The sequence below is a fragment of the Megalops cyprinoides genome, chromosome 15 (genome assembly GCF_013368585.1).
Source record: "Megalops cyprinoides isolate fMegCyp1 chromosome 15, fMegCyp1.pri, whole genome shotgun sequence".
In the NCBI taxonomy this organism is placed as follows: Eukaryota; Metazoa; Chordata; class Actinopteri; order Elopiformes; family Megalopidae; genus Megalops; species Megalops cyprinoides.
In genome coordinates, this window is record NC_050597.1 from 19,885,001 (window position 1) to 19,994,686 (window position 109,686).

At 46.1% G+C, this 109,686-nt stretch overlaps 1 protein-coding gene across 16 annotated transcripts; it reads right to left on the bottom strand.

Annotated features, from left to right (window-relative positions):
- Positions 1-25,496: 25,496 nt before the first annotated feature.
- On the bottom strand, positions 25,497-109,401 carry tacc2 (transforming, acidic coiled-coil containing protein 2). 16 transcript variants are annotated; one of them, XM_036546708.1, is made up of 23 exons: positions 109,140-109,401; positions 92,963-93,201; positions 79,787-79,891; positions 72,217-72,519; positions 50,399-50,523; positions 47,355-48,837; positions 46,519-46,554; positions 43,813-43,873; positions 43,000-43,249; positions 41,405-41,454; positions 40,829-40,938; positions 40,420-40,573; positions 39,667-39,801; positions 39,005-39,097; positions 37,396-37,455; positions 32,766-32,903; positions 32,082-32,158; positions 29,940-29,983; positions 28,921-28,929; positions 27,527-27,687; positions 27,057-27,163; positions 26,712-26,832; positions 25,497-26,544 (listed from the first exon to the last, which is right to left on the bottom strand). In XM_036546708.1, the coding sequence occupies exons 1-23, from the start codon at positions 109,248-109,250 to the stop codon at positions 26,479-26,481; spliced, it is 4,038 nt and encodes a 1,345-aa protein (XP_036402601.1). In that variant the 5' UTR covers positions 109,251-109,401; the 3' UTR covers positions 25,497-26,478. The 16 variants fall into 16 exon arrangements, with proteins under 16 accessions (XP_036402601.1, XP_036402599.1, XP_036402598.1 ...); XM_036546706.1 differs by having other exon boundaries at positions 32,766-32,900; positions 79,787-79,894; XM_036546705.1 differs by having other exon boundaries at positions 79,787-79,894.
- Positions 109,402-109,686: the final 285 nt, after the last annotated feature.

Here is a 109,686-nt window from a genome sequence, read left to right on the forward strand (position 1 = left end):
GCAATGTGGCCTCTATAGTTTCTGGGGTCCTTTTATCGCCTTTCAGTCTTAACAAGGAGAAGACCACCACAGACAGGAAGTACAAACCACATGCAGGAGTCGGGGGGAAAAAAATCCCCACACACTCAGGGGCAAACGCACAGACACACCACACACACACACACACACACACACACACACACACACGGACACACAGAAGCGAAGATGCACTCACACACACACACACACACACACACAAAAGCAATCATACATACTCACACATAGACACAATACAGACACCCACACACTCATACACGCAAACACACATATACATAGTCACCCACACATGCACACACACAGGCACGTGTGCATACACAGACACACACATTGACTAAAAATGCAGCATGCACACACACGCCTGCCATCCCAAATGCATGAACATCACCACCTGATTTATTATTTATACAGGAAATCACAGGAACATCTTAATTGGACACACGCTAGTTGTGTCTCGGAGGTAGGAGGGCTGTCTTCGTCAATATCCAGTTCTGACAAACCTGTGGGACTTCATACTTTCATGTGCTCCTCTTATTGACTGCAAAATATGTCACTTTACAGCCTGCCTCTGATTAGCACCTCTCTCTCCCATCCCAGACTGGCAGTCTGTGAATTATAACCTTTAGCACAGAATATGCTAATGAGGAAGAGCTTGCTCCAGCTGTCAATCATTGACCTGAAGTCTGTGGTTTGCCACGGTTAATGATACCCCACCTGAGAGACGAAAAAAACCCGAGAAGAAAGGAAGTGCGAGGAAATGAAAGAGAGAAGAATCAAAGAGGTTCACTTGCATAAGTGAAAACGCCACCAGACACTCCTCCTACAGGCTACAGCTCAGACAGTGACACACTAATGGCATGGGTATTTGATATTATATTCTGCATTATCACCATCATCATCATCATCACCATCATTGTCATCATTATCATCGTTCTCATCATCATCATAATCATGCTCATGGACGTGGTCATAGTCAATATCCTGGTCATGGTCATCATTGCTCTGAGACAGAGAGCATCAAAGGAGGCCTGGGGCTGGACCATGTGCCTCTCAGTCTAGCAGCAAAAATGTGTATGTGACATAAAGAGTGATTTCATGTCTGCAGACGTATCTGTGTACAATTTCACATATGTAGATGTATATGTGTGCGAATGAGAGAGTGTGTGTGTGTGTGTGTGTGTATGTGTGTGTATGTGAGTGCGTATGCGCAGGTTTGAAAGTTGCCTCCATGTTCCACTTTGACCCATTTGCCCTGCACTTCGTCAGTCACACTCATCAGCGTGTGAAGCCTCCGGGAGCCGCTGGTAACCCCTCCCTCATTTACACCCGTCACGTCAGTCTGGGACCTGGGATGACAGCCCCCCCCCCAAACCCCCCCCGTCACCGAGCAGCGCTGAACGGCAGACGGGGCGCAGTTCAAAAAGCCAGATTGCCTGTAAGTCAGTTTATAATTAGCCCCTCTCTCCCCATGGTGCAGGGGAGGGGGGTACAGGCATAGAGGGACAGGGGGGCCAGCGGCATGCCGGTGCGAGGTGTGAAGGGGGGGGAGGGGGGGCACACTCTCCATCATCGATGTGTCGTCTGGCGGCTCTCCGGGTGAGAATTGTGCCCGGGGCTGTGAGGTGATTGCTGCAATGTGGATGTTGTGTGGTCGCGGCGGTCGGACCGCACCGAGGTGGCCGCCGCAAAGCCCACCGGCGTGAGTTCGGGTCTCTCTCTCTCTCTCTCTCTCTCTCTCTCTCTCTCTCTCAGTGTGGCCAGCAGCCATGGTGCAGCCCCACACCACCCTGAGGCTGCAGAATGAGTGTGAGAGTAGGGGGTGGGGTGGGGTGGGGTGGCATGGGATGGCGGACACAGCAGCTGTCTGGATTGTCATGCAGACCCCCTCAGATTAAAAACACTGATGGCTGAGAGGTGAAAATGGAACAAGGTGAAAGGTGGTCACTGCAGGAGGGCCGCACCTACTGAGAGAACAAGAGAGGGAGTGAGAAAGCTGGCAGAGTGGAGAATTCAACAGAGAGAGAGGGGGGGAGAAGTGGAGGATTCAACCAAAAAAGAAAGAAGTCAAGTTTTGAAATTTGTATGGAAAAAAAACAAAAAATGTATGTTAAAAAACAATATAATGGTGTTATAAATTTTAAAAAAATTAGAATGTGATGTCCACAGTAAAATAATTATTTAAATATGTAATCATACTTTAATATATGTTATAAAGATATTCTACACAATTACATATGCTGTAAATCATTATTGTACTATATGGCATTAAAGTGCATATATGAACATGGTTATAATTTATTTTTGGTAGTACACCCCATACATTCTGATATATATATATTACTGTAAATGGTATTCCTCATATTTTGGTTACATAGCTTGTCATTTTGCCATGTGCTAATCTTTCACATGAGCCAGTGTGGTAAACTGTTATTATTGTGTATTGCATTTACATCCTTGATAGGAAAGGGAGGAAAGGTGTTTTACATTTAGGTCCTGCTCACTGTGTGAATGTGTGAGTTTCTGTGTGTAAGTGCGAATGTGTGATTGTGCGATGGTGCTTATGTGCAAGCATGTGACGGAGAGGAGACTCTGAGGACACGGCAAGACAATGCTGGCTGTTTGTCTTATGGCTGCTTTGCTGGCCCACCCCGCAGGTAGCCTTCTTCTCAGACCATCATGGTGAAACTGCAATTGAAAGTAAAAGGAAAAAATGGGTGTAAATTATGTTCCGGAAACAATCAACTAAATCTTTACAGATGACTCGGACTTGCATTACCCGCCAGCCATGAACTACTTCATTTTTTTCTCAGTCTCTCTCCCTCAATCTCAATTCAGTTCAGGCCTTTATTCGCTTGACAAAGAAACATTTGTGTTACCAAAGCACAATCATATTTACAAGTATTATTAGACTTCAAGTAGAAGACTTAAAGGTACAATGCCCACACAATGAAAAACAAGCAAATAGAAAACAAATGAGTTCATTGATTAATTACATGAATAGATGATAATAAAACTATTAAATGATTAGTTTAATAGCACCCCCAAATCATGTTTGCGCTCAGATTATGTATGCCACCCACTGTTCATCTGTTCTGACAGGCGGCTATATATTTTGCTGACAGCACTGTGCTCCTCTTGTCTTCCCCAGGAGGGAGGGCAATTTTTGAATGTCCTGCGGTGCAGGGAGCTCTGGGTGAATTTGATTTATTTTATTGAAGAAAATTTCCTTTACATCTTTGTATCAGGCGCTGAAAGGAAGTGTAGCTCCGTTTCAGCCCCTCTCTCACTCTCTCGCTGTCTTTCTTGCTTTCCCCTCTGTCTCTATCTCATGGTATCTCTCTTGCTCTCCTCTCTCTCTCTCTCTCTCTCTCTCTCTCTCTTTCACTCTCTCACAGGAGATGGGGGAATGGGATCTTTTGCCACCCGTTCCACATCATGGCCAGCTGCCTGTAAAGTCAGCTTTAGCCTGGAGCAGTGGTGTGGAAGTAGGGACCTGCCCTCCCTGCCACCCCCCCCCCCCCCCCCACTCGCCCCCCCAGCTCCAAATCTCTGGAGCCCAGAGACACAGAGACACGCTGGCTATGCTTGGCAACCCACCACAGGCGAGAGCCAAAGTAGTCACTTCATACTCATGCTTTTCTTTTTCTGTCATCTATCTTTCTTCGTTTCCTTATTTTCTTCTCTGTCTTTTCTCTCTCAGATGCAAAAGCGCACACAAACAAACACACACGCATACACACACACACACAGACACAGTCTCTGCTCTCCTCTGAAGCTCTGTTTCTGCTACCATCTAAAACGCCACTTGTGTACACTCTACCTCTGTCTGTGTTTCCCTGACAAATTCACTCGCGCAGACACACTGTGTCAGATGCTCTGTTATTACCGCTCTGCGCACTCTCTCCCGCACTCAGAGCTGCTGCTTTTGAAGGGCATTTCGCTCTGCTCTGTAGCACATTTAAACTGCCGCTGAAACGATTTAGTGCCACTAATGGGCCATTGGAACCTCTAAGGGGCAGAAATGTACAAGCTCTGCCATTCAGGTGCAAGTCTTACATCTCAAACACCCGTGTGTGTGCGTGTGTACAGTGTAAATGTGTGTGTGTGTGTGTGTGGGTCTGTGTGTGTGTGTGTGTGTGTGTGTGTGTGTGTATATGTCTTTGTATGAGTATGTATTAGTGTATGTGTGTATTTGTGTGCATTTCTGTCTCTGTGTGAATGTGATACATATAACAGTAAACACGATCTACATGTAATTACAATTTAGTCATGATGCAATCATTAAGACATACTTAAAGTTGCCCGTTACTGATTAACGGTGGCTTTGCAGTGAGCTGTATTAATGCACAGTTTACTGCAAATTGTCCGATACCTTCACTAAATATATCAAACAAAATACACTATAACAGAGAAGGATGCTTTCACACAGCTGCTCAACACACTGTCGAGGGTAAACTTGTTTTTGCGAAGCAAGTATACCCGTGAAGGAACTTCATGCTTCGCAAACGTAAGTGATAAAGCATGTATTTATCAGAACATAATTACATAAATACTCACTTCTGCAGTTGCTGATGTCAAAGGTGCCACTTTTTAAAGATATAATTTCACTGAATCAGTTATGTCACACATTTTCAATCCCCCTAATGGTTCATTTTAATTTAAATAAAATAAAAGGCAGTCTGCTAAGCAAATAAAAAGAATTAAAGACACTGTACCCCCTGGAGAATGCCTGTTCCCCCCGGGGCTTTGAGTGATTTGAGGCTTACTGCGTGAAGCCGGGGAGAGAGAGGAAAACTCCAGCGGTGACATTTGGGATTCTGGTGGGCTCAGATACAAAAGCAAAGCCACACGGCGTTGTTTCCTTGTGTGAAAAAGCATGAAATTGCGGCTGAAGAGCAGCACGAAACGGTGGCGCAGTTATTAAGCGAGGTCACTTTGCGCCAGCCTGCTCTGTTTTATTTTGCTCTGTTCTGTTGTTTTGCCGTCCACCTCGTGTCTCTGAGGTAGTGATAGTATTCCCAGTGCATTCGGGCTGACACATCCTTCAGGCCCCGCATTCTGGTGGATGCTCACTGCAGCAGCACGGGCGAAGTGCTTCATTTAGTGACAAAAGTGGACGTGATCCTGGTTGGCTGTGGTCGGTCTGTGAGTGACTGCAGGAGGGAGGACAGGATTTCTGGTAGACTTTGGAAAGTTCAGGTCATTGTTACATTATAGTACATTATTGGCATTTAGCAGACACTCTTAGCCAGAGCGACTTACATTGAAACAATGCAGAAACTGCCCAGTGCCCACTAGCCAACTGCCCATACTGCAAGCTCTCTGCACACAAATGTCACCTTGGATTTGGGCATCAACTTAGCGATTGAATGATGAAGTATGACGGGATTAATATGGCTCAGATTATATACAAAAAGTAATAATAATAATATGATGGTAATACCAAGTCCTTATCAGAGTAGACTGAGCATTAACAGGTAACAACAGTTGCAATCTCATTTGGAGTTTTAAAACTCAGGCCAGTCAAAGTGGACAAATTAATTTTGGCCAACCTATGATGTATTAGTATTCTTCCTCTGAATTTTATAAATATTCAAACAAGGATACTGAGTTACAATGGACACGATAGGCTGCTCAAAGGAATAATCTGATAAGAGTATTAGATGGGAGAGCAGAGTTCTTAGACTGTTAAAACTGTTACATATCCCTCTTATTTGTAGTAAATCCATTACAGAGAATGAAAAAGGGGACACAGAGTACAAAAGAAGGAACAAAAAAGATGTAGAGGACATAGAGACAGAGGTATTGATGGTAACTGAACCTCATTGCGGTCACTTCGTCTGCACACTGGGTCTGTATTTCCTTGCTGGGCTGTATGTGTAGAACTGCACTGCCCCAGGTGGCCGAAGGGTGGAACTACACACTACCTGAGGTGGGACCCTGAGAGAGAATCTGACAGCCCATGCCCCAGACACCTCCCCTACTCCCACTATCTGAAAGGGGTACCCCCCCCTACTGTGAGCAGTTTAGGTCATTACAGTGTGCTGTCAAAACCTGTGACTGCTTGGCGTTGGAGACGCCGGGATTAAGGACTGAGAAAACAAGGAACGGGAGAAAAAAAGAGGCGAAAGCTGACGGAGGGAGGCAGGCCCTAAATATTTTCTCTTTCTTTAATCCCCCCCACAGTTGACCGCTCACTGATTCATGCTGCTACTTTTGTAGGAAAAATGCACTAATGCGGTGTGATAAAGTCACATGGAAAACATGGAACAGGAGCCTGAGGCTCTGGTCAGGACTCCAGCTCATAGTGGACACAGGAGATTCTTTTTAAAAAAGGGACCTCTGCATATTTGTAATTGTGGTAAAAGTACATAAAAGTTTACCTTTTTGGTACAGTTAATACATAAACAAACATAAAATATAAATGTAATTATTTGACAGAAAGACTAAAGGGATACATGCATACATACATGAAGGCAGACAAGTAGACCATAAGGCAGACAGACAGACAGACAGACACGTAGACAGAAGACTGACAGACAGGCAAGCAGGTAGTCAGGCAGGTAGGCAGAATTCAAGCTCTTAAAAGGGCCGAAAGACTACTGTATTGTCTGACAAGGTTAGTAAAACTCGTGAGAAGCAACGAGAGGCTTTTCAGTAAGTATGTAACACCGAAAATAATCCATGTCTAAAGTATTTAATGAGTGTTTAAGTCTTTTTTTTTGGTTGGGGGGAGTAGGGGGGGGGGTAAATATTGTCCACGTGTTTCATACCACAGCCGTTTGAGATCGCACAGTGGCGTCAGCTTTGAAGAACAGCAGATATGAGTCAATGCATTATCCCATGTGAGAGCAGGGGTGTCAGCAACTGTGAAGGGAATGACTTTTTTATCTCTGTATTACTCCCCCTCACTCTCTCTGTCTCTCTCTCTCGGAGGGGCAGGACTTTTTCCATTTCATCACCGCTGAGATCATCCCCTTCTCTGGAGGAGGATCTGTTCTTTCCACCTTGCCGACCGAAAAGAGTAATTCTCCCGCAAATTGGAAAAACGGCGTGGCCGGATAACGTTTCAGCCGCTAATTCAGATCTCACCGTTACAGGGGCTCGCACGTCTGAGAGGAGCACCATTGCCACCAACTGTTAATTTCAAATTAGTGTGAAACAGCTCAGTGAGAACCGCCCCACCTGCCAGGTCCTGCAAGGAAGGGGAAGCAGCCATACGCACATAGACACATTCCACTGACTCTGCCTTCTGCCGTACTGTAAGATCAGCATCTTTCGACCGCAAGCGCACCTGATACTGCACCGTAGCGTGTTTACCGACAGCTTGAGCTGCTGTGTCATGCCTACGGTTGCCCGACCCAGTAATCCGCTGTTTGTGTTTAAATACATGAGCTGGTGTTCCCCTCTTCATAACAATCATCACCATTATTTTCCTATAAATACCTCTCTGACAGAGGTCAACGGATAGCTGGAGAAGCGGAACCGTGTGGCGTCAGAGGCGAGAGAGAGGAAAGAATGAGGGAGAGAGAGTTAATGAGCAACACCCTGACACTGAGGGCACCTGGCATTATTCTCTGAAAACAGAATAAACCCTGGGAAAGTGGTCTGTGCTTGGTACGTCCAATCAGACACATTAGCAGAAGTTTCATGTGTAAAGAGGCTGGATTCAAGCTCACCACAATGTGCTTTGTCCTTGACTTTGGGGATTCTTCTTACATGATATTTTTTGGGTGTTTCAGCAAGTGCAAAACTCACCAGGAAAGGAAAGTAGCACTCCATGAATGCATTTCCCCAAAGTTAAGGATGACGTGCATTGCAGTTAGATTAAATTTAATCTGTCATGTTTTTTCCACAATACTTGATATGAATACGGAAGCAGAAGTAGGTACTGGACACTCCATCTGTCTGAAGCGAAGCTGCGTTTGAAATGTCTTTCCAAGTGAAATGCTCTATTAGTTTTCAAGAGACCACCAGAGTGGTGCATGACGTACTTAGATTTTCAGATGCAAGCCTTAAAGACTACAGTAAACCTTGGTTGTCAATGGCATTTGCATTACACTGCCCCCTACAGGCACCCCACAGATGGAGTGCATTAACCAGGTGTAAGTCCCATGTATGTTCAGCGTCCGTGTTTGGAAACTAAATGATACTAGCAAATCTACTGCAGTCTAATTCAGGGCATAAAGGGACTGCAAGCCAGAGGTAGACTATAATCAGTATAATATTAGTGTGTTGGGTAGACCTTTTCTTCACCTTAGAAATATTGTTCATATCATACGTATCATCATAAGTGTAGTTAGCTCCTGACCAGGACAGTTTCTCTTTCCTGACATTTTCAAACATTAATTGCAGGCATGGCACAACATTTATACCCATAATAAATGACTTCCTGGAAATTCTGTAACAATATCATTGTGAAGGGTGCTGAACTCAATATGGTTTTATTGACTATTGATCAAATGATTGATCAATTAAAAGGTTGATTGAATGATTGATTACATTACTGATTGATTGATAAAATGCTTGTTTGCATGTGTTGATTGAAGGCCAACAACCACAGCGCACAGTGCAGAATGCAAAAATGCACCTACTCCTCAGACAGACATGCCAGAAAGGGTTTTGATTGGGTATACCCGGCGTGGACTTCACTGTTCACGTCAGGCTTAAGCTAGTGTTAGTAACCACGCTCTAAGCAGTTGCGTGGGTGTAAATTACACCTGCTCGGTCCACTCCACCCCTGAAACCCTGTAGGACTTACTGGCTGATCCAGGAACCCAATCCCTTGAATCAACGTTAGGGCCTGTAAAGTCCCCTGCCCTCCCTCTGAATGGTTCCCTTTTTTATCTCATGGTATTCCTGTATTTGCCCTCTCCTCCTCTTTTAAAAAGAGTGCATTACTTCCACTTCTCCTCACTTGTCAAAACCAATTTGCTTTCCTATTATCCCCCAACTGATTTCGCTCTGCCCCCCTCCCCGTAGTCCCCTTATCCTCAACCCTCTGCGTCCTTCAGTTGAAACCTCCAACACGACCTGTGCTCCCCCCACCTCAAATCCCTCCCGCCCCCCCACACTCCCCACGAGGCCCCGACCCCCACCACTCCTGGCCCAAGATTTACCCCCTCTCTGTCTCTCTCCCTCTCTTCCCTCTCTCTGTAACCCCCTTTCCTCCCTCTCAAATCTCCCTCCTTTCACCCTCTCATTCAAACTAAGTTCTCATAAAAAAGACAAAGACACTTCTGTACATAGGAAATAGAAATAACTTCCCCGCAGGCTTCCAGGAGAGAAAGAAGGGATGAAAGAAAGAAGGAATGAAAGGAAGAAAACCGGTGGTGAACTTCAACTGTTTTGAAATGAAAGGATAAATCTAAACGCTCGAACCCCTCCAACCTCCCGCCTGTCCGAGCTCCCCCAACCACCCCCATCCCTCTCCTCTCAATTAGCGCCTCAGCAGTGACAACACTGAGGATCTTCATTAGGGGAGAATGCTCAATTATATCACTTGATATTTGCTTCCAAAACTAATTATCCCAGTTGCACGGCATGGCTGGGTAGGCCGGCCCCACTCCAGGGGCACGCCGGTCACTGATGTGATTTGGTTTTGGCTCTGAGTTCTCTCCTCCCACCGTCTCTCCTTCACTCTCCGGAGTCTGTCTGTTCTGCCTCTCTCTGCTTTTGCATTTTGTGCAACTTCTACTCATATACACATAGACAGACAGCATCCATTAGTCTCATGTAAGCAGTTATTTGGAGTCTTTTTGAATTCTGACAACTGGAAGCGCCATGATTTCAGTTTGAAATATTTTCAGTTTGAAAAGCAGTTCTTCCGGTGATAAACTTCTCATGACCATGTACATTCTTATTTAGCTAACAGTGCTCACCCAGGTAATTCTAAAATTCGAAGGCACCTAAATTTAAGTTTGTAAAACAGTTCTGGGTAGTCTTTATTGTCAGATATACTGCAAAAGTATAGTCAATGCAACATTCTCAGTGGATACTTATGCTAAGCTAATATAGCTCTTCATAGGATAATTCTCTATAAATTGTCTGTCAGAGAGAACAGTCAGGGCAATTTTAAGCTCCCTCTCCTGCTTCTTGAATCAGAAAAAATAGCAAAGCTGTAGAGTAGATTTATTTAGTCATTTAAGTTTACAGCAGGCTTATTTTTAAGCTTGTGCTGCCAGTGTGCTGGAGCCGAAGGCTCTGCTGAACTTTCAGTGTGAGGTCTTGCTTTCACGTTTAGAAACTCATGACTCCTAAATCCATGCAGCCGCCATACATTGAGTTTAAGGTTGAAGTGAAGTTCTAAGGCTTCCAAGAGTTTATTAAATTTTTTTTTTTTTTGCAAAACTTTTCACCTGTGTTGAGTGTGGTTAAAGCTCTGTACTAACACAAAGTGACTTGAAAAGTCAAAAAATAAAACCACAGAAATGACTTGACATCACAAAATAATATCATAAAAATGTACATTATGTAACTGTTTTTTTGTTTTAAATGCTGTCACTCTTTTTGATAGAAAGAACAAATGTTTCACGAAAATGCTATCAGTGCAGAGGACCTTAAACCTCTGTATGGGTCTGGAATGAAATTACTTGTTTCCACTTGATTGTTTGAAAAACAGTTGTTGCAAAAAGCATTAAGTATGACATCAGGATTCAAAAAGTACATTTGGCACTTATACATGACATGTATATTTAAAAGACACAAGCAAAAAAGTGTCTAAAAACATTCCCAAATTGACACAAAAAAACTTTCAGGGGTTTCTTTTAACAATCTATCAGGGATCATTCTTTTAACCTACCTCCCCAGTCTTTGTGCTTTCATGACTATGTAATGTAATTTTAAACACAAAGAAATGAAAATGTGCAGTGTCTCTCTTAAAATATTGCTGTTCTTAAAATATTAATCCTCATGTTTATTCCAGTTTATTTACCTCAGAAATCAATGAAAATAGAAAGGATACCGGTGTAATTACAACACCAGATGACATGGTGCCCTGTAGATGTGGACACTCACTGTCACTCTCCCCTGTCTGTCTCTTTCGGGCTTCAAAATGTCTTTCCATTCTCTCTATCAGATTGTCCACTATGTTCCCCTTTCTCTCTCAGTCTACCTCTGGCTGTTTCTCTGTTGTAGCTGTCTGTCCCTGCTGTCCTTCTTTCTCTCACTTTGTCTCTCAGTCCTTCTCTCTGTATCTGTGTGGGTCGTGCATGTCTGCCTGTCCCTCTCTGTCCTTCGCTGTTTCCGTGTCGTCTCTCACTCTCCCACTGCTCCCTTCAATGGCCGCTGCCCCAATAGGCCCCCAGAGCACGGACCACTTAGTTACATTTCAAAGTGGCTGAGGTTGGACAGTGCGCTGATTACACACAATTCTCCCTCTACCCCCTCTTTCTCCCTCTCTCCCCCTACCCCCCTTTTTTCTCCCTTCCCCCGTCCCCCTTATCCCCCGGCCCAGAGCCCCGGGTCCGGAGGTAGATCACTTTAATTCTGCTTCACGGATCTTTTTCAAAAGAGCTGAGACCCAGAGACCCCAGAACCGGTGACCGGTGGGTGAACCCGGCCGGCCAGCCATGCCCGACAGACTCTCCCACATGGCCGCCATCCCCTCGCATGTTTTCGCTCTCCCCGCTTTTGTTCGCCCGCGGGGACCGCCGAAACATTTGATGTCGTCGTGCGGTGGGTGTTCTGTTTGTTTGTTTGTTTGCCTGCTCGTCCATCGTCTCCGACTCTGGTCATCATTCCCCATTGCTTGCAGGTCAGTAAAACAGCCATAGACCACAACCTAAAAAAAACCATGGGCCTTTCTCAAAAAAGACAGAAGGAATTTTTAAGGCCTTTGGCAGTTGTTTTCTGTAAATTCCCCGGTTGACCCTCTACACTGGATGATGTGTCTTTTCAGACCCACCGTTATTCCTGTTACGAGCGCGCCGCATTGGCGAGGTCAGCGGCACTCGGAGATTGCTGACCCCGCCGCCGTTCTCATTATGCATTCTCTCAGAGCCGACTGTACGGCGCGCCCATCGGAGGTGACAGCCAGCGAGCGCCGGTGGTGCCGTGCGCTCAGAGCCACCGGTGGGGTCACAAGTTCAAACTCCAGGTGGGAGGAGCACCACTTCTGTTGATGTCTGTTGTTGTCGGGGGGAGAAAAAAAATCTAATTAATGTCAAAGGACATGCAACACTTTTTTTTATATTTGTTTTGCAGATGCTGTTATCTAGCACAATTCAAGGCTAGCTCAAGGCTACAAAAACAGTGTTCATCCCTGGTGACACCACTATGATGGCTTGGGTTTTGTGGGGGGAGGGGGGGTGAGTTCACACTCCTGACACCACACAGCCTCAGTTTCTTTTTACCCTGAGTAACATCTCATCTCGCTGTCTTGGATGACATCACGCCCTGTCCATGTATGTGCAACACATTGCCCTACCATTCAGACCGCTATCCTGCAAGGCAAAAGAAAAATCCTCAAATTATTAAATAAACCATGCTTCTCACCAAAAATGCGAGATATAAAAGTTCACATCCACCTCTAAAAAAACCTTAAATTCCAGCTATAACATCAAGGTGTTCATACCCACAAGGAAATTGCTTCCATTCTTCCTACTTTCAGAATTTAAACGGTCCAGTAGTACCATCATAACTGGCTTTAATGCTGGGCATCTTTCACTTTGATCTTAGACACCGTCCACCCCCACCTTGTGCCCACACCCTCCCACCCCGACCCCCCCACCTTAAGATCCTAATCAAGGGGAAAGAAAAACTTCCAAACAAAGCCGATGTGGAACGACAGGGGCCCAGTCTGCGGGTAATGGTGTGCCCGTCGGCGGGGCGGACAGCCCGGCGCGGGGTCGGCGGAACAGCCCTTGTGCTTCACAGTTTGGGGTCAGACTCTATCCCTCTCCGGGGCAACATGTTCACAGTGTCACACTTCTGTGAGCGAGAGAGGGAAAGGGTGAGAGAGAGAGATGAAAGAGAAAGACAGAAAAAGAGAGAGTACTACAGACAGAGGAAGAAAGACAGACATTCAGGAAATTACCAAACAAGTGCAGGCCCTTAAACACCTGAAACACACCATCCCTAACATACGGGAGGCCCTTCTCAGGGTCCTCAAATGCATAGTAGAAACTGGATGTGTCTGTGAATTTGGAATTACATTTAGCAGACGCTTTTATCCAAAGCGACTTACATAGGTTACAGTTCTTTACAATGTTATCCATTTATACAGCTGGATATTTACTGAGGCAATTGTGGGTTAAGTACCTTGCCCAAGGGTACACCAGCAGTGTCCCAGCGGGGATTGAACCAGCAACCTTTCGGGTACAAGTCCTGCTCCTTAACCACTATGCTACACTGCCATACACTAATAACCTCCATTTATAAAAATTTCATCCAAATATTTTCTGATCCAAGTATTTTTTGAATTACTGGCCTTTCTTACTGAAGTTATTGAGTTAAGGCCATATTGAATTATTAAAAAAAAATTATTGCATTTCAGACCACATTCAAACCCTACACACTAATAAAGCAAAAAAATCAAACTTAACAAAGAATATTTGCTTGCTTTCTGGATTTTAGAAGGCACTTATTTCAATTTGGCATTAGGGATAGTTTAATTTTCTTTAAACTGGCATTCGGTGTAAACATGCAATATTATAAAATTAACACAGAAACAAACACATGCAGTAAAAATGAGAAATAAAGGAGTTCTATGAAAGAGTTAATAAAAAAGTTTAAAGAATAAGAATTCTTTAAACAGGGGTGTGCAGTGAGACAGATGATAATTTCGTCAAACATTGTAAAAAATGCGTATCAATAAATTGGCAAAGCTGCTGGGAAAAACATGCCGCCCCTGGCCTCAGTCTAAACGATAATGACATTAAATTCCTCCTCGCTGCAGACGCATTGATTCTGTTGTCTCCCATAGAACAGGGGTTGCAGCAGAGCTTGTTAATCTTAGAACGGCGCTGTCAGAGATGGGGATCTTTTATTCAGCCACGTTTCAGGGAAACAGGTCTGCCACATCCTCTGTACCACTGTATTAAAGCATAGTACTAATTACACCTATATTTGGACTGAAGTCAGCGCTGCAGGAATTTTAAATCTGGCAATAAATGCTCAGAGGAATTTCTGCGCAATAAAAGTTAGACTAGTCAGGAGTAAGATTCCTATAAAATGGCTCAGACAACTCAATAATGACACCTATATCGTCATATGGGTACCCTTATCCATCCCCAACTTCAAATATTAGGACAAATGCCTTAATCTTTCAATGAGACTAATGCTTGCAGAGCGGTGCAGGACCCTTCTCTGTGTGTATTTGAATAAAAAATTAGTGGCCAAGTTCTGGAGCCCCTTAACCCAGGCAGAACAGCACTCTGTAAAATACAAAAACCTACTGAGGAAGCAGTTCTCCAAAGACAAGGACCCCCTCGGCCAGCTGGCTCTCAGGCTCACTGAACAGAGTCACACAGAGATCGCGTCTGAATCAAACCACAATTAAAGAACAGGCCTTAACTTGCAAAACAGATCTGCAAACTGGAACAGCGCAAATTAGGAAAATAAAAACTGGAAGAATGAACTAAAATTGCAAAACTTCAATACTATCAAGTGAACAGCAGTATTAAATTGGCACAATAACAACAAAAAAACCTCAAAAGAAAGGGACAGTCTGACAAAATACAGTCTTGCAATCAAAAAGTAGAAATATAAAAAGTTTTGTTTGCCTACAGAGCAAAGACTGTACACTCATTGTGAGATGCAAGAGTCCAAGACAGACATAGACTTTATGTTATTGTGCTCAAAAAATGTGTGACAAATATTTCCCACAGTTTAAGAAATGTCTCAGAAGTTGCCCTGCTTCCAGACATCCAAAAAAGCCCCATCCCTATCTCTACCTAATGAAAATAATTATTAACCTGGCCACCTAAATATGTTCACTCTCGCCATAACCTGGGGAGCCACAAGTAAAGGAACAAATGGAAAAAAGACATATGTGCGTGATTATACAGTATGACTACATGGATGATTCCTGTTGATCACACTGTCTGTTAAACCAGATTCTTTGGCAACACAGTTTGTTTATCATTATACCAATAAGGTTTAATTAAGTAAAATTTAAATTAATTGAAGCGAGGAGAGGGAAGGAGAAAGGAGGAGAGACAGCGTGAGAGTGAAGGAGAGAGAAGAAGGGAGGTAGAGAGATGAATAGGAAGAGATGGGGGGTGAAAGCCGTACTTGGAATGGCACATAAATAACTAATTTGCACTGAGCACTGTTCTTCCACGAGTCTAATACCCTGGTGAACACCGAAAGTCTCTTACCAGAGCAAATACATTTTAATCCTACAGTGCACCTGGTTTTATCTGAACACAATAATAGTCACTTCAGTCTGAACCTGCATACGATGTGACTCCACAGGTCAGTTCTCTAACTTTCTTTGTTACAGTTACAAAATTAAAAAATAACTCTATAGAGCTATTCAATTATTCCAGGCACACTGGGGAAAAAGTTTCATAATGGAACCAATCCTGCAATAAATTGTGGAACTAACTCTGCAAATAGATGAGCTTTCTGCAAAATATTTTGTTACAGCAACGGCACAACAACAGGGCGAATGTGTAAGCCCCCAGCAGATAGTTAAAAATGCAGCCCTGTGAATTAGTGTCATTTGCGTGTGAAGTCAGCCATTAAATTCCAGCAGTGTAATCAGAGTAACGTAGTCAATAAGACCCTTTTTCTACAAATAGGAGTCCATAAGAATTGTCAATAGCCACACAGCTTAAAGCTACATCACGGTTTGGAAGCAGACCTGCTGTTCATTAATGAACACTTTCTAATCAATCCTAATTAATCCTTTCAGTGTCGCCTGGTTATGCCGGGGAAAGGTATGGATGAGGCGCCAGATTGCCAGAGATAACAGCTTGTTGTGCTCTCGCTTGGCTGTGAAAGGGGAAGGAACGCCTGTGAGTTTTACGTCAGTAAGGGTTCTTGTCTTGTAAATATGAAGGTCTGTGTGGGAGCACTAGACCACTATTTCGACCAATGTCGCGGTGCGTGTGGTCAAACAGTCCCGGCACAGAGAAATTCGCATAACAAGGTGTGCACCGAACAGTGACAGCAAGCAAACAGAAACGCTGTGAGGGCGTGGTAACAGGCAGGCCGCTTGACGTTCGATATTCACCTGATTGCGCTACAATTCAGATTTATCTAAATGCCTGACAACAGGACTCTCAAACCAAGCTTAATCAAAAGCAAATGGCTTATGAATCATAGTTCTGCATTTGTTGTTGGTGTTGCTCTTATATAAATTTGTTAAAACTATAAACTAAAACTTTCACAGCTGAAGAACACACATGAACACGTATCAGCGAGTCATAAGTCATGTGCTCAAGATGTTTTGATGTTTTGAATTCGATAGCATTGTCAGTAGCAATTCAATAGCATGTCAGTTATAGATAGAGATATATCATATCATGTTCATACCCCATACATTAAAATGGCTTTCACAAAAATATCACATCTTTCACAACTGTAAAAACACATGAATATGTATCAGTGAATCATAATTAATTAAGCTGTTTTGAACTCAATAGCACTTTAGATTGGCAACATGTCATATACAAAAAATTGTATTCACATGCAATTTAATGGTTGTCACAAAATATCACAACTTTCCCAACTGAGAAATCACATTAATATCTATGAGAAAGTCATAATTTACGAATCAAAATTGTTTTGAGTTCTACAGCACAGTAGTTTGGGAGAAGATATCAAATTATGCTTATCCCATTATGCATTTCTGTACACATCATTGGTTTTCAGAAAATCAGCTTTCAAAACAGAAAAAAAACTGAATATGTATATTATCAGCAAGTCATACATGATCAATTAAATGTGATTTTGAAATGCAGTAACATTTAAAACATAATCCCCAAGTGAAAGTACAAATTTTGGTGATATTCTTTTTCAGAAAAACATAATATTCATAACTGAAACAACATATATAGTTTAAATAATGCATGTATGCATGTTCCAGTCAAATGGTGGCAGGAAAAGAAAGTCGTATAGGTGGTTTAAATATCGTTAGTTTTCACAAATGTATTATAACTTTCGCAACTAAATTAAAATACCTGTATATTGTGTGTGTGTGTTTATTACTCATGGATATATACAGTATCATGAAAAAGGTGTGCTCCCAATTCAAGAAATTGCATTATGAAATGCATGTTCCTTGTCCTTACTTGTGCTGAGCTGGTAGTTTTCCATTGATATTCTACAGTTTCTGTTGGTAGCATTGACAGATCGCCTTGGACACAGGCAAATTAACACATATGAAAATATTAAATTAATAAATGGAGAGGGGTGAAGAATGATATTTGACTACCTAGCAGTAACTCAGATGTAGAAGTGATCTCAGCTCCCAGTGTGGATAGGACGGTACTTCCCCCCACATTAGTCTCTGTTGTATTGAGGAGGATCAGACCAACACCTCTTCAGTCCTCTCAGCCTTCAGGTCGCTCTAAAATTAAGATCTCTGTGGACCTGTTGCCCTCTAGTGGTGGTCATCCACTTACTGCACGCCTCCTAACTTCAGCCTGTTCTCGATAACCCTTGCAAGCTTGCCATTTACACAGTACATGTCAAAACCTTGCTTACATTTCTGTTGATTCATTTGATAAATGCATTTTTTGTGTAGATGGTTTGTTAATAATAAACTGCCAAATGTCATGAGATTTACAATTTAGTCCGCATTCTATAAAATGTGAGCAGATGAAGTTAGTAGTTGATAAAACTGAAACAATATCTATAAAAGAAATAGGCCTACTTACGAAAGGGGTTTCAAGGATGCTTTAAGATGTCTTCTGTTACCTACTGATGAATCAAGTGTGCTCATTGCTTATTCAAAAATGAACTGGTAAAATATTTTTATAGTTATGAGAAAGGGAAAATTACTTTGAGACTCAATGTTGTACACTGGTATACACTAAATTGGTTAACGGTAAATAATTTCATATAGGGTTCAGATATAGGTTTGCTGCGCAAGAACAAAAATGAGTTCCATAACTTTTTTCCCCAATTATAAATGTGCTTGAAACCCAATCTGAGTACAAACTCATGGGTCATAATTTATTACAATAATTTATTACATCATGTGTTGTTATGCCTGTTCAATTTCTTGCCTTTCCATTGTGACACTGCTTAAATGCATTTTACTGTAAACATTTTATTGAGATGCATGTCAAATCTGCATTCTGGATTTCAGTTGATTTTATCTTTAAATGATATTTGAAAATAATAAGGACTTAGCTGGACAAAGTTTGATGACATCCCAGGGTAAATGTGCCATTATTTTCCAAATTCTTCAGTTAAAAAAACATAGCATTGAAATGTAGCCCTTAACACTGCTGTTGTTATTTTGAATGATCTAATCACAACCTTCTCATAGAAGACACAGCATTGTCAAAATCTTGCAAGACATTGTGGTAAGAACTCCATATTGTTAAAAATGACAGATTTAACTGCTGCATATTCTCAAATCCAAGATATTTTAAAATTATGTTTTGACAGGTGTCAAACGCAATGCATTTGAGTCCGAGTCTTCAGATGATCTGCAAGAATGTTTGACGTCATTTCATTTGTATTTGCAACCAGTATGCAACGTTTTGCCAACATCATTATAGCAATATTGCAAGAAAGATTTAAGATAGACAGAAGAAACACAGATTATGTGGCGAAAAAAAGACTATTTTTTATTGCTTATATTTACATTGGTCTAAAGAGGAAAATACAAGGAAGCCAAATGAATCCTTCAATATTTATAAATCTCTAATTCATCACCATTTCTGATACATTTCCAGTGTTTTGCCTGAGGGGTACCATAAAAGAAAAGAATGTGTTCTTTTGGCATGCAGGGGAGTAACTAAATCTTTCACAAAAAGTTCCATATTCCTAGACTTAGTTGGTCTTATTTATCTCATCAGAGAGAGTATCCTTGGTTTGCATGTGCATGTGTATGTGTAAGTGTATGTGTGTGTATGTGTATACGTGCAACTGAAAGCAGTGTGTTGCATTTGTGTTTGTGAGCATTGAGTTCCAGAGACACAAGAGTGCACAACAGCATTGTGTGCAAAGCATTGTATGTATCACACCACCCTACTTATCTCAGGTACTGAATTCCCTGTCTCTCTCTCTTTCTCGTGCACTTTTGGCACGCAGTGCATCTTGAAGCCTACTGCTGTAGGATGACTTCCAGTAGAAAAGGCGTAAATCTTTGGACGGTTAAGAGGGGCGGATTAACTCTGCCTCAAGCAACTGACCTCAGAGTCTCAAAAGCTTACGGCTTTAAAAAGCCTAGTGATTTCCTTTAGTCTCACCTCCAGCAGGAGTTAAAAATACAGGAATAAGTACAGAACAAGCAGATACAGAGAAACGAATAAATAATGATTGAGCAAAGCTAACACACCAAACCTTACATGTGTATAGGATTTAAATACAAATTAAATACAAATTTTTTTTCCCCCCTCATTCAGCTATCATTTGCAGAAGCCAATTGATAAGTGCACAACCACTCCACACAATCACTTTTGGGCCTCAAACCCACTGTTGGTTGTAAGATGGTGGCTGGTGTATCAGGACTGATGTGTCATTGTGGATGCGGTGATGTAGGTGCGTGGGCCGTGACTAGTCAAGGGGGCGGTGGGGTGTGTTTGAGCTGGTGCGTTTTGGAGATGATGAGGGTTCGGAGTGGAAGAAGGCAGGGGTGTTCAAGTTTAATAATGAATTCCATCTTTCTCGTGCATATGGCTGAGTGGCGTGGTGGGATACTGTAGGATAGGTGCTGTTGGAGATGCGGAGCAGAAATGGTGACCTGAAGTCAGAAAATGACCTGGAGGAGCTGGATGACATGGTGTGGGGTGAAAGAGGGAATTTTGCATGGGGTATTAGGGTGTGTTTGGTGTAGAGTTTGGAGTATGGGCGTATGTGGTTTAGGGTATGGAGAATGTCTGTGTGTGCAGAGGGGGGGGGGGGTGTAGGGGTAGTTAAATAAAAAGAAAATGTAGCAGCAGAGGCAAAAGGACCAGCAGCAGGCTGACCCCACTGTTGAGTCCAGGAACGTTGCCTGTTACATTACAGTCATCTGAGAAGCAGCAGTGAACTTTGACCCCGGGGGCTCTGTACCCCTGGCTGTTGGCCTGGCTACAGAAGGATCTATAGGAACAAGACTTCATCACTCCACCTGGAGGATAGATAGATAGATAGATAGATAGATAGATAGATATGAGTGAGAAGAGTGAGAGAGATAGAAGGAGAGAGATATCACACGCTTATATTTGTCTCTGCATCCCATTCTCCCATACTCCCCACTGCCCCAACCATATGCCCCCAGTTCTTAAATCCAGACCAATCTGATTAGGGCACTGTGGCTGTCTTACCCAGACAAATGATCAGCTGCACATTAATCAGAAGTTTATGTGGATGTTCCACACATCATCTAATACAAACCAAACAACTTAAAACAGACTAAAATGGTTTTGTACAAATTAGAACCACTAGAACATTGTGGCGCCAAAACCTTTTCATATTTTAGCAGAGGGTGGGCACCTTCTCCTCAGGTTCTAAATACACACTGACATTTACAATTAAAAAATAATTTTGGTAGGTGCAGTGGCAGCCTTTCTAAATGTGATTCTCCCAAAGAGTAATATTTACATTTACATTTATTTACATTTATTCATTTGGCAGACGCTTTTATCCAAAGCGACTTACATCAGTTACAATAATATGCCATAATGAATGGAGGAATGAATGCATTGTTGTATTTAAGTGCTTATGTTCTCTTTAAGGAGCTTGGGACCCCCTGCTATGTTTCAGTGCTGTCTAACACAGTGACAGCAGCTGTCTGTTTTACCCCTCCCACTACCAACTGCCTGCCAAAGCCGGAATTTACTGTTCTCATAATGTTCCTGTGCTTTTTGGGGCAATGTTTCATGGGTCATTCCCCCTCACACATCAGGATGGGACAGGGCAACCAGGAGATTAAGGTGACAATGGATGGCCATTTTAACAAAAAAGTGTGTCACTCAGGGCCAAACATCAGTGTGAGATGCATGTTAATGCATCCTGATTCACTATGAGATGCTGTCTTCAATTAGGTTCAATGATGGTTAAGGTAAAAAAAAAATTGCAAGTCTGTAAGTCACTCTGGATAAGAACATTTGCAAAATACCAGTAAGGTAATGTAATGTTATGCAATGTAATGATCCTGAGCACCCATACTTTTACACAGTAAAGTGGAGGTTAAGGGTTAGGTGTAGGTGAGATATATTTGGATAAGTTGCCAGAGAAGGGAGACACCCTGAGCAACAGGATTATGGGAAGTAAGGCTGGGGTGGTGGGGGTCGTGGTGACCCTGCTCCATCATGTGACAGGTGAGCTGTCAGACCCACGTGACGCGGACTCACTTCCATGGCCCCGGACGACGGCGCAGGCATCTGAGTAGCTGGGACATGTTTTCGAGCCCTGGCGGTTGCAGTCGTCGTCGTTGGAGCCCATGCAGGTGTAGCACCGCAGCGCCTCACCTGAAAGAGAGGGTGACCCATAGAGTGAGACGATAAGCATCTGAGAGAGACAGGTGGACAACAGAGACAGAGAATAAACATCTGGGAAACAAACGACCAACAGAGAAAGACTGTATCCCCAGAAAGCGCAGGTGACCAAAACAAATGGGGATTAAACACCCTGGGAAGAGGGAGATGACCATGACGCAGAAATAGCATTGAGCATAGACCTAAAAGAGTGGGTGAGAATGTCACAGCATTAACGCAACCATCCAGCGCAGAGCAGCACTGCATAGGGGGATAACAGCTCCACAATATGCTGTGGGCAACACACACAACTGCCAGAACAGCAGTGCAGAACTACACAACCCTTCAACAAATGATGCCCTATGATGTACCGATGATATTATCTAAGAAGAAGTCCTGCGGTTAGATGAGTCAAAAGTGCACAATCTAAAGCCAGAAAGCACAAGCTCATCCAGAAATCACCTGGATCATCAAAAGTTAACCTACAGAAAACTGCGGCAAAGCTCCAACAAGGTGCAACTTCAGTGTTGTCAGAAAATCTGAATTGGTCTGAATTGACTTCCCCTTGGTGGCTGTGGTTGGCTCCATGAGCAATGCTTATCTCCCCCAGCTTTTCAAGACAGGGCTGAGCTATAGGAATGTTCTCAACAAGAGTGCTCTACAGAGGAACATTCTGTGTGGGTGCATTCTGCATGAGAACTGTACGCAGGAAGATTCATTACAGTAATGTTCTAGGAACAGTGTTCACCGAAGCAATTTGCAGCTGTCTAACAGTGCCAGGTGAGACAGAGGGAAAGAAAGAGAGGTGTACAACTGACGGATCCTCACGGAACTGAGGTCAGCTACTAGTCTTTCTACAAATATTCCCAAAATGATTCTGTGGTCAAACAAAAGCCTTTGAAAAATTTTTCCCCTCAAATGCTCTTTATACATGTCTCTTTTAACACTTACTTTGAAATACATGTCTGAAGTATCAAAGGCATGAACAAAAAGGCCTCACTGACATCTCTGCTAGAAAAGCACAACGGTCCAAAGAGAGGTTTTACCTGCACTTTTTTCAGCATTCTGCCTTCTAAGCAACATTTTAGGCCTTTTACTTTGATCACATAAAGAGACAGAACTGCCAAACAAAACTGTCTTAAAAGCTGTGCTAAATTTTTAGGGTAGAAACCATGCGGTCATTCCATACACCATGTCAGAAAACTTCACTGACATGTCTAATTAACTGCTTGTCACACTCTCTTTATTTAAGAACGCTGCAAGCACAATATCATCGCAGAGCTGACCCCAATCCTTCAGTCAATGCCCATATCCTCCCCTTCTGTTAACAACATTAGCTTGGAGTCCTATTAGGAGGTTAACCGGCAAGATTATTTGCTAGTTAACAAATTGATTGCATTTATTGGGAATAGGCAGCATGTAGTTGCAAACTGTGTCCTTGTGAATCAGTCATGAACACATTTCCTGTTTAATAAATGTTTTACTTTGGTGGTACAGAACTAGGTTGCCATATTGATTGGGGTTAGTGGGTATGAAATTAACCAGAGCTTGTTCCAGCTAGAATGACATTTTCTTTACGCTTCACATTGTAAATCTGGTAATTGAGAGCCCTGACAGTCACTCAATCTCTTTAACGTGTCCCTACCACAGCAATTGGATGCAATTAACGTATTAACTCAACATATTAAATTCATTAAAAACTGAGAGAATACACAGAATGTTGAAACTCAGGAAAGACAAAGATGGAGACTAACACAAAAAAGGCACACGATGAAAAGGAGAAGGATTTAACACAAGGAAACTGGGAGATAGCAAGACAAAAAGGAGAAAAAGAAGAAAAAAGACAGGAGAGAAACAGAAAGGTGAGATAAAAACACACAGGAGAAAGAGAAAAGAAGTAGAGGACATTGAAGGAGAGAATTTAGGTTGAACAAGAGGAAAGAAACCAGGGAAGGGAGGGGAAGAGGGGAGAGAGAAGAGGATAGCAAAGATAACTGGCAGAGAGAGATGAGGAAATATCAGCAGAGAATGAGAGAGGAAAGATGAGGGAAGGAAAGAGAAGCAGCTGAGAGAACCGGAGCAGAGGGCTGAGACTTGCTCGAGAGACAGAGGTTTCGAAAGAGGGAGAAGTAGCCAGGAGGTCAAAGTGGAGAGATGTAAAGGACATGATGGAGAAACAGGAGAGAAACAGTGGAGGAGAGAAGAGACGGGGACATAAAGCTCTTACTGTGAGCGATGAGGACGGCGGAGAGAAGCAGGCAGCAGTAGACAGCTCGCATGGTGCTGGTGTTCCCTGTCTGTTTGTTCACACAATGAGGAGCAGGTTGTTTGCTGCTAAACTCCTAATCTTAATCCACGCTACCACAGGGCTAATACCACTGCTTGGATGGACAAGGAGATTATAAATTGGCCACAAGAACTCGCGGCCTTAGTCTTAGCACAATGGTGCGCATGAGTCAGACAAGTCAGAGAGGAAGAAACACGAACCAGAGAACACAAGGGCCCCGCCCCATCCCAGGATCTCCTTGCAAGGCCTCACAGATCTTCACCTACACTGCCCATCCTGACATAACATTCTCATAATTTCGGTGTGTTGCTCCATTCTAATTTACTGCCACGTTAGGGCGATTCAAGGTCACTTTGTGTCCACTTGGTGCGTAAGGGGTTCCCTTTCTAACTGCAAGAACTCATTGCTCCAGCTGTGTAGTGCTGGGGGTGTGCATTCGGCAAACTTTTTCTTCTTTTAATTCATCGTCTGCTCTTCATGTGTCATTGAGGGGCCTGTGTCTGCTGATTCTCTTTTCTGCACTGGATCACCATGTGCCCCAAGGTCGTCCAAGGTTTGCTGCAAGTTGCATGCTGGGATGTGAATTGACTTGAAAAGGAGGTGTCAGTCCTTCCTCTGCTGACACGCTTGTGTTGTTTTACATGATTACAATTTTCTAAACTGGTGCCTCGATTAAGGCGGAAACAGAGAGTAATTGTGCACTGTAGCAGCGCTGACCCCCACTCCCTCACATTTTACTCTGTAAGTGTTCCTCCTCACCGCTCAAGTAATGACTCAGCCATTTCCCCACCTGCACAGACTCCAGTCAGAAAAATGCACAAACCAGATGCAGATATTGCAGATTAGGAGCCACAAAGGACATTTATTACTGTTGCAATGGAGCAAGTCAGCATGTGACTGTATGCGACTGTCTTCGGTGGAAAGGCAAGCAGATACAGAAATATGCAAAATACGGAGGAACAGTTGGCGAGATGCAGATCCGCTGCTTGACAGCATGACCCGAGACATTCATCACGGCTTGCAGGATAAAAACAGGCCCTCCTCTGTGTAACGGTCCCCATCTTCTGAACGCGAGTGACAGTCATGTAACTAACAGCCCGAGGTCAGGGAAACTCCTGAGGTGCTGGCTGTATGCAGTGCTCAGTGCTGTGACCCATCACGCCGTTCTGCGGAGCTAAAGAATCACGTCATACGCTTGGAACATGCTGGCTAGGGTTTATTGTCACCTCCTTTAAAGTATATCCCATAAATAGGTTAAACAAACTTGGCTTCCCCGTGCAAGATGTTCTGTGACGTGGTCTGAAGTAGGCTGGGACAGCACGTACTAAGTGCAGAGTGTGTAAACTATGTGATTTCAGTGTGTGGACAGAGGGATACTGAGCGAGTGTGTGAGGTCTGTAGAGTGTGTGAGAGTAATGTAGCGTGTGTGAGTGTACAGTGCAGTAGGATACAGGGTGTAGAGCACGTGAGAGGTTCGCAGAGTTTATCATAATATTGTATGTGTGGAGCACTGGAGAGAGTGTGAGTGCAATGTGTACAGTGTGTGTGTGCGTGTGTGCACATGTGTATAAGAACACCACAAGTGTCAGTGTTTTTATTGCCATCTTTTATTGCACTTTGAAAGCCGGTTCTCACCAAGGGCGCTCTCACATCCTGACTGAGAAAAATCCCATCTGCATTAAATTAATCAAATTATAATCAAAACAATGACCAGAGGATGAACAATTATCATCTTTGAAATAATAAAATAAAATTCCCCATTTCTGTTTTTTTCCTACGGAAGCAAAGGAACAAGCACACAAAAAAAGTATCTACAAAATGACAGTGTGTATTGAGCTGACAGAATACGGTATCAAAAATCACAGGTGTGTTCCTTTCTCACCATCTGCCCACATTTTTATGTACAAAAGGAAGGTAATCTCTCATCTACTACATGCAATTATTATTATTATTATAGTTATCATTATTATCACTTTTCTTAGTTAAAGAATGAATCAGTTAGACTACTAGTGTTTTAAAATTCTTTTTTTGACGACCCTTGTTGCTTTTCTTCTCTTGGTGAGAAGGTGCTAAAGGAGCTGCAGGTTTACAGTCTGTTCCATTGGTGGCCAGAAGCACAGGACGCCATGACCTCACCCTCAGTATTTCTTTTTCCGTTTGTTTCTTTCTCTTTCTTTCTCTCTTGATGTGGAGAGTCCATATTTTTCACAAGACCCCTGATACAGGAAACTTGAAACACATTGAAACACCAAATGCAAACAAAACAGACAAATTAAAAAAATAAAACAAAATAATAAAAAAAAACAAAACAGTGAAGTAGTGGCCAGTAGTCCCCCTGGCCCCTAGGGGGTGCTGCCACTCACACTCACAAGCCTCCCAGTGAAGAACATACAGTGGAGTGAGAGATTAAGGGAGATTTCAGACTCTTCTGCCAGACAGTCTGTCCATCTGTCCAGGAGTTGTACAGACAAAATGAGCACTGAGACAGTGAAAGGGCCTCTTCCTCTCTCTCCCCACCTCAGCTCCTGGGAAAATGGACAGCCTGTGGCAGAGTGGCTGAGCGACAGCGGGCTAACTCTTTCCCATCTTGGAGATGAGCTCATCGCAGATTTTAGTCAGTTCCTCGATCTCTTTGTTCTGTGGAAGGAAAATCACGACAAACAAAAATCACATGGAGGAAGTCATTACGTCATTGTAGGGTCACTGTACGCTTGTGTGTGTCCATGTGTACATGTGTGTATGTGTGAGCGTGTGTGTGTGCGTGTGTGTGTGTGTGTGGTGTGTGTGTGTGTATTCGGTCTAACCTTCTGCTCCAGTGTGCGCTCCAGGGACTCCACCTTCATCTGCTCCTTGCGCAGGCTGGCCTGATAGGCGACCTGCTCCTGCTTGGCCTTGGCTCGAACCTGTGCAATGTCCGCATTTGCCCTGCAGGGCACCAGAAGTAGGCATGTATGAGGGGATGTGTCTGACTTTACATAGACAAACACGCAATGTATGCAAAAGTACCCATTCAGACAACTTAACAGAGTGAGACCCTTTCTGTTCTATGGTTAGTCATGATGCAGTGACAGCTTATTCAAGTACTTCTTCAAGCATTATTTTAAAACAGGCAGTATGCTGTAGTGTGATAGGTGACGGGCAGGTCTTACTTGTCCAGTTTCTCCTCTGCGTGGATTTTGAGAGCCTGGTATCGCTGCTCCTCCTTGCGGACCCGGGACAGATACTCCTGTGCACACTTCTTCAGAACCTCCTCATTCTGCATTGAGAGACCGATGGACCACATAATGCACGTATATGGACTCTTCAATATGCTGCTGGTACAACTCCCTACATTTACATTACATTACAGTATTGGCATTTAGCAGACGCTATTATCCAGAGCGACTTACATCAGTTACAGTTTTTTACAATGTTATCTATTTATACAGCTGGATATTTACTGACGCAGTTGTGGGTGAGTATCTCGCCCACACGTACAGCAGCACTGCCCCAGTGGGGAATCGAACTGGCAAATTTTCGGTTACGAGTCCTGCTCCTTAACCACGGTGCTACACTGCCTACATGCCCATAAAGATGAAGACACGTCTCAGGTCTGTACAGGTGTGTGGGGAGAGCTCACCTTGCGGAAACCCTCCAGCACGTCCTTCATCTTTTCGTATCGGCGGAAGAGGTCGGCCAGGGACTTCTCCACAGAGTTGAGGTCAGCCAGAGCCTGGTCCTTCTCCATGATCAGCTGCTGGATGGTGTGATGGGACAGAGACTTCTCCCGCTGCTCATCCTCTGATACACACACACACATGCACACACGTACAGAGGTGAGTCTGTAGCACTGACACACACACACTCACACACACACTCACACACACACTCACACACACACTCACACACACACACACACTCACACACACACTCACACTCACACACAGGTGAGCCCCATAGTACTATTTTTGATTTAAAAACCTAAGCACAGTGTTGGAAACAGCTTGGAAACTGCAGACAGGTGAAATAAAACTGTACTGAATTTGTCTGGCTGACATCATGATTACAGGCCTAAATGACTTCTGGAGCTGCATTTCTGTTAGGTTCTTTGTCCTCAGACAGTGTGATGCATGCAGATGAGACAAACACCGGATGATGAGCAAACCAGACAGACAGAAAAAGACAGATGTACAGCCTCGCTGACTGGGTAACATCTCTGCACAGAGGACAGAGGTGTTTATCACCTCCACTGCACCAACTCTACCCCTCTGCTGAAAGACACCCCGAATAATTCTTCCTAATAGCTGCTAATTGGTTAAGAAACATAATTGGTTAAGAAACATAAACCTGTTGTTCAGAGTGCAGGTAAATGGATACCCATTCGACCTGAGGCGTCAAGGCTTGCATACGCATAATAAGATCACACTGAGTGCTTTACTGATGTGGCTGGTTCTAACCTGTAAGAACACATAAATGTCTGCATTCAGGGCAGATGTAAGGTTAACTGTATATGTTTTGTTCGGAGAGTTCTCTCCTTGTTGAGAGTGGAGACTCGGGTGGGCAGCGTGATGGGCAGGCAGAGATCAGAAAGCAGAGAGGACTCGCAAGACACTTTTGCAACAGGGCATGGCCAGCGGGGTCCTCCAAAATGTTAACTTTTACAATCCGTTTCCAATCTGACTGGCTTCAATTCCGAGCTTTTATTCTGACAAATTCAATAATAATAAAAATGTCCAGATAACCCTCAAAAGGCATGTTGGCAAAACTGTGCTGATCAGCCAATGACTTCACTCACTATCATGGCAACACAGGTCAAGACAAGTTCGAGGAGGGTGGGACTTATACCGTATGATGTCAATATTTTTCAGACTTTTTAAAAGTTTAACCACAGAGAATACAAAAAAATATGAAAGACAAAATAAAAAATGCATTTCACTGGACACGCACACACATACACAGAGAGCTTCCTCTTTCCCTCTCTCTCTGAAGTGCATGGATTTAACACAAACACAGAAGAGGCCTTTCTCTACTTACCAGGCATGCCTGTTTGGTATATCAAAGAGTTAGAAGCAAAGATGGGAACAGAAAAAAGGGATTGTGTTAAGTCAAGCCAGGAGGGAGGCAGGAGGGATGGTGGGGTGAGAGACAGCGTGTTAGGAAAGAAGGAAAGAAAGAGGCTTGTGTGTCAAAATGAAATGGGCTAAAATTAGCAGCAAATAGAAAAATAAATTGCGGACTCATCCTTGGAAAAAAAGATGCAAAAAATGTAGAGATGTAAGAGAAGAAAGGAAACACTTGTATGAAAGAGCAAATTGTGGAGATTAATGGAGCAAAGTATCATGGTTGAGATTATGATGATTAAAAATAAAAAGATGCGTGAGGATGGTCATATTTTAAGCAAAGATATTTTACATTCTCCAAGAATCACATGATCATATTACCAAAACCCTTCTTCAAAAACACAAGAACTTTCATATGAGCACACATACTTCTTCGGTGTTGTTTATCTCTACTGTGTGTGAACAACCAGGGTCAGGGCTCTCCTAATGACATTTCACATCTTGTCAAGTCAGATAAGACAGTTGCAGTGGAAAACCACTGCTCTCAAAGATAAAATAACAGCAACGTTGTTTGGTATTCATGGTTAGGCCGTAGTAGAATGATGGCAAAAACTGAGTTAGGGCTAATATTAAACCAAAACTTTGTCCCATCTTCAAGATCAGGGAGTATGATATGATAAGCATGTTTGTCAATTTGCCTGCCATTTGTTCTGAAACACATAGAAATCAGCTCTCATCTACCAAAGAACTGGGTGGGTGAATGTTAGGATTTAATTTAGCCCTTGGTTTAGATCTGGGAGCAAAACAGGACAGGGCAGAAAGAGGGAGGAGATAGAAGAGAGGGAGAGAGAAAGGGAAAGAAAAGAAATTCCAGAGACATCCTGATTTCAAAGCAAAGGTGCAGCTCCTAACTTATCAGTTCCACTGCATAAAGTCAATGCAGCACAGCCTGGCTATGGTGGCTGCAGGGTGACAAACAAAGCTAACACTCACCTATCATCTGCGCAATGGTCTTCTCATATTCTGCCACTATCCTCCTGTGGAATGACAGAGACACAGACAGGAAACTCAGTCAGATACGCAGGACAACAGCAACAGCTGTATACATAGCTAACAACCTGTTAAATAATGAAGAATCAGTCTTAATCAAACCCCCTCCTGGCGCCATACTGAGGATGCCTTCAATTCATTAGGTTACACTGAGCTGCTGCCTCATTTCAGTATTTCAGTCATTTCACTTACGGACCAGTGAATCTGTCTTTACTTCGGTGTTTGTTTGAAGAGAGGGGTACACCTTCTGGATATTGATCTATTCATTTGAGCCCCTTAAACAAATAATTAATACATAAAAGTAGTTGATTAACTGTAACGATCTGTTCAATTGGGCCGAAATCAAGTTATTGACCAATGATTTAAGCTTAACTGAGACAGCCGCACTGAATTTGTTGAGGAGGTGGATGTTCAAAAATATGTTCAACGAACTTCAATCTATACTTTACACAGAAACACACCTTTACGTGCCAGAGAATTATAAGTGGATTACATGTAGATCAAATCAAATAAAGATTAGCATTCACTTTACAGTTCAATCAGACCTAATTAACTGAGAGCCCAGCTGGTACAAAGTCCAGCATGCCCAGTCAGTCCCCTGGACCAGGAGACACTGACTCCAATAACATCATGAATGATTAGAAGTAATGCTGACGATAAAGGAAATCTCAGCTGGGGGTTGAGTAGGGTCTGTGAGCAACGGCACACTGTTCTGAGTACAGGTTGGTTATGTCCTTCATCCATCCCATCTCACTGGTCCCGCGGTCTCTGTCCAGAGGAAGCTCTCAGTGGGCTCGTTTGGAAAAGCAGGTTGCCAGAGCGGTAAGCGGATGGAATAATAATGCCTTAAAGAGCCTATTAGTCTGCACTAATTCTGAGGCTTATCAGACTAACCAAGTAAGCTCTGTCTTATCCACACTGGCAGGGAGTGCACAGGTGGCTCTCACCTGGGGGGCACTCTGGACTCTCGTGGGTTTCTCTGCTACCCTTATCAGTTTCAGTAAGGAACTAGGCTCGTGTTCTTGCAATGTGGTTACAACGTAGCGTATACAAATGTTGCCAGCACCCCTTTAAGAAGGTTGCATGTGAGATGGGAAATAAGTGCATCTTCAGTCTGGTGTGCGGTGAACTACAGGGATCAATCCAGCTGACATTCCTACAATGTTACTGAAATATAGTGACCTGCTGTATTTAATGAAATATCACAGTGACGTGGTAAGACGATCTGGTATGCATGCTGGGAGTTGATGCAGGACCTGGAAAGGCAGGTCCATCTGGATTTCCCACCTGAGGAAATGCCTTTCCCTTGAGCAGCTAAGATTTGAGGTTTTCAGATGGCCTTACCCTGCCTATGTGTCATCACACCCCTCCCCTGTGGGGGTATCACATGATGAGGGAGGGACAGTTAAGCTTCCCCACCCCTCAGTCCAACCTCGGGTAACACAGAGAGCACTGAAGTTACTGTATTGTCATGTGTAATCTGGGACAGCGCGAGTCACTCTCAACATAGAGCCAAGTCACTTCCATATCCCATAATCCCCTTCTTCTTAACCCCGCCCCCACCCCAATCCCTCCCTCACCACTGGCAGCGTTTGCACAACAGCAGTCTTTAATGGGCTCCTTACTTTTAGCCAGAGCTTTGGGATACAGATGGAGAGAAATAAACAGATTTACAGACGGACAGACATTGATAAACAGATTAACAAAAAAACAAAAGAAACAAACAGCAACATACAAAGTTTCAATGGAGGCCCTAAAGGGACAATGAGAAAATATTTATCTGAAAGGAATTACGTAATGACATCAGTATCAGGCTGAGTATTACTTATCATAATTATGCCCTTCCTTCAAAATATTACATTGTTCCCTCAAGATATTAAATCATTCCCTTGAAATAAAGTTTTCTCTTTATTTCTCCTTAGTGCCACCAGAGGTTTCACAGCACACTACATGTTTGATAATACAAAATGTGTTTGACCAATAAAACAGAAGTAAAATACAACTTTGGATTGAAGCAGCTTCCTTGATACTTACCGCAGTGAACCAGCAGATAACACACCTCAAGGCACCAACAAATGAACTCACCTCATTTCAGCAACTTCCTGTCGACTCTCCTCGTACTTCCTCTGCCACTCTGCCACTTCCTGCTCCTTAGCCACAATCTGAGGAGGAGGGGGGCACTACATTATTTAGTTGCTGCACAAACATCCTTACCCATGGATACTTATATGGCTGCCATTATTGATATTTACTGACGTAATCATAATTCAGCTAAAACTGCTATAGCTAGTATTCAGTAATGATTTAGGGTACAGTGGCAGTTGTCCACACGGGAATTGAACCTGCAACCTTCTGATATCAAACCTTACAGCGAGCCAAAAGTGTATACATAAATGCAATACATTATGTCATTTACTTGGCAGTTCAGTAAATGTTTAGAAAGGGCATTGGACTTGTGGTCAGAATGTTAGTGGACCACATATCAGACTCAACACTGTTGCTTTAATCTAGCATGAATCTAAACTACTAGTAATTAAATCTGTTTCAGATTCAATACCCTCACCACTATGCAGCTGTGCAAATGGATGACATGTCAAATGTGAATAATGTCACCCTTGGGATCAGAAGGTCTGAACAGCCATATTTCCGACAGGGACAGATTCAGTGGGTAATCTGAAAGAGCTTCACTGGACACTGGCCAGATCAGTATGCTGTATTGTGATGTTGTGGTGTTAGAATGGAGTGGAGTGGAGTGTAGTGCAGTTCTACCTCCTCGCGTGCGATCCCCAGGGAGTGGTCCAATTCGCCGGGCAGGTACGGGCTCCCACCCCCCTCGCTGTACCCCATCCGTGAGTACACGGGCCCTTTGGAGACGTTGCCCTCTGCAGGGGATGTGACCTCCCTCTGCTGATTGGGAGGGGGAGGGGGGAGACCAGGGGGAAGCAATGACAGGGTGGCATAGAACATCAGTCACATGATCACCGTACGACAAGCAGGCCACGCGCTCTCACAAAGTCACACACGAACACGCAAACAGTGGGAGGAAATCTGAACCAAACCACAGAGCAACGCAACTTTCAAACAGCAATCCAATAATGCAACAGTGGCAGGCTCTTTAGTTAGGTTTTAGAGACCATCAAATATTATCACGCCATTGTGTACATCGAAGGCTGGTGGCAGAAATGGCTCTTGTGATTGGTTGCGGCAGCCACTGACAGTGCATTGGTGCTTTTGAAATTGGCTGCTCCTGTGTGACGTGGCTGTGATTGGGTCCAGGCAGGAGGAAGGGGAAGGTGGGCGGGACTTTGGAGTTATATGCAGAGAGGAGCTGCATCTGGAGGGGAGGAGTGAAATCCATCCTCTGTGTTAGTATGACATCCTGGGCAGCATCACAGTAGGTAGGTCAACGGTCAGCCTGTTACTGTTTAGGGCCAGCAACAGAGAATAAATGGCTGTTCATCTAACACAGCACCCCCCCCACGCCCCCTTGAAAATGTTGACCACAACCCTATAACTAGGACTGATGAATCACGGTAAATGACTGTCGTATTACCCACTTAGCTCTTCTCATTATTGACCTGGAGTTTTACAGTTTTAACCACTGTTCACAGTTCTGACAGAGACTGACAAAGTGATAAAAAAACTACTTTGGATTGTAGTCCTCCACGACCAGAATTGGGCACTGTGTACTGAGAACAAAAAGCCTTTGTCAGGATGCCGGTTGAATGGATATGTTCACGTATATCAGATGTGGAAGTCAACATGTAATACAGGACTGAGGAGACAGACCACAATGGATTTGCCTTCCTTCATTCTGTGACCTCAATGTAATCATTATAAAACAGGGTGCTGGGCTTCTATTCTTCAAATATAAGAAAAACATGGGCACCTTATTGAGATAAGGTAGGTATAATGCGGTGCATAAGCCCTCAGCAGGACATATAAGAGTGAACACGGGTTAAAATTATGTACACACAAGGCCTGGCGCAAAGAGTAAAGTGACAGAGCAACACAAGATACAAGATCCTGTAACATTCTGATCACAAGTCCACCACCCTTCCTAAACACAGGCCTAACCGCCAAGTAAATGGCATAGCGTTTTGCATTTATGTATACACTCTTCGCTCACTGCAAGGTTTGATATCAGAAGGTTGCAGGTTCAGTTCCCATGTGGAGGACTGCCACTGTACCCTCATACTGAAGCAATATTGAATGCTAGCTATAGCAGTTTTAGCTGAATTTACAATGATAAAACACAAGCAATCCCAGGATGCTCTATTCCTGTGAATGCCATGAGCTCTGCCGCTTCAGTCTCCACATACACTGTCACATTTACTGAGATGCTGCTAGAACTACCACTCGCACAGGCTAAGAAGTTTTCTACAGTAGCAGGGATCTAGAAGCTATTTAAGAGCAAGGCGTCAACATACAAAATAACAAAGGTGAAATAAGCTGGAGATCAGAAAACAAGACCTCACAATTCCCCACAGTTCCCAACTCAGTTTGGCATTCTGAGATCGTGTTTTACAGATTCCAAGCTGATAGCTACTTCTAGCAGTCACTGGCTTGTGCTGAATTCTGCCTGGCGGTCTGTTGACTGAGACTGCAAACTGGAATTTGACTAAGAGCTAATGTGGTCAGATTCGTTCTTACTGATTAGAGTAGGATTAGAGGCTGATTTGATTGCATTGCAGCCTTAAAGAGGAGGCCTTAATACAGCACAGATAAAAGGGTGGAGTGGACAGGATTTTGTCTGGAAACAGCATTTGACGACTAATGTAATTTCCAGATCACAATCATTCTGCACCTTCAGTCTGCGATATCCCAGTACTGGCACTGTACTTGTCTGCTCGGGTGTGAGGGGGAGACAAGTCAAATACAACACATCAGTATATAACATATTAAAACAACCCTTAACACAGTATAAAAAAGCACATGCAGGAAAAGGCCATGATAAAGATAAAAAGAGAGGCCAGAAAACAGACAAATTCACCATCTTTCATCTGCAAACATCACAATATTCCCACAGGGCCTGACTACATGGATATTCGCTTAAAAAGCTTTCCTGTGTAGGAAGGTTTTCCTGAGGGGAGTCCATGTACCATCAATCCATTCATTCTTTGAACTGTAATATACTAGGAGTAATACACTACATATACATTATATTATTATACTAATATACTTCAGGACCATTTAACAGGGTGAAGTATATTATAGGAAAACTCTGCAGTGTCTTACAAATGCTCTTTTTTCTTGTCCTTCTTTTTTGCCACACACAGAAACCACACACCATTAAGCCCATGTCACTGAAATGTTTTGGCCTTGACTGCTGCACACTCAGCTGAAGCGTGAGGTCAAAAGTTGAGCTTGGCTTCTGTTCTTGACACATCAGTTGCCGTGGCAATACACTGCAATCCTGAGCTTAAAAGGGGAAGGGGGTCAAAGTGAAGCCGTTCTCCCCATGATGACAGAGGTGGTCAGGGATTGTGTGGCCTTTGACACAACGCTCTCCCTACAGGGGGTTTTCACCCTGACGTCAGAAGCCTCACCTGATGGGGCAGAGACACAGCGTGTGTGTATGCATGTGTGTAAGCGTCTGTGTGTGTGTGACACGTTCAGAGTGTGTGCAGCAACTCCCCAGCAGCCCGGAGCCCTCACAGCCCCTGCCTGGTGCTGCACAGATGGGTCTCACGCACGCAGCGCCACTCCCACTCTAACGGGGCGGGATTAGCACTAATGTGGCTAAGTTGCTGTGTGCTGCGTGCCTGTGATTGGGTTAGGCCCCAGAACACTCTGCTTTCAGGAATGAGGACAAGCAGCATCACATGCCACACCACACGCTACATGTAGAGCATCCTGACTCCGACACGCAGAGCTGTCACACACATCTGGGGCTGTGTTAGGACAGCTACTACTCTCCTCTGCTCCTTATTCTCAACTTTCAACATATGATCTAAACACGTAATGATTAGGGTGACATTACCTCACAGACAGGCAATTAAAACTAGGCCATGAAATTGTACAAATTTTCTTCTAAGTCCAATGCATATTGAAAAACATAGTAATATCCGATCTGGTTTTTTGAAACATTTTCAAAAACTTCCATTTTATGGATGGACAATGGATTGTTTATCAATGATACATTGTGTTGACACTATTGCGGTGACAGGTATACCGTCCACTAAGTTACACAGGTTGGTGTAGCATACACCATACCCACACCACCATATTAGCCAAGGAATGGTCTCAAAATTAGGACTGAGAAAGGAGCGTACCTTTTCAGATAACCACATGGTGTCACTATAGAACATGGCATTGCATCCTGCGGCCACTGCAAAGTGAGTTCTTTTCATCAACAGAAAGTAGATACACAGTAGATATAGATGCCATAGCAAGTCAGCGTGAAATAAATTAGAGGCTTTCAGACTCCTTGTTTGCTAGTTGCTGTAAAGGCTTTTAAGAGTCACACCTACCTTTGTCTGTCACTCAGACTGAAGACAATGAGGTGTACATCCTAAAGGCCTTACCTTAGAGTCTCCTTTTGATGCTAACAAAGGGATACCCCAACCATAGAATGACACAATGGTACAGGAGCAACCGGAAGGTTTATATTTTGTCTCAGGGTCTTTGGGATGTGGGGCCACAGGGACCAATTTGACCAGTCTAGGCTAAGGTAGGGGCTGGTGGGCTGGGCTGGGGTGGGACAGGGGTGCAGAGTTGAAGGGGGGGGGGGGGGGGGGGTTGGGGAGAGAACAGAGGGACGGGACATGCAAAGATGCAATCATCGTTTGGACTTGGAGGGGTCTGAGTGTAGCAAACAGGCACAACATTAAAAGTCTATTACATCAAGTCAACTTGTCCTGATGCTGGGGTAGTCAGGACCTGAGTGGACCATGTAATAGGGCAAGCTCATGTGAACCAGAAAAAAGGTTTTTGTAAATATTTTCCATGTGGAATGTGCGACACCTTGGCCATCAATGGGTCAATAGGATGGTGAAAGACAAGACAGACATTAAAATGGATAAGAAGGGCAAGAGGGCGGAGGATGCGATCAAAGAAAACCCTGTGCTATGCAGCAGACTTGCCAGGTTGTGCTTGGCGAGAAATTGAAGAACATCCTAGAATTAGTGATAATCACTTTAGTCTTTGTGTCTTATTAAAAATGAAAGGAAGAAACCATGAACCCATTTTAAAATCAACTCTGCTGTGTAGTAATTCTTCAAGAGTTCATTTTGTTCATTTCACACAGACTTCTACGATATGATACCAAAATGCTAATTTGTTCCAACGAATTGGCAGCTTGTCAAGTTTCCACGAGTTGGCCTGATGTAATAGATCTTTCAGAGGGACAGAGCCCGTTTGGCTGGGGTTGGGTGGGTGGGGTCACTGGTCCTCTTACTTTGGCCGTCTGTGAGCCGTTGAGATTCCATCTGCGGGGGGTGGGCTTCTTGAGACGTGACTGTGGAGCGTGAGAGAGGATACTGGAGATGAGATAATGTGCATGTGTGTGTGGAGGGGGTTGGGCTGTTTCTGTAACAGAAGAGTTGAAGGATTGCGGGTGACTCCAGGCAACAAGGGTCGCATTTAAAATCTCACTGCTACTGCTGCTAATACAGCTGCTACTGCTAGTGCGAAACACTGGTTTGGAAGTGTTGTGACTCCTGATCAGGTTGGTTAAGCAGCATGAGGGAGAGAGACACAGTGAAATAGAAGAAAGATACAACAAGAGAGAGAAAGAAGAGAGGAGAAAGAAAAAAGGAAAAAAGCCTGAGAATAAAGGAGGAAGAAAGAGAGGAAGAAATGGACAGAGCGAGAGACCAGCCATTAGCTTGTAAAGTACAGTAAAAAATTTGGCTCACACAGAATGAAAACGATTATGCAAAATACCATGGCAACAACCGCAGAGCCCTGCAGTGCTGTTCAGCCAAGCAGCCAACTAAAACCATGTTCCATTTTGTCTGATGATCTATTGCCCACCTTTTGCTGTAGGCCCACCATGGTAAAAAAAAAAAATCACAAATGCCTAGTGCAATTATCTGTCACCAAACATCTAGGTTCAGCAACTCTGATAGCTCCTCTTTCTTCTGCTGGTTGAACAGAAAAGCATTATAACACCCCACCCATCACTCTTATGTTTACGTCCATGGAAAAGTCCCAAAACCCATTGAGAGTGTGCACCACTGTGGTTGCCCCTAAAGCCTAATTTTTTTTTTTTTAAACTAACGATGCAACTAGGTCATGTAATTCCCCTTTATATATTGAGTGTCTACCACAACTTGTTTAGGCAGACCTATAGGTGTAGGTATACTTAGCCAATAGGGTTAGTTGGGGAGTTAGTCATGATCTGGTCAGAAAACAAGAATGTGACATGGGATTGGAGAGACGGAGGACCCATGTGATCCACATTTCTGACAAATCCTGCTACAGCAGCACTGGACGCCAGTGCTTTGGCACCCGTTTTCAATCAACCAATGAGATGCCTTCAGCTACATTACATTCAAGAATAAATTATTCAAGCCCTGAGAGGGACATCCCAAGTCACCTTGATGTTTGCCAAAGCTTCTCCTTGTCCAGGCAACATGCAGGGTTCTCAAAGGCCTGAGGAAGGTATAAGCCTCATCCTCCACTCATGAATGTGTATCAAACACAGGAGAGCCGACGGCCAAACGGGGACAAGCCGGGTTAGCAGTGTGACATGAGGAGAATCGGGAAAAGGCAGCGAGTGCTCAGTCGCAGCTCTCGTGTTCAGTAAGGCTACGGGCACACGCTCACATCAATGGTGCCGTCAAAGGGTTTAGTAGGAGGGGCAGGGGTGGCTGTGTCACACGTATAAACGCAGGAATGTACACACACCCATGCATGCACGCACACACAGGCACACACGCACACGCCCACACACACACACACGCAGACACGCAGACACACACACGCAAACACGCGCGTGCATGCATGCACGCACACGCTGCCACACGCAGGCGTTGCTGGTGCAGGCTGGTTCAGGTCAGTACCTCTGGGATTACACAGGACAGAGAGGGACTCTGGGAGATTTTTTGGGCTACCTGCAGAGCCTCTATCCTCAGGGCAGCGAGCACCAGCTCCTCCTGGGGCGTGAGGAGGGGGAAGGGGAGGGGGTGTGGCCCGAGGGGGGCAAGGGGAGGAGAGAGGGGTTAGAGGAGGACTCACTCTCTCAACACTGGGCATCCCCTTTACACTCCACACCCTACAGCATCCAATCAACATCACTCACACTCTCCATCCCACTCCATGCAAAATCCAATCAATATCCACATGTAGACTTGTAGACAGCATCCATTCAAGATCCCTGCAGACTATGTTCCCTGTTATATCCAGTCAGCATCCCTAGACACTCCAACTGTAGCATCCATCATAAAGATGTCATCACATACACACACCAGCTAACTCACTGTAAGAACTCGAGGAGTAAAATGGAGAGGAAAAATCTCCTGAGCAAACAGGAGCAGGGAGGAAGAAATGGGAGTGGTAAAAATAACATGACAGAGAGGAAAGAGAAGAGGGAAGAGAAGGGCAGGAAAGGGCTCAGCAGGAGAGGGCCATTATACACCAGCCCTGTGTAGCATCAAACCACACACAAGAGCATCAGGGGTTCAAAGGTCAGGGGCCAGAGCTGAGTGGGCAGGTATCTACACACCTGCAGCTTCTGAGCGAACGCAGTGGGGTTGGTCTCAGCCAGGTCGGGTTCCAGGTACTGCAGCCCACCGCCCGCCTCAGACAGTCTGTCTAACAGCGGGGTGTCGGCAGGGTCCGCGGGACCTTGGGGAGGGGTCTACAGGTAGGTGGGCACGGGGGGTGGGGAGTGGGGGGTCATAGTCAGCAAAGCAAAGCCAGCTACAGAACAACACTGCAGCCAGCTCTTACAGAGGTATGATTCAGAGACTTCTAAAAAGGTGCTACATATTCAGCATTCTATTCAGCAACTGCGTGCAACACATGGGTAAACTGTGTGTATGTGTGTGTGTGTGTGTGTGTGTGCGTGCGTGTGTGTATGTATGTGCGTGCATGTTCATACTGAATGAACAGAACATTAGTCAGGAATAGGATCTCTCTAAAAACTACTGAGCCCTACAATTTAGAACCTTCTGGCAAAAATGAAACACTGTCCTCTAGTGGCTGCCACTAGAAGCTACAGAAGACCAAATCTATTGAACAGCTTGCTTGGAGCGACAGAATCAGGCTTCACTCAAACAAGGATTTCCTTCACAGAAGCAATCATTAACTGTTCTTCCTACTGCGTTAGTGTCCGTGTTAGTGTATGAAGTTAATATGTCCTCTGCTGAGATGGAACCGAAACTGCATACAGAATGACAGTAGGAGGAGGCAGGGACTCTGGCAGAGGCGCTGCCTGGGTAGCAGGGGGTGTGCCAGTCTGGGGTAACATACTCACCGCTCCGTCCCGCTCGCTGCTGGGGGCGGTGCTCAGCAGCTCGCTCTCCCTCTTCCGGCTCTTCTCCGCCCCCACGGGCTCATGGCCCCCCCGAGAGGGCAACACTGGAGATTTCACACCAGCAGAGATCTGAGCTTCCATCTCCTCAAAGCTCCTGCAGAGGGAGAGAGGGAGAGAGATAAAGGGAGAGAAAGAGGAGAGAAACATGAGTAAGGGAAAGATGAGGGGGAGAGAAGAACAGTGAAGTATGCGTGTGGGAGAACATGATGTCACCGCTATGTTTGGAACTGACTAGCTCTGTGTACTACAAGTGTGATTGCATGTTTGTGTATTTATTTGTGTGTGTGTGTGTGTGTGTGTGTGTGTGCGCGCGCACGCGCACGCATGTGAAACCAAACAGTGCTGATACCCTGTGCAGGGGGAACTGGGTTCTGAGCCACGAATGCAGGAGCTCTTGGTGGAACTGTCTGTGACTGAGTCCAGCTTCAAGTACAGAGACGGCTTTTTCACAGAGAGAGGCTGGAAGACACACAGGCACGGGTGAGACACACGGACTCCGACACACAAACACAGTTAAATCAGTTCCCATGTGAGTCCCTGCCGTAAACAGGCAGTACTGACCTAGTTAGCCTGTCGGTTTCTCTGAAGAGTGCTGTGGAGGTGCAGTTTTCCACTGAAATGTTTGCTGCAGAGATTTACATGGAAACTCTTCTAAATGACTGACTATCTGAAGAGATCATCCCCTTCTCTCTGACTTACAGTCACACATCTTACTCTGCAAAATTGTACTGGATAATACTGTATTGTAGGAGACACAGTATAATCTTTTCAGTCTCTCAGTGTTAACCATTTTGTCAGAATTCATTGTTACATGTCTACCTGTCACCCTCCCTGTCTGCCTGTCTGTCTCTCTGCTTGTTTGTCAGGCAATTAGTCACTTAGCATGTCTCCTTGTCTGTCTGACTGTATGCCAGTGTATACTCACAGGGGTCGAAGAGCCAATTTTCTCCATATACTCGATCTCATAGTCCGTCACTGCAGACAAAAACAAAGGAAGGATGGATCAGAAGACAGGAGGTGAATGAGGAAAATGAGGCAAAGGGGAGGAGATCAGCAACAACAACAACAACAACAACAACAACAACAACAATGAATGCTGTTCATGAATCTACTATGTGCATAGTGCATGATCCAAAGGAAAGGACGTTCCCACACCTTGCCTTGCATGCTGCCTGGGGCTAGACAGTGCATATATGAGACATAAAGGCATAGAAGAGACTGGGAGAGATGGTTTCACAGGTGGGAATAGGAGCATTACAGCTAAAGCAGGACTCCATCCTGTGGTTCTGCTGTGACCATGACCCAGTCCAGCCAGACATAGTCCCGGGGAGGGTGGATCTGCTCAGGGTCAGGGGTTACTTAAGAAAAGGCCAAACAGCTGGGATCAGAACCAAACAGGGACTGATCATGCCCCTGATTAAGTTTACCCCCACACTGTGGCTCCTCCCATTCAGAGCAGACGAGATCCAGAGCATGTGACGTTTTTCAACTTGTGTGTCTCACACACACACACACACACAATACTCACACACACTCAGGAAGACAAAATCGGATGACCCACACAGGTCAGAAGGTGAAATGAGCTGAAATACTACAATGAGTCCTCTCAGATGCCTGCAGGGCCCACGCTGCACTGAATGGCTGGCACTGACAGCAGAGCTGTCCTTCTGCTCCACTGCATTCCACTCTCAGCTCCCTCTCATCTAAGACATTCTCTGTGTTAGCTGTGCCTGCTGCAGATGACTGAAACTCAGCTTGGTCCCACTACAGAACCTATTCATGCTGCCAGAAATCATGCAATAATACATTAACTTCGTATTAACTAAGACTGCCTTATTTATAACATTTTTAATCACAAAGTAAAAATGTGGTAAGACATGTTGGTATTCCTCTTTGACCATTCTGTGTCTGTAGTGGCAGCAGTGCTAACATCTCACATTCTTTTCAAATGAACAATCTAAAAGCACCAAAAGTACAATGCTGAACTGGAAGTTCATTACTTAAGCTCAACCAGCTGTCTATTTGTTTTCAAACTGCAAAAAAAAAAACAATTCCTACTATTGAAAAGGAGGCAAAGCATTTGCCAACATTTGCCAACTTTGGTTTTAGATGTAAGGGTCAGAGAAACCTTACAGTTGAGATTCATCCTTTTTTATAGTTTTCATAGTTTAAAAAACTAGCTTCAATCTGAAATGCATAAAGGGCAAATGAGGATTTGGTGACAAATGAGGGCAGGAAGATCTATTCCAGACACAATGGAGCTCCATTACTGTGGAGCATCAGAGAGCAGTTGCCGGGGCCTGGTTGCCAAGTCTGTCTGCGTGGGCTGAGACTGTGTGTGTGTGTATGAGACTATGTGTGGGCTCCACTACGTACTGCTCTTACTGCCTTAGTCATGAGCTGCGCCACAGGTGCTGTTAGGAAAGACTGTCTGGCTGAAAATGAGAATGTAAAGCTGGCAGCTGCAAAGCTACAAAGGCCGCACTCAGGCGAACGCGAGCGCAGAGACACGGCCCTCACCGTGCGACTGAGGGGGCAAGCTGTTCTCGTTGACGAAGGCGGTGAGGTCCGAGGGCTGGGGGAAGTCCTGGGGGTCAGAGGTCAGCTCCGCCTCCACACCCTGCAGAGCCGCCCACTTCTGGTTGGTGGAGGAGGCGAGCTTCTCCTCGTCAGTGGCGTGGTCGTCCTGCGGCACGTCGGGCGTGGCCAGGGGCGTGGGCTCCTGGGGATGGTCATGGGGAGGCATGGAAAGCGAGAAACACACAGGACACTGTTGTGGTATGGGGTGAAGATACGAGACATTGCGCCCTGTTAGAGTCCACCGCCACAGTGACACAAATCACACAGCTTTATTCATTTGTATTAATGGAGCTGCACAGCGAGGGTGGTTGCACTGTTGCACTGTTGCACAGATGGATGAGTGCAGAAAGGCAAATACAACTGAAATGCAAGTGACAATATGGACAAACAGGCAAACATTTAGGTTGAGAGATTGCTAATGATGAACTGGACAGGCAGACAATGGATGGACAGATAAAGATGGAAGTGCACAGAGACAAACAGATATGCGGACCCAGGAACAGTGTATCTGAATACTGATGTGAAAAAGCTAAAAATGGCACGGGTAAACACAAGGACAGGTGAGCATGGAGCAGGTACATGGAGGGACAGGTAGACATAGAGACGGTAGAAAGGACTGAAGGACAGCTGAATAGTAAAGTTGAATGTCCATATGGGCAGGTTCAAAGGGACAGGTTGAAAGACAGACAGAGAGGGGAGGTGATTAACTCAAGGACAAGTGAACATGGAGTCTGGGAGTCGGGCAGGACTCACCTGTGACACTGTCTCAGACATAGGAGACCTCTTTGGGGACTTCTTCACTCTGAATGTGTTACTGAGAGAAAAAAGGGAGAGAAGGGGAGAGAGAGCAGGAGAGTGAGGAGCTGCTAAATCTGTGCCCTTCAATGATTGCTCAATTCCACCTGACCGAGACTCTCTGCTGCGGTCTGTACCGAATCTATACCCTGCACCCTATCTACAGCCCTCGTGAACACCTGGGAGTAGCAACTGTAGTCATGGCAACAGGTGAACGGTTTTCTCCTGCGCTGCATAGCCGGTTTTCCACTCCTCTCGTATTTCTATGTTTGAGCGTGGCATAGAGACTAATCCCCTTCTGTGTAAATGCCCTTTTGCACGACACACACACTACAAGGTAATTGTGACCCTATACTTGTTGAAGATCATCTGGTATTGAACGCAGCCGTATCACTCGGCAGCCACGATTACCCCCACCCGCCCAAAAAGAGCTCCCTCCTCGGGGTGACCTGACATGAATACTTACCTGCTAATCAGAAGGGCTAAAACATATCAGATGGGAAGGGGTTTACTCCAAATGCTTGGGATTAACACTGATGGAATCAGTGGGTGAGTCTGAGGACAGTGGGAGGAGGTGACACATTAGATAGCCTCACAAATGCTTGGTGGCATGGTAAGATCATTAGCATGTTATTACTCATTAAGGGAAAAGCATGTAATATCCCCAACATGAAGGTGTTATTCCAGTGATCATGGGGGTGATTTGTAGCCATTAGTACTGTTGGCATGTGCAGATAGATGGGGTTGATACTTTTTTAGTGTGTGTGACACCAGTCCAATAGCCCTGGAGGAAAGCCTCTCCAATCCTGCGCTGACACCTCCTGACTGTACCTTCACCCAACCCCACGCTCACCCTGGCCAGAGCAGCCCAGGAGGGAACTCTGACCACTGCAGCCTAGCCCTGCCCCGGTCTTACCCCAGCCCAGACTGGCGCAGACGGCTCTGCTCAGGTTTAGTGCGGTGCTGTACGCTCGCTCTGATTCCCCCTGACATTTGCCTGAGTGGCTGTGACATTAGCGCTGTCAGAGAACGAAAGGTTAATTACACAGCAGTCACCCAGACTCGCTCATCTGCCTGTGTCTCATATAAACAGTTTTACTGCACGAGATATTGCCATGATGTTGTGTGGAGGGAGCTTTCTGCGCATCTGGAACGATCCAGCATATTTCAGCCTTTCTGATAAGCTTCCACTTCTACAGACATGTTCTGAGTTCCACAACATCATCATCATCAAGTCTTCTGGTGTTTCATATTATCCTAAACTTGGGCGTGTCCTAACATGAAGACGCTACACCGTAGCGATGAGGAATACGACGTCCTCAGGAGCTTCACGGGCCTCTTTCCAGCAAGGTTAGGATGATGCGGGCATTTGGAGCGCAATGATTTAAACTCTCTCTTAAATGATTATGTAATCATCATATTCACGTCATTCCTCTTCATTCTAGAGCTACCCTCTCCAAGCCTCTCAGCAACATTACATAATCTTGGCATGTATAGACGTGACTTGAACCAAGCATGCAACGTTGGAAGATTTGTATTTAAATGTACAGGCCTAGTATAATTGTAACTTTAATATAATATTATATAATGTGATTTATATAATATAACGTAATCTCACATATATCAATTTTGTTATAATATGAGTTAATATGAGGATATAAGGATCCCTCTCTCCTCAGCACTCCTGCACTACTGCAGAGGTTGCCGTAGTGAGGCAAGTCCAATGTGCAACTGGCACTTGCACATAAAGAGACATGAAGATCAAAAAATCTATACAATTAAGAAATGAAATGAACAGTAATTTTTTGCAGGCTTTTCAGTGTTCATCTTCATCTGAAGCTGAATCTGTTAATACCTTTGTGTGGTTTTTCCATGTAATGAATCCTCTACCCCCGTGTTTCCCAACCCTGCTCCTGGAGGCACACTGTCCTGCATATCTTCTATGTATCCTTCCTGCTTGACTAAATCAGGTGTGCTCAGCTAATCAAAAGTGCCACTGATGAGTTCAGTCAGGTAGGTAGAGCAGGGATAGATAGAAGATATGCAGGACGGTGTGCCTTCAGGAGCAGGGTTGGGAAACGCTGCTCTACCCTGTGCTGTGCATTTCTAGACAAAAATGCCTGATGCACGATTCAGGACCAGAAGGAAATGCGGGGAATTTCCAAATGGTACAGTGGAAAGTCATATAATTATGTCAAGAGATCTATTTAGAAAATGACTCCATGGCAACTGAGATGAATTAGCCTTCATTAAGCATTCATAAACCCTCTTGATTCTTTTCTGTAGCACAAGAGGAAGTTAACCTGCAGGAATGTTCAATAGGGCTGGGAGTGAGTTCAGCGGCTGCAGCTGGGAGCTACCCCCATCATGGGGGCGCGTGCGTGCGCGCGCGCACTCACACACACACACACACACACACACACACACACACACACACAAAGGAGGAGGCAGGGAAAAGGAATTGGGGGGCTCTTGGATTGGTTAGAATTGAGATTAGAAGCGAGGAGATAGCAGAATAGAAATGGGACCAAGCTCAACAACTCTGCCTACACATATGATGTGTCAAAAACACAAAACGCATAAAGGAATGGGTCAGTGGAAAGAAACTCTGAAATGAAAAATGGCATTTCTCATGTTGGGCCACAGAGCCATCACTGTACTTACAACAGACAACACAGAGATGTCACATCGCTGAGCTTCCTGCGATAACAGGAGAACACACAGACAGAGAGGTGACAGAGAGACAGACAGGGGACACCTGCACAGAGAGAGGGCTGCATGCACACGCACATGCACAGACACACACACGCGCGCACACACACACGCACATGCACGCATCCACATGCCTACACACAAACACAGATACAGATATGCACACAAATATACACATAAATGCATGTGCACACACAGCAGACACAGACACACAAGCATGCATGCACACGCACGTGTACACACACATATAAACACATAAGTGCACAACAGTGATGTCAGAGCTTAACAATGCCAATTTCAACTTGAACTGGACAAAAATGATGCAAGTAACATTTATTTCCTGCAGATCAATCAAAGGGCTGCAATGGCTCAATCAACAAGGTCTGTATCACAGTAACCTGAATACATGTAAGCCGTATTATTTGTTGTGATTGGTTAAAAGCTAGTCTTTGAGGCTTGATGTCAAAATGCGACAGATTCCCAGACATCAATCTGTGGCTGACCTCTCCAAAAAACTGGTAATATGGGAACAGTCCTCTAGGGAAGTCAGATGCATCTTGGGCCAAATCATGAGTAGCAGAGACTCCTGAAGAAATCAGAAGCTGTCACGGGAGAGCGGTCTGACAATTTGTAAATTTTAGAGATATTAGGTGAAAGGCCTCGGGTGGCAGAGACTGAGGGGCAGGAGAAACAACAAAGAGGGGGGGGGGGGAGAGAGGCGGGGGAGGGAGAGAGAGAGGGAGGGAGATGGAGGAACGGAGGTAATGATAAAACAATTCCAAACTTACGACTTAATTGGGGTCTTCTTCTTCTTGGCGGGTTTGTTCTGATTTTGGTCCTCCAGCTCACTGAGGCTGTCGTTGTCATTTGCAGGCACCTCAAACGATGCGGAGGACGACTTGGGCGGCGAGTTCCCCATTTTGTTGGAGGGCTTGAACGGGTCCACCGCATCATCGTAGTTGTCTGGGTCAAAGTCATACGAAGGCTGGGACATGCCGGGCGAGTTGGGGATCCCCCCGCCGGAGGAGAAGGGGTTAAAATTGGGGTCGTCCCACTTGCTGGGGTCAAAGTTGTAGGAGGCCTTGGGTGGAATGGGAATGTCGTCGCTGCTTTGGGGCGGGGCGTTGTCCAGTTGCTCCACTGGCGGCGGAGGGGCCTTCTTCGCCCCGATCTTTGGCTTCCGGAGGGGCATTTTGGCTCCCGGCTTCTTGCCCAGTTTTTTGGGAGGGGGCGTGGCGTCCCGAGGGGGCTCTGCGGTGTCCTCGGAGTAGTCGAACTCCAGCCTGACGGACTGGCGCCTGTTCAGGGGCTGCTCCTCTTCGCTTGTGGTGGGGGCAGGAGGAGCGGGCGGCGGGAGCTCCTCTGTGGGCGCGGGCTCGTCTCCCGGGGGGGTGGCGGTGGGGACGAACGATACCCCTTTCCTCCCCAGCACAGGGGAGTTGGCGACTTTGCTGCCTCCGGTGTTGAATGGGTCAATCCCCTCAAAGTTGTCCGGGTCCCATTTGTAAGAGGCCTTTGGGGGGATGGGGGAGTTGTCGTCTGGGACAGGGGGAGGGGGAGCTGCAGGGGCTGGAGGGGACGGGTCCCTCTGGTGCGGGGGTGGCGAGGGTGCCGGCTGTGGAGCCTCCTCTCTGGCTCTCAGGCTATCCTGGGGCTCGGGCTCGGGTTCTGCGTTCGGTTTGGGCGGGGCCTTGCTCTTCCTCAGGGTTCCCCTGGGGCTCTGTGCAGCCGAGCCCCCGTCCTCTTCCTCGTGGGTCTTCTTCTTGACCTCGGGGGTGGAGATGGTGCTGCCCTCAGCGGTGCCGGGAGGGGTGGAGTTCTGCCTGGAGAGGGGCTTCTTCTTCAGAGAGGCGGGGCGGGGCTTCTTCGACTTGCGGAGTGTTCCCGGGGCGCTCTCAGTCCCCACACTGAAGGCCTCGGCCCGCAGGTGCGCCGACTGGTCCTGACCCCCTCCTGCTGATCCCTCCTCCGGAGCAGCTCCGTCCAACTCCCCCGCCTGGAGGCTGAGGGAGCGTGTCAGAGGGGACCGCCGCCGGCCGCCGGCGCCACCGTCTGGGCTCCGCAGCTGGTCCTGCGACTCGGGTCCAAATGCCGAATCGGGGAAGGGGCTGGCGGCGATGAGGTCGAGGTTGTAGGTGCCGCTGCTGGCGATGGGCTTGTTCTCGTCGAAGACGGTGGAGAAGGATCGGCACGGAGGCCGGAAGGCCGGAGACTCGGAGACAGGTTCGCTGAGAGAGGCCTCTGGCACAGACGCAGAGTCAGAGCAGAACCCTGAGAGAGAGTAGAGGGCACACAGGGACAAGTCCTTACATCAAACGTGGGAGAAGTGGAGAATTGGGAAATGGTTAAAAACACAAACAAAGACATTTTATAGAATTGACTGTTTGAACTTTTGTTATGTAAGTGTTCTATTTCAACAATCATTACGATAATCACAATGTTCAGTACTGAACTGAGAGAGGGAGATACATCTGAATATAAATAAATATGAAGGACAAACTAAATCCAGTGTAAATTTTATATAAATCAGCACAGAAGTTTTTATGAATGGATATATAATTTGTCTGGCAATTCAAATTACTGCAGGTTCATTACTATGCATTAAAATCAAAGTTATTCCCCTTCTGTAGTTATGCATTCAGCACTGACAGAGATTTCATTTTGCATTATCCAGAAAAGCAGACAGCAGAGTTTAAAGAATTCTCCATTCAGTTTCCACAGTGGGCACGCGCATGTGTGTGTGTTTGCACATGTATTTGTAGTGTGTGTGTGTCATTGATAAAAGATTGCACAGCTGGTTGCAAGACAGATCTAATTATGGTAATTAATGAAAGCTGCAGAATTTAATGTCACACAAACTGAACAAAAGGTTCGACAAAAGGTTCTCCACAGGGGAGAGTGAGGAAGGAGGCTGTGTGGGGTATGCAGAAAAACTGCACTGTTTTACCATCCTAGAGTTCCCAGGAAACTAGTGGGGATGTGCTTCCAACCTCATTGTGCTTCCAACCCTGCGACCTAAGCGTAGTACCAAGTCTAACCTCTAGATGTCACCCTGCTCTCTCACTGTTTTTCTCCATATCTCTTCCTGAATGACAGAGTGACATGTGGAGGCTCAGTGCCCTTGAAGCCATTCCTTAATAACTAGATTAATAGCAGTGTCTCTGTCAGACAGAAGGAGGCTGAGATTTGCTGAATCTCAGAAGCAGACTGGGGAAGGGTGCGGCTGTGTCTAAGCACGTGTGTCACACAGACACAAACCCAGTCCGCCAGCGCTCTGGAAACCAGATGCATGTTGGTTAGGTTCTGGGAGGGTCATTTCCCAAGTGTTTCCAAGAACAATTTATTCATTTTTGTATTTGCAGTAAGCCCATAAATACTAGCAGTTTAAACAGACTTTAGAACCTCCATCAGGGTATAGGTACAGGAATGTCACACTCAATAATATACTGAATATTATTCGGTTTCTAAGGAAATGTAAATGCACAGCGGGGAGTGATGGCCCTGACCCATCCATTACACACTGGTTATTGACATCTCGCCTGGGTTTATTTGGCCATTACCTCCCTTTGCACACACCCACTTTGTGTTGTGTGCTCCGTCCTGCTCACAGCTGCAGTCCAGCATCACGCAGCTTCAAAACACATACATACTTAAGGTGGGCCATATGCACGCTTTTACAAATCAACATTAATTCAACCCACTCGATTCTTGAGGAGATGGAAGATTCCATTGCTAAGGTAACTCATCTGTGGGGTTGAATGGAAAGGTGTTAGGTTCAGGCGGTGAGTGGTTTTCAGTAGGAGAGGTAGCGGCCAGGTGAGACCGCTCTCACCTGTGTCCTCAGAAGGCAGGGGCTGGGTCTGTGTGTCGGGCTCTGGCGGGGGCAGTGGGGGGGTCGCAGCCTTCACCGGGGTGGTGGACTCGGGGGTCTCGAACGCTCCGTCAGAGTCTGAGCTCCTGAAACACACACACGCACATTCATGAGCTCTACTGCAGTGCACAAACAGACAGGATGACAGAGAATCTCTGCTGGTTGGCTCAGCTTTGCTGAGAGGGAGCAGAGCAACAGACGGCTCTCTCCCACAGTGTCTCTGCTTTGAGCGAGAAATGCTTCATAAACTTCATGTCTAAAAGACGGACAAACAGACAAAGCAAGCAGCAAGTCAGAGACCGCTGCACTGTCCGCACTGGAAGGATGTAAATCAATGAACCAGCAGACAGCCAGATGTACAGATAGACAGAAATCCTGTCATGATCCAAACGCCTCTGTTGCAGAATATAAAGGGATGCACGCGATGCAAACGAAAAAAAAAACAAAGGAGTACTAAGCAGAGCTGCAGTTTCTCATCTAAAACGGAAACGTTTATCCCCACCTCACGATGCAACTCGACAGACCCTCACTGTGAATCCGACAGACCGACTGACAGAATCGCCAGTCTCGATCTACTGACGAGGCGCTTCTGCCTCCCGCCGCTTTATTGTCATACTCCTTTGTATCCGACGCCGTTACCAGATAAATAAACGGCGAGGTCAGCGCTGGTGTCTCTGGTGAATTTTTATGGGTAGAAATGAAAGAGCTGATGCTGCATTGTAGGGATGAGATAACAGGCCTTCTGAGGCGTGAATTCTGGGCAAATTCTGTCAAGAAAATGAATACATTTCCACAGCAATTATGCACACAGACTCTTCACACACTGAAATATACTCATGAAATGATATACACACACTCACACATACATATACACTTATATGTAAATAATATATAATTCATGTATACACATACACACGGATATCACAGATATCCTATATTATTCTGCCGAAAGGCAGTACTGTTGTCTGTGTAGGATTTGAATGTAGACGATACATTCAATGTAGACGATAAACACTTTCCTCTTCTAACCATTCATCTGTTTTATGACAATCACCGGCTAGTGTCCAGCACACTGCACCACGGTGGCCATCACACCTCTAAAACCACACACCCTGCACTGAGCCCAACCCCCCCCCCCGCCACACACACACACACACACACACACACACACACACACACACACACACACACACACACACACAGAGCATCTTCATCACATGTCTACATCACTGCACATTTGAAAAAGCACTGAACAGGAACAGCCCTCCCTGGGCTGGGCTCTACCCACACATGCAATCTCTTCCCATTGGTAGAATCACTGTGCCAACGCAGGTCCCGAACCCTCCCCGCCCCCTGTGCGCCCCCGACCCGCTCACCTCTCTCTGGCAGGACCCCTCCCTGCCTGTATCATGCTGTCGTGCCGCGAGCCCCAGGTGAGGCGCTGGAGGAGCCCCAGCGCGGGGTCCCCCCCGCTGCCCCCGAGGAGGGTGTCCCAGCCCCAGCGTGCCCACTGCAGGGGCGACAGAGCCTGCCACGCGCTCAGCGCCATGTCTCCTCAGCGCACCCCGCGCACCCACGCCCTCCGCTCCCACTGCAGCTCGATGCAGAAGCGCGCCGGCACCGTCTCTCCCTCTCTCTCTCTCACTCACTCTCTTTCCCTCTCTCCCTCCCTCCGCTTGGACAGAGGAGGTATGCTGGCAGAATGAGACGCTGCCCGTTATGATGTGGAAGACCAACCGGCTCTCTCTCTCTCTCTCTCACACACACACTGTGGAAGGTGGAGAAGACAGGCTCGCTGTCTGAGCTGCCGTGAGTGAGCCTCCCTCCCTTCCTCTCTCTCTCTCTCTCACTCTCTTTCTCCATCCCTCCCTCTACGTCTTTCCTCTCTGTCCCTCCTTCTCTCTGCGCCGAATTCTAATGAGCAAATGGAAGAGCAGCACCTCTCGCAGAGCGCAGGCAGCACACCACCGCTCAGAGCAATACACGCATCTCCTCTGATCGGGTCATCCCACATATAAATATACATACATGATGTACACTACACACATATGCATGCATGCATACAGCACAGGGTATATGATAAACACATTCATACACTCACACAAACACAAAGTTTTTTGGTGCACACTCACAATCCAACCAAGGTGACAAATGCAACAAAATAATAAGATGAAGTCAAATTCTGTGCACAAACATAAATGATTATCTGTGACTGCTATTGTATCCTTCTCCATCCTCACCACTGTATGGCATGGGAACTATGATTTACAGGAGAACTGCATGGACCTGTTTCACATAGCATATACTGAAGGCCAAAGGGGGGAGAATCAGTGGCAGTTAGCACAAGAGAAAGAGTCAGGGGATTGAGTAGGAGAATTTAACCCCAAGACACTCTCTGATCTGAGTGTGTAACCCACCATGCCAAAAAGCCCAGGTATCCTAGATTACAAATCTCAGTGCTGTCTTGTTGGGTGGGGTTACTGTGTACAAGTATATTATTTAGGGTAAGTGTGCACAAATAAACCTGCATATGTGTGATGTCTTTGTCCTCAGCCTCTCCTCCTGGAGTTAGAAGAACATGCCTATTGATTGTGTGCGTCCCAGGGAGACCTGACACCAGTCGATGGCAGGAGCTCTGAGAGGCAGGATTAGAGAACATCTGTCCCCGCTTCAGATGGGGGGTGGGGGGTAGGACCCCCGCAGCTCTAACTGAGGACCATTATCAGCATCGATGGGAAAAGAAAGGAAATTGCCTTCCAAAGGGAGGGAGAACACAGGATGGAAAGTGGGATGGGATGAGCAGAACCAACTGCTCCACCAAACAATAAAGCCGGTTTATGACCTTGGCACCCTGGGGGCACGTTCGTACGGAGCGACAGAGAGGCGGAAGGTCAGGGGCAAGATTTTACCAGGGACCGCAGAGGGAGAAATTGAGAGACTAAGAGAAAGGGAGGGAAAGGAAAAAGAGAAAGAAAGGGGGACAGTCTGTAACCAGTGTAGATAAGTATGCTTTTGTACTATTTAAACAGACTAGAAATGTTCTTTTGCACAGGTTTTTAAGGATAAAAGAGAGTACTAAGAGGGATTACATTGTTGTACACTCACTCCACAATGTTATGTTTCACCATTTCTGGGCTGTGTCGAAATGATTTCCCAAAAGAGCAATGTTTATGGTCATACCAACAGTGGGCACTGGAAATTGATTAGTGAAATGATTTATTGTGAGAGAGGGGGCAGAGGGAAAGAACTGTGGGGACTGGGGGAACAAAGGAATGATGGAAGAGAGGCTGAAAGTGAAAAGATGTGTTAGGAGTTTGACAGAATGAAAAGGATACGCAGAGTGACTAGGGGTTGGAATTCAATTTAAGGATCTTTAAACTACAGATTTTCGGAGGAATGCAGCTTTGTCTGTGTCAGATATGCTCCTGAGGTGGGTCTGAGATGTGCTAGCTTTCGAAGCCATCTGACCTGCCTTTAAACAATGCTAGATAGACAATTCATTGAAATTCTCAAAACTGCCTAACAAAGGATGTTATCAGTGACATAGCTGTGGGTAAAGAACACAGCTTAAAACCAGGTCGTCACAGGTTAGGTTTTATTATTACGCCCTTCCATTGTACTCTTCAGCTGCATAAAAGAGTAATGTAACTGATATCAGGGCATAACAAAACAGACAGGATATTTAAGTACTCACAAGCAAACATTCCCTCATCTAACCGCAACTGTTAATGAGCCATTCCAGTACACACAGATCATTGGAAACCTACGGCAGAAAGAGATGGACTAACCAGAACTAACACTTTTTTTTTTTCCAGATGACATATGTGCAGGTGTGGGCTCCCATTTTGAATGAGCAATGCTTCTCTTCATATTTTTAGCAAAGATGTCTGATTGCTGATTGACCGAATGATTCTGAATCTGATGAAGCTGAAAGAGCGTTTCAATAACAGATGATTGAGTGCCCTTGAATCTGCATGCTAACGCATGCCATCCCGCCCCTGCGCCCCCTCCACCCACACCCAGAGGGAGATTACGGTGCACCTGAAGGACAGCAGGAGAAAGCCCAGTCTCATTTGCTGCACTTTAATTAAGAGACGGATCTGGACGGGCAGAGATTCACTGCCACATGCATCACGCCAGACTTTTAAAGGCGCTGGGAAACACAGACCTTTACAGAGAGGAGCCCCTGCGCAGGTCCCCCGAGACAGATTGTAACTGTCAATGTTGTCTCGACATTATGGCCACTGTAAATCAGACTCGCATTTTAAAAGGACGCTGGTCTAACACCGGGGAAGGGAGAGATTTGAGTGCAAAATAACACAGTGGAAATAAAATCAAAGGGTGAGGAGTCCTGTGTATTTATCCTGGAGGTACACACACATGCACTCACACACAGGTAGACACATAGGCCTACACACAAACACACATTCATCTTAGAACAATAACCAATCCATGAGTCAAGCTTTTAGAGGGATTTTTTTGCTGGATGCAGCTAAATTAGGACTGGTTTTTCTTCCTCAAGTCAAACAAAATAAATATGGATTGTTCTGGGTTCCACAGGCGAAGGGTCTTGACAGACTCCCTTTTAAATATATAAATTAATCATGAGCCAATTACCGTCTAATGAAATGATGGAGAAGGCGTAATAAGGTTATTCAGTTACATCACATTTTTTAAGCATCTTCCATGCGCTTGTAGAGGACATTTTCACACACCCCTTCAAAGAAACTGTCGTCATGGTGACCGTAAATGGCTCACGCCATATGTTTGGAAGAACGGTCCACGTTGGCAGCTTGCACGCAATCCTAGCCAGCACACAAAGCTGCACACACACGCATGCGAGCGCACACGCACATGCGCACGCACACACCTTTGAATATCAGCCAGCTGCACAAGCGCCTCAGGAAATAAGCAAATCTTGCCATAGGCTGCAATTTATTTCTGAAATATTTCTTTATGAGGCTGTCTTCAATGTGATGTCACCAAGAGCAAACCATCCCCAAGCTAATTTACAAAACAAAGAATGAGGAGTTCTCTCTCGCCCTGAAAACTGCTGCTTTCAGGGGACAGCAGGGAAGACCAATGCGACACACACAGAGAGAAACAGTTATAAATCACCATTGTTGTAAAACGTTTTACTGTCTGTATTAACATTCATGTTCATAGGTGGGGTGTAATGCTAATGGATGGTAATGGCTAATGATCTGTGTTACTGCTTTCGCAATATTTCCAAACATCGGCTGCATGAACCCACCAGATTGAGAGCGAGCTGAAAGGAGAGAGGAGAAAGGGGGAATGAGGGACAGGGACACCTATGAAACACGGTTGCTGTCACACGCGTTGTCGCTATGGCATTTGCTGAGCTGGATTACGGCGTGCTGTGCAATGCCAAGTCAGGAGAGGGAGAGAAGCAGGGAGGGTGGACAATGAAACGGGAGAACACACAAAGAATGAGGTACTGTAGACTGCATGTGTAGCTAAACGTTTTGGCAGCATAATTTGTTTATTACCATGTCAATACAGCTCTATTTGAACTGAACTTGAATTGAATTAAATACAGACAAAGAGAGGGGGAAGAGATAGCATGGGAGAGATAGGGAGGGAGAGGGGAGGGGAGCAGGGAGAGAGACGGTGGTGGGCTAGTAGCAGCTGTGTAATTAGTGGGTCATTGGATTATCGGCAGTCCCGGCGCGGAGCAGACGATCAGAGCGTTTCCATTTCATTTCCCGCCTGTCGGAGCAGGGTCCGGGGCTGCCAGTGCTGCGTATGAATTATTGGTGACAGCCGTAAGGGTCGTACTCCCCTTCATTCTTCCTCTTTCCTTCTCTCTCCCTCTCTCCTCGTCTCTCTCGCTTAACCTGTCCATCTTTCTCCCTTTTCTTTCCTTTTCCATGTTGCCGTTCTGTCTTTGCAGCCCATTCTCCCTCTTTCTCTCTCCGTTTCCCCTTCTCCCTCTCTCTCCTTCTGACAGCCTTGAGGATTTGTGTCAGTAATGCCTCTGTGAAAATCCCTAAATCCCCAGCACTCCACAGCAGCAGGCTGGACTGTTGGAGATTGCTGATATTATAAAGCCATAGTGTCAATCATAAAGCCCTGCTGTCACTCATAAAACTAATTTACACAATCACAGTCTGACTAACACCCCTAACAGGTTAAATGACTGTGTGTATGTGTGTGTGTGTCGGTGTGAGTGTATCTTTGTGTGAATGTGTGTGTGGATTCTGTACCCCTGGGGTCTCTGATTGCTTTATGAATGGCTATGAATCTTGACTTGCCTGGTGCTAGTGAGAGTCTTATCCTCAGTTATTCAGTGGCTCAGCAACTGTAAACCCCCCAAAGACACATTAGAGAAGGGCCACATGGACAGATTTGTGGCAAATACACCTCTCTTCTGAACAAAAACCTCCACCAACTGCCATATTTCAATGAAATGGCAGCCATTGGCACTTTGAAATGAAAAGTCTGGATGGTCTGGCTTCATGTTATCCAAGCAGACATTTAGTTCTTATCCACTATGCTGGCTCATGTTCTTGAATTAAAAGAAACCAGTTTGGTTTGCTGCTGGAACTGGAAATGCAGCACGATCTTCTGGTGAGACGTTCCTGCGTCAGACAAAAGACCGAGGCAGAGGGAGGTTTGATGTACTTTTGGACAGAGGGCTGTGGGTGGGAGGTGTAATACTGAAGAAGGCTGGGGGGTTAATCAAGCCTTTAAAGGGGCCCTTCAAGACCTGATTGAGCTGTTAATGAATTCAGTTTGCAGATCAAGGGTCTGACTACATAAAAAGGGTCTTAGTCAGAGTTAATTAGAGGGGTGTCAGGCCTAATGCTCCAACTCAGGAGTTATACCCACATCACAGAATCACAAAATCCTACTGCCCTCCTCAGTCTGTGCATGGGCTGAGCAACATGTCAAACAGACAGTGCGCTTATCCAACCCTCAGTTCCTCTTGAGCTTAACAGCTACTACAGTACATTCCACATGCTCCTATACATACAGCTTCATATTTTATGCTACACATATTATTTCATACTATGAGGGTTTCTCAAAGAATAATACTTCATGATTATTGAAATGAATAACTTCCATCCACAAGTGGCGAATAATCTTAGAAAATTATGAACAATTTTAGACTCACATTCATTCTTTTTTTCATTCATTCATGTTTTCGAAGTGACTGACGGTACAACAACAAAAATATTATCAAATGCAAATAAATAAAACTGAATAGCAAATTTAAAAATGCACCATTCTTACAGCAACCTTAGGTCATTTACCAGCAGGTGGCGCATGCTGACATTATCAAGTATTAGGTACTGATCAATCGGTCTCCACTGCATCAAGACTTAGCATTGCTTACAGAAGGTGTTTCCTAAGGCAAACTACTCCTTGGACACAACAGCTGCTATATGGTATGTATGCTTTGAATATAAATTTAAATGCAGCAGCACTCCACCCCTCCCACCACCCACACTGTTTTGGTAGCACATCTGCAGTATGGCATAGTGTAAGAAACAGCTTTTAACAAAAAGGCTGCCAGTTCAATTGGCAGCTGGGACAGTGCTTTAGTGCCCTTGAGTACTCAAAGGTAAACTACGTACTGCAAGTCACTCTGGATAAAAGCATCTGCTAAGCAAACAAAGTAATAGCATAGCTGCTGGGCATGTGCTCAGGTGCCTGAAGGAGATGGCAGCCCCTCTGCTCTCCTAGTTCTCAGCCATGCACATACACTGCGACCATGTGCCCCTGTGACACGCTCTGAGCCGGACACCGAGCAGAGGGGAGGCCATGTGATTCTGTCACACCTGCTCCTGCAAGTGCCTGATGCAGTGCGGTAATGGAAATAATTATTACACTGATGTAATCAAGGAAAAAGCCAGCGCAAACATAACTGCCAGAGGCTCCTGAATAATTTAACAAACAAACACAGACCCAAACAAAAAATAATATACTGAGAAGATATTTTAGTGAACATACATACACACATATATATATATATATATATATATATATATATGTATATGCTTTACATTTATATATATATTTCATATACTTACAGTATATTCCTGGACAGAACAACATATTTCTCAATAAATTAAAAAAATTTTCATTTTCATTTGTGAAGGTGCAATATCAACCCTACAGAAAGTCTGCTCACAGACACATACACTCACACACACAGGCGTAGCTGTGTGATGTCTCTGCAGAGAAGACAAGAGCGTCTCTCAGCAGGCACTCGAGCGCCTAACGAGCTCTAACGAACTGGACAGCGGAGCGCCTGAGAGGGAGGAAAGGAGCTACAGCGCAGGACAGCCCCGCCTCTCTCTCCATCTCAAAGGTAGGTGAAATGTTTTTAATCTTCTCTTTCTACAGCTGAAAAGGCTGTCACAATAAAACTCACTAACTGAATCTCTTAAGGCTGAGAACACAAGCAAATTAATGGCTTTAAATACAGTTGTCAGTAGATTTCCTGAAGTCATTATTGTTTGAAAGGAGCATTGTATGCCATCATTCTGAACATGGTACACACCGACACCTTTCTCTCCGGCACTACAGTATTGTAGATTCTGTATCTCTCTCTGACAAATCACTGCCTAGTCGTGTGTGTGTGAAAATTTTATGTGTATGTATGCGTGTGCAGTATGAAAGCAAGCACAGTATACTGGGTTAACAGTGTTGCATTATGCTCTGCTTTGTTGCACCCTTGCACCTGTTTATATTTATATTATCATATCTGAGAAACGTATGAGGATCATTAGTGACAGCAACACAAATGCAGGAGACAGGAAAGCCATAGACATGTTTCATAAAAGTACCATCAAAATGCAAGCAACACGGATCAATCTGTCTGAAGAACACGTAACTTTACATTAAGTATTTACCTACTAAGGGAAGCATTGTGCAGTGTTCTGATTTCAGACTGAACTATGTGCATTGTGTCTTTTTCTGTGGATGAAATCAGATCCTGTACTCATAATGGGATGCTTTCTGGCACAAACACTAAAGTGTCTCCACCAACAAAGGCGCAGAAATCTACCCTCACAAGCCCTGATCTTGCAAGCCTCAGTCAATACCTGCTGATGAGCCGTGACTCTGCCTACAGCATTACCACGGTTACACAGTGCTCTGCACACAGAACTAAAGACAGAAGTTGTTGTATTTGAGCATGAATTCCAAAGGCACCTTTTCACTGGCCTTCTCCTGTTCCAAAGGGCCCAGTCGAATCTGAGCTCAGAGGGAGATAATGCCGGTCAACTTCGCACAGTACCCATCAACTCCAACAGCACTATAGAAACAACCTGTGATGGACAAACCTGAGAATCCGCTAATCACTTTCTTGTAAACTCCATAGTACAGTACAAGAAATAATATCCAACATCCGAAAGGGAGAATTGCACTGAATCTAATTTTCACCAATAGCAGAATCAACAGGGAAACAAGGGAAAATCAATGGACCTCCCTCCCCATTCCTTTAGCCAGAAATAGAAGAGGAATGACATCATCGATTGCTGCTACAGTGGCTTCTTTCCAGTAAAGCAGGTAAAGTCAATCTATTGACTACAGTTCAAAACCCACTATGCCTACAACAGCATATAACCCACCATTAAAACACTCAGCTTCAAAATGCTATTTTTAATCTCAGGGCTACAAGGAGACCCAATAGCGCAGTATGCTTTGAGAATAAAACACTGACACATCATTCACAACAACCTCACAGAGTGGTCATACAAGAAAGTACAAACACTATCACTGCATTTCTACACACGTCAGTTTGAATGAGTAAGCAGTAAGGACACTGCATCCATGCACATTTACGCCACTATAGTTCAACATACTGCTCACACCACTACTATGAGCAACTTCCCATTCTCACGCTGGAGACGAGCTTGCACTCTATTCATGAGCTGAAAAACATGAACCTAAATATGATGTACAAAGCACAAATAGCTAGATCAAAGAAGAGACTACGCAGTTGGTATATGCCCTCTGAAATGTGGCCCCTGTAATAAGTTTGTAATTTGGCTCCACAGGTAACGCACGTGGTAAAAGGCTGCAGTGGTTTCATTCATGGCTGGCTCACTATTCTCTCAGCAGCAGGGGATCCTCGCAAAGCTTTCACAATTTCAGTGTGTTGTTTATCTGGTAGTTCTCTTTTGTTATTGAGATAATTCCCTTTCTTTTAAAGGAATTTTGATTATTGTGGGTAACATTTATCTGGGCATGTTAGACTTTCAGTTACCATTATAACATTCTTACATAACAATAATTTTAGCTAATGTAAGGACATGCAACCTCTGCACAGCCTACGCAAACACACACTCATCTATGCGCAAATGTAAATACACATACATACATAAATATTCCTATGCATACACACAAACATCCACCTGTATGCAAAACTGTACTCTAGCTCTCTCTCTCCCTCTCTCACACACACACACACACACACACACACACACACACACACAGACACACACACACAGACACAGACACACAGACACACACACACACAGAGTAGAGTTAAATTATTTAATAAAATGATCATTTAATTGCCCTTGGCATCTTCCTACCAACCTAACCCTTCCCCCACCCCCTGTAAGAATCAGGGCTGAATTCATTATCAGTATGTTATAAGCAATATTAGAGGGAGAGATGTGTCTGGAGACAGAGTGTTTGTCTGATCGATGAAGCTGGCGTCTTTCTGCTAGCGCTGATGTCATCAGCATGGGACAATAAGCACCGTAGATGCCAGCCAGCCCAGATATGACAGTACCATGAAACACAAAGGTTACAGCAACATCTCCATAGCTACAGCGATATAATGTCATGAAAACATGTTGGCCAGGATGAACATGGTACACATGAATACATTGCACAACTGGAAAAACTCAACATTCTCAGGGCAGTATAACTCAGTGCAGCCTAAACAAAGGCTATGAAAACAAACATATTGCTCCTTCCTTGTTTACCTGACATTAGGATTTTGCACAGCAGCAATTTGATACAAACAGAGCAATGGCCTTTAAATCTCTCTACAATCCACTGAGTGGACAAGTGGCCCAGAGTAGAGCCCTGACCTCAGTATTGTTAACGAGGTCAAGTCTGTTTATAAGTGCACCAGCTTGTTTGAACACCCAGCACAGCCTGTGATCCAGTCAATCAACACACCAATTATTAATACACCAATTAACACAGTAGCCAGCAACAACAAAGGCAGACGCATATGGGCTATCTTTCACTTTCTCTTTCGCCCTCTCTCTCGCACACATGCGCACAGATACACACAATCTGTCCACTTTTTAGAAACAGCTATGTATGTGGAGGCCTTGTGATGTCACCGTGATGCCAGAGCCCTCCCCTCTCATTTCCATGCCAGTCAGTCCCGCTTGCCCATGCCTGGGATATAAATAAACACACAGCAGGGTAAAAGCCCCTCTTACTCTGACACCCCACCCCCCAGCACAATCACGTTCCAGCAACAAAAACATTCCTCATCATAGCACACGGCTCTTCTACACAATTCACACAACATGTCTGAGGCTAGCATACCTGACGCTGTTACTGAGACTGTAAACAAATTCACACACGCACGCGCACACACACACACACACACACACAGACGTTTACACACGTTTACACATGGTGCCCTACTCTCCTCCTCCACCCTCCATACAAAGAACAACAATCACTCATTCTCGGATTTCTCCATCCTTCTGACTGCCTGAACATGCACGCACACATACACACGCATGTATAGGATTATCGCAGTCAGAAGCCTTGCGCACCAGCAACAACAACAACAACAAGACCAGCTTCCCCATCGTCCTCTTCCTGGCGTGGACTCACATGGTCTCTGCGTGCTCCTGTGGCAGACAGAGGGCCTGTCCTTGCTCCAGAGACTCCGTCGCTCCCATCCTCAGCTAAATGTGCCGCCCCAGTCCAGATCCCTGGCCGGTTCGGCCCCCCTCCCCCCTCCTCGCCCCTCCTCCCTTGTTTTTGGGCTCCCGGAGCGGGGCCGGGATGCGTCGGCGTCCGGGGCGGGAGGCGGCAGGTGCGCGCGCCGCTGTGCTGCAGTGCAGTGGAAGGAGAGGCGCTTGCATCAGGGGCCGCGGCAGAGCCGGCCCATCGCCTGCCACAGGAGCATCACACTCCCCCCCGGCTCTGGCTCTCTCTCTCACGCTCCCTTTCTATCACTCTCTCTCTCTGCCTCCGTCTGCCTTTGCTTGTCTGCCTCTTCCTCCCTTCCTCTCGCTCTCTCTCTCTCTGCTTCCCTCCCTCCCTTTCTCTCTCTGTACGTGGAATTGAGGTCTCCGTGTGCCGTGACAGCAGGAATGGCAGGATGATGGCGGTGGAGGAAGGTGGCCGCGGGGCTGCGGAGCTGCTGGAGGAAAGCGGGACGGCGCGACGCGGGGAGAGATGCGGAGAGGAAAAAAAAATAAAAACAGGACAGGCAGGGGAGCGAGAGGAGAGGAGAGGAGCGGGGAGGAGAGGGGAGTGGATGATGCGCTCTCTTAGGCACCTCCCCGTTTCGCTCTCTCCTGCTCGGCGCTGGTGCTCTCTGCTCCCCCCCTTCACCCCCGCCCCACGCGCGCAGGCACCGCTCCCCAGGGACCAGTCACGTTTAAAAAGACAAGCAGCTTTTTTTTTTCCCCTGCCCGTCTGAGCTGGGGAGCGAAACAATAGCAGACCCCATACAGAGGCTGACAGACTCTCTCTCTCTCTGTGTCTCCGTCGCTCTCCTGAGGGGCACTCTCGTGTGTATGGGGATCCCTCCCTCATTCCGCCACACCGCGGGCCATTGGTGAGCTCGGAGGGGACGTGTCGCTGGCATGTCACTTACGTGTCATTGTCTGACACTGCGTAAGCTTCCAGCAGGTAACGGGTGACGTGGAAGAGGAGGTAAACAAAGGACCAGCGCGAAACTGACTCCCCCCCATTCCCTCCCTCTCCATCAAACACACACACACACACACACACACACACACACACACACAGACAGGTCACATTATTCAGTAGCCTGATTATCCATACCAAATTCAATAAATACACATTAAATTCAGTATGACTGACAAATTAGCTTGAAAAAAATCTATACAAAAAAATCAATGGAAAGATTAACAAAAAGGATAACAGAGACAAAAAAAATCCATTCAAGATTCATAAATTGTACTCCAATGTCTTTGAATGCTCTGATTCAACAGCTCCTTTGTTGCTCACCGAGAACAACATTGTTGCATCATTCCTAAGGTCTGGTCTCTTTGGAGATGAGAGAAATGTGCATGTTATAAAGTGGTCCCTCTCACAGTCATCTCCAAATGAATTCTGTCATCTCTCTCATTCCCAGAGGAACCTTTCTGCTTTGGAGATCTCATTTACCCAGTCCCACACCAAGCCTCTGAATATTTTAAAATCAAGTCGGGAAATTGTGTGTGTGCATGTGTGTCGGAGTGGGGGGTGGGGGGGGGGGATGTTGTGTAACGAATAGGTCTCTAATATCCACAGAAAAGACATACCAGGGCTAACAGGTTTAGCCAATGTTCATTGATTTGAAATGCATTAGACCTCGAAGCTGGGTGAGGTTTGAGGCTGGCACTTTGGGGGTGGGGAGGTAATATGAGGATTATAAATCTATTGTTTGCTCATGGGAAAGCTGGACAAAGAACTCTCCTCTCTATCTCCACCCTCCCTATCCCCTTACAGGATTGAGAGAAAGACAACAGAATCTTCACTGCTTTGGGCTGGGTGGTTTGTCTTTGTGGGTCAGGGTAGGGTGAGGGGTGTTGAGGCACAATGAGAGGAAACCTAACACGTACAGGACCTGGGAAAGGTGTCAGGGAGTTATGCTTCCTCATTCTCTCTTGCACTCTGCACTTGCATGTGAACCTGGACAGACAGACACAGCCCAGAATAGCTTTACCAGAGAAGCCAAATTCCCTCTCTCTCTTTGATAATGCACACAAATCCCCAGAGAAATAAAGGGCACATATAAACACGCACCCACACACACACACAAGAGATATATTTAAGATATATATGTGTATATACAGTATGCACAGACACACACACACATACACACACACAGACACACACACATATATACAGAAAACAATAATGATGCCCCTTGTGTGTCTATAGCTCCAGGTCATCTCCCCCCTGCTCACCCAACGCCCCGCTGACAAACCCCGTCGATCGACCGGGACATGCATCGATCCGCAGGGCACAGGGGCAACACTGGGAGAGGGAGTGGGAGAGATGTTCAGAGGGGGAAAGAGGCAGGAAGAGAGACAAGAAGAAAGCGAAGAACAAAAAGACCAGGAGGCATTCGTATATTCACATAGCTGCTTCGGTACTTCTCTACTCCACGCTGAAAGCCCAAGAGCACCGTTTGTGTGAGTCACAGAAGTCAAAGGCGGGAGTGGGAGAGGGGAGATGATCCCAGAACAGTGCCTCTTCCTTTGTCTGCCCCCCCCCCCCCCCCCCTACTGTGGGCATGTGCTGAGGCACCTGCACACTCAGCAGGCTGGCTCATCCTCCTCCACACATGGACAGGGGAGAGGGAGGCACGGCCAGCTAACAAATCTCTGAACAGGCAGACAGACGGACACACGAGGCAATGCCTACAGCTATGTGTCTCGCACACATAATGGATATGAGACAAATAGCCGCAGTGAACGAGATGACAAAGATCAACACAGAGATGAGGAGACTTATCATTAGAGTGCCAGAGAGAAAATATGTTGCCACTGTGATGGCAGTGACAGAGAAAGGCACAGCGACAGTGAGGGGGGAGTGGCACATTTTGGGGGGGGGGGGGGGGGGCGCTTATTGTGACTGCTGAACAGCAGCACACTTCCACCATCCAATTCATGTAAACAGTGCAGCCAATCTGCTTGCCAGCTGCTGTGAGAACAGTGAATCCAGAGCAAGGGAATGCATCACCTGCTCTCCTAAACACCTCCTGGATAAACAGGAACAGCGATGTCCAAAATTTGGACCAGCCTCTGAGGAAACCTACTGTTCTTATAACTCACAGCACTTTATCACTGATATCACACTGTGAGGCGATCTTTCATCTACGCCTGGAGCTCATACACTTCAGACAGTACACGCTCAAAGCCAGACACACCTGCACTGTACCTACCTTGGCTAAGGGTCCCACACAGAGAATGTGCATTATGCTGGGTACAATGCTGGAAGGGCTTACTTCAGTGTGGGTCACGCCACTTCAGGCTGGGTTAAAACTGAGGCTGCTGCTGAATTAAATAAAGGAAAGGCTCTCAAAGACGTTCCGAAGGCTGACTTTTTTTGAAAAATTAATAACCTTGCAGTGGGGAATCTAGGTCACCTCAACCAGCACGCTACTCGGGAAAGAGAGAAGGGACAAAGGGGGGAGACAGAGAGGGGTGCGAGGCCAATCAGAATCAACAAGGTGCCAAAAGAAAGGTAGACAAGAGATGGATTGGGGCTTCACTAGAACCTGGCCATTTCGGAACTGGGACAGCGCTCTCCCGTCACTGGGGCACAACGGGAGTGACATCTGTGTTTAAGCTCAGCTCCGCCCCTCCCCTGCAGGGCTGTCAGTGTGTGAGCTGCCCATCCCCGCGCTGCTGCTTAGCTCCCCGTTTCTCTAGACCGCTACTCTACGACCCACTCAAAAACAAAACGTGCGCAAAGAGAACAGTTTTCCTCATGGGATGTTAATGCTAGTGATGGGTGAGTGAGGCTTTGGAAATCCTGCCATGTGTGGAGCCAATCACTGGACCATATGGCTATAACTGGCCAATCAGTGGAGCCAATCATTGGCTGTCAATAACTGCCTCAAATAAACTAATTAAAAGGCTTCACTCTCCACAGCAAAAAACCCTACCATTGGTTCAAAAGAATGAGTCACTGAAGAACGCAGCCCAGAGCCTCATAGTCTAATCACTGGTCTATACTTTGGTGTCCCGCTGGGCTCTATGACAAATGGTCGGTCATTACCCCACCTCTCCTGTACACTACATCGCATCTTTGGTGGGGGATTATGATTAAGCGTGTTTGTTATACAGCGTTCCAGCAATATCATTTTAGGACCACGAGGTCAAATGGTAGAGGAGTGGAATCTGCACAATAACTCAGCGCACAATAATTGACATCAGCATGGCGCATTGTTTTTAATATAATATCTGTTTATGTGCATTCTGATACTGTTTCTGCTGCTTTAGATAATAACAGCAAGATAAATCATTTTGCTAATACAACAGGGGTTCCCAAGCCTTTACACAAGATTTACAACATATAATATACATTGCTACAATGCCTTCAGAGTAAAAGTGTTCTTAAAATATTTCCTTGTCTGTTTGCTGCCACTGGAATGCACTCGGCATTAATAATGTGCTGGTAAAAATAGTGTCTATATATCTTCCCTGCAGCTGCACAGCTAAACCTACAATCCCCACCCCTCCCAAACTGCAGCAACTGTACTGGGTATTTACTGCGTTGATGGGCTGGTTTCACTGAGTAGCTGCAGTATACAGGACCTGGGTTTGTCTGCGCAGACAGACGTGGTTGGTCTTGCTGCCCGTCCCTCAGGAATCAGACTGCACTGGTGCCCTCTTTTCCTACAGTCTTCTCCTTTCTTTTGTTTCCTTCTTTCTGTTCTATTCTTTCCTTCACTGGTACCTCAGAGTGATTCCCACTGAGCCCAGACAGACGGGCTTCTCTTTCTCTCTAAAAAGGTGATGTAGAACCTTGTGCAACAATCTAACTCAGTATTTCCCTCTTCCACTCCTTTCTTCCTTCCCTTCCTCTCTCCCCTCCATCCCTTTCTCAACCTGCAACCTCTCTCTGTCTGCCATCCTACTGTTGTTCTCTCTTACTCTCAGTCAGTGAGAGGGATAAGCAGACACACTTCAAACAGCAGCATATGTCCTGGGGAGTCACAGCGTAAGGAAAAGAGGAGCCCTGGAGAGTCAGAGCATGACAAAAAGAGGGAGTCCTGGGGAGTCACAGCATCAGGAGAGAAGTCTCACACTGTGCCCTTACAGAAAATCCTAATATATCAGATGGCTTACCTTTCCACTGGCACTTATGTAAACAGTCCCCACAACCAGCCTGGCGAATCCACACGGCTTCTTAATGGCTCCACTATCTGTTACCTTTGTGTACTTCTCCTGCTGCTAATGTTATTAATAATAATGATGGCTGCAGCTGCTTCACCACCGAGGTGTACACAGAACATGAGTTAAGGCATAATAGAAGCAGCCTCTTGGCTGACCTCCAATGCAAAACTTCACTCCTCCTTTATTTGACCCAAACTGAAAACACTTATGAACAGATCAACAGCCTTCAATGCTGAATCAATCCATACTTTTAACAGCTACCGTAGCAACAGCGTACAAATCTCATAGAAGCTTTTGCTGTGAAAGCACAGATAATCCGTTATGTCAGGGGCACATACGCCACCTGCTGTCTGATTTTAAAATTGCACTACAGTAGAACTAAGCATGTGAAAGCAGATACCGCCCTTCTCAATACTGCATGCATTGAATTGCTGCAGCCTTCATTAAAATGTGCTTGCGATTTACTCCCACTGACGATAACTTGCAAAATGAGTTACCTGTTTATGCATTTGAAACAAAGCTGAAAAAAAGAGTTCTACTGAGGGGATCTCTCAGGATAATATGACTCTTACTGGCAGCAGAGTATATTGACTGACAAAACAATTTTGGGGAGGGGAGGAAAAAAAGAAAACTAATCGAGGAAGCTGAGGTGAACGTTCCAAACCTGGACCAGTGTACTAAAGTTTGTTACCTGATTGGTCTGACTTTGTTGCGGTTCTACCGAATCATACCTCAGTATGAAAATACACACCTAATGAATTGAATAAAATTGTTAGGCAAGTCACATCCAATACCAATTTTGGATATTAAGGGGCAGATAAAGTCTGTGAGTGTATTCCAAGCAGCTGCAGAACTGACGGGTCGTGTGGTAAGAGAATCCCACAGCATTCAGTAAATCACACCCTGCTGTTGCTTCTTCAGCTTCTGCTGTGAGATTATGGAAATAAATGGCAGACTCCATAGATTAAAGTCTTAAATCTCACACTTAGCTTAGCCTCTGCAGAGACTGAGAAAGGGAAGGACAGGGAAAGAGAGGGAGGGGGAGAGAGAGAGAGAGAGAGAGAGAGAGAGAGAGATGCTGTAGTGTACTGCTTTTATGACCATTAATGACAGCAGGAATTGCTGGGAGGGACTGAAACATCTGGGAGAGCAGAGAGGCTGTAACAGCCTCTGATACCATATCAAGCCATAACACTGCTACTATTATTATATATTTGCTCATTTGGTTATTTTCTTCATTAAAGCCTGATTGTAAATCCCACTATTTACATTTAAACAAGTAGAATACGTTCAGATATTTCAGCTGCGAGAGCACCTTTTTCAATTTTATATTACGGTCCAGTGTTAATTACTTATTCACATTAATGTAAATATCTTCTATTCTCTTCAGTCATTGAGTTCACTGGTCCTTGCTCCATTACCGCAAAGCAGACAAAACCCTTGTTTTTTTTTCCTAGTGTCTTATATCAGATTAAAAGCCTTGTTTTTCTGGTAGCCTGTATCAGGGGACTCCGTAAGGGGAGAATTTGTGTTGGAACAAATGTGAAACAAGGCCAGGCTTGTCTTCTTGACACTGCCTTATGCATTGAAAGGACTGAACACAGTATACAGGGGTGTAAATGCAGCCAAGGCACAAACACAAACACACAAAAACATACTAAACGACTAAAGTGTATAGGCTCAACCTACCTCAACATCTGTAGGTTTCCCAAACTCATCCCTCACTCTGTAAAGGCTGACTGACTGGGTCCTCTCTGGCTCAACTGTAATAATCATCAGATCAGACATACTTTCCTGCAACATGGTGGTTCTGTCTGTTCTTGATGAATTTGGGTTAAGAGAAGTTATTATCGTTTCTGCAGGATGTCTCGAGTAGTGTGACAATTATTCAAACATTTTCAATTTGATTATGAAGGTGACAAATGTCTTCATTCGCGACAGCAGAGTGACAACAGCCCATCCGAGGCGTTTCTGCTTCCCCAGAATGTCGTCTGATTTCGTCCTTTCCTCGTCTATAATTCTCTTGCCTTTTCCCCAGGCCCACAGATGCAACAGGTTCTAATAACTAGTCAAAAACGCCTGTTTGTAGCTACGTAAGTGAAACGTTTGGGAATGTTTTACAACCACGCCGAAGCTAGCTAGCTAACAAATTAGCAAATTTTGACAGTTGACTAACAGCTCAGTTGGACAGTCGACTAAATGCGTAAAAACAGCAAATTTAGAAGTCGTTAAATTATCTTACCACTTAATTTAGACTTTTTCGGAAATAAAAAAATATGAATTTCCCAACAGACGAAGGAAGGGATTGAACAGTTAAGTAGTTTAACTGTACAGCTAGCTTTCTTCAGACAAGCTGCGTCTCGCGCCCGACGCGGGAGCCGGTTGAAAGTTCCATTTCAGCATTTCATTCAACAATGAATAAGGGCGATTTGATCAAAATAATGATAAAAATAAAATAGATAATAGATAGATAAAAAAGTGTCGGATATCTGTTCCGGTTTTGGCAAAAAAAAATTAAAGCATATCTAAAGTGCATTATTTAAAAGTATAGACATTTTACACACATACAAAGATTCTTCTAGGCACTCGTTCAAAGTAAGACAGTTAACCACTCGGTACGAAGCTAGTTAGCATCACTACTTAGGGAAGCCAACTATCTGGCTGAAGCTAACCTTCTAGTCACACAACTTTTAACGGGACAGATTTAATCATTTTTCTTGCAAGCTTACCCACAGTGTACATCACCTAGTATTCAAGTGTACCGTGATGCACTTGATTTATCCAGCTAGCAAACTCCCATTCGACCGCTGATTAGCTCACCTGTCACCAGCTCTAATTTGGCGCGTCAATTCGTTACCCAAATAAGGTTTTTAAGTTGTTGGTACAAGCCAAGTACATTGATTTTGAGGATATTCGCAAGTAACATTGAAGTCCTTACAGCCCGTAAACGGCACATAACTTACACGAACCACTTGTAAATTCTTTGGGCAGCTGCAGGAGGAATTGATGTCTTCTCGACATTGGGTGCACGTGAAACTGATATGCATCTGGATGTGTAGCGGGTGTATACTGCTTTGTACGTTACTGGGTCAGCGAGCGAGCGAGTTTCGAGCTGGGGTTCTCACTAATGGGCTTCTCGATGCATAGTCAGAGTCCCACTCCTAGTATCTTGCCTATTTTTACCACCTCTGGCATCAAACGTCCAGTGGTTGACTAAGATTGACTAAGCTGGTTGACTTAAGATCTCTTCCATGGAATGTTTAATAGTTCGACTGAATATTCATCTACACGACATTGTTCAAAAATTATTATCATGGATATATGACATGCCAAAATCAGGAGATCTGAGGGGCCACATGCCCCCTGACCTTTAACAGCCATGACGTGCCAGTCAGTGCTCTGCATTGCTTCTAGAGCAAAGTGCCTATTGTGCATTGTGTAGCAATGTATGCTGTGTGATGTTTGTCTTATATTTTTTTCTTTTTCTCCTTACTTTCTTTCCTTTGGAAGCAACAGATTATTCTGTTCTGTTCTGTTCTGTTCTATTCTATTTTATATCAATGGTCCTGGCCAGAAAATGGGCCAGCTGGCCACAAGATTCAAACCTCCGATCCCAAGAGCTTCTGAAGAGTGTCCAGTTTCTGAATGAGTAACACTTCCTTCCTTTCAGTCCAAACGCACATCACCTCCCACAATTCTCTTGTGGTCAGTTCCCTTTCCAGTTTCCAGCCCATTAACTTTCAACTGCAGTTCACAGGGTCCAACTGGACCTGGCAGATCAATGAGGGAGGTCGGACTTGACCCTAGTCACAGGCTTGCAGATAGGGACATAATTGCTTTTTCTCCAATTAAGGTGGCTGACGTCACGCAGTTTACTGCCTGGTGCACCTGGCGACATCTACACAACTCTCTGTGAGAGACTCAGGGGGTATGTGATGAGTAACCCAAGAGTTTAACTAGTAACAAACAAAAATCAACAAAGAGAATAGACTCATACTGCTGTAGATTCTCTGTGTCTGCTGCAGCTTAGCTTGCTGTCATGTCGACTCAATTCTTTTTCCACCACATTAAATAAGACAATTTGACCTCATCCCAGAGGGCCCAAAGGAAAACTTCCCAGTTTTTCTCAAAATTTTTCATGTGATTTGATGCTCTGAGGTGCAAATCGGTCATATAATATCATGCCATATGGAACTGCAAACCATTCCGTTACGACATCTCTCCATGCTTTAGATTACATACTCTCTTTATTTGAGATGTGATCTGTGTAATGTTCTGTGGTGATTATTTATGTACGTGTGGAATATGAAATAAAACTTGATTGATTTAACCTGACGTTCAAACATAAGTCAATAAAAAAGGCAGGATAGGACAGTATGGCCCATGAGGAGACATTTCCTTATTTGGTAATTGTTGACCAATAGCATACCATTACCTTTTTCGAACACACTGCTCAAACTGATTCAGAAAAGCAAACGAAAGGCAACATTTGAGGTGATGACCAAATAAATATGTTGATTTGACACGCAAACAAAAAAGCCCAGGGACTGCAAATAATAAGACAAGCATTGGGAAAGCGTCATTCACCAGTGAAAGACAAAGAGAATGAAAATCAAAGTGTGAGGAGTTCCCGGAAAGGGGGTAGGAGTGGGATGGGAATGGGAGATGTCACTCTACCTGTGCGGGACGTTCTGTGAGGGAGCCGATAGGGTGTCAGCAGGACCCTTGGGCTGGAGAACAGGGGAATCGGGCTGCGGGTCAGGGGCAGGGGGTGCAGGCACGGGGGTCTGTAGCTCTGGAGGGGCACTCTCTGGTGGGGTGGGAGGGCACCTCTCGGGAGGGGTTGGGGGAGGGGTGGGGAATTCGGCGCCGTCCCGAAGGAGATGGGCAGGCAGGGAGGGCTGGGGAACGTGGTCCTCGGGAGGTGCTGGGGAAACGGGGGTGCGGTCTCCCTCCTCGGCCTGTCCAATGAGGGAGGACCTGCACAGGATGGAGACGAAGAGGAAAATTTCAATTATCGCAGAAAATATTTCGGTGTGGACCTCTGCTTTTCCATTTCCACTTTCACTGATATAAGACTGCATTTGAGAGTAAACAGGAGTGAGCCGCCTTGTTCAAAAAATCGTGATGCAAATACATGTAAGCACATAAATATCAGACTAAATCAGACTGATCTGTTCTGATCTGATCTGTCGGATGCATGCAGCTGGCGATACTGAACAATCAAATCTTGGATACAGTCAATCCTTTACACTTTAATCAGAGGGATGGAGAAACAATGCTCCACCGAAGAACCTCATATATACTGATTAGTTAGGCCTTACACTATGAAAAATGCAGCCACATAAAAAACTTAAGCTGCTCATCTGTAGCCCTTGTTCTGACCTTTAACCTGATTCCAGTGCAGTCCTACAAATCAATTTACTCCCTAAGTACCCCAGCAGAAGACAGATATGACGACGTAATTGAATCACCCAACAATTCCCCCAGCCCCTTATGCCTCCCCCAATTCCAAAATCGAATCAGGCCTTACTATAGCGTGACCTCCAGGGCTTCATCATAGTAAAGTTCTATATGAAACATCAGCAGAATATGCATCCAAACATGCATTGATTACTTAGCCTCTAAAGACATCAAAAGACAGACAAGAAACCGAACAGGAAGGCTAAGCAGTAAAATTGAGTACACGCACGTACGCACACACACACACACACACACACACACACACACACACACACACACACACACACACACACACACACACACACACAGCACTAATTGAATTTCACGGTAGTTGTGCTGGTAGTTAGACACGGTCTCTCACTGCGGCTGTGCTACGAGTGTCAGCTGACGGGGGCCCTGCTTGCGGATTCGAGTCCGAGCCTCTCGCTGCACGTCCGACACAGCAGGCGCGTCGATTAGCGCCGGAGCTGAGCTCATGCGGGCCGCGCGGCTCGCACAACATCGCCACGCCCAGACCATTCGCTTCTTCACACACAGCGCAACAACTGCCGTTTGCCAGGCTGGAGAATCATCTCAGAGCTCACTCTCAGAATCAAGTGCAGCTGACATGATAACAAACAAAAATCAACAAAGAGAATAGACTCATACTGCTGTAGAAAATGAACTTTTGTGGTCATTAAGCACCCGGTTGTGTAATTTTGTTTTCAGTTTTCATTTGAATGAACGTCTTACATTTCCATTTTTCTTTCACCTCAGTGTTATTTCACATCTTTCCATCCTTATTACAGCAGTTATTTTTTATTGTGTGCCCGTGATCTCCATTACCAGCATACTTGCATATTTTGTTGACTTATTTTCAGAAATATAACTTATTCTCTTATCTTAGTGAGGAAATGCTGCAGGCTTGGATGTTCTGAGGCTCCTGAACCACAAACCGCACCCGTCAGACATAGTGTGCAGAGAGCATTTGGGGGGGTGGGGGGTAGTTGAGCTGGGGCTGCTCATTTCAGACACAGCTGAGTTTTATCTCTTAAGCAGCCACCTATAATCTGGCAGGCAGGGCCTGGGGATAAGAGAGGGGCCTCGCGCATGGGGAGCGGTGCCCAACCCGGGCCTGTCTCATGTCAGTCTCTAAAAATACACCCCTCACTATCCGCGCCGCCTCCTACACGCTCGACAACTGCAGATAGCAAACCCACTCTCTGTGTGGGTCTGGACAAAGGCAGCATGCTCACTAATGTTCAGTTGTTCACTTCAGAGACAATAGTAATTGTGTTCATTTTTATGTAACATTTATAAGTAATGATTTCCTACTTTGTTTATATAATAGTGCAAAAAACAAATGGAAGTAACCTTGAACTTCCAAAGGCAATCTCCTCAGGCACACCAAATGGAAAAAAAAAAAATCACAAAATTATACAAGCAAAAATTTCTGAGCAGGCTCTGTTCAGCCTCCTGTTCACATGCGCTCAAATGCATGTGTCACTCTCGCACGCTTCGGACAGTCAGACAGGCAGAGTCAGAGCTTCCATATCACATCCAAAACCACAAACAAACATCAATAACCACTTACAATGGACTGTTGAGTGTGTCAGGGGATGAAAGACAGAGAGAGTCACAGAGGCAGAGAAAGGAGGAAGATGCCAGGAGTTATTTTGTTTGACTTGCAAATAAAAATGTGCTTTAAAACCACATGTAAAATATCATAGACAATAACACCATATAACATTCACATTTTTTTCGCTGTTATATTCTGATGATGCAAAGCAAAAACAAAAAAATGTTAGAAATAGGCAATATGTTGAAATCAACATGCTGAAAAAAAACAGTGTGAAGAAATAGACAGGTAAGCAAAACAAGAGATGAGGATAAGAACGAAGTAATGAAGTAAATAAGCCCCACGTAGTCAGCAGCCACACCACCCTGCTGCCTCTCCCTGTCTAATGGCTAAGTAGGTCTAGGCTTAGTTAGCAGGCTTGGTTCAGTGGGGGAAAACCAGGTTGCTGCTGGAGGTGGATTTAATGGGAGATAGCCTCCCTCTGCACCAAGCCAATGCCCCACTGCAGTGCTTTTGACACTGGCCACTTAATCTTCCCCATGTAACTAACTGGATACACAAGAGAGATCCCTTGTGCTCCCCATCCTCTTTGTCTCCCTGAGTTGTCACTGGAAATGAGAAATGAAGTCTCACTTGACCTCCGTGGTCAAACAAGTGGCAATAAATAAATGCCGGCAGTCTGATGTGGCTCTCCTGAGCTGACCTGAATTAACCCCTGTACAGGTTTGACCTGTATTGCTGATCAGTGCCAAACAAAATCATTCCCCTCAGGTGCAGCAGCAGCAGAGGTAGGAATATTAGGATAAAAAAAATCTCTCAGCACTCTTTCATAGTATCTGTAATGTTAGTGACGGAAGTGTCACTACATGTAAGTGTCACACATGTAAGTCTGATTACACACACGCACAAACACACACACAAACATACGCTGATCTTTTGGGAACAGCTGGACCTGAGAACAGACAGAATATAAAAAAAACAGGCAGTAATAAAGAAATCCAGATGGGAGAGCAGAAAAAATGGCATTTTAGCAACTATGAAAACAACAAAGGCAGGTCCTGTCATCCAGCAGCCACAGTCACACCCTGTCTGCATCAAAGCCTCCTGCTAACTGCCTGGCAGTTTAACGGCTAATTGCAGCGTAATCACGTGTCAACAGCAGAGGGGCGGTGCTGGGATGCATTCCGAGTTGTTTGTGTGCACATCGATTTGTCTGGTATGAGAATCCCAGCATTAACAGTGCATGCACACATGCATAATCACTCTGAATTATATCATTTATTAGTCTTAATTTAATGAAGTCTTTCTGAATTCAGCTGCATTTCAACAGAGTGACTGCCATACAAGTCACCCTTTGAGACGTTTGAGCTACAGAGCCGCTGTAATCCACTGTATAATAATTCGTGACAAATACATCATTCGATCTGTCGAGCAGCATTATAAATGATCTGATAAATGAAAAGAGCAAACCATATCTCCGACGGACCCCTTCCTTATCCTCTCCAGTAGCTACCAAATCACATGTTGCCCTTGTCAATTACTATGGCAACCCCAGCGCAGTCTCTAAGCTCTTTAGTACACGGCACATCAGAACTCATCCGTCCTCAACCACAAATCACATCTCTGCACACTCTGCTGACAAGAACACTCAGTCTCATATAATCATGACGAGGCAGACGGATGTATACCTTTCAGAGAGCTCTGTGAAAAGCTCATTGAAATGCTTTGTATACCTGCAGCCCTGGGGACATATCAAACCTCAATAAGCCTCAGAAAGGGCCTTTTGGTAGGAAGCGGCTGGTTTCATTCTTGCTCATTTCCAAAGCACATCTCTGACGTGAACAGTGAGAATACACGGTGAGTAACGACCGCCCCGTTCGCTGCTGTGCTCATTCAATTCACAGACATATTTAACCAAATCGATTGGAATTACAGTGAACGTGTGACAAGCATTCTTGTGTTTCGAAGGAGCCATTCACAAGTACAGTTATGCAAAACAACACTTTGCCCAGTGTTCTAACATGGTTTGGGATTCCTTTATGCTGAATTTTAAGGAACTGCTCAGTATTGCATTGTGTATGGAAGCACTATGAAAGTCTTTTATGCATTCTACCAAGAATGTATGTAAAATACTGGAAAATATCCAATTTCTATGACTATGAAACAATTTTTGCGAGAAAATATGTTTTGTGCATACACAGATCAAATATTTCAAATATGCAGTTCAGGGCATTTCTCTTATTGTAATTTTACTGTTAACTACATATTTCCTAGAATACATTACTAAAATTACATACACAGAAGTCACAGTTGCTGACATATCTGTTAGACATATGTATTTTTTAATATCTTATTAATAGTGACATGTCATGTTTTCCTAAGACTGAGAAACACATTAATGCAGTTATTTGGTCAAGCATCAGTGCAAGAATCCTTCCTTGAGGTGATCTGATCTCCCCAAACGCTTGGTCAAAGACCCCCCCCACCACACACACACACACACACACACACACACACACACACATACACACACACAATCAAAATTTTTTACCAGCCATTAGGAAGCTCCTATGATCTCATTTCCGTTACAAGTTTCCATGAGGCAGCCAACAAGTACAGAACCAGTGAATGATGGCCATAATGAGAAAGCTTGTGAAATGGAGGCAAACTGCTCTGCACACCAATATGGCAGTGCAGCTATGGGCAGCCAGGCCCAACTAAGATCATAGCCACAGGCAGCCAGGCCCATATAGGATCACAGCCACAGGCAGCCAGGCGTCTATAGGATCATAGCCACGAGCAGACAGGCTCGTATAGGAACACAGCCGCAGGCAGCCAGGCGTATATAGGATGACAGCCACAAGCAGACAGGCTCGTATAGGATCACAGCCGCAGGCAGCCAGGAGTGTATAGGATCACAGCCACGAGCAGACAGGTTCGTATAGGAAAACAGCCGCAGGCAGCCAGGCGCCACTCTATCTACGATTACACAGCTGCCCTGCGTCTTTAGTAAACCCTGTGTACATGTTCAAACAGTGGGTGTTTTCAGCCACACAGATGCAGACACAGCATCCCGAGTCTCTGGCTGCTCTGTGCAGGCTTTGAGCAGGTACACAAGCATCTGCGCCCAAGGTGCCCATCTTTTATTTTTCTCCTTGGCAGATTTCATCATGGTCCCTCTTTCTCTTCCCCTCTCTCTCCCTCTCTCTTTAGCTCTCCCGTCCTCCCTCCTTCCCTCCAGCTGGTGAGGTCAGTGCTGCCAGCCGCAAAGTAATTAACACAGAGCGGTCCGTGATGACATCAGAGCTCATTCCAGCGCTGATTATTCACCGGTCACAGAGAGGCAGAAAAAGCACCTTAAAAGACAAAAACAGCTCTACGGAGTGTGAGAGGCAGAGAAACTCACCCAACACTGTTGCGTCCTCAGCCTCCAGAGACCGCCCCTGCTGCGGGAGCTTCCTCTAAGTCACCAGACAGAGGCTTCCACAGTTGGGTTTGTGGCTGCTTCCTTTCGGGAGCCAGCACTCAAAGTACCAGAGATATTCCACTTTTCCTCGTCTCCCTCTCTTTCCCTCTCTCCCTCTCTCTCTTTCTCACACACACAGAAACATACACTGCAACACGAGCAGCGTGGCTCTGATCTGTGGCTTTTGTTTCAGCCCGACAGGCCTCTCGGAATGACTTCATGTGAGAGTCTTGGTGGAAAACGTCCCCCCCCCCACCACCACCACCGCCAACCCACCCCACCCCACCCCTGCGTTCCCTTGTGAAGCGAAATTCCTCCAGCTCAAGGGTTCACAGCCACAGATCACGGGTCGCAGCGACAGAGAGAGAGAGAGAGAGAGAGAGAGAGAGGGATAGTCTCTAAGCGAGGACAGCCTCCAGGGGCAGTACAACAGTCACATACTCTTTCACGCACAGAAGTATGCACAAGGAGCCACACACACGCCTGTGCACGTAAGCACACACACAGGCACACGGACAAACAAGTTCAAACAGGGATCTGAGCTGACTTATTTCCCTCTATTGCCCTCCTTCTCCCTTCCTCTCTTCTCTTTCCTTCCTTCTCTCTATCTCTCCCTCACTGCCAGTCCCTCCCTGTTGCTTGTGGTACTGTGATAGGACCGGCATTGTGATTGACATGCGGCAAGTGTTCTAAAGCCATGTGTTCTGTCTCCAGGGGTTTACATTTGAGAAAGAGAGAGAGAGAGAGAGAGAGAGAGAGAGAGAGAGAGAGGGAGAGTGAGGAAAAGGTAAAAATAGAAAACTAGAGGGAATGTGGTCAAAAAATGACAGAGGTAAAGCTGGAGAGTCAAAGTGTAAGAAAGGTTGGTCATACTTTCAGAAGAAAACAGAAATAAAGAAAGGAGGGAAGGAGAGTGAGAGATCGAAAGAGTGACAAAGGGAAGAGAGATGGGAAGGCAAAGAGAAAAGGGGAGGTGTATATGGAGAAATTCAAGAAGAACACAACAGAAGACAGGGAACAGAGGCACTGACCAGGACAGTCTCTGTCACCAAGGAGTTTTACACAACGCCTACATGCTCACACACTTACAAACATACACAAACACACATATACACACGCACACACTATTATGCCAGAGTGCTCAGTTCTGGTTTAATGTTTACTTATGTTCCTCCAGAACTCCAAACAGTAGAGGGGCCACTGCAATGACATCAACCTCTAAAAATCTGGAATGTGTGCCTCAGTGCAAGGCCTCAGACATTCCTCCCTTGACTGTCCTTAGCGTAGACCCAGCAAGGTGCATGAAAACATTTCAATGTGCTGTTCAAAACAAGGAGGTTCAGACCCCACTGAGGTCCCAGCCAGTTAGCCCCTGTGTGTTTTCATTCAATACTGCTTCCATAAAGACTTTTTGCTGAATGAAGATATCATCCTCAATTGCCCATTTCAACTAGACTGGGGATTTTGCAAGGTAAACCTCATTTTTTTTACTATCCTGGATTGTACAAAAACAACCGGTTTTCGGTAATCATTGATTAGCCAAAACATCTCACTATAATCCAATTCAGGCCTTCCACAGTTCATTCAAACCATCCACAATGCACATATAGCTCTTCTGTCTCAAACTTCAGGTAACCACTTCAGCCCATTCTACTCCTACTTGAGTGTAACAGAGACCCAGAAAGAAATCGAAATCGAAGAAATCGAAATCAGCTCTGGCAGGTCATAAAAAACTGCACTGCGACTGGGGGTGAGCTTACCTGTTTTCTGGCTGTTCGTCACTCTGGCCCACAGCGGGTGCTACTTCCTCAGTTGGTGTCCTGAACTCAAGGTCTGCCTGTGGTGATGGAAGTGTCTGAATGGGTCTGCTGGAGAAAGAAGGGAGGGTAAAGCAGGCAAGAGAAACACAGATACCGTTAGTCTCACAGACAGACAGCTTGAGGAAAGGCAAACGTTATACGTTATACTGTTTTAACATGTATGGGTGTTTGATGGTCGACGTCTCTGTGTGTGCACTGTATGTACGTCTGTGATATGCTGTGTGGAGGGTGAGTAGATGCATGTTTGTGTTTGTGTAAATGTGGATTTTTGTGTGTGCATCCACGTGTGTGGTATGTGTGTGATGTGCATATGTGTATGTGCATGTGTGGTGCAAATATGTGTGAATGTGTACTAGTGTGTTGTGTGTGTAGGTATTTTTGTGCATTTTTTATGTGCGTAATGCTGTGTGTGTGTGTCTGTATATCAGACCCTGTTGTTTTCTTGATTGTCAGAGGCCTCTCTGTGTGAATAGGCCCATTCTTGCCTGTGGAACATTAGCTGATGTCAGAGTTGATGTCACCCTCAGTAGATAATGGGCCGCAGTTCTTATACTCTCTCTCCTCCGAAACGCCACACAGAAATGTAATCCTTCTCCCAGCTATTACAAAGCTTTGCCTGTGACTCCATATCCACAGATACCTTCACACATTATTTTTAGTATCAATACAATCAATCATTTAGAGTAAATAAAACTCTCCCATTCAGTCATTACATTTGTACCTCTGTTTATATTTTTTAAAAATCCCGGCTAAACATTTATCTTTGAAAATAGTAATTAATTGATTTTCCTTTTGCAATTTTCTTTAGAAGAATAATAATGTTAGTACAGTCCTCACTTCCTTATCTATGTAACTTTTTTTATAAAACTGAAATTCTGTCTAAAATCTGAAGAAGAAATTTCTAGACAGGTCAAAGGCTTGTTGGCAGAGAAGCGGTAAAATTACCATAGACATTAATAGACATGTCTGAACATTTTTTAACTTTGATTTCTTCAAGTAATTCTGGGCAAAACAAGACCAGACAGGAACAATCAAGCTACTGTCATTGAAAATGCATTCCTTCACATCTTCTACCAATAAACAGACATAAACAACCAAAGTTATTCCACTGAAAATACATGCCATTTTCCCAGTAACAGGCATGATAAATCAATATCTTTCTGCCTGAGAATATATGCCGCCTTCTGTTGTTTTGCAATTACCTGAACAATGGGTGCAATCAAACAATTTTCACCAACAGTGCATATAGTTCCTTGTATATTTTCCAGGCATGTCACTGAGACGACAGCTTCAACTGTCCTTTTCTCTAATTGAGATGATTGTCTCCCTTAGGCAATGTGCCATTGTGCTGTGGAGACAGTAAACACAAACACACTCTCACACACACACACACACACACACACACACACACACACACACACACACACACACACTCGCAAACAGTGGTGTAAATTACAGTACCTGTGGTCTAAAGCTTGCTTGGTGTCATGTGCGCTGTGCTGGTCTTCAGTTTGGGACAGGGAGGCTGCATCTCGCAGGGCTTGTATCAGCCAGTTTGTGTCCCCAGAGATGTGCTGTGCCTGCGAGTGCCCGTCAGGGTCTGTGCTCTCAGAAACCACGTGTGTCTGTGAGCTTCCGTCAGAGTCTGTGCTGCCAGCGATTTGCTGTGACTGTGAGTGTTTGTCAGTGGCTGTACCCACAGAGCCCACACTGACAGAGACAGAGTCTCGCAGAATTTGTACTACAGACTCAGCGCTCTCTGTGATTGGTTCAGACTGAGAATCCCCGGCCTGCAGGAGGCCAGAAGGCTCTCTCGCTGATGTCACCTCCTTGACGGGGGTGGTGACCTCAGCTACGCTTCTGGAGGGAGTCGTTTTGGAGACCTGTGACACCTCCACCTGTGCCCTGTCACACATCTTACCCCCAGGTTGCCCCACCCTATCTAAGGTGCTCTGTGTGCTGTTGAGATCACTGTTCACCTGCTCCCCAGAGCTGGCCCCCAGGGAAAAAGCCAGGCGATCTGCAGCAGAGGTCTCAGGGAGAGGGGTGACACAGGAAGTGCCTGCCCTCACCTGCTTTATCTCAAGGGTAACTCCATCAACCTGAGGAGCGCGATCATTGATCTGTGCCAAAGCGCCTGCCCCGCGGTCATTATCAAATTGTTGCCCTGTCACAGGCCCATCTGGCTCTGAGAGCTCAGCTTTGGCCCCCTGCATTGCATTGATGTCTCTCCCAGCAGGGGACGAAGAGAGAGCTGAATCGCGTGACTCTTCCCCGGCCTCCTCTTGCAGCGCCTCCCCCACACTCTTCCCCTCAATGCCAGCAGGTGGTGGGGAACTCTCCACGTGCTCCGCAGCACGTCCCGTGCCCAGGTGCAGGGGGGAGGGGGAGTCGGTGGTGGGGAATTCGCCCAAGGCGGGCCCCTTCCGGGCAGACTGCTCCACCAGCTGCGGGGTGGTAAGGGAGGGAGCAGGTGTGTGCTCCACGTCTGTCCAAGGTTCCAGGCGATCCTGGGCTCCGTGCTGGATGGCACAGTCTGCAACCGCCTGCAGCGACTGATCCAAACCACCCACAAAAGTGCTGGGCTTTGCGGGATCATGGCACAGGGCTTCTGCAGTCTGACTGAGACTGGCGGAGCTTGTCTCTGTGGCACAGAGGCCATCCAGAGGCTTGTCCTCACTAGCTAGTGACAAAACGTCACATTCGGTAGGTGTCGTGGTGACGGAAGCAGCAATGTTACATCTCAACTCATCTTTGACCTGTTTGTCTTCACGAGCTGGAGTTAACGTTTCTCCCTCCTGACCCTTGCCCTCTGACCTCTGACCAGAGCTGTCTGACCCTGAAATAGGTGTGAGCGGCTCTGACATTGTGCTTTGTTTCTCAGCCCTCTCTGCCTCAGCATAAGACCCAGTGGTGACCTTGTCTGTGCTGGTCATGTCATATTTTCCTTTGAGCCTGATGTCTTTGTCTGATTCGGGGACTGGTTCACACTCAGGGATGTCGCTGTCACCCTGTAGAGCTGTAATGTCCGCCTGCTGCCTCCCCTCGCTCTGCCTGCCCCCCTCCCCGCCAGCGCCGCCATCTTCACCCTTCTGCTCTGAGACATTCCCCGGCTGCATCGCACTTCCCTGTGAGCTCAGCACGCTCTGCGTTTCCCCTGACGGCCGTGACACTGGGGCGTCACTGAATACTGCGTCAGCACCGACCCCATCTGACCTGCCCCCTTCACACGGCACCCTCTCTCCACAGATCAGCCCCTCTGTGGCATAACTCAACCCCAAGTCCTGCTGCTGATGCTGCTGCTCCTGCTGGGGCTTGGTATTTTGGGGAGGTGCCAGATCTGATTGGCTCAGGGCTGTGCTACTTTCCTGAGTGAGGCTTGCAGAACGGGTGAGTGTGGAAGCCGCTGAGGAGAGATCCTGATCCAAGGACAGATGTTCACCCCGACTTAATCCCCCGTTCTGACCTGCCACCTCTTCCAAAGACCCCAGGCCAGCAGGGACTAATCTGGTGTCAGATGGAGTGATGGTTACTCCCTTTGTCTCCTGTGCATGTGCTTCCTCTTGTTTCTGTCTCTCTACTGTGCACATATCTCCTTGTTTCTGTTCCATTTCTGTCAGTTTGTCTTCAGTTTCTCCCCGTTTCTTCACCATTCCTGCCTGTTTGTGTTCCGCTTCGCTCTGTTTCCCCTCAGCATGTGTACAGAGAAGCTGGGTAGTCGGGAGTTCAGCTCTGTGCTCAGGCCCAGCTGTGACAGGCTCAGCTTTGCAGTCAGGCTGGGCATTGAGTGATTCTGCTCTGAGGCTGGGAGCAGCAGGGAAGGGTGCAGTGGAAGAAGGCTGGGGCGAGGCAACATCAGTCTTGGTGTCCAGAAGTGTTTCCTTTGGAGTTTCAGCCATGGCGTCCTGTTGAACAATGAGGGATTCTGTCTCAAGGTCAGGTCCAGAGCTGAGGGGTGTAGCACCACAGGAGTGAGCAATGATGGTTTCAGCATTGGGTTTGGATCCCAGTGTAAGTGAATTAGTATGAGTATTAGGTTCAGTACCGTGAGATTCGGTAGCTGAAGCAGCTTCCAGCCCAGTGCTGGAAGTATCTTTACAGAGCTCTTCAGGTTTAGGCCCAAGGTCTACAGTGGTGTGAGACCCACCCCTGGGGTCTAATAGAACATTGCTGACTGTCATGACTTCCTGTCCAGGACCTCTTGAGGCAGGTCTGTCCTCTGCGCAGCTCTCAGTGATGTGTTCTTTCTGCCTATCTCCTCTCTGAATCTGCCCTCCGTCTGGCAGAAGGGCTCCTGGGGGAGAGGAGACAGCACCCCCTGGTGGCTGTGAGACACAGGTTTCTCCATTTTCAGCCTGATGTTTCTGCTCAATCTCTGAGACTGTCTTCCCTCTCTGAGTATCCTGAGAAGAGCCAGTCTGTGAGGGTACCAAGGTGACAGCTTCCTTTTTGTCCTGAATCCCTCCTGTTGCCACATCAGTGCCTGTGTCAAGGGACAGAGAGCTCACCTGGGTGACAGCATCCCCACCTTTGCTCACAGGTGTGCTGCTGGGATGTCCCTCTGTTGCTGGAGTCAGATCAGAGTCTGTGGTGGTCTCCCAGGGGATGAGCAGCGGTCCAGGTGGCATGATCAATGAATATGGTTGAGGGTCACCTTCAACCCCCAGTGAGAGGGCTGGGTCAAGTCCCCTCGGCTCAGGGGTAGGAGTCCCAGTTTCGGCCATTTTGTTCTCTTCAGGTCTTGGCGCCTGAGTGGGCAAGGCTGGAGGAGAGCTGCTTGGGGGTATACTTTGGGGTTCAGCAGGGGACTCCTTCATCTTGTCTGGAGAGAGAGCAGAAGATGCTGAAGGAAGGGAACACAGTGGTTTCTCTGGCTCAGACAAAGTATCCATAGGAACATCATGTTGGGGGGTTCTCTCCTGCAGGCTGTTATCATCCTTTAATCTCTCAGAATCCTCCTTGGTTGATTTATGTCCTTCTTGCATGGAAACTGACACAGAGCTCTGCTTCAAATCCCCTCCAACCATTTTAGCCTCCTCCTGAGCTCCTTCTGTGACCTGCACCTTTGCCCGCTGAACTTCCTCAGGGCCAGCTTCTGCTGGGTCAGCTCCCTGACATTCAGCTGCTGGCAGGAGGCTAGAGGTGTCGCTTCTGCCCCCGTCTTTCATGGGCCCCAACGTGTCGGAAGCTGTTTGTTTCTCGCTGCCTGTAAAGGTCACCTCATCAGACAGCTCCTTGCCGCGGCTTAGCTCAGCATCCCGGCTGCTGGCTGCCTCACCCCCCTCTTCACTGTTCGTCACCCTCCCCACCTCCTCGCTGTTCTGTGGCGTGGGTTTAGAGGGATCCTCCAGCTCGGGCCGACCGCTGGCAGGGGCCATCGGGTCCAGGGTCGGATGAGGCAGCAGCTCCTGCCTCTGCAGGGAGGAGAACTCCTGGAGTGTGAAGCTGCTCTCCATCACTGGGTGTCGCAAGCTCTCATGCACCGTCAGAGGGGGCAGCGAGGCGCAGCCGCCCGGGACAGCGGGGGAGGTGTCCCCCGTGCTCTTCGACGTGCTCTCTTCCGCTGTCCCCTCCACCCTTTCCTCTCCCCCGCTACGCCCGCCGCTGTCTTTCATGCTGACAGGAACGTCACCAGGCTGGGTGGCTTTTGTCTCTGCGCTGGTTTTTCCAGGCCCTCTCAGCTCTGCTTGGACCTCTGGATCGCAGGATGGCAGAACGTGTTGACTGTGGCTGTCACCAGGTGGCCTCTGTGCACCTACTGGAGGGTGAGAGAGGGTGAGGGAACTTGAGTTTAAAACCACAGAGGCCTTTTTGAGATCCTCGCTGTCTCTGTCGGTGTCCACACCCCCAGGCGGAGCTTCAATGGCAGCTGTTTGGAGGGTCTGTGGAACAGTGGCAACAAATCTCTCCTGCTCTGCGTTATGACCCTTTCCGAGAAGCGCCGAGTCCTCCTCCTCCGGTTTTCCCTCAGTGCCAGTGGTGTGATGTTCAGAGTTAGTCTGTGTAAGAGGCAATCGCAGAGGGTCCAAACCGCACGTGCTCAGTTCGCTCAGAGGCTGTAGGCTGGAGCTTCCTGTAGCAGAGTCACCCTCAGTCGAAACGGTGAGCTCATCCACACATTGCGACTCTGACGCGGACTCGCCGACGTCACGGGGGGGTCTGGTAACGTGTTCGTCTCTGGCGAGTTGCTCTGGCTGCCTTGCCGTCGTCCTTGTCGCCGGTTCACTCGCCGCCCCCCCACAGGCAGGTTCTGCTGTGTGTCTGAGTGAGATCTGCTCGTCTCCTCTCTCTAGACTGTCTCTGTTTCCCACCTCTCTCCCTCCCTCTCCCTCTCCCTCTCCCTCTCTCTCCTTCCCCCCAGCTCTGTATTCCTGGCAGTCACGTCCCAGGAGCCCGTGCGGAGGGGAGACGTGGCTCTGGTCATCCTGATGGATGGGCGCCCTCTCGCTCTCCCTCTCTCCGGCCAGTGAGCGAGCGTCTGTCCCCGGGGAGTGACTTTGCATCCCGTCTCCTCCCTTCCCCTCACTCTCCTCCGAGTTGTGTGGCATTCTGACGCAGCAGCCTGGCAGCGTTTCTCCCTCAGACGCTTCGAGCCCGGCACCGTCTGCCTCCTCCTCTTTCGCAGGTGAGCGGGCGGTCTCCTCTAAGATTAACGACGGGTTTGAGTGTCTATCTGTGATTATCTGAATCTCCTTGAGCTGCACTGCCGGTGAGCTGCTGTGCTTAGTGCTTTCCTCCGCTCTCTCTCTCGTCTCTGCTGCTGCTGCTGCCTCTGCCGCTCTCTCCTTCTCTCCCTCGCATTCTATCATTTCTGGCATCGTGGGTGTTGTCAGTGGCAACGCGGCAGCGGCCGCTGAAGCCTCTTCAAGGGTGCTCTCCTCCCCAGCGGGGCCGCGGCTTCCAGGGAGGGCGTTCTCTCGGTCCGTGTGGGCGTCCGAGCTCACTCCCGCGCCCTCCCAGCCCGGCCGCGGATCAATTGCTGCAGCCTCGGCAGATGTCGCCGGGGCATTTTTGCCATTTTTTCCCCCCTCTGTTGCGGGGTGATTCCGGTGTGGGGTTTCAGGGCCTGATTTTGGGTCATGGGGGCCACCTGTCCCACTGTCAGCCCTGGGCTGCTGGGGGCCCTGGGGGATGGGCAGGCTAGGGGTGGGGGAACTGGCCTGGTCAGTAACATGATCATTCCCAGACCCCAGGGCTGGAGGTGGGGGGCAGATGTTTGGCTCTCCCCGGTGGCTCAGCTGTTCCTGGAAACCTGAGCAGTCTCTGTGTGGATCTCCATTCATCTGTGTCTCTGTGTCTGTCTGTGTCCTGAACTCTGTCTGTGAGTCTTTCTCTGTCTGTAACTCTGCCTTTGAGTCTGTCTGTGTACCTAGCTCTGTGTTTGCCTGTGCCTCCATTTTTTCCACCGTGTCTGGCTGTGTGCCTGACTCTACCTGTATGTCTGTCTGTGTCTTTAACTCTGTCTTTGAGATTGTATGTGTGGCTGTCAGTGTCTTTGTCTCTGACATTGAGTCTGTCTGCATCTCTGACTTGGTTTCTTTCTGCATCCCACCCACCAAGTCAATGTCTATTTCTGCCTCTGTCTTTGTCTCCATGAATGAGTCTGACTGTGATTCCGGTTTTATCTCTGCCTGTATCATTTTGTTTTTCTCATTTAGCAATTCTGTCTTCGGCTCGTTCTGTGCATCTAGGTTTGTACCACTTTGTGTCTGTTTTGTTGTACCTAATGATGGCTCTAGAACAGTCTTTATCTGCATCTCCTTAGGTGCCTCTGTTTGTCTTGATGTAATTTTGTCTGCCAGTATGTCTGTTTGTGCCTGTGTCTCAGACTGTTTGATATTCTCTGTATCTTGCAGCACCTCTTTTAATAAATGTACACTTGCTTCTGTTTTTGCCTGTAGCTGAGTTTCCTCTTGTGCTTTCACAGTCTCTGTCACTATCTGGAAATCTGTCATTTTCTCCTGCTGTTTCTCTGTCTCTTTCTGCTTCTCTGTCTGTTTGATATACTCTGTATCCTTCAGTGTCTCTTTCAATAAATCCTTAGCTGCCTCTGGTCTAGTCTCTCGCTGCGTCTCTGCTTGTGTTTTGCCTATCTCAGTAAGTAAATTATGTTGTGTCTCTGTCAGAGTGACTCTATTTGTCTGTCTGCCCAGTGGATCATAATGTTCCTGCAGGGCTGCAGTCGAGGTTTCGCTTTCCTCTCCTCCCCTTTCCTCATCTGCATTCCCTAAAAGGTAGTCTCTGAAGCTGAATATCTCCACCTGCCCCTGCACAGCCGGAGACTCACTAGCATGCGTCTTATGTTCACCACGGTCCTGTTCACTTTGGACCACTGGGACAGGAGGTGTTGATGACACAGGGTCTCCTTTAATGCTAGCCCTCTTCAGCGTCTCCTCCTCTTCATCGTCAGAGTCCGGAGGCAAAGCTACGGAGAGACACTTGTCGATCTCGTGGGCGGGCGTGGCATCACCACCCGGGTGGGGCACCAGGAGGGAGGCCATGTGTTCCTCGCATTCCCGAAAGGCCTCGCGGAGTTCTCTATCGATGAGCGCAGCAGAGCTGTGGGGTGGGGGGGTGTCCGGGGGGGTGTCCGGAGGTAGCCCTGGGAGGGCTGTTCCCCTGGGATCTGGGTCACTACCACAGCTGCCAACGTCCAGTGCAGGGCTGCTGATTGTGGGGTGTTGGGAGACAGAATTAAAATCACTGCTGACCAGTGAATGGCTATCGCTCAGAACAGGTCAATCCACTCAGTGCAGAACTCTATGACTGCCATGCACAGACACTTCGGGACTCTGAACCCTTCACACCATGCTGCAGCCATCATATGGCACTGCACTGCACCCTTCACACCACACCGCACCCTTCACACCACACTGCACTCAAGCAATCGAATTGCACTACACTAACCTCTGCAAACCACACTGCGCTGCACTGCACTCTTCAAACCATGCTCCACAGCAAAAGGCAGCAATTCTTGATTCCTTTCCATAATCAAAGGCTTGCACGCACATACAGGCACGCCCATTACAAAGAATGCTACGCTCAAATGAGCATGTGCTGCATGCAGAAGAAAAAAGTGTTCCACACAAGGTGCAAGTGAGTGGAAGCTGCTGTTAGCCTGAGTGGCTGTGAGAGGAAGCTGCTCTAAATGACTCCATGGTTACTGTGTTTTGAGAAACATAAACCGCCTTATTGATCCCATAAAGAGGACACGACGGACCAGTGTAGAACATCATCTTATATTTCATATGCGGAATCGTAACTGGCTGCTGCAGTTGGAGCATTGGGTAAGACATCACAAAGTGCTCACTTCCAATCCTGTGTGTGTCGGGATGTTTCCACAAAACCATTAGGCTATTCCCTCTTTCAGAGCTGCTTCCTGATCTTTCATTTCATGGCTCACACAACCACTCGCAGCGCAAGGAATGAAAACCTTTACACAACACATATTTGTCTGTCGTCTCTATTTTCCAGCCATCACTCATTTTAACCACAAGACGGAAAAAAAAATAATTGAGAAGGAGTCTTTCTGTGATTGGCCAACAGCCAGATCATGTGATCACCTCGGGCCCTGGCATCTCCCTGACAACAGCAACTCTGCCCTGACAACAGGACACGGCCCGTGTCCAGCGCAGTGCCCGGCTTAGCTGAGAAGAATGGCACACCCTCTCCAGCGGAGAGGAGGAAATAAAAAGCCGTAATATGTGTGTAATGGGAGATGGAGTACAATGTGTTGCGTGCCAGTCGGCCCTTCAGCAGCGGCGGGTGCTTGGCGAGGCACAGCATGAATCAGCAGCGGCACACCCAGCTGCCGCCGCTCCTGCGCAGCTCTGTGGAATCTCCGCCGGCCCTCACACGCACGCACCACGCGCTCGCCGCGGCCCTCCAGCGCACAAAAAACCACAGGCTCACAGGAGGAGGCCGAGCGGCGGGACCAGCCCAGCCACAAGGGTGGCACCACAGAGTCTGCCCTCCGCACGCCTGACTGACTGACCAATTTTACTCTCTCGTCTGAGAGGGAATTTAAAGCAGATTTAACCCTGTCTGTCCAGATAAGACCATTCATTCACTTTGGTTGCCTGCCCACAAAGATTTGTGGAGGGGGCATGAGGGAAAATTGAATTGGACTGTTGACAATAAGACAATTTCCTTAAATTCAATGCAGTTTGATCTCAATGGATTGAGCACATAACAGCCCAACATTACACAATATTGCATTATTGGCATTTAGCAGACACTTTTATCCAGAGCAACTTACATAGGTTACAATTCCATGTTACCCATGGATATTTACTGAGGCAGTACTGGGTTAAGTACTTTGCCCAAGGGCACAACAGCAGTGCCCCAGCAGGGAATCGAACCAGCAACCTTTCAGTTACGAGCCTTGCTGATCTCCCCTACCCCCACACCCTAAACATTTTAATTCTGAGTTCTAGTTTTCTAGCTGCGTGCCTGAGGCAAAAATTAGCTTACATTGTTCCTTGCCTCTATCAACCGATTGACACTTCAGGTAACACCCTCTGCATACCATAAACTGACATGTGAATGAGGACCTAATGAACATTAGATTTGGAGCACTGTGTTTAAAGCTTGGCATGCTCCTGAGATTTCTGTCAGTCACTGCAGATCTCTTCAGGCATATGATGGAGATAATGTCTCATGCTTATCATTTTTTGTGTGAAAGTTTGACATGATAAATGATATTTACTGACATTACAATGATGAAAGCCATTCTAGAAGAAAATAAGATAATTGCATTACTGTATTATTTTATTACTGTTTTGTCACAATACAGGCTTGAAAAAGGTTCTTTCTGAAAGGAACTTATTTAAGTATGAAAATGCAAGTTTGTGTAATAATAAAAACCATCTGTTACAGTGGTCTGTAAGTTATTTTGTGATCCATGCAACTTTACAACTAGATTCCTCTATCCACCATTACTCTGGTGGTCTCAGACGCTCAGTCAGAGATTCTTCAACAGGTCACCTCATAGACAACTTTGACTTTAAATATACTTCTTTCACAAAGGTAGAATTCACGTTGTCAAAACAAAACAGTAATGACAACAGGCAATATGGAGCAAAGACCAAATACTGGATTGCATTCAATACTGCATTCAACTGGATTGACACAGTAACAGGCTAATTTAAGGTTAAAAAATGGTCACATTCAATTATATTCAATGGTGTTCTCCACAATATCTCTGCTGTCACCATGCAACATACTCCCTGCTGCCTGATGGCCCAGCTTGGTTAGATGAGTCATGGCACTTGCCCATTTCATTCTAAAATAATACTTCTAAAAGTATAGAAATCCATAAATACGTTTGACGTACCAACCCAAGGACCCGCCCAAAAAGCTTATGTTACACAGCTGTGGTACAGACCCGCAAAGTGATAATCATGGGCATTGTAAACAAATCTCCACAGCAGAGCTTCGGTTCTGCAGGTTTTTCCCTTTGGGAGCCTCTTTCTGAAAGCACTCTGTAATAAACCATGAACTGGTAGCTCCATGTGAAGATCCAGAGCACAGTAAGAATTGGAGCAGTGCAAATATTTACTGGCAGTGCTCTCTGAGGCAGTGCACTTTGCCTGTTTCCTGTTAGAGCTGTCCTGCTCTCTCCTCTTTGGGTCTGGTTCCAGCTCTGGGCTGGTGTGAAGCCGGCCCAGCACATTTTAGAGATTACTGATATTCGGAGACAAATCGCTTCCAAAAAAAAAAAAAACAACATCATACTCAGGAAACACACAAAAAACCACATCAAACTCAGACATTGAAATGGGTGCAGATTCTCCTGCTAATCACGCATGTTAAAAGTCTAAAACGGCGCAAACCAAGCAATTTGTGTGAGCCTAGCACAGGCAGGCCAAAAACCACACACCAAACAGAGAGAGGCAGTGGGGTGTAACCGACACCCACTCTCCCACCCAAAGATGTTTAGCGACAAGATGAGAATCGCATGAACATGTCAAATTCTGTGTTTTGCCAATGCGCTCGAATGTTAGTCCCTAATCTTCCTCATTTTGCCTCCACCAATAAAAATGCACTCCTTGATCATATATACCAATACCAAATGGTGATTTGCTGCCCTGTAAAAAAAACAGGGAAGTAACAGCTTAGATTCTCATCTTGGTGTAAACTGTCTTTGCTCCCCATCGATCTCTCACTGTCTGCGGTACCTTTTCACAACGCCCGCCACTGAAGGGCTTGCTTCGGTGTAGTGCTGCAGCCCAGCCAGCAGGGGGTTTGTGGAGCTGCTGAGGGTCACCTGCTCGCTCTTCATGTTCCGCGTGCCTACCTGCGTGCTGCTACCCGCAGGCACACACAGGCACACAGATACACAAACACCCACACGGTCATGCCAGGTCTTGTCTGCCTTTCCCGAGTATGCAAAGCAATTCTATCCAAGGGTTGTGTAACTCAACACTGCTCCACATACACGCGAGCGTATTTCTATGAATGTTTTTGTGCAGTGAATGTTTCTCTTTTATATTCAGTTTCCACATTTCTCCACACAAATACCCCTTTGTTTGTGGTCTTTGTTCTGTGCCCAGTTTTAAAGAGGCAGGTGGTCACTGGTTGGCTCAGGTGAGAGAGGAGGCGGTTTGCACAGGTGAGTCACCAAGGTGTGACCCCAGTCCTCACTTCACTTTCTCTTCCTCATCCTCTTCTGCCTCATTTGGGTAGTAGGTTAATAATTGATGAACTGCACATTTTTTTTAGTAACTGTTACACTTACAACCTCTATCTCTCCTTCCCCCACTCTGATTACCTCCATCTTATCCCTCTCAGTGTCAAGTTCAGAACAGCTGATATTAATGCACTTTGTAAGACCGAATGATAATATGTACGCATAGGGATTATTGTTATCCTGCGCTGACACTGTGCAGCTGTAGATGGCACTGAGTTCTAAGCACCCTTTTTCTGCAACTCTTTTTCACCAATCAAGTCTGAGTAGCATTTCCAAAATTCCAGCAATCAAAGTTTCATGTTTATCAGTTCTCACCATTTCTTTTTCATATGATTTTGCTATATTTTGTAGTGTAATGTAGTCGGGTGTGTATATTGTGTACAGTCTGTGTGTATACTGCATGTGTGAATACACACGAGGCCTACCTGAGTGAAGTCTCCCAGATGTTCAGCTCAGTGCTGAGGTCTGTGTTGGGCAGCAGGTCGTGAGGAAACAGCAGCTCCTCCTTCTCCTCTTCCTCTCGTCTCTTCCTCTCCTCCTCCTCCTCACTGGTCTGTGGGGTGTGTTGCTCCGGCTGCGCGGCTGGGGGATCGGTCAGCACAGACCCGTTTTCGGTTCTGCTGTCCCTCTTCTCCCCAGTCTGACTGTCAGTGTGGGCTGTAGCCTGTGCAACACAATGGCACGTGAGTTTGCTGACCGACACTGCACTGAAATATACTACACACCAGTATACCCATCGACACATTGCTGACACACACGGACACATCTGTTTACCTGACACATACCAACACAACAGTTTACCTACTCACACATTCTGAAACACCAGTTGACCTACTAACACATTACTGACACAAACATAATAACAGTTTACCTACCGACACATTCTGACACACCAGTATACTTACCAACAGACAATTACACAGACAACTGACATGTATGTTATGCATGTTAAGTCACTGTAAACGCTGATAGAAGACAAAAAGTACCCAACACAATGCCGAGATTAACTATTAGATGCAACCTGTCAAGATCATTTGTAATTGTGCAATCAGTGACAAACCCATTAATTAGATCCAAATAATCCATTCTGTCTCGTTAGTTTAAATCGCTCAGTTTACATCATGCAGTCTGTAATTCAAACAGCTGTTCAATCACTGTTATAATGTCATCTGACTCACTGCACCTGATCAAGCATCCATTTCAGTGGAAAGATATATAATGAAAGCATTACTTAGACTGGCTGCTCTGCTATGCTTAAATTACCCTGAACTTGTTCTGATTAAGTACTTTTATACCAGGAGATCCGGTTGAGCTACAACTACAGCAGCCAGAAACCACATCATTTGCATAACGAGTTTGCCTATATCCTAAGTAGCAAGCAGTTCCCAGATTTAGCGACCACATCATACACTGAGGGAGTAGTTTAGACGAGTGATGATATGAGAAATACATATATCACTACAAAATCATGACAGCGTATCTGTTGCGACCAGATATTTATCTCCAGGTTTCCTTCCATCCTCTGTCCAGGAAGCTCTGATGCTGTCAGTGTTCCAATGCTGACTGTTCTGTTTCAGACCACACACCTTCAACAACAAGCCAGTAAATCACTTGTAGTTTTGATCATGGGAAGCAGAATTATGAATGTGACCAAGCTGGCTATCTGGTCTATATTAAAGAATCAGTGATATCTCCGTGCAGGCTATATAGCGAAATAGCATTCCTTTGCATGGTGTTGTGGGCAAACAGCAGGGCAGTATGACTCTCACTGATACGTGTACCCTCTCTGTAACTGCTTTGCCAGCATCCACCCTATGACCCAAACTGTTTGTTTGTATCAAAATAATGATGATGGATTCAGCAAGCGTGATGCAAAGTGACATATTTAGCAGGCCCCGTACATCCACCTGCATTTTAAATGATGACACATTCAGAGAGCCCTACACAAACTTCCACAGCCTAATGATGACGTTTTCAGAAGGCACCGCAGCACTCCATGCAACTCACTGCTGACATGTCTCACAGGCACTACAGTCTCCATCAGGCTGGCAATGACTTGTCTGGAGTTTCTGCCTTCAACATCATATCCAGGATTAGTTTATCCAATCATATCCCTAACTTCAATCATTGTGTGAAAAAAGCGGACGCTGATCCAGGTTCAGTGGTGGACAGTAGTGTCCGTGCTGAGTAATCCATCTCCACTGACAATGACACATTCAACGGGCCCCATACAACTTTCCACAGCCTGACAATGACACATTGGGCTGACAGGAACATGAGCCCATGGGAAACTGTTTCACAGAGATCCTGTTTGGTTGACAGAGGCCCTCATGTTATCCTCTTTGAACAAGATTCTCCTTGTCTTTCAGTCTGTTTTTAGAGTTGTGATAGATGGTGCAGTATAAATTCAAAGTAGAAGTAGAAAGCTGTAAATAAGAAACACACAGCAGACAAAACGTATACATCAGACACAAGCTTTTTATAAACTGACACTACATGAAATGAAACCTTTACAGGGATTAAACTAATTTACTGGAAGTAAACTTATATGTAACATCCCATTCAGTACAGTCCACTAAAATGGCATTATTTCAAAAATAACCTGACCGTACCAAAATAAAATGAAATTGAATGCGGTGTGCTGTGCGCGTGGCAGTCAGTGCAAAGTGATAGTAACTATCGATTGACTGGTGAAGCAGACGGCAGCTCATCGATTGACAGACGGAGGGAGAGATGCGATCAGAGAGGCCTGCTGCGTGGTGCACCTCAGCACTGCCCGAGGATCGGGTTCCAGACACATTACACTCACTCACCAGGGATTCCCTGCCATTACAGCATCCATCTGGAGCCAGGGGAGCCATTCCTCACATGCACGCGCAGGGCACTTAAACATGGTCTCAAACCCACAGACACGCACACAGACATGTGCACATGCACAGACACCAACCATATCAACACTGTGCCAGTACGGAAACACGAATGCAACATCGAGGCACAATTTGAACCAGACCTCAGACTCTTAGGGAATATGTTGTGGTCCCAGACAACTGTCACACCTGCAGGTACTTTCAGCAAAAAATGCAAAACCGTTCTGCCAGTTGACTTTCTGCTACAGCAGGAAGCTGCACAGATAAAGACTGAGGAGAATATGGTCAGGGGTAAATGAATATGCCAGTTTGATGTATAATGTAACATTATGCTACTGTTGAGAAAACCTCAGCGTGCACTGCAACATCTGTGAACTGAGAGTCAATACAGAAAAGAGGCAGAGCATTTAAGAGCACGTTAAACCTTTATCAAACCCCTGTAACACTTACTGTGTCGTTATCACAGATGCACTTACTGTAAGTGCATCTGTTGTTCTCAGCCTGAACTCTCCTCCTGTGCTGTACAACACACAGTTAATGCAGCCAACCCTGTTCTGTATTATTATTAGTAGTTCTAGTAGTCTTAACATTACTGTTCTTGTTAATAGTAATGATTATGACCATCATCATCATTTGTTCTGCTGGATTGCCTTCTCACATGCCTTTGGCTGATACTTTGGAAGGTAGGGTGGGGACATGTGTTGGGCCTCTGTTTTCAATGCTGAGAGGCGCTTTACTACCCCTCTGTCTTACCCAGCAGCAACAGTGTGTTCCTCCACTTCAATCTACCCAACATACAGAACAGTACCAGCAGTAACTTTCCACAACATGCAACTGCCCTAATACGCAGCGCAAAACTTCTCACAACAGTAAACTCCGGTGCACACACATTTCATTGTATTAAACGCCAGAAAGTTATGGATGTGTAATGTCACTGTGCGTGACTTAGTTCAGCTGTAAATTGCAAACAATCACTGTGTCACTGTGTACACTACAGCAAACTAGCCTACATAACAATGTACCCTCTTTCAGAACAGTGTTGAGACAGGAGTTTCCCTTCCTCGTGTTCAGTGGTTCTCTGTTCACGGCCTTATTTCTGAACGTCCTTACCTGTCCCCCCCTCAACAGCTCCGTGTGGACAGAATATCAGAAACCCCACATGTCAGAATGTGTACAGATGTTCCCAACAGCCTAGGGTTCTGCTAAATTCTCAGTTATGGTCTGCCTGGGGTCACAATCCAGTCTCTGTGTAACAGAGAAATGTCATCACCATAAATGAGCAGGAATCTCCAAACTCAACCTGCACCTCATATCACCAAAGCAGAATATAACCAAACATGCACACGCGTCTTTCAACCACTGCACAAACTCTGAGGCAGACAGCCAAGGGGGATGGGGGGCGGGGTGGGGGAGGTAACGAGTTAAACACTAACGCTAATGAGCAGTCTTCCTTGTGTTTTAGAAACGGTCTGCAGTGGGCTGGTACTCTGACCTAAGAATTCAGTGAGGCAGAAAAGCAGATTCTGAGTACCCCACCCCCACCCCCTCCATGGAGCCCTTCCACTCACCACATTGTCCCAGCAATAACGTCCTGCTACCCAGCAGGGTAGAGTTACAGCGGCCAGTTGCCCCACTCCCGTTCTCGCTGAGAGAGCTCACAGCTGTGACTGATACCCTCTGTACACACGCTCACACAATACTTACACGTTTTACACACACACACACACACACACACACACACACACACACACACACACACAGACACACACACACACACACACACACACACTCAAATACTACAACACTCACAATGTCTATACACACTGACACTCACACTCACACTCACACTCACACTCAAAATATACACATGTAGTCATTGAGTACACACGCTTACAGTATAAACACACACTTCCAGAGTATGCAGACGCTGTCCTTTGAACAGAAGTTATAAATCTCAGTTTCACGCACTCACCCTGACTAATATAAATAGCCTCTGATGTCAGACACGGAGAGCAGGGAAAAACGCTTGGGTTCACAGCTTCCACTCCTAGCTCAGCTCTGAGGGAGAGCCTCCATGTGGCTCCCGTGCCGTCTGTATTTTGCAGGGGTGGAGAGCACAAACATGCTGCAACACATGCATCTGGTCCTGACTCAGCTCTCTCCTCCTCCTCCTCCTTCCTCTTAGATTTCCATTACACTCCCGACCTCTGACGCGCCCACAAAGGTGCGCTGCATTTTGAAACTGCAGGTGGAGCCCCAACCTTCCAGCGCTGAGAAACAGTCCAGCGAGTTACTGACAGCAAACGTCTTTGGCTGGGACTCGGGGAAGTTGTGAATTCCCCTCCTCCGAACTCTTCCTACACAGCACTCTGCCCCCTCCCCTTTCTCTCTCTCTCCCTCTCTCACTCACACACACTCAGACTCAGAGTCCTTCCCTCCCTCTCTCTCCTTCCCACCCGGTCACTTCCTGGTCTGGGAGTGAGGCCACACAATCTCTGTCTAACTGCAGGTGAATGCTGGGAAATGTGCCAAAGGTTAACCTCACAGAGTCCCCACTGCAGGGGTCGGGTTACACACCAGAGGATTTGGTTCCTGCCTTGACCTACAAAGCTCATACACAAAAGCAAGCACACATATGCTGGAACGAACACACACACACACACACTTGCTGTAAGTATAATGTAAGATGAGACTCTCCCAGCCACTCTGTGTCTGTGGTTGCCTAATTAACACCTCCCCCCTTGTGGACAGCTTGTCTGCCCCCCAGACCGACTCAAAGACATTGAGGGCTTTTCAGGCTTCTATATTCACAGGGGTATCTTAGATTAGATAATTACCTGTTGCAAAATAGTGACCCAAGACTGAACTTATTGTGGGTGATAAACAACGACAGCAACAATGCTACGGATAAAAGAAAGAAAGAAAAAAAAATACACACAAAAGCACACGTATATATGTTTTTAAAACTTGCTCCAGTTTTGTGCCACCACACACAAGCACACACATACAGACTCTAAATTAATACCAATGAGTAAACCAACAAGTGACACATAGTGCAAAGTAAGGAACCTGCACTGTACGGAGCTGAGCTGCGGTGTCATGGTGTCACGCTGTACTGGGCACGCTCTGTGAATGATGCTACGCGTGTTTGGCACACGGCGTAGTCCAGCAGCCCAAACCATGCCGTGATGTACAGGCCGCACGCGACCTTGCACGCACAAAACATGCGCACACACACCCAGAAACACACACACTCACTGGAACCATACCTGAGGTTGCACAGCCTGCTGAGGGGGAAACAATACCACATTACTCGAGGCGCCCCCTTGTGGCTGAAACACAGAGTAGCCACACACATTAACCATGGCCAGAAAAAAAACAAAAATAGTCTTCATGCTAAAGCAGGGCTAACTTCAGCTTTGAGCCATGCATAAGACAGTTAATAGCAGTCTTGGTTCTGGACTAATACCAGCAAGACTTTTCCACTACGTGGAAGAACACAGCCAAGTCTGAAGTGCTCAGAACCTGGGCGCAGAAAAATGATGTTTTCGCTAATCGCATTAAGATAATCCCATGCTACCAAATTCCAAGATTCTGGGCAAATAATCAGAGGAATGCCGTTTTCCTCTGACTGGTGAAGGCTGGTGTTCTGCCAAACACCTGACTGACTGAACATAGCCAGCAGCACCTGAACAAATACCCATGCAGCCGCTTCCTAATATACTGTACCCCTGCAGGTGGGTGAAACATAGTAACTACAGCACACAGAAGGGTTCATGGGGTGGTTACTTTACTTCAGGTTAATAATATTAAGTGTACTGAAAACAGCAAAAGGGCATTGAACCCACAAACTCAAGATAACTGAAGGAAGGAAAAAGGAGTTTGTCCCTCCAGTGCACAAATCACTGGTGTAATTTGAAAAGACTAATGAACACTTTCCCAGCAACAGTGTTTTTCTGCACCTTCCCAAAATATCACTGCACACAGCTTCCCAAGAGCTGAGAAATGCCTGACCAAAAAAAAGTCTGTGGGTTAATATAAACAAAAGATTAATGTGGAGGTACACACACTGCTCCTCAGGAGCAAGGCTCAGCTGTGCGCCCCTGCTAAACCAGCTGCGAACCAAGCGTTAGTTCCCATGCGAGGAGGCGTTAGTTTTTAAGTCAGAGCATGTGGCCGTTCGTTTCCGTCACCTTACCGGAGGCTCTCCTGAGCTGTTCTCGTTCCCCATCGCTCTCCGGGGTGTTGGGATGCGACTCGTTGAGCGCCTCTGGGCTTATGTCAGGCAGCTGCAAGAAACCGATGCAATGCCACTGTTACCGCTGGGAGACGACACTCCTCACAGAGTAACAGAAAAAAAAATCCGGAATGATCCACGTGTGGAATTCCCACGTCAGTGGCTCGTAGCGGAGGCGGGGAGAAGGGGCTTTTCAAAGAGTGTGTTTGTGTATGTACATGTGTATCGTGTGTATCATGTGTTGAGATTAGCAGCCTGTGATGTAACGGGTTTCTCACGGGGCAAAGTGCAGAGCAGCACCCTTCTCAGACCCCCATGCACAGAACGGTCCCTGAAAGGAATTTGGACTCTCAGGGCTGACCCAACCTTTCAGTGACCTCACAGCATTGCTATCACTTTGTTTCAACATCACAGTAGCATTGGGAAAACATTACTCACTGGTCAAGCCACCTCAAAGAGGGCAGGGAGCTCACCGAGGTGCGTGGAATGGTGTAAATGTTATCCATCCACTCAATGATTGTTGACTGTAAGCCTTCAAAACTGAACTTTATCATCTTGAGAAGCATTTTGTCATGCTGAGAAAAGATGATGTCAGTTTTTATTTATCCACAGTTCTGTGTTGTAACTGATCTATTCATATATCTATGCAGTAACTGATTCATCCATATGCATTGTGTTGGAATGCATTCCAATTGTATGTGTTGAAAGCAAACATGGCAAGTATGTCAAAATAGCAACAAGAGCAGCATCAGAGCTACAGGATAGCACGAATCTCATCAATGATGAAGCACCAAGCTGAATAACAGCTCTAATATACAGTGAGGACACCTCAGTGGTCGTTTCTTGAGGTTCACTTGTTACATATACATGCGTATGTGTGTCTTCTTAATTGTCCCTGGAGTCATCTGAAAAACACGGTATGTGCTTTAAAGGTCTTGTGGCCATTGTGTTGACCATGCCATGTCATGCAATCCCTGCTTAGCGTTGGCACTTGATGAGTCGATAGATTAAATGGAGACTTTGCGGATAATGGGCCAGCAATGGACTGGCACTCTAGCATGTCAAGCTGCTTAAAGATACTGAAACTGGGATAAGCTGTGACTCTGAGAGAGATACCCTGAGCCCGGCTCCTCAACCACGCAACAGAAACCAGGTGTGAGGGTCAGTTGGCACAGTGCGGCAGCGCCTGAGAATAGCCGGCATGAGCACACCTGACTGGCACACCATCCAGTGACCTTCCTCTCCTTGTCACGTGATTCCAGACACGGGTTTAGAGCTTGCGGGGAGTCTGGCAGAACTGGAGGAATGGGATAAATTTGTAAGCAGATGGAAGCAAATGCTCAAGTTTTTAAAGGTTGAAAAGCAAAATGCGCTAACCTTCTCTGTCAGAAGCACTCGTCATACAGAAACAAGCTAATCCTCGCAGGCTTCCCCCAGCCCTCCACAGGTGCAGCTGCGAGTTTCCGGTACCTGTACTACACCCTTTCTCACTGTCGCATCACAGGCCCCTCCCCTCCCCTCTCCTCACCTCTCCTCCAATTATGTATGGCCAGACAAGGAGCGGGGGAAAATCAACATCCGAAGTCGCCAGGGCAACGGGACCTTTAAAGTGAACCGAGCCGAGAAACGACGGCTCACATACAGCAGCCTCCTACAGCAGCCAGTAATCGGGACCAGATGAGCGGAGCGTAAACAGTCAGAGCGCAGCCTGTCCCCCAGCAGCCAAAGAGCCACGTGGTAGCGCTGAGCTCTCCTCTCTGGGGAGGGAGGGATGTTTGCAAAAGATAGATCTAAATAGCCAAATCCTTCATGCTTGTCAAATTACAGAATTTGAAGGATTTTTTCCCACTATGCAGATTTTATTCATTTGCATTTGCACGGCAGACACCTTTAGTTGAGATGATTTATAATCCCAGCATATTTACGTCACGTTGTGCTACCACTTTTGTGCTACCACTTTTGTGCCACATGATTTTTACTGGAGCAACTGAGGTAACAACATGAGATCCAGGGCACGCCAGCTGTGTGCCACTTTGCCTCCGAACTCACAGCCCTCCAGTGTGCAGAGTCCTGTGTCGTACCAGTCACTATACGCTGCTGTCTGGGACCTGCATTATAGTCACCAGGGCTGCAAACTGCTTATGCAAAATAAGTATTGATCACATGTATTTGTACATCAAAGAGCAAGAGATAACAGCTCTAGATGCAGAAAAAGCCTTCCTAAAAAAAACAAAAAAAAAAACAACCTCATTAAACTCAGCAGACAGAGATTTATGAGCAATAATCCGTGTGATTTAAGACTACAGGAGAGTGCAGGGTGGAGGAGTCAGTCTCTCTGACCGCACTGGCGAGTGCTCAAGCACACACACACACGTGAAGATCTGTTTTCGGCTGTTCGGCAGGCCTGGCCTCACTGTTGGCAGAACAGACGTCTCTGTCGGGTAATGAGGAGAAACCACAGCCATGAACCACACAGGAAAGAGGGGGGGTGCAATGTACCAGCCTGGCTGTGGAAAAAGGAGTGTGTGTGTGTGTGTGTGTGTGTGGTGGGGGTGAGGGTAGAGGGTTATTAGCTCCCAAAAGCACACTCTAACTCTTTTGAGAGGAGAAAAGGTTGACCCCCTACGTGGCCCTGGGCCACATGCTGATAGGCCCAACAAAACAAAAAAAAAAAGAAAAAGACAAAATCATTTTTCCAGAGGTCCTCCTGTCCTCTCCCACGCCTCATTCACATCCAGCTCCAAGCTGCTCCAAAGATCATCCATCATTCTGCCTAAAGTCCCATCCCTAGACACAACATCGCCACTGCCTCCTCCTCACAACACTGGCAGGAGATATGATTACAAGGGCACCAGCACCAGACACAACTCCCAGCCCCCCTGCCCGTTCTCCTTTTCTGAAATGTGGACAACCAGGAGCCGAACATTCACAATATCATTTGACATTGTTTCTAATGAGACAGAAGCTTGTTATAACTCGATATATTTGGCTCAAAGTGTCGGAATTAAGCGTTCATGTTTCTCCATAGCAGGAAGCCAGTGTTTTTCTGTTTTGACTCTTAGCTCTAAGTTCTGTGTTTCCAGATTTTGGTCAGATATATGGGGCCTTGGGGACTTGTCTCAGACAGGGATCTAGGATCTGAAACTTGTACTGCAAGTCTGAAGCAGGCAAACCGCTTTTTAAGGGACCGTGAGCTACTGGCTCTAATATGGAGATAACCCCCCTCAGCTGAAGCACATGGATGAGGTCATTTGCTCTTTATGTGCGAGTTAAACCTTTAAATTACATTAGGTTCTCTCGAGTTTTATTTCAGCCTGACTGAAATAAATGTAAAAAAAAAAACCTCCATCCACTCTCCACTCACATCTATGCAGTAGATACATGGGTGAAGGATATTTAGAGGACTACATGATCACAGAGTATTCAATTTCCACTATAAGCAATATATCTTCACACAACCCTCTCTCTACACATACAGACACACACACACACACACATACAGGAGTTTTCCTGGGACACAGAGATCGTGACTGTGAGATCTGTGTGTGTGTGTGTGTGCGCGTTTGACTGTGAGATTGACACACTGCCCCAGGTCCAGCCTGCAGTGTAATCCTCTTAGCGTTAGTGACAGATTGTGTCGTCTGTGCTGTGAGAGGCAGGTCAGTCTATGTCGGGAAGCACTGAAGGCAGGATAATGCAGGCAGTCAACAAATCAGAGCTGCTCGCTCTTGCCCTCTGCTGTAATCCTGAAAGACTGCAGACTGGCACACATACGCACAGAGACAGGCTCACTATCCACCCTTGCATTGTACATAAGTACACAGCACATTGAGCATATCTGAGCCTATCCTTCTCTTAGAGTGATATAGTAAAAACAAGAGCATAATCAAATGGGATATTTTGTATACTTGAGCTGGCAGGTCAAAGTACTGATCTGGCTCAAACAATGAAAGTTGTTCATCAAGCTACAGAATGTCATACGTAAGTTAATTACCCCCAATAGGTTACTGTGATCATCTTCAACCTGAAGTTTTTGTGGTGCTGAGATGATTTGTTCAGCTTTACCTGTTGTGATACAATAAAGAGAGAGAGAGAGAGCTTTTTCACCTGGTTCACTGACCATTCCGATGCATTTGCAGATGAACTGGGTGAGGTCATCAAGGATGACATCTGGCCCAACCCCTTCCAGTACTATTACATTACTGATAAAATCTCACCAGATACAGCCATCTCAGGTTGAAGATGATCACAGTAACTTGATGGGGGTTAATTAAGTTGTGTACATATACGACATTGTCAATCTGAGGTCACCGTGGTCTTCAAGGATTGGTGGATTGATGAACACATCTTCAACAGCTGCAACATTATAAGGAGCGGTACCCTTACCGATAAAATCTCAGCAGGCCCAGCACAAGGCAAACTTCCAGCGTGCAGAGAGGAGTGTTTGTGTTCTCATGTGACGCTCTCTGCTGGTGGTCTGCGGGCAGGCCGCTGGTGTACGGTTTGCAGAAAACACTGACCTGAATGTGAAACACTTTAAAAATAGATTCTCCTGCTGACGGCCAGTGCTGGGGCTTTATTTCAGGCAACCTCTGCAACACAAGTCATGCGCTTGCACTTTATTTCAAAATAAACCAACCCCATGATAATAACACCAATGCATCTCTGCCCATGTGCATTTTAGACAGTAAAGGGATAATTAGTCATCCTGATTTCAATGGTCCAATGCTGTGGCAAGGGTTTACAGCCACTCCAAGAATTCCAGAAGGTACGCTATTTATCTATAATTGCCTACTTCAAGGAATCCAAACAAAGCAGGTTTATTTCTTATTACTGCTCTTATTATAGCTGCTTTCCCCAGATGTGATTTGCTGTGGTACTGGATTAAACATGGCAGACTTGATTGCAATAGTTTGTAATTGGTGCCAACCTTACATAACGCAGTTAATATTAATTCATCGCTATTCATTTACAAAATGCGATGAGTCATTTGGCTGTATGAAACTGTGACGTTAAAGCTGTGGGAGTAGAAAGAGATGATTCCACAAGAACGGATTTATTTAAAAAGCTGAACTGACACACTGTGATATTATGACCCATCATTGCTTTGCTCACTTGAATAGACTGTGATACCAGCTTTACTGGTTCTGCATGCTCATTGTGTGTGTGTGTGTGTGTGTGTGTGCCTATCTCTGTGTTTGTTTGGTCAGCACAGTAACACCTGGAAACCGATCAGATGATTGGGAAGTGAAGCCAAGCCCCCCCTCTCCCCTCTCCAAACTACCCAGCAAACCACCCCCCAAACCAGCTCACATAATAACACTTCATTTCAACTGCTGAGCACTGGTGTACCATTCCACAAAACAGAGCTAAACAAAAACACAAACCACATTCTCATTGGTCGCTCGTGGGAGCCTCCTGCCCTGAGAATGACCCCCTCAGCTTGCGGGACGGTGACTGGTGAGCTCACCGTTCCGCTTATGTCTGGATTTGGCTGTCCCATTTTGACACCCGCCGGTGAGTCAAGCCTGGGGGCTTCTCTTTCTCTCATCGCCTTCATCCTGAATGAAGATTCGGGCACTTGCGTACAAACAGTTCCTCAAAACTTCACCATACACATATATAACGATAGTGATGTTGGACCGTTGTACATTCAGGAAATCGCAAAGGTGGTAGCATCTCACCTTAGCCCTAGAATGCAGCAGGGTCGTTTTTGGTCAGAGAGGTAGTTCTGCTAAATATCGGAAAGTTTTGTTATGGGCCAGATCCCCATTTCAGAGGATTGTTTGTCTATCCGTCCACCTCTCAGATAGTGTGGTGGTCCCACTGCAACTTAAGAACAGCAACAACAACAAAAAACAAACCCTGCCGTACAGCCCCCTGGAACCCTCTCACTGCACTCACCCTCACTGGCGTACACAGCAGCGCCAGCACCGGAAGATTCTTCCCTGGGCCTCTCTTCCAACCTGTCCTTCACCGTGCGGGTTAGCGCCTGCTGCTAGGATCGCTCTGATTAATATTATTATTAGATTTATTACTGTGGGCCACTGCTTAGTCCCCTCTGAGGACAGAATGCCGGTCTAAAGCGGAACTCAGCTCAGTGTGAGGGAGAGAGGGGTGGGTGGCTGGGGGGGGTCGGGGGAGGGGACAGAACTCGAGTCAGGGGGGCCATGCTCTGTAGCGTCAGAGAGAGCGGACGGGAATGCCGGGAGTGACGGGCGAGAACGGCTGGGAGTCAGCTGGGAGGGACAGGGCCCTAGGTAACCCGGTAAACAAACACGGGCCAGCGCCAGGAAGACACGGCCCGCTGCACCTTCCCTCGCCCTCCCTGTCCCTGCGTGGTGACACAGCAATCCACACCTTCTGTCACACGCCATCCCTCACTCTCGCTCTCTCCCCCTCCCTCCCTTTGTCTAATTCCCTGTTTGACCTCTCTCCTTTCTCTCCTGCTCTCCCTCTTTAAAAGGCCCTTAATCAAAAGTAAATAAAGATCCTTGGCATTAAAAAAATCAGAAGATGAACACAATGCCAAAAAAGAGACATTTCATAGCCCTACGTAAATGCCACATCCTCACAGAACAAATATAGCCTCGCTTCCACAACCTCCTTACCTGGTCTAAACACAGTAATTTTACACAAATAAGGTACAGCTGTTTCACTATTCAGAATGAATGCAGCATAATGCCAACAGCGATTTTTAATTAGCATACAAAAGGGCGGTCAAATTCTGGACCCATCTGAAAAGAACAGTGACCTCCACTCTGTCATCACAAAGCCCTTAAGTGCCAAGCGCTGAGCTCAGAGAGGAGTCTGTGAGCCAGCTGGTCCTGAGGCTTGCTGCACTGGCAGCACTGACACAAACAGCCACAGGACAGTGCAATGGCAACACAAACAATAGGAATCGGCCAAATTATGAAACAACATCAAATGACGTCAGTTACTAGGACATACAGACGAAAACACATTACATTACACGCATTTACCCAAGGTGACTCAATAGAACAAAAGTGTATCCATTCGAGTTAGATGAATAACAGCGTCAGGCTAAGCTAACAACACTGCCAGACCAGTGTGTGTGCGCGTAATACTATTCAAGCCCTACCACAAGTTAACTTGTGCAACATGACTAGACAAGGGAAGCCAAGTGTCCTACCATTCATCAGTCGCTAGATCACAGAACCCAAAACACATTGCAATACTTCACATAAACACCAAGTAGCACACTGGAGTGATATCCAGCCCTAAAAAAAGTAAACTACCCTTAAAAGTCTATCTGACCACGGTGGTTTACCAAAAACACAGACTGAGCGTGCATGAATTGGCCATTGAGATCAGAAGGCAATGGCAGACCTCACTGCCTGGACAGCACAGACTATGGTCACTATTTTTCAGGTCGTGGAAACAATCCAGACGAAACATTTAAACAGCACCTGGAAACAAGGGCATTGTATGCCTGCAAAATAAAGGTGACCTGCCCTGAATCTTCATCTTCTGAAAGAACCTCTCGAAAGGAGTATGTAGGGTCAACATTATAGCATACCTTGTCAGCTGTCGCGATCAAAGTCAAGTGCAAAGTCAGAACAAAAACGTCTTTATTTATTTAAACCTCTTTATTTACATGTGTTATTTTCATTTTAAAACTCTTGCTCTTTTTTCAGGACATGCTTTTTATCCTTCTTCTTTTTGTTCCTGAGCGCGTGCTTTGGCAATGTAAATTCACACCCGTCACGCTAATAAACACAACTGGATGGAACTGACGGAGAGGGAGGGTGAGCCACTTGATTTTTGACAACAAAGCAGTGACAAAAATACCTTGAAAGACAGAAATGAAAGAGAGAAAAAAAATATTCCCAATACAGCCTGAAAGCGCGAACACACAACAGCGAGAAAAGAAACTCTCACTCAGCCACCTTGAAACTACAGAATCTTAACTTCATAGAGGAAGAGAACGACACTGAGAAAGTGGTGAGGAGGAAGGATGGAAGGGAAAAAGGGAAACTTAGCTACCCTGCCATAAGAACATACCATGGCTGTGGCTGAAGACATATGAAATGACACCAATACAAAGCTGTCAATCATGCGTCTTTTTCCTGCTGTTTCCCATAAAGAATGTTACACTGGCCTTGTGACGCTCTGTCCTGTCCAGAGGGCTTTATCAGAATTCTGTTTGCTTCATCTCACACGATTCTGATGCATTTGTCATGCATGCACTCATGCACACACACATGCACACTCACACGCACACACAAAGAAGCATCCTTAAAGGTCATTTGATCCATCCTATTGGATTGGTCTGTGGAATACAGAAATTGAACATAGTTTCAGCCTTATATGCTGTTTATACTGGTGGGTGAGTGTGTGAGGGGTGGTCTTTGCATTTTGCACTATGGTAGCTCCACAGCCTTAAACACAGTGTTATCCTACTACAGCAGCTTTGTAATAACATTATTATGAGAGGACATTATATTCCAATTCGCTCTGGCACACCACGCATGTGCCCAAAAGCTGCTGCTGCTGGTATTGTAGCTCTTACTTGGGAGCCGGAATGCAGCCTGACCCTTTGCTGCTCCCAGTCTCACACCCTGAAGTAATTACCGCTACCAGGCTCAGAGATGGCTGGTTGATCTCTAATTGCTGGAAACTATGTGAGCTCAGTGCTCGGCGTCCTCAAGAAAGCACACAAATCAGAGATGCTTAACAGCATCCCAGAGCCACATGCTCATCAACAATAATTATATTTAAATAATCATGATGACACATGCTTATGTTTTTAAATCTTAGTCATCTTGTAATATTTAATATTTATAGCATTCAGTAGGCACAGTAAAATAATTTCTATTTCCACAGATGTTATGCTTTATGCAGATTATTCTCACTGGAGTGTCAAGAGAGGTGCATCGCAAACAGTCAAACTGAGCTCTCCAGCAACCTTCAGCACAGAGGAGTCTGTTTAACCATCACTGCCCATAAATAGACATGTTGGATGACTTCGGCTTCCAGGGAAGCGGATCACTTCTCACCATAACACACAGAGAGTATGCCTTCTGTCAGTGCATTTTTGCCTGCAACTCTCTCTCTCCTCTCCCTCTCTCCATCCCTACAGCTCGGTCACTGCCTCCCTCTCACGGCCTCCCTGGCTCCCCTCATCCCCCCATCCATCACCCGCTGCCGTGATTCCTTCCCTCGTTTCCTCCGCTCTCCTTCCTCGCATCCTGCATCGTTCCCTCTGCCCTCCCTCTCCTCCCCCATCCCCCCTCTCTCCCCCCTTCTCCCGGGCTGGTGGTAAGCAGCAGCGCAAACGCTCGCCTCTCCCTCCGACGTCACCGTGCTCCGGCACACACACAGCGTCCCCCCTCTCCTGCACAAGTAGCGAATACCCACGGCAACCGCAGCCCGGCAACCGCACGCCATATCTCCCTCGCTGCCGATCTCCTTCTGCAAGCATTTTTTCCCTTTACCCGGTCGTGGCTGCACCGGGCGCCGCTCCCCGCTTTTTACCTGGCTGCGCTGGACTCCGATGCAGTTCCCCATGCCGTATTCCATATCTTCCTCCGGACTAGTGACTGCGCCGCTACAGGTCTGACAGAAATACTCTCTGCAGAATTGCATCTCTACACTGCCATGCCATCACAGAGTCAGCCTGTGTGCGTGTGCGTGAGTGTGTGTGTGTGTGTGCGTGCGCGAGTGTGAGTGTGAACGCGTGTGACTAACAAATCCTCTCTACCACATTGCCCTGGGTGCACATGTGCGTCTATGACATATATGTTCCAGCTGTTATGTAAGCTGCGAATTATATAAATAATAAAAATATGAAACGTGGAAGGTTGCTTTCTTGCATGACTGCACTCTCACTGCATGGATGAGTGGGGGGAGTAGCCAGCGTACCACAGCGACAGGAAATTAAAAAAAATGTTATCAAAGACACACACACACACACACACACACACAGAGGGGGAGAGAAAAAGACACAGAGAGACAGAGGGAAGAAGGAGAGCACAGAATGTGTCTTCCTATTAAATGAGCATCGCCTACAGGCTGAAGACTG

Excerpts from the sequence above, each read along its gene's own strand:
- tacc2 (XM_036546705.1), bottom strand. The coding sequence starts at position 109,250 with ATGCAATTCTGCAGAGAGTATTTCTGTCAGACCTGTAGCGGCGCAGTC. Across the intron at positions 79,895-92,962 it reads ATCTGGGAGACTTCACTCAG|CAGACCCATTCAGACACTTC; the intron begins GTAGGCCTCGTG and ends TTCTTTCTCCAG. Across the intron at positions 41,455-42,999 it reads CTTGCCCCCTCAGTCGCACG|TGACGGACTATGAGATCGAG; the intron begins GTGAGGGCCGTG and ends TTTTGTCTGCAG.